This window comes from Talpa europaea (genome assembly GCF_964194135.1).
Source record: "Talpa europaea genome assembly, chromosome: 13".
Lineage (NCBI taxonomy): Eukaryota > Metazoa > Chordata > Mammalia > Eulipotyphla > Talpidae > Talpa > Talpa europaea.
This window is the reverse complement of record NC_140080.1, coordinates 58,639,400-58,778,897: the sequence shown is the minus strand read 5'-3', so window position 1 is coordinate 58,778,897 and position 139,498 is coordinate 58,639,400. Positions and strand designations below refer to the sequence as shown.

The following is a 139,498-nucleotide window of genomic DNA, read 5'->3' as shown; positions in this document are numbered from 1 at the left end:
TGAGTAATATTCCATGGTGTACATGTACCACATCTTCTTGATCCAGTCATCTATTTTTGGGCATTTGGGTTGTTTCCAAAGCTTAGCTATTGTAAACAGTGCTGCTATAAACATAGGGGTGCAGGTGCTCTTTGGAATTGATGTTTCTGTGTCCTTTGGGTAAATACCTAGGAGTGGAATTGCTGGATCATATGGAAGCTCTATGTTTAGTAGGTCCAGAAATCTCCACACAGCTCTCCATAGTGGTTGGACCAGTTTGCACTCCCACCAACAGTGCAGGAGAGTTCCTTTTTCTCCACATCCTCGTCAACATTTGCTGTTGCTAGTTTTTTTTAATATGTGCCATTCTCACTGGTGTAAGATGGTATCTCATTGTAGTTTTGATTTGCATTTCCCTGATTACAAGTGATGTTGAACATTTTTTCATATGCCTGTTGGCCATTTGCATTTCCTCTTCAGAGAAGTTTCTTTTTAGCTCTTCTTCCCATTTTTTGACTGGATTATTTTCTTTGTTATTGTTGAGTCTCATCAGCTCTTTGTAGATTTTTGTGATCAGTCCTTTATCGTCAGTGTTGTGTGCAAAAATGTTCTCCCAGTCTGTGGGGTTTCTCTTTGTTGTTGTTATTGTCTCTTTTGCTGTGCAGAAGCTCTTTAATTTGATGTAGTCCTAGATGTTTATCTTTGCCTTCACTATCACTGCTTAGGGTGATTTGTCTGTAAAGATGTCTTTGATGTGCATATCACGTAGTGTTTCGCCTATATTTCCTTCTATGTATTTCATGGTTTCAGGTCTTATGTCTAGTTCTTTAATCCATTTTGAGTTGGTTTTTGTATATGGTGTGAGGTAGTAGTCAAGCTTCATTCTTTTGCATGTAGCGACCCAGTTTTCCCAGCACCATTTATTGAACAAACTTTCTTTGCTCCAATGCATAGTCTTTGCTCCTTTGTCAAAGATTAGTTGACCATAAATCTGTGGGTTTATTTCTGGATTTTCTATTCGATTCCATTGGTCTGTGTGTCTGTTCCTGTTCCAATACCATGCAGTTTTGATGATTATGGCTTTGTAGTATAGTTTGAAGTCTGGGAGTGTGATGCCTCCATTCTCTTCTTTTCTTTTCAGGAGAGCTTTGGCTATTCGGGGTTTTTGGTGATTCCATATGAATTTCATCAATAATTGTTCTATTTCTTTGAAGAATGACATTGAAATTTTTATTGGAATAGCATTGAATCTGTATATTGCTTTTGGTAGGATGGCCATTTTAATAATGTTTATCCTTCTAATCCATGAGCAGGGGATGTCTTTCCATTTCTTTGTGTCTTCTTCTATTTCTTTTAACAGTGTTTTATAGTTTTCTTTGTAAAGTTCCCTTACCTCTTTTGTTAGATTTATTCCCAAGTATTTGATTTTTTTTTTGTTTTGATAATAAAAGGGATTTTTTTTATTTCTTCTTCTTCAGATTTATTGTTTGTGTATAGGAAGGCTACTGACTTTTGCGTGTTGATTTTGTATCCTGCCATTTTACTGAACTGATTGATGAGTTGAATTAGTTTTTCTGTGGAGTTTTTGGGGTTCTCTATGTATAGTATCATATCATCTGCAAATAGTGATAGTTTGACTTCTTCTTTTCCTATTTGGATTCCTTGTATGTCTTTCTCTTGTCTTATTGCTCTGGCTAGGACTTCCAGTATTTTATTGAAAAGCAGTGGTGAGAGTGGACATCCTTGTCTTGTTCCAGATCTTAATGCAAATGCTTTCAGCTTTTCACCATTGAAAATGATACTGGCTGTTGGCTTGTCATATAATTATTTATTTATACAAGAACCGGGGTACAGGCCAGATGCACAGGAGGGTGAGAGTATTTACCAGAGACAGAGTGGGGAACAGAACAGGCAGACTGAAGAAATACAATGCAGTGGGCGAGACAGGAGGGGTCTGTTTCGACATGTGGCATTCTCTCCACACTGTAGAGGCTGTGGACAGCCTCACAGTGCAGTGCTCAACTGCCTGCGCCACCAGGGAGGCCCTTGTGTAACCATTTTTTAAGAGGTAACAAAGTAGTCAAACCCCAAGAGGCAAAGTAGAATGGTGGTTGCCAGACATTGGTCTTGGGGGAGCATAGAGATTTTGATGAGCACAGATTTTCAGGTCTGCAAGAAGAAACCTTCTGGAGGGCCTCCCTGGCGACTCAAGGGGTTAAGACTCAACCTATGCGGCTATCCATAGCCACTGCAACACAAGTTCGATCCCAGGCCAGGGAGCTACCCACATGGAACAGCAGACCTCCCCTGTCTCGCCCACTGCTCCCCTCAGCAGTGTATTTCAGTCATTCTTCCTGTTCTGTTCCCAACTCTGTCTCTGTCACCCCACCCCCACACCTCTGGCCTGTACCCCAGTTCTTGCATGCATAAATAAAAAATGTTTAAAAAGAAAAAAGAAACCCTCTGGAGATGGATGGTGGGAAGCTTGTGCAATAATGTGAATGTTACCACTCAACTGTACACTTAAAAATGACTGAAATGGTAAATTTTGTGTTATGTATGTTTTACCACAATGAAAAATAGATAAATAAAAATAAACACTCCTACTCTTTCATTTCATGATAAAGATGACATGTTCACCACAAGTGAGAAGGTAAATACTGTCTGAATAAAATTTGTAATAAAATGGAAAAAAGCATTGTGAAACTAGCTGTCTGGAAATATTTACACGATTATGGAATTCTGTTGCCATAAATAGTATGTGTCATCTATGAAAATTTTGATATCTGGCACTTTTGAAGCCCTTGGAAAGAGACAGTCTAGCTTCTTTTTTAAATCTTCCAACTTAAGAGTTTTAATGGATTTTGAGTTATTTTTGAATGCATAGTACAGAAATGTAATACTTTTTGGTTTGCAAGAAACAAGATTAACATCAGGGATTATTTAGGTTTATAGATAAATTTAAACATAAAATGGTTTGTATAACTATTGGATACAATTGAAAAGTAATAAGTACTAGGTTTTATTTTATTTATTTATTTTAAAGATTTATTTTCTTTCTTTATGCATGCAAGAACTGGGGTGTAGGCCAGCTGGCGGTGGTGAGAAGATTCACCATAGACAGACTAGGGAGCAGAACTGATGGATCCACTGAAATACACTGCTGAGGGGAGCAATGAGCAAGACAGGAGAGGTCTGCTGTCTCATGTGGGTCACCTCCCTGGAGGGATCAAACTAATGCAGCAGTGGATGGGATAGGATGACATTCTCCAGAGTCCTTAACCCCTGTACCACCAGGGAGGCCCAGGTACTAGGTTTTTGTTGTGTTTTTTTTTTTTTTAAAGATATTTTATTTATGCAGCCAAGAACTGGGGCATAAGCCAAAGATGTGGGGAGGTGAGAGGATTCACCAGAGACAGAGAGTGGGGCAGAACAGGCGGATTGACTGAAATACACACCCCAGGTATTATGTTTTAAAAATCTAGTCAATGATGCAATTCTTCTACTTATCCTTATAAGAAATCTTTTTCTATGCTTTTCATTAAAAGCAAAGTATCATGCGCATTAGCATGAATTAGTACACATATCTATGTGTGTGTATATCTGTGTGCCCTAGTTCTGCTCATTGAATGGGCTTAGAAATAATGATACCCCAATGACAATGAAAACATGCAGCACCACCCAGATCTTTGCTTCTAATACTATTTTCCAATAAAAGGGCTTCTAGGCTTCTAGGAGAAGTGACTGATTCCAGTTCTGGGGCAGGGAAAATATAAGATGAGTCTAACCTATAGTACCATGAAGTAAGAACTTGCTCCCCTCGCCCCACCACTACCACCACCCCTCTCCTGGTAAAAACAAAACAAAAAAAAAAAAATCACAAAACTATGAATGCATGTCAAAGAACACAGAAGCCAATGTAAAAGGACATGTAATGCCAAATGTGGAAAATTTTGAACAACAGAATAGATAATATAATATTAGATTACAGCCCAAACTATGAAGTAAATATCCATGAATACTGATATAAATGATTGAAGTAAATATCCATGAAAGCTGATATAAATGATTGAATAAATGAACATGTGGGAGAAAAGACAAATCTTCCTTACAGAAGAATTCCAAATTCCAAACACTATGTGTAGATAATGCCTTTCTAGGATGTAGAACTGAACACCACCCAACTCTGTTTATCCTTTCCATGAGAGTACGCTAGACATATTGATGTGTTTCCAAAGACTAGAGTAGAAAAAGGGCAAAATAGTTACTGTACATTGGAGAAACGTAGCAAATGCTGCCTTAACCAAGTGACGACTATTAGGTACCCCTGTTATATAATGAGAAAGGCACTTGACTTCTGTAGCATTTGTTCAAAAAAAAAAAAAAAACACCCCCAACTAATGATAAGAAAAACATCAGACAGACACAGATTAAGGATCACTCTGCAGGCTACTTGACTTAATACTTCTGGAGACTGTCAAAGTCATGATAAACAAGAAAAGAATAAGAAGCTGTCACAGAGTAAGAGGAGACTAGAGACATGACAACTAAATGCAAAATGGGGCCATGGAGTAGATCTGGAGTAGAAAGGTTATCAAGGGGAAAACTGGTGAAATTTGAATAAGTCTGCAATTTAGTTAACAACAATGCATCAAAGTCAGTTTCTTAGTTTTTGAAGATGTACCACAGTAATTTAAGACAATAACAATGGTGGGGGAGCATTGAGAGAGGGGTATATATAACCCTGTACTATCTAAGCACCCTTTTATAAATATAAAATTATTCCAAAACAAATTCTATCTTTTAAAAGTATCAAAATACGCTGAATTATCACAAAGTACTGAACCAAGATTTTCATAATTATTGAAGCTTTGCTATTAGAGCGCCTTAAAAATTAATATTATTAATAATTATAATAATAGCAAAAATCATCCTTGCTTAATTCATAATTAAATGAATTCTCTTTAAAAGTTATTTTATTTTTTATCTTTTCAAAATACCTATTTTTATATGTTGCACACTGTACTTAAGATTAACATTGTCATGTTATATTAACATTTTGTGATTTATAGATAAATAAACATGATGTTTGGAGTATACACTCAAATATATACCCTCAAAAGTCAGCTGTCAGTGGTTTATGTATGCAATCAATGTGTTATAAGAGAAATCAAGTCAGGATATCTGGGTGCAGGTTCTAGCTCTACCTACAAGCTGAGTGATCATGTCCAAGTCACCTTGCTTCCCTGTACTTCATTTTTCTCATTCATAAATATAAAAGACTACAAATAAAGTAGCTCATAAAGGTGAGCAGCAAATCAGACTAACTGGATTTGGGGTCCATGGCACCAATGCTGGAAGTTGAAATCTGAAGTCAGCAAAGGCACAATGCGGAGAATGAATTGCAAACTGGGGTGATTAAGCCAGCTTCAAAATATCATGGTAGAGTATCTGAATATGTACTCGTTTAAAGATGATCTACACGTGGCCAATAGATGGCCATGAAAAGATGTCCATCATCTCTTATTATGAGGGAAATGTAACTCAAAGCCACAGTGAGATATTACCTCACATCTGTGAGAATGCTCGTTGTCCAAAAGACAAGAAAGAACAAGCATTGGAGAGAATGTGGAGATAAGGAAACACTTGAACACACTGTCAGTGAGGTTGTAAATTGCTGTAGCCACTTGGAAAATTGTATGTATATTCTTCAAAAAATTAAAATTAGAAATTCCTTACATTTCTGTTATCCCAATCCTGGGTATTTACCCAAAGAATACAGAAACACTAATTGAAAGAAAATGTGCATCCCTATGTCCATTGCAGCATTATGAATGATAGGGAAGCAAGTGTTCCTTGACAGAGGATTAAATAAAGAAGATGTGCTATATTATACAGTGGAATATTACTCAGCTATAAACAAAGATGAAATCCTGCCTTGCAACAACGTAAATAAACCTAGAGGATATTGTGCTAAGCAAAATAAGTCAGATGGAGAAAGACAAACACTATATAACTTTACTCATATGTGGTATAAAGAAATAAAGCAAATTAATGAACTAAATAAAACAAAAATAGGCTGTTATATTATAAAACCAAATAGTGGTTGCCAGAAGGGAAAGAATAGGTAAATTAAGCAAAAAGATTAAATAATATGGTGAAGGATGGAAATTAGGTTTTTGGTAGTATACATAACCTAGTATATACAAATGTTGATCAACAGTGTTATAAACTGAAACCTATATGATATTATAAATCAATGTTACTTCAATAGAAGATTTTTTTAATGGCCTATTAGTCCTCCCCTGGGTACCTGGAGTCCTAGCTGTGTCTTGCACCCTTTCAGGTCAGTTGGGGCCTTTTGGATAGTGGAGGTCATGAGGTCACTGGGCTTCAGATTTTATCTTTTGGTTCAAAATCTTGCTCTAATCAGTTCATTCAGTGATGTCGGAGCCTGGGGAATGACTGTCTACACTAACAGAAAGTGAGAAAATTGATTTATGAACCAGCAACACATCTGTCAAACATGATAAGTGATATATTTGTCATGGAAAATGTAATACTTGGCCACTGGCCAGGGCCCACCTTTCCTTCTAAGTTTACTTGGAGAAGGCAGGATTATTATGCAAAAAGTGAGGTCTTTATCTAGCTGGATAGTGTGTTCTGTTGTAGGGGAAGCTTGCCACTCAAATCAGAATTCCTTGGTGTGCTAAACTGAAGCTTCCTTTTTCAGGCTCCCTGATGACCATCTCTTTCTGTTGCCATGACAATACTCCTTCATCTCCATATCATCCAATTTTCACTGTGGGTGACAATACAGGAACAAAAAGTCACAGAGATGGTGCCTGCTTCTTCCAATATCTACAGAGGCATGTTAATCTCATCAGTAACATCTCTAACCCCCACAGCAGGGCCCTCTCATTCTGAGAGGGCCTCAGCCCATCTGGACCTGTCTGGGTGAATTTCAATAGCTTCAATCTCCAAAGCTATTGCTGTTGTAATGGTTGCTATTTTAAAAAAATTTTAAAAATTGCTCAGTGAGTGGTATTTCCCTCACTTGGGCTTTGTCATATCCTCCTTATGACCTCCCTCTCCAGATGTGTTCCATCTTAAATCTCAGGGCTTTCTTGAGGATGTTTCTATTTCCTCCACAATGAGTAAGATACAAGAGTGCATGTGTGTGCATTCACGAGCTTCTGTTTCTCTCCTCTGTGATCTTCGGAGATCTGAGCCTGAAACCCACCGCTGAGATTTCCTGCCTGGTGACTTCTTCCGAAAACAAAAACAGCTTGTCAAGATCCAAACAACAACAACAAAATACAAAAATCTCTTTATGTAGTGCAGTTAAGACTTTGCATATCACAAAAGGCTAGTTGCCCCCAATCTATGATTATTAAGATTCTCATCACATAGGTTTTGAACATTGTTTGGCCTCATTAAAAAAAAGTTGTTGGTGCCACACAAAACACAGTCATCTCTTTCATCTAAGTGTTTTGAAAAGAAAAGCTATAGAAAATATGGACTCCACTGTCAGATGGAAACTCCTTTGATAGAGGAATGTTTTAAATTATTTAAATACTTTCACAGCAAGAGCTCACATTGGGTTGGTTTCTAAAAGTATTAGGAGAGTCTCACTGCAGGTAACCATGTAACTTTGTCAGAGAGGTTGATTAAACAAGCTGGCATGAGGTAAAGTATCTGCGTGAGAGTGGGCATGCACATATAAACATGCAGTGCTGAATATTAGCAGACATTTATTTGCTATGCTTTCTTTATTTTCACTTCTGAGTAACTCGAAGTGTTACTATATCCTATCCCACCATGGACTTCTAGGGTTGAGGTGGGAGGAACATATAATTCAGCCACAAACTTCTGCTGGCTTTTTATCTTTTAAAAGATAGTGGAAGAATAACATCAAAGACAAAGGAATATTTTCCAATCCATAGCCAATTAGGAACTGCTTACAACTCAATGAAAATAGAATTTATTAGTTCTTCTGTCCCCAGGAAAAACATTTTCACATATTGAGAGGTAATTACCACCCTGGGGAATCTTTTTTGACTTTTCTCATTAAAGTGAGCCCTGAAAAGCTTTTAAATAAGGTCAAAGTTGACCTGGCCAAACCAACTAAGCATTCCTTTTAACTGAGACATCCAGATAAGAGCATACACAATTCTTCCCTCTCCCTGTCCTTCCTGTTTTGTTTTTTTCCTTTTTTCCAAAAATATTTAGCACTTACTATGTGCAGGCATTATACAGATACATGGGATACAGAGATAAAATGTGGTCCCTCTCTTCTGATCACAGTCTGTGGAGGAAGTCAATTTCGCCACTCATTTGTTCACACATTCAGTCAATTATTCATTGCTTATTGAGTATAAACTATGTGAACCTTGCATTGCAATGATACTAAAATGCTCAGTTACCAAGGGATATAAATAAATATTTAGTCCATGTGGGTCAAAAATAAAGGAATGGTAGATGCTCATGTTATTAATTTCTCTGTCTGTTTGAAATACATAATAATAATAAATAAAAATAAGTATTTGAAAATGATCCACATCTAAATCTTTGATATAAAATTTTTTGACTAAGATATAGTATAATGAAATAATCATAAGGCAGGAGGGGCTTCTGCTGAAATCAAACTTAAAATATTTTATGTCAAAGATAAAAAACTAGAGAAAAGATAGACTTTGCAAAGTACGCTTAGAAATCTTTCCCTTATTATGTAACTCTCTAACTAAAAGATGTGTTTCACCTGTTAGATGTCTTTCATTTGCCTACTTGGATGTGGAAAAAAAGATTTTTAAAAACTTTTCCAAGTGAAGAATGTCAATGAATTTTTGTCCAAAATGGAGAAAAGCAATATCCTCAGATCAGGGAAGATGGAAATTATCTTATCTAACTACCTATTAATAAAAACCTTCATAATTGTTGTCTGAGGCTATTTTTTTTTAAAGTAACCCATTACTTGTAAGTGCACAGCTTTAATTTTTGTATTAACGTGTATTTTTGTGAGGCATTGTTTTCAGCTGTGATAGTCCTTAAGAAATCAAGTACAGAAATAAACTGAGCTTAGAAATTTTTAAGTAGTAGTATCATAAAGTGCTAAACCCAAATTTAATAATAGGAAGTATATTTAATGTCTTAGTAAAGTGAGAGGAGAGGCTGTTTAGCTTTAATAGGCATCTAAAATATCTAATATTAATGATTATTAATATTATTAAATATTAAAATATTCCAAAGGGGGATAGAGAGACTTTTTTGTTGTTGAATTTATGAGTTCTTTACAAATCTTGGTTATTAACTCCATGTTGGATGTATGATATGTAAATACTTTCTCCTTTTCATTTAAATAATAGTTTCTTTTGCTGTTCAGAAATGTTTTAGTTTGATGTAATTCCATTTTTTTTTCTCCAGTCTTTTTTTTTTCTTTTTTTTTTTAGATTTATTTATTTATTTATACAAGCACTGGGTACAGTCAGAAGCGAGGGAGGGTGAGAGAATTCACCAGAGCCAGAGCGGGGAGCAGAGCAGGCAGAAGGACCGAAGTACACTGCTGAGGGGAGCAGCGGGCGGCAGGAGAGGTCTGCGCGCCATGTGGGACCCTCCTCCAGTGGCCGGAGAGCAGCTGGGGATTGAACCACCGCCGCAGAGGCTGCAGGCAGCTTCTCAACCCAGCGCTTAACCGCTGCGCCACCGGGGAGGCCCTGATGTAATTCCATTTTTTTTTTCTTCTTTTGCTTATTCTCTTACTCTGTCAGGACTTTCTCTCTTCACATAGCCTGTCTTTCCAGAGGGCTAGCTAGAGGGTGAAATGTAAGATACAAGGTCTCTAAAACTCTAGACCCAAGGTCACACAGCAAACTTTTCCTGTATTCATTGATCAGAGTAAGTCCCAGGGTCAGTTCAGATGCAAGAAGTGGAGAAATAGACCTCTTCTTTTGATGGAAGATAGCATGTGTCTACACAGATAGGAGAAGTTGTTGTCAATCTTCTTTGCAGACATTCTATTCACCAATAAAGTTTTAGAATCCAAAAGAACTCCTATGAAACATCAAGAAAAAGACAATAGAAAAATGTGCAAAAATATAGCCACAGAAGCGGAAACATCAATAGTCCGTAAACATATGAAAAGATGCTTATAAATCAGGGGGAAATGTTAAAACTATCAAAGGACAAACATTTTAAAACAGACAAGGCCAAGTAGTGGTGGAAAACTTTATAGAACTAGTGGGAATATAAAATGATATGCTGGTTTAGAAAACAATTTTGTATTACCTACTAAAGATGAATTCCACTCCAATTCCACTCCAAATTCTCCAAGAGACCTGTACAATAATATTCTTCAGAACACTTTTTTTTTGGAAGGGGAGGCAGGGGACACTAAAAGTAAACCAAATGTCAACTAACAATAGAATGGATAAATAGTGGTATGTTTGTATCATGAAATACTAAAATGCAGTGAAAAGTGAATGATCTATAAGTTGATCTGCATCAACACAGATGAATATCAAAAACATAATGATGGAGTAGAAAAAGTCACACAAAATATTTCAATGTCATTCTACTTATATGAAAAGTTCACAAACAGGCACAAAAACCTAAATAATATATCATTTACAGGTCCAACCTTACATATGTTTAAAAAGAAGCTGCTTAATGATATTTCAGTCAAGGACAGATGGAATATACAACAGTGCTCCCAATAGATTAAACCATCTAGCCCGGGTGTGTAATAGATTGTGCCATCTAGGTTTGTACAAGGACACACTATAACATTCACATAACAACAAAATTGTCTAATGACACATTTCTTAGACCACATCTCCATAGAGAGTGTGTGAAATGATTAACCCAAATTTTTAGGATCGAAGATAATTGGAGAAGGAAGGGATAGGAAGCAAACAAGAGACTTCAAAGATAGCTGTAATATTATCTTTCTCTTTCTCTCTCTCATACAGCTAATAATCATAGTTATATGGGTGTTTATTCAAATATTATTCTAACTTTTTCATTTTGATATTATTGATTACACAAGCATTTTGCACATACAGTGTATTTTAAGTATAAATGATTTTTTAATAAATTGCTGACACCAAACACCCTAATGACAGTGAACAACATGTTATGGCAGAGATAGGGGAATACGCTATATTGGCATGAAAATCAAAGCTCTCTTGTTCCATATTAAACTATTTACAAATAAAATGTTTGGGGGCCTTTGGGGGCGCAGCGGTTGAGCACTGGGCTACGAAGCTGCCTGCAGCCTTTGCAGCGCCGGTTCAATCCCCGGTCGGCGGGCAAGGGTCCCATATGGTGCGCAGACCTCTCCTGCCGCCCCCTCTGCTCCCCTCAGCAGTGTATGTCGTCAGTCTGCCTGTTCTGTTCCCTGCTCTGGCTCTGGTGAATCCTCTCACCCTCCCGCTCTTCTGACTGAAACCTGTGCTTGTGTAAATAAATAAATAAATATATCAATCTTTTAAAAAATAAATTAATAAAATGTTTGGGATTAGCTAAAAATAACCTGGGGGGTGGGGATGATACCAAAATAGTATCGATTGTGAGTTGGGTTCATTTATAATATTCTCCCTCTGCTGTCATGTGTATGAGAAGGAGGAAGATGATGAAGGGGAGATGGGAGGGGGGTTCGGGGGAGAGGAGGGAGGAGAAGAACTAAGTGAGGGGAGAGAGAGAGTGGAGGAAGGCCAGAGAGAAAGGGCGCAGAATTCTCACAGAAGAGAACTGAATTAAGTCAGGAAATTTACTGATTATATGAATGTTAATTGTTCTCAGCTATAAAGAATAAAATAGAGTAGATTAAAAAGGAAAGGGAGCAAAGTAAAGGGGGACTTGCCAGCTCTTTATACAAAGAGAAGAATCTAGTGGGTTAGGGCTTATAAAATGTGCAGGCAAGAAGACATAGAAGGTCCTGCTGGCTGGAGGGGTGGGGAGGAGGTGAGGTCTTGAAAGCTGATCATGGACAAACCTACAAGCTGAGCAAGATGCTACCACTTCTGCTGCTGCCTGGGGCCTCCACAGTCTTGTACTGGACCTGAGCCTTTGGGCTGGCCAAGGGAGCACACAGTCAGGCTGCTGTGGTCCTCGTGGTGGACTAAGCAGTCACCAGCCACCTGACTTGGGTGTTCTACAACGACAAAACCCACATATCCACCTGACCACCCCATAACAGGACATACACCCTCAATCCCAGACTTCCACGGATCTCATTAGCCACCTAATGCTGACCTTGCACCAGTACCTGGCAGACCTCTACAGGGCCTAAGCCATCCCCAGCTCCTCATGCTGGCACCTACCCCTCAAGAACACTACACACTTCCTATACCAACCAGACAGGCCACTCGAAGCTCTGAACTTGCAGTTCAGTCTTTTACTTCTATTTGCTTGCACATGTTATTCTCTTTTACTTAAAAGTCTTCTGCTCTTCCATCCTCCTAGGTGCAATCACCCTTCCAGAATGGGCTCAAGTGGGGCTTTGTCCAGGAGACTCTACCTCACATGCAGGCTGAGGGGAGCCTTCCTCCCCTGTTTTATAGCATCATCCTCTAATACTACTAACATTATTCGCAACATTTCTATTTCTTTCTGCTCTCTTGACTTGTCCAGATGAATATTCCCAATGGTTGAAGAATTTTTCATATCCCTGTGACCATCAATCTACATAGAGAAATAGTCTCAAAAATACACATCGTTTCTGTTTAAAAGATTGCATACCTATCAGAGGACACTTACTATGTGCACAAGAGGATGTTGTAGCTTAATCCTAGCTTTATTCCTTTGACTTTTCTATAATTACATGATTTAGATGGAGTTAACCTAGAGCATTTTCTGCTGAGTAAGTAACTCTGGTTGATGTGTTCGTCACCTGACTATTTGTTCTTACTTCATATTAAACTACCTCTTTTACCAGAACCCACTATTTGCAAAGCCAGGCCAACCCCCAGGTGAGCCAGGCATGTAGGGAAATGGAGATGGCAGAGAAGTACCAGTTTTTGAAAGTTACAATACCCATGCCCTTCTTACAAGGAAAGATCTGACTTATTAAATAGCAAATAAGAAGTAAACCATAAAAAAAAAAGCAGTCTAAGTTATATCATGAAATCTATGCTAAAACAAAGCAGGATGCAGTTGAACTGAAGCTAGTTTTCTGCTCCACTTCAGCACCGCCATGTTTATTAATCCTGGGAGAAGTACTGCTCTAGCTGTAGCCAAACTTGGCAATTTAAACATCTGTCATATCTATGGTATCTGTTTTTATTTAGTGATGTTATATCTTTGTATCCAGCACTGTTCTATTTCGTATATGACATTTTAGTGCGTGTGCTATGTTTTGGACCATACCTATGGTAAAGAAGGCAGTCACTTTAATTTATGGGAGATCCCAATTGTCACTTCCCCCAAACAGCAATGGAATTTTTCAATATCCTCAGAATAAATCCCTCTCCTGGAGCAGTAATCATAATATGACAGTGTGTCCAGCACGGATTTGTTTCAAGATTATTTACTTACAATTCAACAACACTGCTGGCGGCCAGAGTGCCCTGTCAGCAAAAGCTACATTGTTTGAAGTAGTTCAGGGAAACAGCCAGGGTTTCAGAATCCAAAGAATGTAGTTTTCCTAAATACCTCAGGATTACGAGATGCTATAGAACTAATAAATTTGCTCCTTAAAATAGTCCAGAAGGAATCCTTAACTATTCCTACATGTTTGAAAGTTCAGGTTATTGATGGGGAGAAAATGTTGTTTTGTCCCTTGGGCTCATATAACAAGTATCATGAGTAACATTTTTCCCCTCCTTTCTTCTCTTTATGATTATTTTTTAAAGGATAAATTTCAGAGTAGAATGCCTTTTAGAAGAGAAGGAAATTATAATGAAATAAAGAGAGATTGTGTGCAAGAACCCACTTCGGGCAACCTTTTAAGCAGCAAATGTTTACTGGGTGCTGATCTTTTCTCCAGGATGGTGGACTAGGCAATTCCTCCCAGCTACCCAGGTGAACTGAACTGTGCTCTGTAAGTGAAGCTGCCTGGGGATACAGTAACAGAACTGAATGTTCTGTCACTGGTTTATTGTTGATATTTAGGCGGTAACCAAGCCTAACCTGTATTTACACCATCTTTTATATTTTAAAGCACTTTCTCATGTGCAATCTCATTTTTCTCACAACTATCCAGACTAAGAGACATCACAACCACCATTTTACAAATGAGGACATTTAGGCCCAGAAGACTTAAACAACTTGCATAAATTCACATCAAAAACGCGGAGAAGTACATGGACAAAAACTTAAGTTTCTTGGTTCAGTGGTCTTAACCTCTGTTCTATCCATTATGTATTGATTGTGCAAATTCACATTTGTCTAAGTAAGACAAATATGCACAGAGCCTTCATCCATAGTAATGGATTTTTCATCTGGGAGCAGGGCCAACCAGAATAAAGTATTCACCTCTCAACATCAGCTGGAGAGAAGAGAGAATACATAAAAATGTAGGTACAACTACAATTGATAGCGCCACAGTTGATGTAACTCCCATGGAAAATCTCACCATTGTGGGGCTCAGTTCCTGACACCAAAGAACAGGTTCAACAATTCAGTAGTGAATTGTTAAATTAGCTGAATGTGTTGCCATCCAAATACAGACCCTCCAAATACTTTATTTAATACACAGATTCTTATCATGGCAAAATGTACTTTAAGTGGAAGCAATGCAAAATGCAAAGACTTTTACACAAATATGATTATTTATACAAATATTTTATATCAGTGCAGCACACCAATTCTTAAGGAGAATTGAAACAGTCTCCAGAACACATTAACTACATTCCAACTGAATAATTAAACTTGATAGCTGTAAACTAAGAAGTAACTAAATTTGACAGAGCTTTGAAGAGGATGTTGTTTCAAAGTGCTATAGTGACTTAATGGGAAGATGGTGCCACTTTAAGAAGGAGGGACAGGTTCAGAAAAGTGAGGTAATTTGGCCAAAAGTACCTGCCCAGAAAGTGGCAGGGCCAGGATTCTAGGCCAGATGTACCCAGCTGAAAAGCCCAGGCTTTACCTGTTATGCTAAATCTGGCTGAAAAAAGCTTTAACTGTGATATTCTCTGGATATTACAACAGAACTCGCCTGTGTTCAAAGGGGGCCTTAAAGAGAAGAACACTGGAGTTGAAGATGGATTGCGGCCCTGCACTGCTCCTTGCTGTGTGAAAAGGAAGATGGTTGAGTGTCTCTGACTTCAGGCGCTTCACTAATAACAAAATGGGAATAATGAATCCTACATGGTAGAGTGTACGTGAAGTTAAGTGAGGTCGAATGCATATACATGCAGAAGTACTTTGTAAACCAAACAGCAGTGTGTGTACTGAGTACTCACTATGGACCAACCACAGTATTAAACACTGCACAGATTATTCACGTATTTACCACTGCAACCCTAAGCACTAAGTACTTTTCCCACCCTGTTTTATGCAGTTTGATGCCTCACTTCCCTGAAATCACATAACTAATAGTGACTGGGGCTGGCATTCAAAGACAGGTGCCCAGGGCTCTGGGCCCATAGGCAAGTCCCCTCCATCCTACTACCCTGAGCACATGGGCCATAGAGTCACCAGCAATATATTTACATTCCAATGTAAATTCTACTGACATAAAGTTCTACTGACCTAGCTCATCTCAGATTTAAATTAAAACGCAGTATCTCTGCCTTCTCTTTGGAGCTGCCAGAGCCTATGGTAGAGGTGGAATGACCACGGTCAGAGGGGAGATCTCTCTCTGTGAGCTGCTTTTCACTTAGATGAGGAAGGCAATTTCTGAACATGTTATTAATCTTATTCCATTTATCTAGATATTATCCTACTCTTGTAAATTTCTGGATTGCCCCATGCTAAGTTCAAATTTATTTTCTTTGTATATTCTAAATTAATCCATAATGAATCAGAAAGGCAGCCTTTCCTTGATTTTGAGCAGTACATAAGCATAAAATATATAGCTTATGCCTTGGTCTCTGAAATTTGACTGTTAGGAAATTAAGATGTTCCTAATTAGGAAATTAGTTTTAGAGCAGAAAGAGAGGCCAAATAATGTGTATAAATTCCTTAGGATTCACAAATACAAAGCTGTTAAGTTCACAAAGAGAGGTCTTCCGTGAGATGTGTATCCAGCCCCCTCCACTTTTCAACCCAACTTGGAAGATGACTTTGCAGTGTAAGTTTATATCTGTGAGTTAAGTTGCTTCCTCTTTCCCCTCACCTCATTGCCATCTGTTATCCCTAAAATACTATTTTTCTAAGTGCCTATAAGAAATCTGTTCTTAGTGGATGTGGGGAGTTTCAAAATGAACTATGGACTCACACTAATGCAATGGGGCCTGAAATCACCCTGGCAGGCAAACACTTTGTATGAGGTGTAATTGAAAACAATACCACAAGTAAAAGACCCAGTTTCCATTCTAAGATTTGCCACACACACAGCATTCAGGGCAAAAGAGACACTGACCAATGCCAAGGGAAAAAAAAAAACCAAAAAAGCGTGGATTTCAGATAAGACTGATCCAGAAACCAAAGGAATTTGGAAAGGACTTTGTAGATACAAAGTAGCAAATGCAGAACATGAAGGAAAGCACAAGAGCCAGCCATTTCCTGGGTGAGTCCACTGAGTTTCAAAAGATGTTTAACCAACATCTAAATGAAAAACCTCCATGGGCATGGTCAGTTGCCAATTGGAAAGAATGAGGGAGACATCATCTCCTCCTGCCCTAATTGCACCCCCTTTCCTATTTAGGGCTTAGCAGGAGGGAGCTGTAATATGATTACATGTTGATGAAGGGATTTCTAGTTGTTGCTTCAGAGGAGACTAACATGACCTATTGGTTTCCTTTGATGTTTTGTTTGCTGACACAACTGCTAAACATTGAAATGTAGTAGAACTATAATTTAGTTCAGAAGCTTATTTTTAAATGTATATTGCAGTCATGAAACTGATTTTTATTTGAAATCCACTTGTCAGAATTTTTTGTCAATACAAGTCCTTACTTCATAAAAGGCATGCTTTATCTACCATCTACTGTCACTTTCATTTGGCTTCCCGAATACCCAGTGAGTTGGGGAGCAGACTTCTGAAAACATAGCTGTTGTGGCATATGTGGGAAGGGGTGCTAGTCCCCAGTTTCTCTGCTCCCCTCACTGTGCCACGCATTGGACCTCAGGGGTGGCCTCCAATACTGTGCCTAGATCAGCCTCAATGCAATCACAGGAGCCCAGAGTTGTGCTGGTAGAAAATGACACAGGGACATTGAAGGCCTTGTGTAACCCTTTCTTTCCTTCCAAACTGGCTGAGGGAGAAAATCAAGATGAATTGCTACATTTGCAGTAGTTCACTTTCCTCCAAGAACAGGTCCTGTAATATGATCTATCCTTCAATAAACATATTTATGTTGCACCAAACGAACTAGGCATCAATGGGCTTTGGGCTAAAATTCAACTTTGTCTCTGTCCTTTTCTCTGAGAAGTTTCTTTACTGCTTTGAAACCCAGCAGAAGTAGCCATTACAAGGACTGCATGAAAAGGAACCCATAGGCCAAGTTCTGCCTGACCTGCTTTCTGCAAGACCTATTTTCTTGGGCCTGCACATTGTTTGTTTTGTTTTTAAACTTGAATTTCAATGTATTTTAAAAGGGCACAAACTCTCCAGGTCACTGCTAATCCCTAATATGCAAACCACTTGGCTTATTCTGTGTTACTAACACTCTTGTGGGCTTCTGACCTTTCCACCTTGGGTAAGCAGAAAATGCTCCTCAGTTAATAGCCTCAAAGTCAGTTTTAGATGCTCAAGTCCCAGGGCCCTAAGAGAAGGAAACAAGGTGGATCAAAGAGTAAACAAACAGGCTAGTCTACAACATATTTTAAAAATTCAGCTAAGCCACTCCCAAGACTCTCAGTTCTACATTTTCTGTTGCATTTGGTGAACCCTCTTCAGTCTATTTACAGTTGGCCCAACTGCATCATAAATCCCATGAGATTTTGCTTTGAGTTTAATATCAACATAGATTGTGTCCTTTTCTCAGCCTGTTTTCATCAAAGCAATGCTGAGGTTGGCCTAAGATGGCAGCTGTCCAGAGAGAGAAGGTGTTAGGGGGAACAGTCATTCTTTCATTGGGTGAATCTAATCTGCCTCCACCTCTCAGGTTCAAAGGCTCTGGAGACACATTCATCTTCCTTTCTCTCTGTCCTCCCCTTTCTGCTCTGACTCCCAAATACAAATGATGTACAAATGGAGAAGACCTTGGTTGGGGAGATAAGAGGAACATTATCAGTCTTTATCTGTTTTTTTAACCTCAAGATCCACATTAGATATTTGTTACAACATGTAAGTTTCTCCTAGTCCCTGGTCATGTCCTGGGATACACATAAAGTCACCAAATAAGCATAGTACATTTTGGGGGAGGGAATCAAATTTGCACAATAGTCAGTCATCTAGAACCTTAATAGAACTTGCAAATGTGCTATAAAACAGAAGGCAAAATTAACTTTTAAAAAAGATAATACACAGGATTATAAAGCCATTTCACACTTATAGGCTTCTTCCAAAGGATTCCCTGGATCCTTAGGGGATGGTTTAAATGTCCTTTGCTATTAGGAGTATCTGTATGAAATTTTGAGAAACACTGTCAGTCTGTAAATTCTTTTCTAAAACACAATCTACTTTTGTATCTGAGAGGAGTATTTCTTTATTTCTGGGATTCATGGAAGGAGAAATTACGTAGCCCTTGACTGGACACTTAAGTCCATTTAGACTTGCCAAAATAATAAAAGGCTTTAGTTGAGTCACTAGACTTCATATTCTCATTTAGAGAACACAGGGATTGTAAAACTTTTGCTGCTGAATCCACTTCTTGTAAATGGCTCCACATATTCAAGAATAAATAGCATAGTTCTGTTATTGTTGGTTTGGGGGTCACTGCTCCATCATCTTGGCATAGTTGTCCTTATGTAGAAGTGTCAAGCATTTGTATTTCTATATCCTGTATTTGTTGGAAAGTAAATGGGCAGCAATAAAGAGACTTTATTACACATGTTTTCTGCCTTGGGTGGCACCTGGAATTTGCTGAGTGCAACTTAAATTTTAAGAGACTCTTGAGCCTCACCTTTTTCATGCCGTGCAAGTCAAATGGAAAACCAAATAATTAGAATAAGCAAGCTGCATGAGTCCTTTCTATTGGTCTCAACTCACTCCAGACCCTGTTGTGGAGTGCCAGCACCTCTTTTGTCCCCTTCCAGCCGTAAAATTTTCTTGATGAGATTTAAACAACCATCTCCTTTTCCCATCTCAGATAATCAACAAATGACTTTGCACATTACCTAAGGCATTATAGTTCAAAATGTCTTAAATGCAAGCAAACAACAACAAAATGCTCATAAGCATTACTTTTCCAGAACATCTAATTCACTTTAAGCTCATTTATTAAAACTTGAATAGTGACTTTAAAGCATCAAGGTAATTTTCATAAGCATTCTATAGACTCTCACTAATAGCAATCACAGGCACTTTGTCCAGACTATCGCCCATCAACTTGTGCAGGTGTCTTTTACAACCCAAAAGTAGAAAGTTCCTATCTGATATGATAGGATAGGTTATTTGGGGAGTCTAGGAATACTATTAGCATTAATTTATATGGGAAAAAATTTGAGCATTTCCAGGCCCCCAAAATAATCTACCAAATCATACTCAATAGGAAAATTCTAGTTTCCGATAGCAAGGAAAGCTGAATGCAGAGCAAATTGCAAGGAATGAAAGGAAGGAGAATGGAAGATGAACAATGTAATTTGCAAAGCATTTTGCTCTTTTCTTTTTCAGAGACTCACCTCAGAATTGGACCCTGTCTGAGTTCTTATAAAATTCCGTTCAATTTTTCTAAGCAAGATGTTTAATTATTATTAAAATGTAGAGGAGAAAAAAATCAGTATCATATCTTTCCAGTGATACTGCATTTTGATAATAATCTCAGCTTTTGGAGAAGGCAGCATGGTATGGTGAACAAAGCCTTAACAGTTTACTTGGGCTAAGGTTTTAATCCCAGAGCCACCATCTATTTGCTGTTTATCATTGGAAATGTTAAGACCTCTCGTTGGCTTCATTTTCTTTTTCATCTGCAAAATGGGAAATGATGAAAAAGATTAAATAAGGCAACAAGCACGAGAACCAAGCCCAATGCTAGGCACAGGGCAAATTTCTCTCCCCTCTTAAAATCAAATGACAGACTATCAACATAGAGTAACTTCCAACCAAGTGCTGACTCTGAGTGAAGGCACTATATTCTACAAAGAGAGTCTTGGTGGCTGAGTTGTGTCTGTTGATTGCACACATCTGGAAACTATGACAACAGTTTTGCTTTGAGCTCAGCTTGGCCCAAATGTAATTCTATATAAGGCAGCGTCTATCTTTCAATTTTTCCCAACACATCATAGCTTGGTTTGAATTTGGGCAAAGGAGTAGGGGTCAAAAGAAATGCACCATGTCTGGGAGGTATTTAGATGGAATAATTTGACAATTATTTAGGCCCCTATGGCCCTACTAGGGAACTGTTTCTGTATTAGCTCACTGACCATGCACAGGAGCCCCATGAGGAAGTGGTAGTATTATGCTGATTTTATAGATGCTTCAATTGAGTCTAGTAGGTTAAGTGACTTTCTCAAGGTCACAGAGATAATAATGCATGAATTTGAGATAAGATCTCAGGGTTTTTGATATGACTTCAACCAACAAGAAAAGAAAAGTAGGTCCTAAGCATGAACTCACTGGCAATCAGAAGCAAGGTTAAGGTTAAGAAAGCAGGAGGATTTGCAGTGTGAAAAATGGGCTACTTGTCAAAGCCTACTTTTTTGAGATGACATTGTGATAAGTAATAGGAGGTGGGGGAGGGGAAGTCCTAGAGAAGTTCCTTGGCCTGTAGGCTCCCTCTGCCCAGGCTCTTGTACATTATGTCACATATGGGCTGAAACAGGGAGTGAAATATGGCTAATTAAGCATGTCATATAAACAATGTTTGATCACTAATTATAAAAAACAGAATTTGTAAAACACTCAGCATAATTTAATCCTCCAGCATTTTTGTGTCTTTGTTTTCTTTTGATTCAGAAGGTATTTTGGGACAAGATTGTCATTCATCCATTCAACAAATATTTATTAATCTACCAAGTATGTGTCAGGCACTACTCTAAATGCTGGGATAAAAAAAAAAACCAACTCTTCGATAAAAGCGCTTAAAGTGCCTTCTCTTATAACCCATCAAGTAGTGACAAAATGAGATTTTCTGGGGAAAAAATTTTAAAAAGTAAGCCAGCCTTTAAAAGAAAACATTTAAAGAAATACAAAGCTATTCTAAAGACACTTCTTTTATGGGTTTACTTGATGGCTTCTTTTCTTTTCTTTTACCTTAAGAAGTTTCCATTTTCCTCTTGCCCTTTTGGTCTCAGGAGGCAATTTGAGTCCCTGTTTGCCCTACATCATCTCCTACTGTGTCCACTGCCAAAGGAAGGCAATCAGAATGTGGGTTTTGCTCAGCTCTGATTGGATGATAAACAGTAATACACTGCTAGCATTTTTTAAAAATACCAGAATGCTGTATTTCATACCCCCTCTCTCCAAATCAAAAGCCTAATGAATGAAATTATGACTGTTGTTCAGGTGCAATTATACTGAGTATGTAAAATTGAAACACTGAAAGTAAATCATACATTTGGATATTACATTACATATTTGAGTTTATGCCAAAGAAGCTAGTAAAGTTTCATGATTCTTGAGTATAATGTCAGGAGACAAACTTGTACAAATCTTATACATGAGCTTTTCCATTTTATCTGTTTTCCATTTATGTCAAGTGGAACACATGGTGTGCCTTAATATTTTTCTTCTCCATATTTAATATCAAGTAATCAAATTCAATCTTGATTATACTAAATTTACCCTTAGGTAACAGACCAAGAAGTTTTCTTAATTAGTATGTAGAAAGAACGAAGAACCACCTCCAAATAACCCTAGAAAAAGGATCCTTTGAACGCCAACAAAAGATCTTAAAAGTACAGCACGTGCTAGTGCATCGCAGAAGACAACGGTGGCTACAGAAGTCCCTTCCAGGGCATGGAAACTGGATAATAACTAAGGAAACTATGGATTATAACGTAAATACACTCTCACAGACGTGGCTGACTTAGCGAGCAAGAGCAGTAGAAAAGGGGTTGACTGCAGGGAATCCTCAGTGCGGGAGACCCCCCCGCGTCAAGCGCGTGCACCTCTGCGGCACCGCACAGTTGAGGTTACGTTGGCAGTGGGGGGGGGCGAGGAATGGCTTCCAGCTTTAGGAAGTCAAACCCATCCTCTACTAGCCAGAAAAGAAGGATGAGTCCGAAGGCTGAACTCACTGAAGATCAAAAACAAGAAGTCCGAGAAGCATTTGACCTCTTCGATGCTGACGGCAGTGGGACCATCGACGTGAAGGAGTTGAGGGTGGCCATGAGAGCGCTGGGCTTTGAACCCACGAAGGAAGAGGTAAAGAAGATGGTCTCCGAAATTGACAAAGAAGGCACAGGGAAAGTCAGCTTTAATGACTTCTTGGCCTTGATGACTCAGAAAATGGCTGAGAAGGATACCAAAGAAGAAATCCTGAAGGCTTTCAGGCTCTTTGATGATGATGAAACCGGGAAGATCTCCTTCAGGAACCTAAAACGGGTGGCCAGTGAGTTGGGGGAACACCTCACTGACGAGGAGCTGCAGGAAATGATCGACGAAGCTGATAGGGATGGAGATGGTGAAGTGAACGAGGAAGAGTTTCTTCAGATCATGAAAAAGACGAACCTATATTAAAGCCAGCCTCTCCAGCAAGTGTGTGTAGCGAAATCAAAGGACTTGCTGAGTTCCTTTCTTCTGTTTTGTGAAATCTTCACTTAAAGGACAGCGCCCATCTCTCCTTTTCCTCCTAAGCTGTCTAGATATATTTATATCCAAATCTCGGGGCTCAATTATAGAATTTCAAAGATGTTTTTAATGTGAGTTTTGATTTTTAATTCTCAAGAGCCGAGCTGGAGGTTGAATAAAGGGCCCTGAAGCTTCAGTCCCATCCACCATCTGCCTTGCATGGGTGGACAGTCTTTAAAGGGCAGAGTGGTTTCTCCTTACAAAGAGAAACACTTTTCTTGTTTTTTCTTCGGTGGTCTTAAATTATCATGCTTCATGTATTATTCCTTAAATTCTGGCCATTAGGTTGGAATCTGCTAGTGGATTAGTTGCTAGCAGATTAGTTTAGTTAGTGCTTTTCATTTGACTAAAGTTAGTGCTTTTCATTTCCACTGCTTTGAAGGAAAATGGTCTGACCATTTATTGGCCTATGAAAGATATTGTTGTAAAGCATGGGCCTGCCTTTGGCTGTTGGTGAATTGTGTGACTTAGATTATTCTCTAACTTGGTCACATGTAAATGATTCTGGCTTTGTGAATTATCTATTATGGATTAAACAGGACCAGAATGTATATGTGGGCTACAGAATAAAAATGAAATTTAATATTGACCCCAGCAAAGTACAATTTGATTAAAGAGATTAAGTTTATGATTTTGAGCAAGTATAAAAGTAAAATTTTAGTTTAGGAAATATCTGATATATCTGAAGCAAATTATCTATCCTTGGAAAGATCAACTAGTGTTTTAGACTACTATAATATAACATGTTCATTTGATTGTTGTGTTATTACAAGTCATTATCTGCTAATTCTCAGAACATCTTGTTTTTTGATAACTGTTCCCCCACCCCCTACTCCCCACTCCCTAGTGATTCCAGAGTGTCTGGCATAATAAAAGTAGTTCACTATTTTATAATCCCAGAAAACTATTTCACTATGGCTTGTGTATTTGTTAGTCTACTTGTTTTCTATAATAAATTAAGCCTTTCTTATTCTGAAATAAGATGCCTAGTCTTTTGACTATTTAAACTCTGACATTAGAACATATTGAAAAATTATAATTGTGGGAAGATAATATAATCCGTTGAGATGAAAACTTAGACTAATGCTTGTTATTATGCAACAAAAGTATTAAATAGTTAAGTTTTCATACAAAGTCCCACTAAGATAAATGCTGAAGTTCTAGAATTTTTTTTTTTTACTTGCTTTGCCAGCAATCTTACCCTTCAGAGAGTGGTGGATCTGATCAGGGTAACTACTACCCTGGGCTTAATTCTCATTAATAAGGATTAATTTGTCAAAGCAGGAATACTAACTGAAGTGATGGGTATGTAGGCATTCACTATGAGAAAAGATTTTGCTGAAATGTCTGGCATACGGCATGGTTACTCACCCTGGCTGCAAATCCTAACATCTAAGGTTCAAGATCTTACTGTGGACTGAAGTGCAGGGATACAAGTGCAACTTGAGACAGCATTGGTGTGAAGGGTCTGATCTGAGGGCAAGAGAAAGAAAGTGGTACTCTGGGATGTAAGAATTCCTGGCATCCGGTTAACCAGAGTTTTGGCCCAGGGATCTGTAAATGAATCAAGGTATAAATACCAGAAACAATGAAAGTTGGCAGAAACTAGGAGAACCAGTCAGCATCTGAGCCATCTGGACTAGGTTCAGTCTTGGCTTCTGGCCAAGCAATGCTAGAAGTGAAAACCAGGAACCCAAACTGAAGGCCAGCAGCCAGGCTACCCAAATCACAGTGTGGTCAATCAAGGAGGCTACAGCCAGTTACTTAAAGGGGTGCCCAGAGGGCACAATTTGTTATTCCACACGCTGGAAGGGGGCTTTAGAGTACTTCAGAGGCCCACTCACTACTAAGGAAGAACTCTCAATGTACTCTTAGTCTTGCTTCTTAATTGGCATATGCTCAGGGCCGGATGGGTAAAGGAAGGGGAGACAAACACAGCAGGCCTAGACTGACATTTCATTTTTAAGAGAAGTGAATCACACATGTCTGGGTGGGTCAGACATGTATGCTAGTCTTTACTGCAACACAAAATACTCAAAGAAGAAAGGACTCTTTCCATCTGGCAGCAGCCACCAGGTAAGCCAAAATGGTTGCTTACAAGTACATCCAGGAACTGTGGAGGAAGAAGCAGTGTGATGCACCTTCTTCTTAGGGTGCACTGGGGCAGTACCATCAGCTTTCAGCCCTCTAGCTTCTGGTCCTACCTGGCCAGAAAAAGGGTGGGATATAAGGCCACTTTAAAAATGATTCTTGGGGTCTCTCTGGTGGTGCAGGGGTTAAAGACAGAGCTATCAAGCTGCTGCCAGTCACTACAGCACTAGTTCCATCCCAGGCTGGCCAGAGAGCAACCCACATGGCGTAGGAGACCTCTCCTGTCTTGCCTGCTGCTCCCCTTAGCAGTATATTTCAGTGGATCTGCCTGTTCTGCTCCCCACTCTCTCTGGTGAATCCTCTCACCCTCCCATGCCTCTGGCCTATACCCCAGCTATTGTATAAATAAAAAATAAATCTCTAAAAAAAAAATAGAGACATAAAAGAAAAGACCACTTTCAAATAACATTACACTGTTTGACTTGTGTTTTATTCCCAGCTTCTCCCTTATAACATTTATGCCATCCACTTCATTTCTCCATAAGCCATAATCATTAAATACATTATTGTTATTTTGAATAAATTGTTATCTGATTAAGAAAAATAAAATATTTTATTCTACCTTTACTTGTTCCTCTCTAATGTCTTCTTTATGTATGTATATCTGCGTTTCTAATAATTTTCCTTTTCTCTTGAACTTCTTACAGACCTACTAATGATCTCAACTATTACTTGCCTGACAAAGACTTTGTCCTTCAGTTGTTGTTGTTGTTGTTGTTTTTTAATTTATACAAGCACTGGGTACAGTCAGAAGCGCAGAAGGGTGAGAGGATTCACCAGAGACAGAGCGGGAAGCAGAACAGGCAGACTGATGAAATACACTGCTGGGGGGAGCAGTAGGCGTGGCAGGAGAGGTCTGCCCCGCCATGTGGGACCCTCACTGGTGGCTGGGGATTGAACCAGTGCTGCAGAGGCTGCAGGCAGCTTCATAGCCCAGCGCTCAACTGCTGTGCCATCAGGGGAGGCCCTCTCCTTCAGTTTTGAAGAATAATTTCACTGAATCTAGAAATCTAGGTTAATGGAGGTTTTTCTTTCAACACTTTAAATATTTCATCCCACTTTCTTCTTACTTGCATGCTTTCTGAAGAGAAGCAAGTATCATTCTTACCCTTTTTCTCTACGAGTAAGGTGTTTCCCCCCTCTGATTTCTTTCAGGAATTTTTCTGTCTTTGATTTTCTGCAGTTCAAACATAATTATGTGTACATTTTTGGGTTTTATCTTGGTTGGAGTTGTCTAAGCTTCCTGGATTTTTGTTTTGTGTCTGTCATTAATTTTGGAAAATTCTCTGCAATTTTTTCAGTTCCTTTCTTCCCCTTATATGAATAAAGCAGTCCCCTTATATGAATATTATACCTTTTGTAATTGCCCCAAGTTCTCATGCATCCTGTTCTGTCTTTTCATTTTTTTCCCTTTACCTTTCAGCTTCGTAAGTTTCTATTAACATATCTTCAAGTTCATGGATTTTACTGTGACCAGTCTGTTAATGAGCCCATCAAAGATATTCTTAATTTCTGTTACATGTTTTTATTTCTAACATTTCCTCTTCATTATTTTCTAGAATTTCCATCTGTTTACAAACACATGTGCTCTTTCATATTGTCCTTTTTCCTATAGACACTTTTTTCTTCAGTGCCCATAGCATAATAATCACAACTATTTTAAATGTATGGTCTGACTCCATCCGCAACCTGGTGAAATAGGAAGGTCTCAAAAGTTCATCATCAGAAATGGGAGATGTTCTAACGGAGATACCATGCTGAGGTTGGTGACTTGATGTGGAGACGAAGTGGGGTGAGGCAAGGGAAGCGTGGCCAGGGCAGCAGCCATCCAGTAAATGGAACATCAGAGGGCCTAACACTGACAGACAGTGCATAGACCAAGAATCTTTCTAGTGAGGCTTTCTCATCCAGAGAGTAGCTCCACTGGTGGTATCTGCATGGGAGCCATTGGCTTGGTTGCAGTGAGCCTGGCTGGCTGCTGTTGAGTGCTGAGCCCTGCACCCTTCCCAGTCAGGAACACCAAGAGAGTAACTCACCACTCACTACCAGCCGGCAACAGTGAGGGAGATTGAGCCCTATCACTCTCTAAAGAGGGCAAGTGGAGTGAGAGATCTTCCCCCTTTCCGCTGCCCCAAGGCACCCAATGCCTGGCATCCATCATCAAGCCAGCTGAGTGGAGAAGGGATCTGCTGTGAGATCTGCCACAAGGTGCCTGCCCGTGCTAGTGAGAGTGTGGGCCCTCCTCCCACTCTCCATGCTGGACTAATGGAGAGAAATCTTCCCCACAGCCAGCCTGCAACTGAGTGACTTGCTGAGCATCAAAGCCCCCAGCCAGGGGAGGAAAAGGAGAGGAGAGGGCCTCCCTGGTGGTGCAGGTGGTTGAGCACAGCACTGAGAAGCTGTCCGCAGCCTCTACAGCGTGGGTTTGATTCTGGCCAGCCAGGGAGATACCCACATGGTGCAGCAGACCTCTCCTGACTCACCCGCTACTCCCCTTGGCAATGTACTTTAGTCAGTCTGCCTGTTCTATTCCCCACTCTGTCTCTGGTGAATCCTCTCACCCTCCCACGCCTCTGGCCTGTACCCCGGTTCTTGTATGTATGAATAAATAAATTGGGAAAAAAAGGAGAGAAGAGAGCATCTTCTGTGCTGTGTTAGCCTTCAACAGCCCCCTCCCAGCTAGAAGGGCAGAGAGAGTGCAGGACTCAGGCCAGGGCAGCAGGGTGGAGGAGACTCCACCCACCTCACTTGGGAGGGGTGCTGAACCACCTGAGTGGATCCAAATACCCAGTGACCTGGCAGTCTGCACCTGTTGGAACATGCCCCACACCTCAGAAAGGAGAAGCAAGAGGATGATCCTGTATTCTGAGATCCCTGATAGAGTGAACATGGCTTATTCTAAAAAGAAAGGTGAGGAGACAGAGTTGATCCTTCTGCCTCACTCCCCGACAGGACTGTGACTGAGTCTGGGCTCCAACTCTCCCTAACTCCCTTACCAGCCACCCAAGCTAAACAAAGAGAAACAATCAAAACAAACCCACAGCACTGACTTACAATCACACCAGAAAGAATGAAATGCATGGGAGTAAAGATAGCAAAGGAAGTGAAGGACCTATATACTGAAAACTATAAGACACTGTTAAAGGTAATGAAAGAAGACACAAAGAAATGGAAAGATATTCAGTGTCTATGAATTGCAAGGATAAACATTGTTAAAATGGCCATGTTGGGGCCTCCCTGGTGGAGCAAGGGGTTAAGATGCAGCACTATGAAGCTATCCACAGCCACTGCAGCACGAGTTCGATCCCCAGCCAGGGAGGTGATCCACATGACGCAGCAAACCTCTCCTGTCTCACCTGCTGCTCCCCTCAGCAATGTATTTCAGTAAATTCACCTGTTCTGCTCCTCACTGTGTCTGGTAAATCCTCTCACCCCCCCTCCCCCTGCCACCTCAAGCCTGCACCCAAGTTCTTGTATGCATAAATAAATCTTAAAAAAAAAACTTAAAAAAATGGCCATGTTTAACCTAAAGTGATTTAAAGTTTCAACACAATACCTATCAAAATCACAATGACTTTAAAAAAAAAAAACAAAACAATTATAAAATTTGGATGGAAACACAAAAGGCCCAACTAGCCAAAGCAATCCTGTGAGAAAAGAAGAAAAATGAAAGAACCACACAACCCGACTTCGAACTACACTTCACATCAGCAATAATAAGAACAGCATAGTATTGCAATAAAAACAGAAACAGAGACCAAAGAACAGAATAGAAAGTCCAGAATGGATCCAAAAAAATATGGACAGTTATTCTCTGACAAAGGAGCCATGACTTTACAATGGAGGAAAGAAAGCCTCTTTGGCAAATGGTGCTGGAAAACTTGGAGAGCCATGTGCAAAAAAAAAAAAAAAAAAAAAAGAAGAAGAAGAAGAATGAAACTGCACCCTTACTTAACTCCATATACAAAACATAATTCAAAATGGTTTAAAGACTTGGATACAAGACCTGAAGTCATAAAATATTTTCGGAAAACATAACTGATACACTCCTGGACATCAACCACGGTGATGTAGTTCAGGACTTGAGAAACAAAGTATAAATAAATAAACAGGACCACGTTAAACCAAAAAGCTTCTATACAGTGAAAGGAATTATCATTAAATTGAAAAGACACCCAACTAAATGGAAGAAAATACTAGCACATCAGACATCCCACAAGAGGTGTCCCCAGGAACACGAATCCAAAATATACAAACCTCCATATTCATACAAGGAACTCATACAACTCAACGAAAAGATGGCAAATAATCCAATCAAAAATGGGCAGAAGAACTAAATAGAGACTTCCTCATGAAAGACATACAGATGACCAACAGGCTCGTGAACAAATGCTTATTATAACTTATCAGAGAAATGCAGATCAAAACCACAATGAGGTACTGCCTCACTCCTGTGGGAGTAGCCCATATCAAAACAAGAAACAAGTGTTAATAAGAATGTGGAGAAAAAGGAACCCTTGTGCACTGTTGGTGGGAATATACACAGGTCCAGTCCCTGTGGAAAGCAGTATGGTGGTTTCTCAAAATATTAAAAATAGATCCACCATATGATCCAGCAATTCTGTCCCTAGCTATCCACCCAAAGCATACAAAATCACTAATTTGAGGGCCTCCCTGGTGGCGCAGCAGTTGAGCGCTGGGTTGCGAAGCTGTCCGCAGCCTCTGCGGCGCCGGTTCGATCCCCGGCTGCTCCTCGGCCACCGGAGGAGGGTCCCACATGGCACGCAGACCTCCCCTGCCGCCCGCTGCTCCCTTCAGCAGTGTACTTCGGTCCTTCTGCCTGCTCTGCTCCCCGCTCTGGCTCTGGTGAATTCTCTCACCCTCCCGCGCTTCTGACTGTACCCAGTGCATGTATAAACAAAACAAACAAATAAATAAATATTAAAAAAAAAATGCCTCTATTAAAAAAAAAGTTTAAAAAAGTTCAAAATCACTAATTTGAGAGATAAATACACTCATAAGATCATTACCACAATACTTACAATAGTCATGATATGGAAACAACCTCAACGCCTGAGTGGATAAAGAAGATGGAGTATACATACACAATGGAATACTACTCAGCTATAGACATAAGACCTGAAACCATAAAATACATCACCCAAAGCAGTGATAGTGAAGGCAAAGATAAACAGCTGGGACGACATCAAATTAAAGAGCTTCTGCACAGCAAAAGAGACAATAACAAAAACAAAGAGAAACCCCACCAACTGGGAGAACATTTTTGCACACAACACTAATGATAAAGGACTGATCACAAACATCTACAAAGAACTGATGAGACTCAACAACAACAAAGAAAATAATCCAGTCAAAAAATGGGCAGAAGAGCTAAAAGGAAACTTCTCTAATGAGGAAATGCAAATGGCCAACAGGCATATGAAAAAATGTTCAACATCACTTGTCATCAGGGAAATGCAACTCAAAACTAAAACGAGATACCATCTTACACCAGTAAGAATGGCACATATTAAAAAAACTAGCAACAACAAATGTTGGCGAGGTTGTGGAGAAAAAGGAACTCTCCTGCACTGCTGGCGGGAGTGCAAACTGGTTCAACCACTATGGAGAGCTGTGTGGAGATTTCTTGACCTACTAAAGATAGAGCTCCCATATGATCCAGCAATTCCACTCCTAGGTATTTACCCAAAGGACACAGAAACAGTAATTCCAAAGGGCACCTGCACCCCTATGTTTATGGCAGCACTATTTACAATAGCTAAGCTATGGAAACAACCCAAATGCCCAAATATAGATGACTGGATCAAGAAGATGTGGTACATACACGCAATGGAATACTACTCAGCAATCAAAAAAGATAAACATATACAGTTTGCAGCAACATGGATGGAGCTAGAAGGGATCATGCTCAGCAAAATAAGTCAGAAAGAAAAAAAAAAAATACTGGATGGTCTCACTCATAGCAGGAATTTAGAAAACCTAAATGAGGGACCAGGAAAAAGACTAATTAATACAAGGTAAAAATCAAAATCAACAAGCAACTATAAACCAGAGACACACTACAGGGGTGTGGGGGGGAGGAGTGGGGAGAGGAAGGACTTGGGTCAAAATAAGGGGGGAGGTGCAATTGTATGGGGAATATAACCAAAATGAAAATGCATACATTGTGCAAAAATGAAAAATGATGTAAGAATTACATAAAGTAAAATAAAATAAAAAAAGAAAGAAAGAACATCAAAAAAAAGATCAAATCTTGCCTTTGAGACAAAAATGGATAGGCCTTGAAGGGACTATGCTAAATGAAAGTCATAAGGAGAAAGGAGAAAGAGTTGATAATTTCACTAATGTATAGAATATAAAGAAACAAAGCAAAAGAACAGACAAATCAAACCAAAACAAACCCTAGAAATCTGATGGCAGAACTGAGGCTAGCAGAGAGGGAGGACGTGGGATGGGGAGTAAAGAGGTCTATGGATGAGGGATATTGGTGCAATGACCGGGGGCATGCTGTGGTAACACACATTTAAAAGGTGCGAACCTACACCCCTAAAACACTAAGTGTTGTAAACCCACATTACCTCAGTAAAAATAATTTCATATTAAAAAATAAATAAAATTTGTGGTGTATCTGAGTGATTCTGCGCTTGGTTTGACTCTTTAGACTGCCTTTTACCTTTCAGGAAACCTTATAATTTTTTGTTGAAAGCAAGATATGATGTATCAGGTAAAGCTAATTGAGATAAACACCCCTTTAGTGTAAGGTTTTGTTTATCTGGCTCAGAGTTAAGTTGTATTTATAGTTTGTTGTAGCTGTGGTGTCAGAAGCTAAAATTTCCTCCGGTGTTGGTAATTTTGTGCCTCCTGCTCTATCTGGATTTCCCCAGAGACTCCTTAAGTAAGGTCTGAGGCTTGTAATTCTTTTAACTGTAATCCCCTGTTATTATATCAGAGCCCTATTGATGTGGTGGTAAGGTAGGGGCTGGGGTTCTACAGTCCTATGATTAGGTCTCAGTCTTTTAGTGAACCTGAGCTGACTATTTCCCTTCCTCCATTCAGAAGACTACGGCAACCTGGAGTTGGGTATACAACTCTTTTCCACATTCCTGAATTCTATTTGCTGATATTTTAAGAGGACTTTTGCATTTATGTTCACAAGTGGTTTTGGCCTATAGTTTTCTTTTCTTGTGATGATTTTGTCTGGTTTAGGAATTAAGGTAAGATCAACATCATAAAATGAATTGTGCAGTGTTCCCTGTTCTTCTATTTTATGAAAGAGATTGTGTAGAATTAGAGATAATTCTTTCAAGATTTTTTAGGGGCCTCCCTGGTGGCGCAGGGGTTAAGACATAACCTATGAAGCAATCTGCAGCCACTGCAGCACCAGTTCGATTCCCGGCCCACCAGAGAGAAACCCACATGGAGGAACAGACCTCTCCTGTCTTGCCCGCTGCTCCCCTCAGTAGTGTACTTTGGTCCATCTGCCTGTTCTGTTCCCCGCTCTGTCTCTGGTTAATCCTCTCACACCCTGCATCTCTGGCCTGTACCCCAATTCTTATATAAAAATGAATAAATCTTAAAAAAAAGATTTTTTAAAATTCTTGAGTGACATTGTATGGGCCTGGAGATTCTTTTGGCAGATTTTTCACCACACTAACACAATGTCTTTAACAGTTATACATTATTCAAGTTATCTATTTCATATTATGTGAATTGTAGTAGTTTGTGGGATGAGGAATTGATCCATTTCATCTAAGGTATAACATTTATTTGTGTAGTATTGTTGATAGCATTCCTTGATTACTTTTTTGATAACTGCCTGGTCTACGGCGATATTATTGTGTGCCTCTTCTCTCTCTCTCTCTCTCTCGTTTTTGGTCAGTCTTTCCAGAGCTTTGTCAATTTGGTTGATTTTCTCAAAGGCCTTTATTTCATAGGTTTTCCTGTTCTGCTTTCAATTTGATATCTGGTATTTCTTTTATTTTCTTTTTATATTCAAAATGGCAGGTTTATTATAAAAAGGGAATTAGGGCCTCCCCTGGTGGCGCAGCAGCTGAGCGCTGGGCTGCGAAGCTGCCCGCAGCATCTGCAGCACCAGTTCGATCCCTGGCCACTGGCGAGGGTCCCACATGGCGCGGCAGACCTCTCCTGCTATGCCCGCTACTCCCCTCAGCAGTGTATTTCGTCAGTCTGCCTGTTCTATTCTCTGCACTGGCTCTGGTGAATTCTCTCACCCTCCCGTGCTTCTGACTGTACCCAGTGCTTGTATAAATAAATAAATCTTGAAAAAAAAAATAAAAAGGGAAGTAAAGGGATGCTCCCACAGGCACAAGTGGACACAAGCAGATAGAAAGGGCTGCCCCTGAAAGGGTCAGGTTTGTTAAGAGAGGGCTACACAGATAAAGGCGGGTAGCCTTGGGAGGAGAGCTGCCTCTGCTCTTCACAAAGGGAAAAGGTTGGTGAAGAGAAGCACCTGCGTAGTCACACGTGGGCAGGAGCCTGCTGCCTTATTTTCTTCTTTGTTTTGCTTTCCTTTTTCTAGGTTCTTGAGGTCGGAGCTTATTATATTGGTATGAGACTCTTCCTCTTTTCTGATGTATGCATCCAGTATTCTAAATTTCCCTTTCCAGACTGTTTTGGTTGTCCAAAAAAAAATTGAAATGTTGTTAAAGATTTGTTCAGTTTATGGCATTTTTAAAATTTTCCTTGAGATCTCTTCTTTGACCTATCTTTTATTTAGAAGTGCGCTATTTACTTTCCAAGTTCTTTGATTTTCCAGTTATCTTTCTGTTGTTGGTTTCTGGTTTAATTCTATTGTCAGAGAGCACATTGACATATACATATAATTGTATAGTTTCAGTTCTTTTCTCTTTTTTTTAATTTGTTTTATGGGTCTGGATGCGATCCATCTTGGTATATTTTCCATGGCACTTGAAAAGAAAGTATGTTCTGCTGTGGTTAGGTGGAGTGGTCTATTAATGATGCTTAGATCCTTTTGGTTGCTAGTGATGTTGAGTTTTTATACAACCTTGTAGGGTAGGGAAAAAGTATCAGGCTTTTCTGCCCTCCCACCATTAGGATAGATGAGGGAACCCTGTGGTCCTGAATGCATGCCTGATGGCGGGGACCTGGAGTGGGTACACCTGGGCTGAGAGACTGAGTTTATAAGGGCGGCGTCAGGGGGACGCCAGCAGGAGCCATGAATGAACGGAAGTGGAGAGAAGAAGAGAAACAGAGAGAACGCCAGAGAGCCCAGATAGAGTGAGGATTTGCTGGGGGCTGGGAGAACTGCCAGCCTCCTGGCCCCCCAGCACCCTTGCCTGCCATGTGCCTGGTAAATCTAAATAAAAGACCTGCAAAAGCCACTGAGGACTCTGACTCCTCCTTTACCCGGTCTGCTGGATCATAGAAAACCTTCTCAGTGTTCTTCCTGCCCCTACAAACCTTGATGATTTTCTGTCTAGTTCATCAATTTTGGAAAGAGGGATGGCAAAACCACTAATTATAATTTTGTATTTTTCTATAGATCCTTTCAATTCTTTAAGTTTTTGCTCCCAATATTTTACAACTCTGTTGTTTGGCACACAAATATGTTGGGTTGCCTTGATTTACTAGTGAACTGACACTTTTATTATTGTACAACAGCTCTCTCTGTCCCTGACAATTTATTTGCTGATTTTATATCAGATATAAAATTCAGATATAAAATCTGAATTTTATATCAGATATATGTCATCTGGTATAAATATAGCAATTCTGCTTTCTTTGATTAACCTGTGCAAGATACATTGTTTTCCATCCTTTTACTTTCAGCTTGCTTATAACATATTTGGAGTGAATTTCTTGTAGACAGCGTGCCATTGGTCATGTTTCTACTTAGGCCATTTGTATTTAATGTAAATGTTGATATATAAAATATAAATCTATTGCTTATTTTTCATTTTCTCTTTGTTCTCTCCATTTTCTTCACTGGTTTTCTCCTGCCTTCAGATTGACTACATAGTACTTTTATCAATTCATTTTGATTTATCTGTAGTGTCTTAAAGTCCATATCGTTGGGTAACTTTTGTAGAGGTTGCTTGAAACATTACATCACATACACATATCTTTTCCCAGTATACTGATGTCATCATTTTACCAGTTAGTGAAGAAACTTTTTCTCCTTTTATATCTCCTTAGATTACACCATCAGCTGAAATATTTCTTCTGCACACGTTTAGAATATGCTCAGTGTTAAAATTTTTGCTTTGGCCATTACATAATTTAGAAAACTTAAGACGAGAAGGAAAGCTTATTGCATTTACCCATATATTTGTTTACCATGTTTTTACTACCTTCTTGATGTTCCATAGTTTCTTCTTTTTTCGGAGAAGTTCCCTAACCATTCCTTTAATGTAAATCTGCTAGAGAGAGTAGTTCTCACACTTTTCTCTCCTCTGAGAATGACTTCTTTCCTCCCTTCATTCCTGAAGGATATTTTCACCAGATAAAGGAATCTGGGTTAACAGTTCTTTCTTTTGGCACTTTAGAAAGTGTGCACCATGTTGTCAAAATTAGAACTAAGTTAAAATAAAATGAAGTGCTTTGAGGCTATAGTCATAAAAGTGTAATTCACCAAGTAAGGAGAGAAGCCCGTCTCTCTGATCTGGTGAACTGTGCACACTTGGTGCTACATCTTAAAAGGAATCGTAAAAATTGAGGCCTATTGAGAGCAGTGAGTAATAAATAAGATGAAAGGATAATAAGCCTTGTCCAAAGAGATATGGTTTAAAGGAACTTAGGTTGTTTTCCCTGAAAAGAAAACATGCTGGAAGAATGTGACCCCCAAAGAAATAAGATTTCTTCCTTATGACTCCGAGGTATTTCAGTTAAAGAGACTAGGAAGAGATTTCAATTTAGTATCAGGATGACTTTTCAGCAACTACACCTGTTCAAAGATGGACTAGGTTACATAAGGATTATGGTCCTGTCCTAAAGACGCAGAGGCCTTGAGGTTGACTGAATATCTTGCCAAGATGCTGCAGGCATTTCAGTCTCTCGATGTGATGCCACCCATACCAGGCATCTCCATTTTCTTGTAGGTTTCTTGGATGTAAAGTGAAATGACCTGCATTTATATAGAGAAATGGATAAATTTGGATAGAGATAGAGCCTTGCTATGACTCTTGTTTGATAATGTTTGTAATTCAAGATGATGTTAAAAAGTGATATGTGTGATTTTAATAATAGCCAAAACTTAAATAGTACTTATTCCATACACCCACTATTCTGGGAGCTTCTACACTACCTTCTATACTATCATGTCTATTTTACAAAAGAGAAAACAATAGCATGGGGACATTAAGTAACTTGTCCAAGTGACAAAACTGGTTAGTGTTAAAGGGAAGATTTGAATCCAATCTGTCTGACTCTGAGTACAGATTTTTTTAAAAAGGCATTATCTGCCCCCGCTGACTCCTTATTTAGTTTAACTTTTAGAACTTGTCCATTCTAATCATGTGTCCCCTTCAAAGGTCACACACTTAACCATTGGTGCTACTGGCCTAGAATGTTTTTAGAGGCCATCTAAAAACTTCCACCATATTCTTCTAAACATTCTCAAGAAGCAAACTTTTCTCCAGTCAGACTGGGCTTAATTTTTTTAAATCTACACCAGAAACTTACCAGATTTGTAGTACAAATCTAATGAACAGGGTGGCTGGAGAAGCTGGTTTAAAACAGTTAATGCCAATGAAATGATAAAGCTAAATTCTTGCATGGTTTATAAACTGTCTTTGAAGGTATTTCCAAAAGAGAAGCATCAAGAAGGTGGTGACTGATGAAGATATTGTTGGAACAAGTCTCTAATCACCATAGCAACCCAGTGTTTTGAAGGAACAACACTCATTTGGATGTGCACATTGATGATATTGTTATTTGCAAAGCTATCCACATCACAGATGCACCGTTTGCTTTGTAAAAGAGCTATTCTTTCATTTATTAAGAAATAAAAAGATAGAGGGAAAAGGCACCAAATAGGAGATATCTATACAGTAAGTACTGAATAATACAGGCCCTCATTAGATGACATTCAGGAGAAAAGACGGTCTTTACCATCTCAGGTAGCAGTCAGGGTCATTTTATCAGCTTAGGACAGTAACAGCTTCCTAATGAGACAGACTTGGATTTAAAGCCCAACCCAGGACAACTTCTTAGCTGGTGTTGGGGAAAACTACTTTGCCGAGTCTTAGTATTTTTTTTTAAAGATTTATTTTATTTATTTATTTATTTTATTTATATAAGAACTGGGGTACAGGCCAGATGTGCGGGAGGGTGAGAGGATTCACCAGAGACAGAGCTGGGAACAGAACAGGCAGACTGACAAAATACACTGCTGAGGGGAGCAGCAGAAGAGACAGAAGAGGTCTGCTTCGCCATGTGGGTTGCTCTGATGCCGGCAGGGGTCGAAGCAGCACTGCAAAGGCTGCAGACAGCTTCACAGCGCTGCTTTCGACCGCCTGCGCCACCAGGGAGACCCCTTAGTATTTTTTATCTATAAAATGAGGGGATTGTACCCCCATGTCAGGTTATTGTAAGAATTAGAAATAATTTACATAAAGTGAGCTGACACAAGCTAATCTGTAAGGGGAAGATATAAAAAATAAAAGATCAGTTGTACCCCAAAAAGAGAGTATAAAAATACATCCCTCTCACACAAGAGTGCAATTAACTCAGTAAAAAGCTGTCAACAAGAAACTTGCCTACTGCAACGTTCACCACAAAGGACTACTGACAGGAGGTTTGGGATCCAGTGGGAGAGGAAGCATTTTAAAATATTATGGCCCTTTAGCAAAGGTAGATTTGCAGCTTGTGTTGGCTTCCCAGCTCTTTAGCTATCTCTTCCATCATCGAGAGTCTGAGAATGAGAGGCCTGAGGCAGAACCCGACTTGTACAGATCCCTGGCGGCTGCACCAGGGCTGTCTGCTGTGGAAGTGCCTCTAGGAAGTGCCCTATCAGTGGGTAAGTGAGGCTGAAACGCAGCCAGAACCCAGCCCTTCGGCCCGGAGCTTGGCACAGGGAGCCATGGCTTTGACTTGACACACAGGCCCTGGCTGTCTCTCTTTCCTGGCTTTATCTACCCAGAGGGACACTTTTCCTCATTTTCACAAGGCATTACCCGTGGTCCTGTCATCACATTGTTTTTTCTTTGTTTTTCTTCTTTAGCTGAGTTAGGCTGCCAAGTTTGAAAAGTCAAGAATTTCATGCAAGAATCGGTATTTCTGGTTTCTTTTGAAATTGAAAAACTGGCTGTTCTTTCCATAGTAGGCCTATGGGAAAGCCTACTGACAACAATCAACATTATGCTGGAGCCAAATGGCTGCAGCTCCCTCCAGGCCTGGACTCCAGTTGTCCACAGGCCCTGGAATACCTGTAAGGTTTGCACACAGGTGAAGACTAGTGTTCTGGACTAACAAGTCTGACTTGCGTGTAGTGGTATAGGTGCCTCCAGAGGGCAGCACTTGAACACATATGGTGACAGGTGAGGGATGCCAGCCTTCAGGTTAGAGAAATTGCTTTCCTCACTCCTCCTGCCCACTGCTCAGGAGAGCCAGAGAAAGGCATTTAGGTCAAGCGGGGCAAGGCCTTGGATGTCAGGTTTTTCCAGGGTGGATAGAACCAAGCTTCTCCCTGTTCTTCCCCCATGAAAGAGGCTACTTCAGAGGCTGCCCGCAAATCTCAGATGACTTCTTGGGCTATTGCAATCCATTCTTTCACTTAATCAAATAGCCAGAAAGAGACAGATTCAGGGAGACAATGTACCCCTGCAAAACTGTTGGCCAAAAAAAGGTGGGGGTATGTGACATGCATGTGTCAGTGCTGCAAAGTTCATGACAGTCAGCATAACTGATTTCAATCCACATTGCTGATGGATTCTGGTTAACCTATGTTAATGAAATGAAGAGCTCCGTATACTATTTATGGCTAGATTAAGCTGATAACTCTTGCTTAGCCTACTTTCAGTGTATAAATCTTGCCAGTGGACAACATAATGCTTTGTTACCAGGTTTTCCCTCATTGGGACTTTCCTCTGGACATTGAGAACAGAAATCTTAATAAGAACATTTTTTTTACCTGTCTCGTTCAAGAAACAGGATTTTCAAACTCCCCCCTCAACATTGATAAAACTGCGCAGTCCCTGGGAGTGACCTATAGAAACATTTCCAAAAATATGCAGCAGCACAATTACTGAGAAGAGATGAGATGTTGTTAGTTAATAAAAATGCCATAAATATAGAATGATGAACTACCATGGGAAATGAATCGATAGAGAAGGACATGTTGGAATGTGGGATAGTAAAAAACACTTAAACTTTGCATGACCTCAAAGAAAGTCATGGTGATATGTTTTGCCAGGTTCCTCAGATAGCATTTTGAGATATGGCTGTTTCCCAAGTCTTACTATGTAATAAGCTGAATTTAGACTCTTTCTGAGCCTTCTTCCTTGGACAGCCTGGAATGTCTGACTCTAGAGGGTTGTCTGAGTTCCTCTTTACACTCAATATCCTTTAGGCAGGATCAGCTTGTGAGACAAGTCTATGGAAGCATCTTGCTTGTAGCAATGGGATAGGGGTGCTTCTCTTTGATAATTTAGAACAGTGCTGGGTTGAGGGTCAGATCTCCCTGGGGTGGTGTCGCAAACTGAAAAAGTAGCAGTGGCACCAAGTTCCTCTACAGTTTTCTACAGCTGTTCCAGATTTTCCATGGGCTCACCTTTAAATTAAAAGAATTTCTGCACTTTCAAGAATTTGAAAACAAAGCCATGTGTGAGAATGTGAGATTCACTCATGTGCCCTAGCAAGAAATAGGTTGCATTCCTTTTTCTGCACTTAGAAAACAAGCACCTCCTTTCCGCCCCTTCCCCAGAATGCCATATATGTAAATGATCCCAAATTAATCTTTAGCATGTGCCCATGTTGTTTTGATTTACTAAACTTTAAAAATATGTTCATTGTTCCCTTTTAACAACTTTTGGCAAGTTTTTCAGAAATTGAAATATATGAGCAAATCAGCAAAATGAGTAAAATTAGCAAGTACCATTTAGCAAGCACTAAAGGTACAAATACCTTTACAACACACAAAACCATCATTATGGTCTCATAATGCTTTATACGTTTTCTTATTTAACTTCACTCTTAATTAGCAAAACACAGTGAAATTAAACAGAGAAGGAAAATTATATATTCATCAGAATAGTATTTTTACATGTCTTTAAATGACTGTTTTTAAGGTAATTATATGATGTAGTAGAAACAAGAGATCTGGATTAGGCCAATGCTGGTTAACTAGAATTTTTAACAAAAACTTAACAGTTCTGGGACATTGGACAATTTACTTACCTGCTGTTATCCTCATTTCATTTATTCATACAGTGGAATTGGTGATACTCAGATCATAGGGAGGAAATAAATGAGGTATATAAAATTTCTGAGATACAATGTTAAGAGGGTCAGGTAACTCTCATTATTAGTTTTTTTCAGGTGATGATGACTTAAGATGCTTAGGTAAATTTTTCTTAACTTTTGAAATAGTTGTTTTTTGAATTATTTAAATGATTTACTTTTAGCACCAAAAATATCAGTGACTGCCAAGATCATAAAAATTAATAATGATTTAAGTCATATGTTAATTGCCTTATTTCTCTTAATAAATCACACAGTGAAACTTTCATTTTTGTATCTGGCTTATCCATCCATTTAATACAAACTGTTATTTAGCCTATAACCACTAACGTATTGTTACCGTACTTAGTAGCTGGTATTTTAAAAATTTCCTTCAGTAGCATTAGCTTTTCCTACCAGGATTCAAAGCCATGTATTTGCCAATTTTCCCCCTCAAATCTCCCATAAATTATAAATACTATATGCTGGCTAAATATTTCCTGTACTTACATAAAGGATACATAAATCAGTATCTATATGATGTTCCTCACTAATAAAAGGAACTTATCTGTTTCAAGAATGAGGCAGTTTTATTGCATATCAAGTTTCTATAGTTCAGTCAAAAGCTTGAGAATAAAGAGTTGCTAAAAAAAAGTCTCTAACTGTTCTCAACTATTTTCTCAATTAGTGTCTGCAAAGATTAGAAGTGCCACTGGTACCATAATTTTGTGTGCACAATCTTCCTGTAGAATATTAGAACATGGGACTTATAGTGTACAGAAAGACCAGTAAAATGTTTGGAAATATATACAGAAATCTGAGGAACTTAGTGGAAAGAAAATTATGTTATTTCTATAAATATGCTAGAGTGCATTTTAATTTTATAATTGAGGAATTATTTAGGTTAAGTCAATGTTGTAATGATTAGGAAATGCAAATACTGGCAGTAAAGGATTTACTTAGGACTTCTCAGGGGGTTAATCAGTAAAGTAATTGAATCCCTACTAAAGAAAGTTCTGTTTTGCAAAACTCAAGATGACTGTCAAAGAGCTATCATAGCTTAATCATCTTGGGATAATACCTCTTAATGAAGCTATATCAAGGGAAATAAAAATCTTTTTTAATTGACCCTAACTGTCCAGTTTGACCCAGCACTGAGGTCCCTGTGCTAAAACCAGAACAGTCCCAGGCAAACCAGGAAGGCATAATCTGCATCATTATATCAAGTATCTGGGTTACTTCATGCCTCAAAAATATACCTTGCCTGACTCTAGTAGTCACCAAGCTATTATTCATTGCCAACTGGGTACCAGATTCTAGAGGTACTTTTATACCTCGTGGTCAAGCATCAAAATTGAAATATCTTATGGTTCTTATGCTTTGTATCTTAGGATGGTAGCCCCAAATGGTTACTTCTGTTTTCAGGTTCGCATTGTTTTAGGAGCCATGAGACTGAATTCAAAAAAGCAGGATAAAAAAAAAAGAGGAAACAGCAAATGCTAGAGGGGATGTAGAGAGAAGTTGGAACCCTGGAGTTTTGTTTGGTGGGGTTGTAGGTTTGGTATAGTCATTATGGAAAAAAAGTATGGCTATTCCTCAAAAAATTAAAAATAGAAATCCCATATGTCCAGTAATCCCAGGAAAAATATTTTTAAAAACTGATTTGGAGTAATATATACATCAACAGATGGCTGGATAAAAAAGATAAGATGCATATATATGATGGACTATGACTCTGTTATAAAGATAAAATCCTTCCATTTCCAACAATATGAATGGACCTAGAGGGTATTATGTTAGTGAAATAAGACAGATGGAGAAAGACAAACACTACGTGATTTCACTTATATGTGAGGTATAGACAAAACAAAAAAAAATGGACTAACAAAATAAAATAATAAACTTTTAGAGTATAAGACCAATTAGTGGTTACCAGAAAAGGGGAAGAAGGAAGGGGGTGAGTTTATCAGGTAAAAGGGGTCAGTTGTATGGTGAACTCAATATATACATATGTTGGTTTGTAATGAGGTGCACCTGAAACATGTATATTGCTATAATGCAATGTTACCTCAGGGGAAGGAAGGAAGGGAGGTAGGGAGGGAAAACAAGATGACCAAAATGAATCTTTGCAGCAGATTCTATCCTGGTTGTGCTGTTGTCATCTCAGAGAGACATGATATCAAGAAACATATAAAAACAATACTGGGTAAAAGTGAATGAAAATGGGCCAAAGAAAGACAGTAAAGAGATTGCCTGCCTTCCTGCCTACCTTCCTACAAATATTAAGCTATATGTGGCATATGCCTGAATATTGTAATTCACTTCCACAAAGATGTCTTGAGTGATCCCTCTGAACCAAGTCCTGTGCTAGAAGCTTGGACTACAAGAATGAAAGAAAAGTGGACCTGCCCTCAGGAACCTTCAATCTCATGGGGATCTCAGTGGTGGCTGTTTGCCAACCTCTCCTGCAGATGCACTCTCTACTCTTCCTGCCTTACTCCATGCCTCCAGGGATTTGACCTGTGTACACTGCATCTCTGGAGCTCCCTTGCTCTGTGGCTTCTGGTTGAGTTCAGCCAATAAAGCGAATTGTTCTGGCATGCTGGCAACTTTGTCAGTTCCTCTGTGAATAGATTTCCCTCTTTTTTTTAAAAAAAGATTTATTTATTTATGGATACAAGAACTGGGGTACAGGCCAGATGTGCAGAGGGTGAGAGGATTCACCAGAGACAGAGTGGGGAGCAGAACAGTCAGATGGACTGAAAATCACTGCTGAGGGGAGTAGCGGGCAAGGCAGGAGAGGTCTGCTGCACCATGTGGGTTTCTCCCTGGCAGTCTAGGGATCAAACTGGTGCTGCAGAGACTTCAGATTGCTTCATAGTGGGGTGCTTAGCCCTTGCACCACCAGGGAGGCCCACATTTCTCTCTTTCAAATCTGGAACCCTCATGGGGCTCCTGTATCCAATACTGAATTTCCTTACATCTCCTCATTTCTGTAAACACTCCCTTCACAAAGTTATTTTCAGGATTTCATCTGAGGGTGCCTCCTGTTCCCTGTCTAGACCCTGACTGATTAAAATGTAAATAAACTATTCAAATAAAGGAAGACAAGTGCAATAACAAAGTTATTACAGGTAGAATTGTTTAATAATGGAGAGCATGATCAAGAATGTTCCAGACAATGGAAATAAGTAAATCTTCTTAATCTTAACATTGAAGGATAAGTAGCAAGTGGAAGAAAAACTTGGAAGGAACATTACAACTATTAGCAATTTAAGAAAGCTAGAACACAAAGTATATGGAAGGAAGAGTGGGTAACAATTGGAAGAAATAAACCACGGTCAGGCCATGTAAATGTGCTAAACAATTCTGTCATCACACACACACACACACACACACACACACACACACTGTGTCAACAAATGTCCTAGGCACTTATTATTCATTGGACAATAAAACAAAGATCCCTACTCTTAGGAGAACACAAACAATTAGCAATAGATTTAACATAAACAAATTATATGTTCTATTAGTAGGTAATAATTGTTACATTAAAAAGAAAAAGTAGAGGAAGTAAGGAAGATCAAAATGACTTGGGGAGTAATAGGTTGCAATCTTAGACAGGAATAGGCCTCATTAGTTAGAGCACATTGAGAAGGCAATTTGTGCAGCATTGGAATAATGGAGGGAGTTCAGGATGTAGACATCTGAAGGAAGCACACTCCAAGCATAGGAATCAGTCAGTGCAAAGGCCCCATGACAAGATCATTCCTAGTCCATGAACCTTAATAAGGCCAGAGAAGCTAGAAATGAGGTGAAAAAAAAAGAGGAATGGGAGTTGAGATCAGAGAGTTTCAGGATGGGGAAGGTCTTAAAGAGTCTTGAAAGCCATTGTAAACCCTTTAGATTTTGCACTAAGGGAGATGAAGTCATTGGAGACTTAAAGTACAGACTTCAATGCTCTAACTGAACTTTCTAAGTACAACGAGAATCAGCTAAAGAGATGTAAGTATGGGGATACCATGGGAGGGAATACCAACTATAGGGATACCATGGGGGGCTTCTTATGATCCTTACTACTCAAAGGGCAGTCCAAGAATAGCAGCATCACTCGCCTGGCAATTTTGCTAATTTTTGGAAATGCAGAATCCCTGGACTTGCACTGAATCAAAATCTGCATTTTAAGTAGATCCCACGTGGTTCACTTGCACAGAAGACTTTAGGAAGCACTGCTTTAAAGGATCCCTCTGATAGGAAGGTGGAGAATGAACTTGAGTTAGGTGAGACAAGCCAAAGACAGGTATGGGGGGAGGCCTAAAACAGAACAGCAGCAGGGATGTAAAGGAGGGGACAAATACAAAGGAAAACAAAAAGGAGGATAATCCCTAGCGCATTGCAGACAATTCTTACATATTAATTTTTAATGTTATTTTTATTTTTACTTTAATATATGAAGTTAATTTAATTTTAAATGATTATTAATTTTTAGTTTAAGAATAATTAATATTCATAGAAGTTTACAAGGAAATGAATAGTAGAGTCCTATTACCCTTCACCTAACCTTCACCAATATTTACATTCTGTACAACTACACACAATATCAAAACCAAAAAATTAACAGTGATACAATCCATATTTCAGATTTCACCAGTTATACATGAACATGTATTTGTGTCTAACCACTTTTATCCTATATGTAATGTTGACACCAGTCAATACACTCAAGCCATCTTATTATTTCTTTATAGCCATGTTCATTCCTCATCCCTAACCTATCATTTATCTATAATCATTTGCATAAATGAAATCATACAGTATGTATCCTTTTTCAACTGACTTTTTTCACTCAATGTAATTTCCTTGTGGTTCATCCAAGATGTTGTCTGTATCAATATTTCACTCCTTTTTTGTTGTTAAATAGTATTCCATGGCAAGGATGTACCAGACTTTGTTCTACTTACTGAAGGACATTTGGGTAGTCACAGTTGGGGCTAGGATGAACAAAGTTGCTATGAATAATCATATATAACCTAGATACTTTTTGAATGAATGAATGAGACAGAATGTCTAGGATTTGGTGAATAGTTGGGGGGTGAGGAGTGGCATAATTAGTAAAAATTGAGCCAATACAATGTGCACCCAAGTACTAAAAGTAGTACCACCAAGTAATACAGTTTGTTATATTTCATATATGCATGTATACATACTATACATTTGTATATATCCTTTGCTACTAGTCAAATAGTATCCTTCTAAAAATAAAACAGTAATTTAAATGAACAAAGTCCCCTTTCTCAGTTGCTATCTGGCAGCTCTTACATGAGCAGCTGTCCCAGAATATTCCTGGGCCAGAGTCCTCTCCTGAGGTAATGCTTCTCCAACAGTGCAGACACAGGGGTGCAGCTCCCTTCTTTCTCCCCTAGCCCAGGAGTAAGCACAGCCTGACCACTCACACCTTACAACCAGGCTTGACTCTAGGGGGACACAGCACAGAACAGGAAACCACTGAAGACACAGTGGCCCCTCTGTAAGCTACCTACTGATAACCTGCCCTTAGGCGCTGTGGTCAGGGCCAGCCCAGAAGCAGCTGTTTGAAAAACAGACTTCATGTGAAAGAGACTCATTTTCCAACCTGAAAGCACTGGCCAGAGGGCCAGGGATCAGCTGAGGTCTCCAGAACAGAGGTGGTAAACCCCCCTCCCCCCATTTTGGTGCTTACCTTTCTGAGTCTTGCTCCACTCCCAGATATCTTCAGAAAGGAGCATATTTCCTTGTCTGGCAGCTGCTGCCAGGGGTCACTTCTGCATCTTCTCCCTCTGGAGGACAGTGGGGCTTATGTCCCAGATCCCACAGGACTGCAACCTACAGAAAAATTGTTCTTAAACAACTACACCCTCAGGGCACTGCAAGAAGCCACAGACCCAAGAGCTCAGTCTTATCATAAAAAAGGCCTACTGCTTTTATCATCATCATAGCTGCAGCCTGAAGGGAAGGTTTCTAATTAAACTGACTTCTAAAAGCTGACTGTAAACCCTTCCACAGGCCTCAGGGCCTTCTTGTATCTTTGTACTCTCCTTTGGCTGACTTCTAGCTGGCTTGTGTCTCTGGGAAGGGAACTCTTGTAGGAGTTTGGTGCCATGGTTTTTACAATTGCTATTCAAAAAGATTGATTGCCACAAAAAGATTGATACTCCTTGATCCCCTGAATCTGAAGACCAGGGTAGTTTGTGTTCCTGGCTTCCATAGGACTGTGACAATTGAAGAGACAGTTCTTGACAGGCTGTTGCCCCCAGAGCACTGCACAGCCAGCCACGGAAACACCCTAATCTTTCAGTTAAAGAGGCCAATTTGTTCTGGAGCTTTGACCTAGGGGATGGCCTTTGGGTTTGGTACACTTCTTGAGGCCTACAGATGGGTCTCAGGGAATGGAGGCCATTGGAGGCAATCTTTGCACTCTGCCAGTATCTCCCAACTCACTGGCATCTCCCAAAAAGGAGCTTGTATACTCTTCCGGAGAATAAATTTTTACAACTGCTATCCAGAGGTTACTTCCAGATACTTAAGGTTACCATGGAAATTAAAAACCAAATTAAAACATATTTGCCAATGTCATAATAATGTAGCTGGATTTTAAAGAAAAATGTGAGTTTTAATCAAGTATAACATCACTTTTTTGCTCTGATGGTCTACTGATTTCCACATGCCTTAGCTCATTCAATAAAAATCTCAGCACTTCTAACTCACATGGGCCTTTACATTCTGTGGGTCCAGATACAATACATCATTTGGCAGTCTGCTTGGGTTGGCCACTAGATTGAAGGAGAGAGCAAAATCTGGAATGATTCCCATATGTCTAGATCTGGTGACAGGGAGACTGTGACAGGGTGAGCCTGAGGAGAAAAGGCTGGATTCAGAACTGTTGAATCTGAAATCCCTGTGGGCCATGCCATCAGAGGACAGCCCGCACAAGGATGGCAATTCATGTTTGTGGTTCTAGGTCATATCAGCCAAAGAGGGTGCCTTGGCATTGACCCCAGGAACAAGACCGTGGGGAATATGAACATCTAAGGGTGGGGCAGAGGAACAAGGGCCAGGAAAAAGATTGAGCAGGTATCTGGTGCCTGGTAAAGCACCTGGCACATAGCAGACACATGGAAATGTTATAGGGCAGCCCCGATATTGAACAGGTTGCCTGGCTGTGGGTCCTCACCCGCGCGCTTAAAAGGGACTTATGAATACTCCACTACAGGCACACACAAAAGGTTAATAAAAGTTTATTTACAAGGGAAAAGGAAAGAAGGAAAATGTACAACTCAGGGAGAAAATAGGGAAATAAAGTATTTAATGCGTCCTACCCGATCCACTGACCTGGAAACCCAAAAACATTCTCAGAGCTGGCCAGACGCTGCAAGCTGGCGGAGAATCAAAATGCGGGACCCCTTCAAAGCCCACGTGTCTGCCTTTATACGAACCTGGCTGCTTAACCCCACCCTCAGGTCCCAGCCACCTTCCCTTTGGTGGTGATGGGATTTGGAGTTCCCAGTGTCTTTGGCTTTGGCCTGGGGTGGGGGTGGAGTCCACAAAGCCTGTATGGGATTAGCTTTAGGACATCCTTTCCCCCCCTAACAGAAATATTGTTTAGGAGTGAATACACAGGCAGTGATTGGAGGTTGCAGGGGCTTAGATGGGCAAGCAAGTTCAGCCCATTCAAATGTGCCTGGAAACCACAGGCTTGTGTAACATGACTTGTCTGTGCTTTTCAGATCATCTGTGGGTCAACTGATTCCACATCAATGCCTTTGTCCCCTTCGTGCTTGGTCTTGTTAATTGTCAGACTAAGGGGTATCGCAGGATTCCCCCAACCTGTAACCTCTAAATGGGTTCTGCCATTGCCACATAAAGACAACAACTTCTTAGTGTGAAAGAAGTTTAAGAGAATAGTGTGCACAGAGAGAAGAAAGAAGAGTCGTTTTCCAATAAAACACCCAAAGTGACCCATCCCGTCGTGGGTAAATGTCCAGCAAAACAGAGTTGGCCCAAAGCAGGACTGCTGAGGCCTAAAAGATTGCCACAAGTTTAAGGCAACTTCTGGTTGGAAACCATAGGAAAGGGGCAGAAGGGGTCAGCAAGTCTGGAAGGAAAGGACCAAAATCAAAGTACAAATGAAGGTCACTGCTGCCATTGTCAGCCTCCCCATGGACCCACGTGTCTCTCCCAAGTGTCTCCACATGTCTTGAATCCATGTACCTACTTCTGTGGCCCCCAAGTCCCCAGTGCAAGTCCAAAGCAGAGAAGCAAGTGGGACTTCTTTACATGTCTCTCTGCTCCATGTGCCTCCTCCAAGAGTCCTCTCCAAGATTCTTATCTCTGTGTCCAAGTCTTCTCTCCAGTCTCTTTCTAGCTTCTCCTTGCTGCTTAGTTCCATCCTTCATGAGGTGGGGCAGGGAACCTGGAACCTTGCCTTTTTATGGTGATTATACTCTTACTTTCTCACCATTTCTCTAGGGCCCTGAGTCGCCCACCCCTAGCCATCTATTCCACCTGCCCATGTTGTCACACTCTTCAGAGGGGAGCTGACAAGATAAGCCCACTTTTTACCGCTCTATATGACCTCTCATTGCATAATTGTGGTTCATTATTGTCCTGAAAGTTTCTCTTTGTAGGGAAGAGTTGGGAATAGATAAGATAAAGAAAATTTAGAGGATAAGAACCCCAGTGAGAACAGGGTAGAATTAAGATGAAGAGCAAGGTGACTCTGTGCTGCTAGTAGTCTGAAAGGCAGGGGGAGAGCCCATAGAGAATGGCTTTATTTAAACCAAAGGATTAGTTACTCAAAAATAAAACCGTTGCTAGTCAACTGTGCCAAATGCCACATGGAGGGTAAGAGGGAGAGGGGACAAAAAAAAAGGTGTGGATTTGGTAATCAGTAGCTCCTTGATGCCGTTAGCAACAAACATCTTTCACAGTGAGCGAGTCCAGCTGCCCTGGGTTGGAGTCTAGGGGAGATTAGAAAGGGTGACAGCCCAGCCTTTCTCAGTGCACCAAAGCATCACCTTCCTAAGCAAAACCCACAGTCATTCTTGATTCTTCTCGTCCTTTCACCTCACAATCCTGCCTTCAAAATAAACCCCAAATCTGACCATTTCTCTCTGCCCAAGGAGCTACCATGTCTCATCCTGGAGATTCAAATAGCTTCCTAACTGGTTCTGGTTCCATCTTATGCTTCTGTGATCCATAGTTTACACAAGAGCCACAGCGGTCTTTAAAAACAATAAATCAAATAAACTTTAAAAAAAAACAGTAAATCAGATCATATTTTTGCTTTTTGTGGATTCCTTCACATTTATCCCATTTTGCTTTTGAAAAAGTGGTCATTTCTTACTCTGCTATATGTACTGCATAGCTGTACTCTCTGCCCTTTTGTCTAATATCAAATTTCTCCTTTCTCTCTCTGCACTCTGCTACACTGGGCTTGAAACAGTGCTACAGCAGGGGTGCTAGGTCGGGTCAAGGGACAGTGGCCAGAAGAGGAAGGTCACTGTGGGCTCTTCACCCACACACACAATTGCAAGACCACACGGGCTCAGGGAACCACAGTGGGGTTTATTTGACAAGCAAGGGAAACAAAGAATCTCTAAGGCCACAAGTGGCCAGCTATCTCACCCCAGATTGTATCCACAGTGTCCAGAACTCGCCAACAAAAGGCTACTCATCCAAGATGGCGCATCCCATGAAGTGTCCAGAGCTCAGGCAGTCGCAAGCAGCGGGTAGGATCTAACTCCTGCAGCTGGAGGTGCTCACAGGCGGGGCCGCTGAGATGATGCTGCAGCAGCACAGCCAGAGTCTGTATGTATGGATGGAACAGACCGGACCTGAGCCAGACAGCAATCAGTAGATAGTGCCAGACAACCAGTAGCAGCTAAGAGCTCTTAAAAGTGACCCAGACATAAAGTGCTCCCTTCTCCCTTCAGAGGTTGTCTGCTGATCCTTTTTTCATCGTTGGAGGCCAGGAACAGAGTTGGAGTCTTCTATCTCCAATTACATTGCTCTCTATGGCTCGTAAAACATTTTCATTTGTATTAATGAATGTGACCAGTTCAACAATTCTGTAAGAGAGATAAGAGAGTGGCTGTAATGTTCTTTAACTGATAAAAAGAAGCAAATAATTGCAGAAGTTTAGAGCTGGGAATTACCATTGGGATTATTTCTTTCAATAATTTCTCATTTTTAGATGAGGATTCAGAGGTCCAGGGTACACAGCATGGTAGGGTTTTTGATGGCACTTGATCTCTCTCTGTTTCAAAAAGATTTATTTAGGCATACAAGAACTGGGGTGTAAGCAGAGGTGTGGGAAGAGAGAGGATTCATCAGAGACAGAGTGGAGAACAGAACAGGCAGATCCACTGAAATACACTGCGAAGGGGAGCAGCCGGAGAGGCAGGAGAGGTCTGCGCACCACGTGGGTTAGCTCCCTGGCCAGGGAGCCAACTCGAACTCATGTTGCAGGGGTTGGTGAGAGCTTGATAGAGCTGAAAGTTTAATGTCTGCACCGTCATGGAGGCTCAATAGCATTTGATCTCTTAAATCAGAGAACATTATAGTTTCTATCTATGGCTGGCAAACATTTCCCCACAAAGGGGACACTTTTAGAAGAGCATACTCCATGTTTAAATTTTTAAAATGTGAATTATATCCTTTAAATTTATTGAATGAATAGTTGAATGATTGAAGATAAAGAAGGGACAGAGAGAAGAAATGCTAGTGAAATTAATTACTATCAACAAATACATAAATAATTTGGATATTTAAGCTTTTGTTTTATTTCTCTTAAACATTCCTTCCTGGATTTTTTCCTTTTAATTTTTTTGCAGAGGGGAAGGAAGGACTGCCTCCTGCCACTGTGGAAGAACACCCAGTACCAGGCCTCCCTGGTGGTGCAAGAGGTTAGGACACAGCCTATGTAGCTATTCAAGCCACAGCAGCAGCACAAGTTCGATCCCCAGCAAGGGAGCTACCCACATGGTGCAGCAGACCTCTCCTGATTCACGCGCTGCTCCCCTCAGTAGTGTATTTCAGTCAGTCCTCCTGATCTGTTCCCCACTCTGTCTCTGGTGAATCCTCTCACCCCCTACACCTCTGGCCTGTACCCTAGTTCATGTATGCATAAATAAATAAATCTTTGGAAAAAAAAATAAAGAACACCCAGTACCTGGGTGAGAACTCCAGTCTCTCATCCTCTCAAGCAGGAGTAAGTTATTTGACTCATGGGAGAATCCATTAGCTGATGCATCTCATAATTTATAGAGAATTCATTAGGGATGCACTCTCTTTCCCTTCCTGAACTTACTGGTGCCAGACAGCAAATTCCAGCTAGTCTGTCCACAGAACACATACAGGGCCACCAGGCTGCACAAGGCCAGAGAACCATTTGCACTGTGTCCTAGAGCTGAGGCCAGTGCAGTGGCACAGGCTTCTCTGTCTGTTTTCTGCACAAGTGACCAACAAGGACTCCAAAGGTTGTCTGACTATGCCAGTGACAGGGTGAGCAAATCTAAGCAGAGATGATATGGTGAGTCCATTATGGCCACATGTCTAAGGCACACTAAGTCTAAATTTAGCACTAATAAACCTGACTTTTTGAAGTCCATCTGTCTGACTCCGCTATTTCTCAGTTAATGTCACATAAATCTTCTTGCTATCTTTCTTAATTAAGATGCACTTGTTTCTAGGTTTCCCTAGTTACCAACTAGTTATCTGTAATATTTTATAATCCACTTAAGTCTTGAACATACTGATGTCATAATTATGAAAGTAACTGGATTCACATGAAGTGCTGCTTAATCTTAACAAAATGGCAGCTGTGAAAACAGATGAAATAATTAGGGGAGGAAATTCTTGGAAGCTTGAAGATATTTTAAATATTAGTTAGCAACATTCTATTCTCAGGATTACACTTCAAGGAGGAACTTGAAGTAAGAAAAGCCTGCAACTGCATATCCTAAACAACTGGTTCCATTTTCAACAAAATTTGAGTTTGTTGAGAAAGAACGTGCAGATACCAGCCATGACCTCAAGCAGGCCCAAATGTGGACAACAGCAAACTTATGAAAAGGGTGCTTAGGGTCAGATTGAGCTGGACAGTTTCTGTGACTAACTTTTCCAGAACTCTCTTCTTCTCTTCCTGAGAAAAATGACCCAAAGTGCTGCTTCCTCAATGGGCCAACTGGTCACCTCTCAGGATAGGACACATCTGGTGTGGACTGTAGTTGCTCAAAAGTGACATGAGCCTACTTTAATAATAATAGTGCAAGTTTTTTTTTTTTTTTGAGCTGATCTATTTTCCAACAGAGCTAGGAGTTTCCAACTAAAACAGAAAATTAGTGGGCAATCAAGGCAGTTAAAATGGGGTGTGGGCTGGACTTTTGGTGTGTCCTATTAATTGTCCATCTCATTGCTCTAGTGGAGCAGAGAGAAACTCCAGACTGCAGGCTGTTCATACACAAGGACCAACTTCTAATGGCTCTGAGGACTAGGCAGCCAGAACTCTGAGTGTGACCCACTTAGAAAAGTGGGCACATAATATTTACCCATTGGATCAAACCCTTAAAACTTTCAAAGAAGGCCTCAGACTATCTTGTGTTTCAATAGCAAGAGAAGCAAAGTCGCTGTACCCTGCTATGGTGACTAACAGTTACATTTTTGTAAATGAATTATCGAAGGGCCACATTTTCAGTTCAGCTAGTGAAATATACTGTAGAGGGCCTGAAATAGTTATCTGTGCATTATTTATATCTAGATGTTACCACTTTATCTAGTTAAAATGTTTCCATAGTCAAAAAATGCCAAGCAAATATGCAATTAACTCAAAATATTTCACCTAAGAGGTTACTTTGTTTCGCATTGTTGCATGATTCCAATTAAAGATATTTAGGGCCTCCCTGGTGGAGAAAGGGGTTAAGACGCAACCTATGAAGCTGAGTGCAGCTTCTGCAGTGCCGGTTTGATTCCCAGCCGGCCAGGGAGCTACCCACATGGCGCAGCAGACCTCTCCTGACTCTCCTGCTGCTCCCCTCAGCAGTGTACTTTGGTCAATCTGTCTGTTCTGTTCCCCTCTCTGTCTCTGGTGAATCCTCTCAACCCCAACACCTCTGACCTGCACCCCAGCTCTTGTATGCATAAATAAATCTTTGGGGGGAAAAAGACATTTGTCTGTCTATATATGAATATACACATCATAAATTTCAGATATAAAAAACATTTTCAAGGCTCTTATGAATCCCATCAAAACATTCTTGTGTAAAAATAAAGTAGCTAAAGGTCATTGTTCCTGATCATGTGCACAGCCCGCCCTCTAGTGGTCTCCTTCTAAAACCTTACCCAATTTTAAACGATGCCCTTAATCTCAAAATATTAATAGGAATTAAAAATATTAATAGGATTAAGAACTGTGTCATCAAATTAACAGAACAAGGCTAAACCCCTGACATGGATAAAAATTAAATCAGAAGAAAGTGAAGGTCCTTCCAGAAGCTGGTGGCAACTTCATGAAAAGATACTGCAAAGTTAATGGTAAATAATTATGTTAAAATTTTTCATTTGGTAAAGTGTCTTAATATAGAGGACAAATGATAGATGGGTGTAAAATGTGGTAATTTTTAAAAGTGATATTTTTGTAACTACTAGTACTGATGTTATTTTATTATTATAGTAAAGAGACATTCCAAATGTTCTTTAAGTAAAGGAGTTTTTTTCTGGAATATAGTAAATAACATAAAACAGATAAATATCCCCTTTGTGGGGAGTTAAGATAATCTAACTTGTTTTAGAGATTTAATTTTATCAAAGTACATAGTTATTTAATTTATTTAACTTTCCTTAGTAAAGTTTTAAACATTTCCATTTGGAATGCTTAAAATTGATGCATATCACATTAAATTTAAAAGGAAATTCATTATCCAAGAAGGAGAAAATTAACTGTGACTTCATATATCTTGACGAGTTTATGAGTCTGTTTTTGCTTTCGTTAAAAAAAGTAGTAAACCATGTAGGTAAAAACTCAGTTGAAGAAAAAGATTTTCGGAAAACAAAGATCCTCTAGTACTTTTAACTAATTCAGTGTTTAGGCAGGTTTGCTCTTGACAAAGAAATAAAATGAAGTTTGAAATCTGTGGGGCTGTGATACATACTACTGTGGCCTTCAATTTCAAGTGGTAGGCACTACCCATCTCCAAGTAGTTATTTGGAATCTCCAAGGTTCCCAACATCCTTTCTGAGCCCAATCTTAAACTCATTGTCCAAGGTTAAAAAATAAAGAAATAATTAAATTACATGAAAAAATAAATTTCAGGATCTTCAGATGATGACCTTATTGACTGTCATAAAGAATGTAAGCAAAACAGGGACTTGCTTTGTCTTTTTACCTTATATTCCAAGTTTTCATATGTCTCAAGCAAATTAGCTTAAATTGTCTAAAGCCATAAAGAAAAATGGGCAGAAAAATGCTTTGGATTACCATATGTTTTCAATTGGTGCCTACAGAACTAACCTAATGGAAAGCATTTGATGCAGGTTTATTTTTGCTTTTGCAGTAACAGCAGGAACATGAAGCTGCCACTCTTGGTGTTTATTGTGTATCTGCTATGGTTGAAAGGTTGTCACTGTGCACCTACTCGGAAGGATAAAACTGCTATCCATGGAAACCTGAAGGGTATGTTTGGTTTCTTTATCTGTGCCATGTCCTGTTTGCATGTCTTGCTGGCATTTCATAGTGATTTACAGTTGAGAGATAACTGTATTTATTACAACCCTCTAGTTTCACGGTGAGCCCCGCTAGTCTCTTAAACCAAATAGACATGACGCCAAACATCTGGATAAAAACAGAAAATTCCAATCGAGTATCTGAGACTGTTCATATATCCAGATGTTTGTTATCATGTAGATAGAACTTGCCAACTTTTGGGCTGCATTTCTTAGTATCGTCCAGATGTTTGGTATCATCTAAGCACAGTTTTAATGAACAGTGAAATTCTTTTCTAGCATTTGAAAATTTTAAACAATTAAAGTAATCTGTGTAGTTATTCTTTGGATAGTGAAAGAATGGGTTATGACATTGAGTCTGATTGGTTTGTGCTCATTAACTGGTGACCTTTGCTCTATGATATATACTTTGGGTATTTAATGTTTAGAAAAATACATTAGCTAAAATGTATCTGATTTGGGATCTATAATTAAGTATGAAGGCAAGAATTAGCTCCTTGGAGAGTCACATTGGTTTTTGTGAAGAAAGAATGACAAAAATGAAAATGTAGAGACATTAAATGTTTATGAAAAGTATAGAAGAGATGACTAGTAAATTATTAACAAATTTTGGATTATATGAGAGACATTCTAGGCCCAATGACCCCTGGGAAGATACTTGAAGCTAAAAGAAAGGGAAGTTGTTGGAGGTTCCCAGTTGGGCATTTAACATAAATTGTGAAGAAAATTTGAACTTTTCTCTAATATAAACACACTTGTGACTTAAAAGCAAGGAAAATAATATAATAAATGAAAACAGGCCCTGAGGAAAGTGACAAGAATGAGATTAAATGAACCTGATTTGTCTAGGAGCTCAGAAGTGAGGAACAGAAGGGACTGTCAGTGTGTGTGTGTGTGGGGGGGTCTATGTGGGGGCCTACAGCTAATTCATTATGATCTGCTTTCAGCGTTTAGTGCTGTGAAAGAACAAGTAAGCCTCTATTTAAGGGACATGAAAAATTGGTGAACTCATTACATTTTCATACACTGTAATCTGACCAGTTCGCAAAAAAAAACATTACAACTATCTTTTAGGATTTCCAGAAGCTGGGAAGATAGATGTAGATGAAGAACTGAAGAAGGCTTTGATTGGTATTAAGCAAATGAAAATCATAATGGAAAGAAGAGAGGAGAAGCATATCAATCTAATGAAAACTCTGAAGAAATGCAAAGAAGAAAAGCAGGTACAGAAATTGAAAATAATATCTGCTCTTATCTGAACCATAAAACATATCTGGACCATAAAATTGCACTTGTTAGTGTAATTGTTGAGTTACTTGTTTTCCCAAATAATAGATTATCTAGACAGCAGCCCTTATTGGTGGAAAAATATAGCAAAAGTGTTAAATTTTTTTAAAGAATATATGCTCTTAGAGTAGGGTTTGCAGAACTCTAAACCCAGAAATTTGGGGACTTCATCTGTTTGGGAAATGCTGCTTTTTTTAAAATGCTTTAGACTTATTCTTTCTAGTTAGGCTATTGAGTCAAAGTGATTGGGAGTTTTGGCTAGATCAGTGGTCTCCAAAGTTTTTTGATCTCCCATCTTTATAATAAAAATCTTTTTTTTTTAAAGATTTATTTATTTATTTATACAAGCATTGGGTATAGTCAGAAGCGCGGGAGGGTGAGAGAATTCACCAGAGCCAGAGCGGGGAACAGAACGGGCAGACTGACAAAATATACTGCTGAGGGGAGCAGCAGGCGGGGCAGGAGAGGTCTGTCCCGCCATGTGGGACCCTCGCCGGTGGCCAGGGATCGAACTGGCACTGCAGAGGCTGTGGGCAGCTTCGTAGCCCAGCAGTCAACTGCTGCACCACCAGGGGAGGCCCAACAAAAATCTTTATTAAATTAACTCCTATGTATACACTTATTAACTTATTTATAAATTAGATACATGACCTATCAATATCACAAGGCACAAAATATACTTAGAGTGAGGATTATCATTAGCTAGAGTGGATGTATGTCATGTTTCAAATAATCGTCTAGATATTTTGAAATTTTTTAGCCCACTTGCCAGATCTGATAAGATCATTTTTCATTTTGTCATGTGGCCAGTAAAGAGCTCATAATGAAACTGTCAGTTCTACCATGTGTTTCCTGTCAACCTGAGCTTACATTATTAATATTTTTTTAATGCCAGGTTATTTTTTTTTCAAAAATCTTTAAAGACTCCCATTTAGTGAGGGTTAGTTAAAAGTAGATGATGAATTCCATGCTCTACCTGAGTCCTCTTAAGCAGCAGTTTGTTGCAATCAAATGCAAGAGAATAAAGAAAGAGGAAGCCACTGCCATGGTTTCTGGAATATGGAGGGTCCCTCCTCTGGATCCTCCACAAGCCCTTGCCTACATGCAGTGGCCTATCATCAGCACTGCAAGAGCGCACCAGGGCATAGGAAATAGTGTATCAGCCCAATCAATTTTTGAAGGTCAAATATCTTCACTTAATAGTTGTAGTTCAGGGCCTCCCGGGTGGTGCAGCGGGTTGAGCGCAGTGCTGTGAAGCTGTCCGCAGCCTCTGCAGTGCAGGTTTCATTCCCTGTGGGTCAGGGAGATACCCACATGCAGCGGCAGACCTATCCTGTCTCACCTGCTGCTCCCCTGCACAGTGTATTTCAGTAAATCTGCCTGTTCTGCTCCCTGCTCTGTCTCTGGTGAATTCTCTCACCCTCCCATGTCTCTGGTCTGTATCCCAGTTCTTGTATAAATAAATAAATCTTAAAAAAAATAGTTGTAGTTCAAACTACATATTTACCAATCACACACATTATATCCAAATGTCAATGGAAGATATTTAAAATTGTTTACATGTTAAACAGTATACAGGTCAATACACTTTAAAATTATCGACATGCCATAGCTCATCGCGGAATTACATTGACAACAAAACACTCAAAACAAATTTCTTTTAAAAGTTATTTTCCAACTTATTCTTAAATCATTAGGAAATCAAAATCATAACAAACATAGTTTGGAAAATATTTTAAATTTTAATATTAAGAGAAAAATACTTATAAATCTTAAATTTCATTTTTTAAAAAACTTTTTAGTTGTGGCATAAACCACATGATATAAAATTTACCATCTTAAATATGTTTATGTGTACAGCTCAATAGTGTTGAATACATTTCCATTATTGCACAACTAATCTCCAGAATTCTTTCCATATTGTAAAACTAAAACTCTGTATTTGTTAAACAAGTGCCCATTTCTCCTCCCTGAAGTCAATTTTTTTTTTTTAAAGAGGCATGTATTTTTATTTTATTTATTTGTTTGTTTGTTTGTTTGTTTATACATGCAATGGGTACAATCAGAAGCACGGGAGGGTGAGAGAATTCACCACAGCCAGAGCGGGGAGCAGAGCAGGCAGAAGGACCGAAGTACACTGCTGAGGGGAGCAGCGGGCGGCAGGAGAGGTCTGCGCGCCATGTGGGACCCTCCTACGGTGGCTGGGGAGCAGCCGGGGATCGAACCGGTGCCGCAGAGGCTGCGGGCAGCTTCACAACCCAGCGCTCAACCGCTGCGCCACAAGGGAGGCCCCCTGAAGTCAATTTTTAAATGAGAAAATACAAACGTTGTTTTAATACTCCCTCCATATATACATATACCTATAGACCTATAAAGTTGGGGGTCATTGAATTCCAGGTAGCTGCTAGAATTCTCTTCACAGAGATCTCTGGGCATCCATTAAGCAGTGGGAGCAGTTCTGTGTGACCGGCTAACCCCAGAGCTGCACATCAGTGTGTCACCAGACTGGTTGATGTGGCCACACTTTTGCCACGAGTCATGGAAGGAAGTCATGTGACCAGTAACTGCAAACCCTCCCTTTGGGTAGCAATCAAAAGATTTTGGGAAAATTAAAAATAGCTCCTCACGAGGAAAATGTGGAAGCCCCTAGAGTTGGGTTCTTCTCCAGTGGGCTTGTGAGTCTGGCCAGCTGGGAATAATGACACTGAATAACATTTACAGAACTTTCATAAAACACATTATCACATGTAATCCTGCCAACATCTGGGTAAATTACCATTACTTTCATTTTTCCAGCAAAGGAGACTGAGGATGCCACTTAACATGTCAATCCAACACTGTAATGAATGAATGGGGTTAAAAAAAACAAACAGCTAACTCTGTGCCTGTGGGACCTGGTGACTTTCTTTTTTCTCCTTTGCTGGGTTTCCTGGCAAGTCAAGGATATACAGGATGAAAAGGAATGTTCCAGTTAGGGGTGGATTAAGTAAGTGTTGGTTTCAGTCTAGGACTTTTAACTTTTTCTGAAAAACCAGCTTATTCATAAAAATTCATTGAATTATACTCTTAAGATTTGGGTACTCAATTAACAAGTTAGTATTAAAAAGAAAAACCTATTTAACCCTGAGTTTCCCTCCCTAAAATGACTTTAAACATAGAATAAAGGATACCATAGCCAAATCAAGTATTGGCAAACAAGGGATCGGTGCCCCAACTTCCAGCAGAACATAGCATTTCTTTCTGTGGGCCCCAAGTCATTATGGTCCCCACCCCAGCCCCTCTTACTTATGTGATAGACCCTGAAACTTAGTGAAAACATCTGAAACTTATTAAAGTGGGAAACCCTAGAGTGGGTTAATTTGGGGAGGATTTAACATCCCACTCCAGGTTTATATGGAATTTTGATAAGCTGTAAACCACAGGAATAGAGTTTTAAATATAGACTCTGTTGGTTTGTGGGGCATTCAGGAGAAGCCGAAGGAGCGACAGGGCATTCCTAAGCCAAAGATCTACTTCATCTGTTACATTTCACCTCCCAAATTGGGATTTCGATTTATTAAGAGGCTTTTGTTATGTTCTGCCAAAAACATAACCTTAAGAGGTAAACTCCCAGTGAATGTAGTTTGGAACTACTGGATTTTGGCTTATAATGACAATAAGCAGAATATTTTAAATGGGCTGATTAAGAAAATCTGGAGGGTTTTTTTGCTGCCATTGTAAGACTACCTTTTTTGAGAAGATGTAAAACTCCAAAGCCAGAAGAGACAAGAAAATTCAGTCTGGATCACAAGATGCACTTAGCAGCCTGGAGTCCTGCAGTTTTCTTCTGTGAGGTATAGTGAATGCCACCTAGCTTAGGTAGCACAGAGGTTTTGCCAAGAGAGAGAGCAGCTAAAAAAAATCCAAGCCCCTCAAAGGAGACAAAGGTGATTTTTAATTCCCAGGGGGTTCCTTGGACTTAATATGTCAGGAAAGGGTGGCTCCCTTTTCTTTTCTCTTAGGTAAAGATTCACAGTAAGTTGGTTTTAAGCACAGACACTAATTTTCCCCTCAGGGGCATGCTATTAGCTCTGTCTACTTCTGGGCAGGTTCATCACTGCCTTAAGTCCCCTGAACTACATGTCAGGCTTGCGTGCGACCAGTCTGCAGAGGATGGGAGGCCAGGAGCCAATCCCAGAGTGCTGGCCTGGGGAGCTCCCAGGGCAGGGCAGAGGGTCTCAAGCACATGTGTAACTTCTCCTGGGTCCCTTACCACCCAGAATGGGATCTGGCCAAGAACAGTAAGGCAGCACGAGGCACATTACTCAGAATATTGACAAGAAAAGGGAAGACATCGGGGCCTCCCCAGTGGCGCAGCAGTTGATCACTGGATTGCGAAGCTTCCCGCAGCCTCTGCAGCAACGGTTCAATCCCTGGCTGCTCCCCTGCCACCGGAGGAGGGTCCCACATGGCGTGCAGACCTCTCCTGCCGCTCGCTGCTCCCCTCAGCAGTGTATTTGGTCAGTCTGCCTGTTCTGTTCCCCGCTCTGGCTCTGGTGAATTCTCTCACCCACCTGCCCTTCTGACTGTACCCAGTGCTTGTATAAATAAATAAATAAATCTTTAAAAAAAAAAAAAAAAAAGGGAAGACATCAAAATATAGCATCTCTGCAATTAGAACAGGTTAAAACAGATTTTATTTGATGTATGAGAATTGTGCTTTCTTGCAATGTTTAAGAGTAAACATAAAAGCAGCATAAATAAGAGAAATAAATGTGCCCACTGTATAAACCTCAAAAACCTCTGTCCATATCCTCCAAGGACTAGCTGATAAGACAGTTTCTAAACTTGTTTCAGAAAAGTTCTGGGTTCCATTTTTATTCTACACTTGCCAGTCAGCAATGAGAGGTTCATGACAGTGTGGTGGCTGAGGTGGGCTTGCTGCCTGGAGTAGCAACCATTGGTTTACCCCCATTATTGGCTCACCCCCCTTAGTGTAATGCCTGGCAAGCACTCACAGCATGTACTCAATAAACACTTGTTAAATGAATGAATGAGTGAACGAATGAATAGATGGGCAAAATTTGCACAGTAGGGATCAATCAGTGCTCTTAGTCAAACAGAAAGCTTTGGGGTAGATCTGCCATCTAATAGCGGCCTGATGAAGGAATGAAGAACTGGTCTGGCATATGCACATCTTTAAAAGGGTAAAATCAAACAAAGTACACATAGTAATGAAGTAGGAAGTAATGAAATAGGATGTTTGTTTCTATTTTTTTAATTAGAAGGCTCTAAAGCTCATGAATGAAGTTCAAGGACATCTGAAAGAGGAAGAAAGGTTATGCCAGATGTCTTTGACAGATTCCTGGGATGAATGCAAGTCTTGCCTGGAAAGTAACTGCATGAGATTTTATCTAACCTGCCAACCTACCTGGTCATCTATGAAAAATATGGTAAGGGAAAAATAGAGCCCAAGATCTCAGAGTCCTTAAGGTACCTATTTCAGCTTACTGAAGGAAAAAGACAACTTATATTACTATTTAAACTAGAGATGCCTGACCTGATGTTGGGCTTCTGCAATCTAACATTCAGGCTTATATATGATCACCTTATTATTTATAAGTTAGAGCAGTCACTTAGTGTTTATCCCTCCCTTTACTGACACTCCATGTATCTCCTTTAGAAAACCCTGATTCTTTCTGCCTTGTATTTGCTTTTTTGTGAATATATTCTCACTGGTGTGTGAGCCCTTTAAGGGCAGAGACCATATCTTGTCTTCATTGTAGGTATCTAATAAATGTCTGCATTCTGAATAATAGTATTTAGTCTCTGATTTCAATCTGCTGTAATATTTTCCTGAAGGTCAAATATTTGAAGACATTCTCTGCCTCCCAAACCTCTCCTTTTGGGAGCTTGCCCTGTATGGCTGCATGCACAGGGATGCTAACACACACACACACACACACACACACACACACGCGCGCGCGCGCGTGCCCCCTTCAGCCCTATCCATGCCTGTTCCAGAGGACTACTGTGCTATCATTTTTTTCTCATTTGGCTATCATCTGGGCAGAGGGAATCATAGAGGGTGGTGACCTAAATAAGAGCAGCTCTGCCCCATAAAAGACCCTATTCTATTGGCCTGACTTCCCCTTCCCCTTTGAGATGTGAGCTGAACATGAAATGGAGTAAAATTTTCCTCTCCGTATTGGAGCATGCAGTAATTAGAGTGTGCTCCTAGCTTGGCAGTGCCTTGCCCAATTATAGCGTGAGCAACCCCTAGGATAATTCATATGCCAAGTTAATTTGCCTCCACTGTTAATTGCATCTGCTCTGTTTTTATAGTCACTGTCACTGTTTAATATCCACAATGAGCAATGACTAGAAGGAGATTTGAGAAATCAGGAGATTTCTATCTATGCCAGTTGTGTGAGCTTATGAAAATTTCTTGGGGCTTAAAGTTGTATTTTTGTGGATGAATGAATTCAGGTAAACGAATAATTAATATCTTCTATAACATTCAACACAGATATATCACTCATATAAGGTCAAGTTTGTCCTGGCATAAACTTAAGGGTTTAGATAAAACAGAGCATGGTGAAACTGTTGGAAATCTTCCACACAGTGGGAAATTCTATAACTAAGCTACTTTCCTCTGACTACAGCAAGGACAGATTTGATTGCTGCTGACATGTAACCATCTCTAAGTAGCCATTTAGCTATATCAGGCATCTATAGTTCAGAGTGGATGTACTGATCTTTTACTTTCTGTGGGCTTATTTATGAGATGAGAAAGAGGGAAGCATAAAGACACTAATGAAATGCCATTGAGGGAAAAAGAAAAAGAATTAAGACAGAGATGAAAGTCAAGAACCTTCTCTACAGTTTTGGGGCTCTCTCTACCTTTTAGATCATGGAATACCAACCATTCCAGCCAGTACATCAGCTGTGGCTTTTCAACAGTACTGAAAATGTAGCCTCTTTAGGCTTGTGGTTGACAAACTCAAACCAGGAGAAATTTCAGATCCTACTTCCACAATCAAAGTTATATAAAAGAGCATTAATAAATTATCATAAAGTGAATTGCCATTCCCAAGCTTGCTCATCATTGTTCTCAATTCAGAATGGCTATTGTGAATTAACTTAAAGTTTATAATAATAGGGCCTCCCTGGTGGCGCAAAGGGTTAAGCCGCAGCCTATGAAGCTATCCGCAGCCTCTGCAGCATGAGTTCGTTCCCCAGCCAGGTAGCTACCCACACGGCGCAATAGATCTCTCCTGACTCGCCTGCTGCTCTCTCAGCAGTGTACTTCAGTCAGTCTGCCTGCTCTGTTCCCCACTCTGTCTCTGGTGAATCCTCTCACCCCCCCATACCTCTGGCCTGTACCCCAGTTCTTGTATGCATAAATAAATCTTTAAAAAAATAAAGTTTATAATAATAGCCCAAAAAAGAAAATAAATTCTTATTCCATTTCATCCCTGAACCCACAGGTTGAACAGTTTTTTGGGACGATATATCAATTTCTATGTTCTTTCCAAGAAGATGATGAAAAAGATCTCCCTGACAGTGAAAATTCCACTGAGGAAGATGTACAACTGACCCAAATAGAGAATGTGTTCAACCAACTGGCGGTGGATATGAGAATTCTCTTTAAGAAGAGTTGTAATGTCTTCAAACAGACGCAACAAGACTTTGACCAGGCTTTTCAGTCATACTTCATGTCTGATACACACTTAATTGAGCCTCACTTTTTCCCTGCTTTATCCAAAGAGCCAATGAAAAAAGCAAATCATGCGCAAAGTTGGGACATTCCCAACTTCTTCCAGCTGTTTTGTAATTTCAGTGTCTCTATTTATCCAAGTGTCAGTGAAACAATTACTGAGATGCTGCATGCAATAGAAGATTTACCAAAACAAGACAAAGGCAAGTAATAAAAGATTATTTTTGCTTAGATGTCTATACTAAAGTCAAGTTCTATTTAGCTTTGGAAATGGTAGATTAAGTCACCATACAACGTATCTGAGAGTGATCTATAAGGATAATCAAAGTTTCAGATCTTAAAAGAAGGTTTGAAATCTGCAAAATACTATTCATCTTCCATCACTGCCAAGAGTTCTGAGGGGCTGTTCTCTCCTTTTATTTATTTATTGTTTTAAGATTTATTTATTTATTTGTTTGTTTATACAAGCACTGGGTACAGTCAGACGCGTGGGAGGGTGAGAGAATTCACCAGAGCCAGAGTGGGGAGCAGAACAGGCAGAAGGACCGAGGTACACTGCTGAGGGGAGCAGCAGGCGGCAGGAGAGGTCTGCGCACCATGTGGGACCCTCCTCCAGTAGCCGGGGAGCAGCCAGGGATCGAACCGGCACTGCAGAGGCTGCGGGCAGCTTCGCAACCCAGCACTCAACTGCTGGCCACCGGGGAGGTCCTGTTCTCTCCTTTTAAAGCAAAACTTTAAAACTGATACAGAAAATACTAGTAGGGTAAGAAATAGAGAAAAGTGTTTGCTTTATGAAAATTCATGTAGATGCTCCATCCTATTCCGCTTGAACATTGTGGAGTTTCTTTGAAGTCAGTCTAGGCTCCTCAGCTCCCTTTGGGGAAGTCCAGTGTGACATGTAATCAGGTCACGTTTAGGCCTTCCACAGCCCCTCTGTGTCAGCTGCAATTTCTTAAATCATAACATTTATGAACAAAACCATAGGAAATTTTCATAGTCCAACCCAAAATAGAATAGAAAATAAAAACAGAAATTTCCACAAAGGAATAGAATTGCTTTCTACTATTCTCACTTGTGACCCATGATAACTCATATTGGAAAAATATTGCTGCTTTATGTTTTAAAGCAGGAGATACACCTTCTTTGGGCTTCTATGGGTTGGGACACAGAGTCGTTATAGTGGGAGATATGGGCCAAGTGTAGAATCTGGGTTTCTCTGGGTTTCTCTCTTCTGGACCACTATACCATGCTCTCCGTTGACATGAAAACTGAAGTGGACTCCTAAAATCTTTCCATTTATGACAGCATGGATGAGCCTGGAAGCTTTTTTGCTAAGTGAAATAAGCTAGACACTCAAGGACAAATACTACATGATGCCACTTATAGGAAGACTCTATAGTAGTCAAGTTATAGCAGCAAAGAGTGGACTGGTAGGCACCAGTGGCTGAAGAGTAGAAAATGGTGAGGCCTTGTCCATGGGTACAAAATTTCAGTTATGTGGACTTGGCCTCTGCAGCCCAAGGAGAATATCAGCTTCTGTGCTTCTGCTTTGTCCCTAGGCTTCCAGAGATTTTTCTTAGCTATTTCTTCAAGCTCTGGAGACAAACTCCCTTCTTCATCCCCTGTTCCTGCCAGGGAACCACTCGTTCTGCTGTCAGTATAAGCTGTGTGTAATATGGACATGCATATCCTCCCGCACAGGGGAACACAGTGCTCCAGGCATCCACTGGGAAGCCCTAATCCATTACTCTCTGGCCAAGGTCTCAGCATCCTGGCTGACAGTCTTGATCAACTCCGTTCTGACTCTGGCTGGGTTGCTCTTTCTTTCTTTCTATTTTTTTTTTATCAACTTGCTAATAAAGGGCATGTAGTGAAAAATAAGTTTCTGTTGTGCAAGATAAATAAGTGCTAGGGGTCACCTGTCCAACATAGAACCTGCAGTTACAATACTATATTATATACTTTAAAATTTAAGAGGTGTATCTTATGTTAAGCATTCTTGTTATGAAAAAGAAGAATTAGAATAAGACAGAAGGACCCTTTTGGAGGTGATAAATAAGTTTATGGAGTAGATTATGGTCATGGTTTCATGGGTGTGTTCTTATCTTCAAACTCACAATTACAGCCTTTTGTATGTAAAGGAAAAATGTGCTACATCTGGCTGATGATTTTCCAATATTTATCAGCTGTAGCTGGCAACATTTGAATCTAATTCTCAACATTATCACAACATTGCATAACTGGCCCTTGTATGGGAGGGGCTTGCTTCACACATAGAAACTGAAACCAGGAAATAATGCTTTATATCCTTCCTGTCCCATTGTTCCATGGGTGGAGAGCAGCCTTCATTATTGGAATTGTTGCTGGGTCTATTTCAGGATTTGTAGACTTATCTTGTAAGTCAGGGTTTTGGTCTGCTATTCCATTCTGAGGTTCCAAATTCATGAAGTATTAGGAAAAGCATCAGGATAGTAACTTAGATCAATGCTGGAATGATATGGAATAATTTTTATCTGATCCTTTAAACAGATATCAATAGTTTGGGAATATGTTCATAAAAAAAAAAATAAGAGCTCCTCCTCCCTCCCGCCACTTACCCTGTTTCATGTTGTGTAGCAACCTTCCACATAGGTTGCTATATTTAATTGTGCACAGAAGTAGTGGTGATTCAGACACACTGATATCTAAACAATCTTCCAACCACTGCTACTCCCTCCCACCCCATCGAGGAAGAATGTGAATTTCAGGTTCCCCCTCACCCACAGGCACCAGGCACGGCCCCTGCTCTGAGTGGGCTCATGGGCCCCTCTCCAGCTCACTCCCTCTCCCAGATGCTGCATGTCCAGGGTCTCCCATAAATGTGAAAGTTAAAAAACAAAAATGAAACAGTAAACAAAAAAGCCTGTGTTATTCCCTTATTCTCTTCTTCCTCCTGCATCCCCATTCTAACAAGATGGTCCACAATAAGATGAACAAAGGAGACACGCTCTTCCCAGATGAGCACATGCGGACTATTTATCAAGAACAGTCACACAGGGGCTGTAGTGTATTTGCAGGTGGTTTCCATCACTTTTCTGGACAGATGGTGTGTGTCCTCGTGGTAGGCAGAATAATATCAACAACTGCCCAAAGATACCATACCCCAGTCCCTGGAACCTGCGAATATGTATGTTGCAGAGCAAAAGGAAATTAAGGTTAGAAGTAGAATTGAGGTTGCTATTTAGCTGAACTTAAAATAGGAAACTTATTCTGAATTACCTGATTGACTCCAGTGTAATCACAAGGGTTCTTAAAGATGGAAGAAGGAAGCAGTAAAGAATCATAAAGATGGCAGTCTGAGAAATATTTGGCCCCACATTTGCTAACTTGAAGCTAGAGGAAGAAGGTCATGAGCTAAGGAATATAAGTGGCCACTAGAACTGGAAATGGATTTTCCTCTAGAGTCTCCAGAAAATACAGCCCTGCTGTAGGACAGATGATGATTGGTCAGGCTTTTACGCCACTGGCCTCTGTGGCTATCACCTGTGGCCTTGACTACGTGAATGTAGAAGGCGCTTGGGAGCATGGGCTCAGGTTATGCATGCCTGATGGTGTGGGCATGTGTGAGTGGGCACACCTGCGCCTGGAGGCTGAGGCTATAAGGGTGGCATCACTTGGACAGGAAAATAGCTACAAGAGGAGGAGTGACTACGGAGAGGCAGGACCATGAGACAACACCATAAAGAGAGCAAGGAGTAAAGATTTGCCAGGGACTGGGAGGCCCTGCCTTTTCAGCCTGCGGGGGTGTCCCACAACAAATGGTGTAGAAAGAGCATTAGAGCCTGAAAGAGCCACTGAGGGCTCCAGAACTCTCCTTTGCCAGTCTGCCTGAATCGATAAGAGAATCTGTCCTATGTCTTGCTGGCACAACACCTGCTAGCACCTTCATTTTAGCCCAATAAGAGTCATTTTAGTCTTCTGACCTACAAAACTAGAAGATATTCTGTGTTATTCCAAGCCCCTAAATTTGAGGTGATTGGTTATGGTAGCAATAAACTAATATATACTTCTTGTCAATCACACTGTTCAACAGTGACTGAATAAATAATACTGTTACCATGTTCCTGAATGGATTTTGTCAAGTTCGTCCTAAAAGCCAAACTTAGAAAAATAGCTAAAACTGAATAATAAGCACCATTAAAGAGAGGTGATAATAAAACCTGAAATATCTTATTCAACATTTTTTATTTTATTAAAAGTGGTTTCATCCTAGTCTCCATATGGAAGAATTTCTTTCCTGCTTTGTTTTTCTAGACCTCAGTTCCTCAGTCTGTTGAAAGAGAATATAAAGCTCTTAAAATGGTCTCCACTTGCCTTATAAGTCCTTGGGAAGAATAGATGAGATCACGTTCAGTAAAACTGTGTGATGTTTTAGTAGCTTGGTGCTGGGACCCCGGAGATCTGGATTCTAATTTACCTTAGAGAGTGTTTACTGACTTTAATTTTCCCATGAAGGTTGTAGCGGCAGGATGGGCACAGAGCAGTTTTCTGTGACCCGAGCAGACGGGGTAAGGAGGAGTCCTAGGAGCCCTTGGTGGTTTTTGCAGACTTTTACTGGAATTTTACCGGGTACACAGCATGCGGGGTGTGGGGCGGGGGGAGAGAGGAGAGGCTGGCAGGTTTCCCAGCCCCCGGCAAGTCTTCACTTTTCCTGGGCCCTCCGGCGTTCTTTCGTGGCCTCTGCTTCTCTGCTCCTTTCGCTCTTTCTAGTGGTTCTGCTCTGCTCTCTTCTGCCATTCTGTTCTCTTTTGCTCCTTCGCTCTGCTGGCATCTGCATGACACTGCCCTTATAAGCCCAGTCTTAGGCAAGGTGTGTCCCCCTACATAGGCCCACACCCTACTCCAGGTGTCTGCCATCAGGCATGCATTCAGGACCACAAGGTTCCATCAATAATCTTAATGGTGGGAGGGCAGAAAAGTCTGATACTTTACTTACCCTACAAAGGTAAACAGGCACAGCGAGAGAGTAGATGATTCAGATCAGCACTGGTGTCTGAAGTAGCAGCCTAGGAGCATCCCGAGGCTCTAACATGGTGTGACTAATGGGAGGTAGTGGGCTACTGGGGAGTTGGTGTCACGTGGACCAATTCCATGTGATGTAATTTTCCAAGTGATTAGGCAGTTTACTATCCCTAATCTATAGACTAGGCATTCATGCAGCTGCTGGGAATAAAGATGATGATTATGACACAATCTCTAACTTTCAGGAGTTTAGTCTAATGAAAGGAAAATAAATTGGTTGACATTTATATTATCAGTAAGTGAAGTGATAGAAGGAACAGAAGCAATGGCAAGATTAAAGTGATAAGACTAAAAAAATTACAGTGATAAGACCAAGTCCATCCCTCAAGGGACTCAAAGTCTAATGAGGAAGATAAATAAGTAAACAGTAAACAGGAAAACAGACACAAATTCTACAGCTGAATTCTGAACGGGGTGATCATAGGTTTTTAAACAATGGACTTCACAATTTATCCCAAAATGAAATGTTTCATTTTTAAATGTTGAGGATTTAATATATATCAGAATATCATCAGTTATAAGTTAATAATAAATTTTTCCTAATGTAAAATACTTAATTGTGAACTGTCATTTTTCTCTTGGATAAAATTCTTTTTACATTATCCTTTTGAGACACAGGGCAAGCTAGGGTTATTAGGCAGTTTTAGGGACAGTGCAGGAGGGACCTCTGAAGAATTTAGGGAGGCTTCAAAGATAAGGACAACCAAGGGAATGTAACCAATTCCACTGGGAAAAACAAACATCCTAGGACCAGGACAATATTGTTAAGGATGGTCCTGGTTTTCTTCAGGTGATAAGATAAAGTGTAGAGATGCTCACCTGGAGGACTAGACCATAAAGATAAAGCGATAAGCATAACAAATGGGGAAAGAAAAAACTGTTAGATAAGGAATGTGAACTCCCCCACTTAATACCCTCTGGGAGTTAGCCAATCAGGAAGAGAGACTGAAATTTTATCATAATGAGAGAGAGAAAGTATATATTCCTAAAGTAATATCCCGTACCAGCTCATCTCGGCCCCTCCCAGGTACCTTATACCTGGGAGTCTTTCTTCTTTGTCTCTTTTCTTCCTAAATAAAACTCTTCTTTCAAAGACAAAATTTGTCTCTCTCTGCTTACTTACTCCAAAAAGTCTGTGAATTCCTTTCTACGGTTTCGGGAGACAAGAACTCGTGGTAAAGCCGCAGCAGTTGTTACACATTTGTTACACAGTTGTTACACCATTCTAGAATGGTTTATCAAAAGTTGATCTATTTTTGGGCCTCCCTGGTGGCACAAGGGGTTAAGTCTCGGCACTGTGAAGTTATTGGCAGCCACTGCAACATGAGTTCGATCCCTGGCCAGGGAGTTACCCACATGGCACAGCAGACCTCTCCTGTCTGGCCTGCTGCTCCCCTCAGCAGTGTATTTCAGTCAATCTGCCTGTCTCCCCACTGTCTCTGGTGACTCTTCTCCCCTTTTCGGACTATACCCCAGCTGTTGTATGCACAAATATATTAATTTTTTTTTAAAGTTGATCTATTTTTGCTGTCTAACCAGCTAAAGTCATTAGCTAAATCCTTAATGACTGTTCATAACATATGTTTAATGAAATGCCAAAAGAACAGCAATAAAGTAAATAGCTACCACCCAATTTAAGAAACAGATGTTTCCACTATCTTTAGAATTCCACTGTACTTCCCAATTATCGCTTTTTAAAATTAAAATATTAGAAATTTTTTGATAGAGAGAAGTCCAAAGAAAAAAGCAATTTATGATCCCTTATTTAGTTAACCGCCTTGACATTGGAGATAATAATGACAAAATGAGACACACTAAAATAATTCAAACATACAAAGACCAAAATAAATGAAGCTTCCCTTTCCTATCTCCATCAAGTCTCTATGTCAGTCTTTCTTCCAAAAGATAGTTACTATTAGAGACTTCTCATGATTCCTTCCAGAGAATAAAATTATATGCATTAATTTATACTAATAATGATGGTTAATAATAGTAATAAGAGGGCTAGATGAAGGACCTATGTAATATTTATTAGATGTCGAATTGTCCTAGCAAATAGTTGCATCAACATGCACTCCTATTGAACACAGGAAGGAGATTTTGAATGCACTGGTAAAAAAAAAAAAAATATTGTATCCACTCTAAAGTGCAGGCTCTAATGACACTGATGTGTAAATGCTGTGTTACCTGTAGACTCCAACCACCCAAGCCTGCCTTCAGAGATACTGTTGTAGAGCAACCCCGATACAAAACGGGGTGCCTGACTGTGGGTCCTCACCCGCGCGCTTAAAAGGACTTATCAATGCTCTACTGCAGGCACACGTGAAAGGTTAATAAAAGGTTTATTGACAAGGGAAGGGGAAATGAGGAAATGTACAGCTCTGGGAGAAAAGTGGGAGACAAAGTTTTAAATGAGTCCTACCCGATCCGCCGATCAGGAATCCCAAAATGGTGCTCTCAGAGTTGGCCGCCAGCCAGGAGCGGTGAAGCCAGGAGGCGAGCGATCGCAAGCCAGAGAGAGCCCAAGGCCCACATGTTTGGTTTTTATAACCAACCTGGCTGCCCAACTCCACCCTCAGGTCCCAGCCACCCTCCCTTGGTGGTGATGGGATTTGTCTTTCCCAATGTCTTGATGGCTTTAGTCTGGAGTGGGGGTGGGGTCCACAAAGCCTGTATGGGATTAACTCAGGACATCCTTTCCCCCTAACAATACCACCAGTACAGGACAGAGAACTGTGTGAAGAAATTCACCAGAATTTGTCGGAATGTTTCCAATTTCATGCAAGATGCCAAAAATGTCAGGATTACCTACAGGAAGGTAAATAATTATTTTCTCAGGGTTTCAATAGCACTGTGGTCAAAGATTCAAAAATCTCACTTTTATAAGAATTGTGGATTCGTTTGCTTTCCTTTAAGCCCTCCTTTGCGTGCTCTTGTCCATTTGGGGGTAATCAGTGCAGATTTATAAACTTTTTTATTGTTTTTAATTGGCATATGGCACTATATTTGTTTCAGATGTACGGCATAATTATTCAATATTTGTGGATGTTGTGAAATGGTTACCAACGTAAGTCCAGTCAATGTCCATTATATATAAGCTACCAGGTTTTTTCTTATGACAACTTTAAATATCTATTCACTTAGCAACTTTCAAATATGAAGGAGTATTATTAACTATAGTCATAATGCTGTGTGTTATATCCCCTGGGCTTATTTATCTTATAACCCCTTCACTCACTTCACTTATCCCCACTTCTAGCAACCGCCAGTGCGTTTTCTATATCTCTGAGCTTGTTGTTTGTTTTGTTTTCAGATTCTACATATAAATGAGATTATGTGGTATTTGTCTTTCTCTCTCTGATTCTTAGTACAATTTCTTCAAGGTATACCCATGTTGCCACAAATGGCAAGATTTGCTTCTTTTTCATGGCTGAGTAATTATCAGCAAAGCTATACAAGTTCTGGGCCTTCCTGGTAGCGCAAGGGGTTAAGATGCAATCTATGAGGCTATCCACAGCCACTACAGCATGAGTTCCATCCCCAGCCAGGGAGCTACCCACACAGCGCAGCAGACCTCTCCTGTCTCACCTGCTGCTCCCATCAGCTGTATATTTCAGTCAATCTGCCTTTTCTGTTCCCCACTCTGTCTCTGGTAAATCCTCTCACCCCCCCCTCCGCCCCACCTCTGGCCTATACTCCAGTTCTTGTATGCATAAATAAGTATATCTTTTTTTAAAAAAAAATGCTATACAAGTTCCAATAACCCTGTTTCAGTTCACATGGCTTGTTGTGTAGCAACAAAGAGCTGCAGAATCTAGTGGTTTGTGAGCACAAAGCTTTATTTTTCATTCTACTATGTCTCAGTTACAGCTGAGTGACAGCTCTGCTACATAGCTCTTCATTTAGACAAAGCTTCCACCATATGGAGTGAAACCAGTCCCATTGTCAGGGGGGGAGAAATCATGATAAATCCTAAGGGTTTTTTTTTTTTAATAAATTTTATTGTTATATTCCCCATACAATTGCAGCCCCCCCATTCTGACCCCAATCCCTCCCCTCCCACCCCCGCCCCCCTAAAAGTGTCTCTGGTTCATAGTTTTTTGTTGATTTTGATTTTCACTTTCTTATAGTTATTCATTTTCCTGGTCCCTTATTTAAGTTTTCTAGATTCCTGCTATGAGTGAGACCATCCGGTATTTTTCTTTTTCTTTTTGGCTTATTTCACTGAGCATGATCCCTTCCAGCGCCATCCATGTTGCTGCAAATTGCATGTGTTTATCTTTTTTGAATGCTGAGTAATATTCCATGGTATATATGTACCACATCTTCTTGATCCAGTCATCTATTTTTGGGCATTTGGGTTGTTTCCAAAGCTTAGCTATTGTAAACAGTGCTGCTATAAACATAGGGGTGCAGGTGTTCTTTGGAATGGATGTTTCTGTGTCCTTTGGGTAAATACCTAGGAGTGGAATTGCTGGATCATATGGAAGCTCTATGTTTATTAGGTCCAGAAATCTCCATACAGCTTTCCACAGTGGTTGGACCAGTTTGCACTCCCACCAACAGTGCAGAAGAGTTCCTTTTTCTCCACACCCTCGCCAACATTTGTTGTTGCTAGTTTTTTTAATATGTGCCATTCTCACTGGTGTAAGATGGAATCTCATGGTAGTTTTGATTTGCATTTCCCTGATGACAAGTGATGTTGAACATTTTTTCATATGCCTGTTGGCCATTTGCATTTCCTCTTCAGAGAAGTTTCTTTTAAGCTCTTCTGCCCATTTTTTGACTGGATTATTTTCTTTGTTGTTGTTGAGTCTCATCAGCTCTTTGCAGATTTTTGTGATCAGTCCTTTATCATTAGTGTTGGGTGCAAAAATGTTCTCCCAGTTGGTGGGGTTTCTCTTTGTTTTTGTTATTGTCTCTTTTGCTGTGCAAAAGCTCTTTAATTTGATGTAGTCCCAGCTGTTTATCTTTGCCTTCACTATCACTGCTTTGGGTGATGTGTCTGTAAAGATGTCTTTGATGTGCAAATCACGTAGTGTTTCGCCTATATTTCCTTCTATATATTTTATGGTTTCAGGTCTTATGTCTAGTTCTTTAATCCATTTTGAGTTGATTTTTGTGTATGGTGTGAGGTGGTGGTCAAGCTTCATTCTTTTGCATGTAGCGACCCAGTTTTCCCAGCACCATTTATTGAACAAACTTTCTTTGCTCCAATGCATAGTCTTTGCTCCTTTGTCAAAGATTACTTGACCATAAATCTGTGGGTTTATTTCTGGATTTTCTATTCGATTCCATTGGTCTGTATGTCTGTTCTTGTTCCAATACCATGCAGTTTTGATGATTATGGCTTTGTAGTATAGTTTGAAGTCTGGGAGTCTGATGCCTCCATTCCCTTCTTTTTTTTTCAGGAGAGCTTTGGCTATTCGGGGTTTTTGGTGATTCCATATGAATTTCATCAATAATTGTTCTATTTCTTTGAAGAATGACATTGAAATTTTGATTGGAATAGCATTGAATCTGTATATTGCTTTTGGTAGGATGGCCATTTTAATAATGTTTATTCTTCCAATCCATGAGCAGGGGATGTCTCTCCATTTCTTTGTGTCTTCTTCTATTTCTTTTAACAGTGTTTTATAGTTTTCTTTGTATAGGTCCTTTACCTCTTTTGTTAGATTTATTCCCAAATATTTGATTTTTTTTGTTTCAATAACAAAAGGGATGGTCTTTTTGATTTCTTCTTCTTCAGATTTATTGTTTGTGTATAGGAAGGCTACTGACTTTTGCGTGTTGATTTTGTATCCTGCCACTTTACTGAACTGATTGATGAGTTGAATTAGCTTTTCTGTGGAGTTTTTGGGGTTCTCTATGTATAATATCATATCGTCTGCAAATAGTGATAGTTTGACTTCTTCTTTTCCTATTTGGATTCCTTGGATGTCTTTCTCTTGTCTTATTGCCCTGGCTAGGACTTCCAGTATTATATTGAAAAGCAATGGTGAGAGTGGACATCCTTGTCTTGTTCCAGATCTTAATGGAATTGCTTTCAGCTTTTCACCATTGAGAATGATACTGGCTGTTGGCTTGTCATAGATGGCCTTTATGATGTTGAGGTATGTTCCTTGTATCCCAAGAATTTCAAGGGCTTTTATCATGAATGGGTGTTGCACTTTGTCGAAAGCTTTCTCAGCATCTATTGATATTATCATATGGTTTTTATATTTCTTTTTGTTGATGTGTTGGATAACGTTGATTGATTTTCGGATGTTAAACCATCCTTGTGCCCCTGGAATGAATCCAACTTGGTCGTGGTGAATTATCTTATGGATACATTGTTGGATTCTGATAGCTAAAATTTTATTGAGGATTTTTGCATCAGTGTTCATTAGGGAGATTGGCCTGTAGTTTTCCTTTTTTGTGTTGTCCTTGTTCGGTTTTGGTATTATGTAATGTTGGCTTCATAAAACGTGTTTGGTATTGTCCCTTCCTTCTCAATTTTTTGGAAGAGTTTGTGAAGGATAGGCACTAATTCGTCTCTGAATGTTTGGTAGAATTCATTTGTAAATCCATCAGGTCCTGGGCTTTTGTTTTTGGGGAGGTTTTTGATTACCATTTCAATTTCGCTAATTGTAATTGGTCTGTTTAGGTGTTCTATTTCTTCTTTATCTAGCTTTGGGTGATTGTAGAGTTGTAGGAATTTGTCCATCTCCTCTAGATTGTTAAACTTGTTTCCATATAACTGTTCATAGTAGTTACTGATTATTCTTTTGATTTCTGCTGTGTCCGTTGTGATTTCTCCTCTTTCATTGATGATCCTGTTTATTTGTGCTTTCTCCCTTTTTTCCTTTGTGAGCCTGGCTAGGGGTTTGTCTATTTTATTGATTTTTTCAAAGAACCAGCTCTTGGTTTCATTGATCTTTTGGATTGTTTTTTTAGTTTCAATTTCATTTATTTCTGCTTTGGTTTTTATTATTTCTTTTCTTCTACTGGTTTTGGGGTTTTTTTGTTGTTCTTTTTCTAGATCTTTGAGCTTCGAGATTAGGTTGTTTCTTTGCGTTCTTTCTTGTTTCTTGATGTGAGCTTCTATTGCTATATATTTTCCTCTTATTACTGCTTTTGCTGCATCCCATACATTTAGGATATTAGTGTCCTCCTTGTCGTTCAATTCAAAAAATTTTTTAATTTCTTCTTTGATCTCCTCATTAGTCCAATGGTCTTCCAGTAGTGTGGTTTTTAATCTCCATGAGGTAGGAAAGTTCCTTGCCTTCTTTTTATGGTTTATTTCTAGTTTGATGCCTTCATGGTCAGAAAAGATGGTTGATATGATTTCAATCTTGGTGTATCTGTTGATGTTTGTCTTGTGCCCCAGTATGTGATCGATCCTAGAGAATGATCCGTGTGCGCTTGAGAAAAATGTGTACTCCGTTTTTTTGGGGTTTAGTGTTCTATAGATGTCTGTTAAGCCTAATTGCTCTAGGTCCTTATTTAGAGCTTTGGTTTCTTTACTTATTTTTTGTCTTGTTGATCTATCCATTGTTGATAGTGGTGTGTTGAAGTCTCCCACTACGTATGTGTTTTCTCTGATGTCTGTTTTCAGAGAGGACAACAGTTGTCTGATATATTTTGGTGCTCCTTCGTTTGGTGAGTATATGTTAATGAGTGTTATTTCTTCTTGAAGTATTGTCCCAATCCTAAGGGTTTTTAAAGCCTTCCTCCAGAAGTGAGATACAGGTCACTTTGAAGATGACCGTGTTTGATTTTAAGTTGGAAAGGAAGCACAATCCCCCATGAATCCTGAATGAGGAGAATCAGAATAACAAGAGCTTTGAAGACCTTTAGAAACAGTACGAAAGAAGAAAAAGAAACATCTGCTACATCTGTAATTCGTGGCAGCCCTGTGAAGAGACGCTTTAAAACATTATTTCATTCATGTCTATTTTCCCTAGTTGAAAACTTATTCAAGGGGAAAGGGTGGAAAAAGAAAGTATAAGGGGTAGAACACAAACCCATAGCACCCAGCTCCAAATTTCACAAAACTTTTCCTTTACCATGTTACTTTTTTTTTTTTGTTAGAATGTCCTGACCTATCTGAACTACATATCAAGGAAGACGAGGCCCTTAGATTGGTCAGTGTATCCAATCAGCAATATGCCCAGATTCTCCAGATGACCCAGCATCACTTGGATGACACCAAATACCTGACGGAGAAGAGGAGAGAGCAGTGTGGGTGGGTAGCTGAACTGGCAAAGCAGAGTCCAGGAATGGAGAATATCTTCAAGTCAGCAAAGGTAATGGAGAGACCCATGAACAGTGTAAGGTCAGGAAGACCACAGAGCAGGTTTTCTAGGATCCAGCAGACCGGGTAAAGGAGGAGTCAGATTTCTCAGTGGCTTTTGCAGGTTTTTATTTAGATTACCAGGTACATGGCAGGCAGGGGCACTGGGGGGTCGGTAGGCTGGCAGGCCTCCCAGCCCCCAGCAGGTCTTCACTCTGGGCTCTCCGGCCTTCTCTCTGCTTCTGCTGCTCTTGCTTCTCTCTCGGCTTCTGTTTCGGCTTCTGCTGGCATCCCCGTGACGCCGCCCTTAAAAGCCCAGTCTTACCCGAGGTGAATCCCATCTACCTATGCCCACACCCTACTCCCGGTGTCCGCCATCAGGCATGCATTCAGGACTGCAAGGATCCATCATTTATCCTGATGGCAGGATGGCAGAAAAGCCTGACATTTTTCCTTACCCTACAAACAGATAAGGAGTTTGCATGCACCCACACTGTTCAGTCACTTAGAAATTATACCTGAATTTGAAACAACCTGTGCAAGGATGTTCATGTTTCTGTTGTGATTGTATTCAGTCTCACTTGATTAAATGCAGTGCACCATCTTCAGAAAACAAGAAACTCTGGAGGACTATGGGTGATTTGGTGGCGCATGTGCTAAGATGACATGAGGGGGGGCTCCTATACTACCAAATCACATAAATAAACAGTGGTACGTCAATTTTAAGAAAGTTATTCATTACAGTAAGCTTTCAAATTAATAACAACAAAAAAAGAAAATCTCTAAAGAAAACCAAGCTGACGCCCATCCTTTCTTAGCTTTTTTCTTTTCTTCATCTTGCTTTCCTCAGCCCCTGAAAAGTTTCACCTGAAGGCACTATTTTTTTTTTAAGATTTATTTATTTATTTATACAAGCAGTGGGTACAGTCAGACGTGTGGGAGGGTGAGAGAATTCACCAGAGCCAGAGCAGGATGCAGAACAGGCAGAATGACGAAGTACACTGCTGAGGGGAGCAGCGGGCGCGGCAGGAGAGGTCTGTGCGCCATGTGGGAGCTTTGCCGGCAGCTGGGGATTGAACCAGGGCTGCAGAGGCTGCGGGCAGCTTTGCAGCCCAGCGCTCAAGAGCCGCGCCACCGGGGAGGCCCCCTGAAGGCACTCTTAATAAATCTTGATTTAGACTCTGCATCTGGAGATTCAAACCTAGTGTTTCACTCTCTTTCCAACTACAAAGTTTTGGCCCATGGCTGCTTTGAGAAATAGGTTAGAGTCACAACCAGCTCATTAAAAAATAAAAAACAAATAAACAACAAACAAAAATTACTATAGAGTGTGCTTCACTTAATAAGTCACATGCATATGTCGTCGAACTTCTATTCCCACTTTGTGTTTATGTTTATGTGTATACATGCACGTAGGTACATTTGTTTTTGAATCATAATATAAAATGTATTTGTAACTGTGCAGAAGTCAAAAGATTTTGAAAGTTGTTCTCCAACCTTTGCTGACTCTGATTCTGTTATTCTGTTAGATCATACCTTAAGCAGGTAAAATAATTCAATGTATTTGATCATCCACACTAATATAGACTTTTAGTTTAGTGAGGAAAAATTATCTTGAATAAAATTTTAAGAAACATTTTAGCAGCATTTTCAATCTTTAGAAAGGTACAATCAACGTTTGTTTTTGTTGTTTGATATTTTCCATTCTGTGCTTCAATTTGCTTCCATTTTATTATTTATGAGTAACACGAGCAGATTTATATAAAATTCTTTATATTGATAACAAAGGTGCTTCTGTATAAAAACCTCCATATATAATAATGGTTTCCAGTATACATTTTTCTAACAATAATAAAAAGAGAGCACCATGTTTTAAGATCATTTAATACCCTCAATGATTACATAAGGCAAATATTATTTCCAAAATTTTCAGATGAGGCATAGAAAAGTTAAACATCTTGTCTGAGGTCACACAGCTAGTAGGTGGCAGAACTAGAATTTAAACTCAAGCAGTGTTTCTCCAGAATCAGTGGACTTAACCACTTGGCTAACCTCCCCATAATGTCACTTTTTCCAAACCAACTCTTATTTCATTATGAAATGAAAATGAAAATCCATAAAATGGCAAATATTAAAAAGGAAGCTTGTGTTAAAAAATATACAAATTCTAGCAGGTGAACAAAGTTATTCTCAGTGGGTTGTTGTTACGTGGGTGTTAGCTTTATAATTATCTATTAAAGCAGATGTAAATGCTTTATACAGTTTTTATGTGTGTTACAGTCACCAAAAGGAAAAGGGGGAAAGTTATATTAGCCATTCCTTTATAAATTAGAATAAAGAAATTGCCAGTTTTTATTTGGCTGCCTAATATTTTCCTTTAATTTTTTTCATTAAAGGAATTTATATGAATCATTTTCAAAATAATTCTCTTGAGGTTACATCAAATTGCATGTCAGTACTGTCTCATTCAAATTATTAAAGTATATAGACATGAGAATTCATTAAGAAAAGAACTGATGTGTATTTCAGATGAATGGTTCTTATAAAATTCGCACATATAACCATCAATTATAAATTTATGGTTTATCACTTTAATATTGTGGCACAGAGGAGTGCTCACCAAATACTCCAGGGGCTCACTCACATTTTCCAGAAGTTAAGTGCCACCATGTAACAAGTTCTACCCAATGCAATGTGAACAGAATTGAATAATTATTTTTAGACTGAGACAGTGAAGTGTGGCTACCCATTCTGTTTTCTGTGCCAAAGGCTCAAAGCCATATGTTCCATGTGCTACCTGAGGTTTAGGGTGCAAGATTAAAGGAATTACTCAAGTCAGTTAGGGACAGAGTCAGTATGTTAACTCAGTTCTGATTCTTAATTATCACATTATACTACTTCCTGTTAGGATATTTGATCAAAAACAAAGCTAGGTACATAAATCTATATATGTAATGATCAAAACAAAGAGTTTAAAATCTGCATTAAAAACAAAAAGGAGGGCCTCCCTGGTGGTGCAAAGGGTTAAGCACAGCACTTTGAAGCAATCCGCAGCCTCTGGGCCCAGCCAGGGAACAGCCCACATGGTGCAGCAGACCTCTCCTGGCCCACCTGCTGCTGCCCTCAGCAGTGTACTTCAGTCAGTCTGCCTGTTCTGTTACCCACTCTGTCTCTGGTGAATCCTCTCACTTCCCTCCCCTCGCCCTGCATCTCTGGCCTGTACCCCAGCTCTTGTATGCATAAATAAATAAATCTTTAAAAAAAAAAGGATTGGCATAATATAATGGGAATATGGATGCTTTTAAAAATTTTTGTTTGGATTTTTCTCAAAATTTTCAGTAGTGGATACATAAATTTTAAGGATTTCTCATTAGAAGAATATTTTGCTAAAATAGTCGGTTAAAGTAAATTGAGCACTATACAGTATACATCTTTAAATTTTAGTATATGTAATTCCATTCCAAGATTATCCTTACACTGAAATAAAATGTAAATCTACTAAATCTGTAGGGAAAGTGACTGAACGATCTTTTGGGAGTACATCAGTCACTCTCTCAAACTTAGGATGTTTCTTCTGAAATAGTGGCACAGCTAAATCTATACATAATATTCTCATTGGGGAACCTGATCAATCTTAAAGAACAATTAAACTTTAATTCTAAGTTCTCATTCAGAAGGGACCTTATTAGTAGGTCACCATCAATGTATAATTAAGCAGACTGGATTTGCTGCCTTTCCCTTTCCCTTTGAGTTTTGGAGATCTTTTCGTTCAGCTCTATCAGTAAACCCTTTTTTTTTTTTTAGTATACTCTATGAGAGCTCTCTTTTATGGAAAATACAAGATGTTTTTGACTGACCCTAATCTCATAATTGGACCTTGCCACAATACAAAAATAGGCAAGCTCTTTGGTAGTATGGCACTAAGGATTACATCTGGAATAGATTTTTAGCCAGTCTTTCAAATTATAAAAAGAAATATTGCTAAAGAGAGGACTCAAACCTTTAAAGCATTTTTCACCCTGTCTTGAGTTATTTAAAGAAAGGTTTGTCAGAGAAATTCAGAATTCCCGAGACAGCCAATTGACTACTACAACTCCAAATGAAGATAAAGCCTTTCCTATCGTAACCAAGGTTTATTAAAAATTTGGATACTATTGATAGAATACTGCATTCCTCAATGTACAATAAATCTCAAATAGTCTATTCCATCATACATTTGATACATATCAGAGAAGTTGCCAAAAAATAAGTTATAAAGGGAAATTTGTCTGTTCTGCTCCTTGCTGACCAATGACAGGCACTGTGATAAAAATGCTTGTTGAATGAGTAAATGAATAAATGAATGATATGCTTGTCCAAGAGCATCATCATTCTAATTTGCTTTTATGGAGCAGCCACCAGCAAAGGAACCATTCTCTTTCTACCTCAGTAAAAGAGGAATTTCTACGTGGTCAGGGAAGCCTACTCTTGTCTTGGTTTTATCTTGTAGTACCACTGATATTCAACCAGAACAATTAAACTTGGCTCACAATAACAAAGGGAAAATTCCTCACATATAGCAACTGGGTAATCAGGCATATTTTCAGCCTGGGATTCTTTCTGGTTGGAGATGTGTGGAGACACTTTTTGGTTAGGTGTGGGGTTTGGAGAATATCTACATTTAATTGGCTTTCCATAGGTATGCTAAATCCCTGCAATATGCAGAACAATCCCACTCAGTGGAGAACAGCCCCACACAAAACAGCTGAAAAGCCTGGAGAGAGACTCTCCAGCTCCTGGCCCACGTAGAATGGTTCCTCCACCAGGCATTTTAGCTTCGTACATCTAGGAGCACTCAAGCTAGTCCAGATGAGTGCCGCAGTCCTGCCTAAAGCATTTCTGAGTTCAGGTTTTCTGACCCAGCACCATTCTCGTTCCAAATTGCCATCAAAAAGAATGACAGCCCACAGCCATCTACCCAACCTCCAAATCGTAGCACAACACTAGAGGATAATTATTCCCAAAGGAGACACAGATTGTGTTTTAAAACTATTGTTACAATGATGTAAAAAATAATTTTTTTAAAAAGTAAGATATGTATATATCAATAAATTTTAAAACCTCAAAAAATTAAGAAAAAATAAAACTATTGTTACCCTGGTATGGGAGTGGACCAAGGAAGTTGCTAGGGAGGGGAAGAAGCTACTTGACCTAAGAAAAGTTAGTTTAGTGTTGTGATGGATTAAGGAGATTTAGGATGTGTGTTATCCTGTAACACAGTGCATTTCAGTCACCACTATGAAAAGGGCTTTGTGAATGATGGAGGACAAGAAGAAAGACTGGAAAGGAGGTACCCCCAAGACCAGAACCTGACTTACACAGGGAGGTGGGGATAGAGGGAAATAACATGACCAGTAACCCAGATGTAGAGGCCGGGGCCCTTAAGCACCAGAGCCTTATCACAAGGCATAAGACCTGAGCAGGATCAGACTGCTCTAGGGAGTGGAGCACAGACCTGAGAGTGAAGATATGGAGATTGGGCCCATTCTGGAATCTCTGATCTCTTTCTAGTTTTGCCTAGTTATCCAACATCAGCAACAAACAGGCCACTCTATGGAGGAGTGAGCCCTCCCAAAGAGCCAGTGCAGTCTCTGCACTGGCTTGGGGCAGCACTTCCTCTGCCCACCTGTGACTATGCAGGGGCTTCTTTTTACCAACCCTCTCCTTCTGCAGGGCAGCAGCTTCCTGCCTGCCTGTGACCTGTACCTGCCAGGACTTCTCTTCACTGACCTCCCTCAGTGGAGGCCGCTCTCCTCAAGGCTGCCCGCCTGCAACCATGCAGGCCTCTCTCAACAAACCTGTCCCTTTTGGGGCAGCTCATCCTGCCCGCTTGTGTCTATGCAAGTGTCCTTTATTCTTCTGTCCCTTTCCCTAATAAACCTTTTCTTTAAATATAACTAATGTCTCTGTCTCATGAAGAAACTTGCCTGGGGAATCTCGCCCCGTGTCACTAAAATGGGAGTTCTGGTGAAACTTTTCCCAGAGTGAACCCAGGGACCCCGCACTCCAAACCCACTGACTCCAAAAATGACATCAGTGAACACTCAGTACAACCAGAGAGCAAATACATCGACTTTCCAACCATGGTGATTGTGAAATGGTCCCGGAAAAAATTCCTTAGTCTGTTCTTAATGGTTTCCCCCTTCAATTAATCAAAATGTCCAGCTAGTTCATAAATTCTCTTTGGAGTTCGATTTATTTGGTATAGGCTTGGTGGTGGCACATAAAGGCATATTACTTTTTTTTTTTAAGCTTTATCTATTTATTTATACAAGCACTGAGTATAGTCAGAAGCACAGGAGGGTGAGAGAATTCACCAGAGCCAGAGTGGGGAAGAGAACAGGCAGACTGACGAAGTACACTGCTGAGGGGAGCAGCGGGGGACAGGAGAGGTCTGCAAGCCATGTGGGACCCTCGCCCAGCGGCGGGGATCCAACCGGACCTGCAGAGGCTGCGGGCAGCTTCGCAACCCAGCACTCAACCGCTGCGCCCCCGGGGAGGCCCATATTACATTATTTTTAAAAGGATTTGTTTATTTTTTTTCTTTTTTTTTTTTTTAATAGAGGCATGTTTTATTTATTTGTTTGTTTTGTTTATACATGCGCTGGGTACAGTCAGAAGCGCGGGAGGGTGAGAGAATTCACCAGAGCCAGAGCGGGGAGCAGAGCAGGCAGAAGGACCGAAGTACACTGCTGAGGGGAGCAGCGGGCGGCAGGAGAGGTCTACGCACCATGTGGGACCTGCCTCTGGTGGCCGGGGAGCAGCCGGGGATCGAACCGGCAGCGCAGAGGCCGAGGGCAGCTTTGCAACCCAGCGCTCAACCGCTGAGCCACCGGGGAGGCCCTAAAAGGATTTGTTTATTTATGCATATAAGAGGTGGGGTACAGGCCAGGGATGCGGTGGGGGGTGGGTGAGAGGATTCACTGGAGACAGAGCAGGGAACATAATGGGTAGACTGAAATACACTGCTGAGGGGAGCAGCAGGCAAGTCAGGAGAAGTCTGCTGTGCCGGGGATCGAACTTGTGCTGCAGAGGTTACAGATTGCTTCATAGTGCGGTGCTTAACCCCTTGCGCCACCAGGGAGGCCCATATTATATTGTTTTTGCTGAGCAGATTAGGTAGATCTGCAGATTACATAGAGCTGCAGATGTAAATATTTACCTCTTCCCAGATTCCTGTTTCACTGCTACAAAAATTTTAACCTTTCGTTTGAAATGTGCACTTTAGCAGAAGATTCCAGAATCTTGCAGACAATAGACCTGAGATGACCAGAAAAAAACTTACAAATGTTATTGAACAGAAGAAAGTGTGTGATATTTTCATCAGATCTCCTATCTCCCAGACACAAAACCAAAAATTTTAAGCATCCACTATGTGCTCAACAGTGTTTGATGAAAGACAATTTGTTCCACCTACACACATATGTTATCTCATTTTAAACTCACTATCGGATGGCTCCTACCCACTTGTGTTTATATTATATACATTTCACTAAAATTGAAATTTTTGATAGAAAATACTTTAAAATGTCTGCCTATCATTAATCAAGTAAAAAAGTTTCCCTTATTACACTTGCTCCAGGCACCAACATTGAGGATGGAGGGACTGCAAAAACAGGTAGCATACCCACCTCTGTTGTAGGAAACAACTCAAATAACTAGGCTTTGTTTACTTTGGGTTTTGAACACGTGGGGCTTGCTCCCTGGTCCCCTTGATTAAAGGATAGAGTGGTGGACCTCAAAACTTGCCAGGGTGGCCTTTCCCAGCCAATGCAGGAAAATACAGGTTTTAGTTCTTTAATATTTTATTTTATATAATTCTTACATCATTTTTCATTTTTGCACAATGTATGCATTTTCATTTTGGTTATATTCCCCATACAATTGCACCCCTCCCTTATTTTGACCCTAATCCTTCTTCTCCCCCCCCCCCCAGTGTGTCTCTGGTTTATAGTTGCTTGTTGATTTTGATTTTTAAACTTTGTATTGATTAGTCTTTTTCCTGGTCCCTTAGTTAAGTTTTCCAGATTCCTGCTACGAGTGAGACCATCCAGTATTTTTCTTTTTCTTTCTGGCTTATTTCGCTGAGCATGATCCCTTCCGGCGCCATCCATGTTGCTGCAAATTGCATGTGTTTATCTTTTTTGATTGCTGAGAAATACTCCATGGTGTAAATGCACCACATCTTCTTGATCCAGTCATCTATTTTTGGGTAGTTTCCAGGTTTTAGCTCTTTCCCGGCCAAAGGTCCTCAACTTTTAACACCGCCACAAAACGACGCGATTCCGCGAACTTCCGATTCCCGGCGCCGCGAGCGCGTCGCCCCGCGCACCTGGGGCCGTGCGCGCACCTGGGGCTCGAGGGGGCGGGGGCCGGCGCGCTCGGGGCAGCACCAGCGCCGCGGAGCAGGAAGAGGCGGAGTCAGGGCGCGACGGCGGGAAAAAAGGCTCCGGGAAAGAATCCCGCCCTCTTCCCCGCCCGGCCGACTCCCGCGCGGTTCCTTGGCGGTTCCCTGGCGGCCCCGCAGCCGCGCCCCGGCCATGCCCGCCGCCGACTCCGAGGTGCCGCGCCGGGCGGCGCCGCCCCCCGCGCAGGAGCGGGGCGCCGAGCCTCCGCCGACGCGCCACGGGGAGCTGCAGTACCTGGGGCAGGTGGAGCACATCCTCCGCTGCGGCTTCAGGAAGGAGGACCGCACGGGCACCGGCACCCTGTCGGTGTTCGGCCTGCAGGCGCGCTACAGCCTGAGAGGTGACCGCGGCCGCGCCGGGGCGGGCGGGCTGCGGCCGGGGGCGGGCGGGAGACGGCGCCCGGCGGCGACCCCGAGTCCCGCCCTCCGTGCTGCGGCGTGGGAGGCGCAGCCTCGTCCGCCTTCCACACACGCAACGCCCAGACTCAGTTTGACCCAGGATTTGCGAGGGCCACGTAAGCGCGAGTGACAGCTGGGACGTGGAGCCGCGCTGGGCCTCCCGACCCCAGGGTGTGCTCTGCAGCGCTCGCTTCTGCTGTCGCCTCCTGGTCTGGGAATGTTTGCCCCAGGCTGGAGTGCGCGGGGGGGGGGGTCGGCCTGGCCTTGTCCAAAGGCTTGGCTAGAGGTCCCTCTTATGCCCCTCTTCATGCTTCCCTGGTTGGGTCGTTCCTCTCTGCAAGTTTTTTAAAAACTGAAGCTAGGATTATATGGGCCGGGCAATGGCGCAAAGAGGATGAAAGCTGAGTTGAGAGACTTTGGCGGGAACTTGTGCTTTCAGTTGCCCCATTCTGCCCGCGGGCTGCGGTGGTTGGTCTCCTGTGACAGCTTAGGGCGCTTCATCTGAGCAGAGGGGCCACCTTCCTGTACCTCCAGGTGCAGTGGCCGCAGAGAACCACAGATCTAGTTTTTAATACTGCCCCTCTGCTGAGACTAGGGCGAGTTACTTAACTCAAAAAATTCATATCCCATATGCTCAAAATGGAGGAAATACTGTTCAGCAGACAATACTGATAAAGCTAGGTGCTTGCAAAATCTATCCTTGTTACATGACTGTCAACTATACATCTAATAATGGGGACTGAATGATTACAAATTTAGAGGTAAGCTTTTATATTTTTATTTTGCTATTGCTTCACACGAACTTCTGTATTACCTTCCTGTGCCTGTAAAATAGAGATCAGAATGGTACCTCCAGAAGGGTGTTTTTCAGGGTTCAGTAGGATCATGCATATAAGGTGTTTAAAGTCACTATTTTTTTGTACATTAAAAAAAATAGAGGTTAATTGACTTTGCAAGTATTTTACATACTATTTTTCTTTTTTGGCCAATATGCTATCTGCTAGCCTCTAGTCGGAGCATGTTTTCCCTAGCTGAAAAATCATGGAATAGTCCTGGGATCCCTCAGCCTTTGTCCAAGTGAATGTTGTCTTCATACCTCTATGGAGGCTTCACACAAACTAAGCAGTGGGTGGTAGCTCTGTCTCCGCCCATATGGCCTCTCTGCCTTGTCCCCACCCTTTCTCACTGGAATTCCTGTGTCCTATGGTTTAGCTGCTCAGGAGGGCAGACTTAAGTCTAAGCGGTGTCACTGACATGCCCTGCAGCCCATGACTCCACCCATGGGGCAGGAGTCACAGTTTCCAGTTATTTCTGTGGTTGCTGGAGGGCCTGTGTCCCTGGACAGTTTTCTTCTACTGAGAAATCTGGAGGGTGTGTTCCATTTTCCTGTCTCCAACTTATGGCAAATTGTTTTTCAGATGAATTTCCTCTGCTGACAACCAAACGTGTTTTCTGGAAAGGTGTTTTGGAAGAGCTGTTGTGGTTTATCAAGGTAAAGAAATTGCTGATGATGGAAGTAGGCATCTGTTTTTAACATAGTGCCAATGAGGTCCTTTAAAGTCAGATCATGTCACACTGCAACTGAAAGGCCTTACTGGTCCCATTTCACATGGTCAGAGTGAGGCACTCACTGGGTCCCCTGGTCCAGTTCTGGCCTCCTTGCTAATCTTTGAGCCAATGACAAGCCTATACATCCCTACCTAGAACTCTGGAACTTCACATTACTGCTCCCAGAATCCTATTTCCTCACATATAGCAAGACTCCCTTATCTGCCTCATCTCTGCCCAGTGACCCAGTGTGATCTAAGACTATGATCACCCACACACACTCTCCTCCCACCTCACCTTTGTTATCTCTATGGAGAACCATCATCTGATGTATAATGTCTGCCAATAAATAGATAAGTAAAATGTAAGCTCCATGATGGAGAACTTTATCCTTTTGTTCACTGTTGTACCCTAGGGCCTGCCACATAGTAGGTACTCACATACATGGATCACAGAATATAAAACCCAGCCATGTTCCTGTGTTATAAGTGAGAAGGGTCTCTAGTAACAGGCTATACTTTCAAAGAATGGAGTAGGTGCCTAGGGAGACTGGAGTGTGTTGGAGTCTGGCAGCAACCGCGCCTGAGCCTCCCCTCGCTGCACTCCTGGTTCTTACCAGTGATACTCTGGCTGGTGCTGGTCAGAATGTGAAGAGATAGGCTCTATTCTGTGCCAGGCTAGAAGGGAGAATCCCTTCCTCAGAGCAGTTGCTGTGTCTTGAGTGGTTTTTGGCCAAACCATACCTAAGCTGCCTAATCCCTTTTTAGATAGGGTTTAGAATTGGATACAATCCAGTCTTTCCTAGTTCTGTGTTCTTGGGGTATTTTCTTATGTGTTGGCTACTTTAACTGCTGGTGAGCCTCTAGTTCCAAAGCATCATCAGAAATCTCAGAATAGATTGGTCAATTAGCTAGAGCCCAATCTTAGTGGATGGAAAGAGGAAATTTTTGAAGCTCCGTGTGAAAGATTGAGAAATGATTTGTTGGAAATGAAAAAATTAATATAAACTCAGTGACAGAAAGGGAGGAATCTACATGCCCAGAAATAAGATGCATTCACCTGTTTAATCTGAAAGCTTGTGAATTCAGGGCTCTAAGAAATCCTTGTCAAGAACACATCAGACTCACTTCTGATGAGTTGCTCCATTGGTGCTCAGTAAAATACAGGAGTCAGCTGAAATCTGTGGACAGATGACGAGATGGGGTCTGCAGTAGTATTTATTGAGCACCTGGTGTTTTGCTTGTTTTATCTAATCCCTCACAATCATATATGCGGTGAATACCACTGTTCTGTAGATGTGGGCAGGAGACCAGAATGGTGAGGGAGCTGGTCAGAGATGAAGGCAGGCACAGAGCCCAGGAGTGTGGCACCCAGCCCTTCTTGTAACTGACTCAATGTCATACCTGGAGCCCAGTGGGTCTCTCCTTGACCTGGATGACATGAGCCAAATCTGGGGAGGTGAAATGTTAGAAATAAACACATGGTTTGTACTTGGCAAAAACAAAAACAGAACAACTACTACTTAAAGTATAGGTTAGGGGTAAGCATAACTTAACAGTGCCATATACAAAATTTATCACTGATACGTTTGCCAGAAAAACTAATGTTGATTAGGCCAACCAGTAGACACATCCTGAATGCCAGGTAAGAGACACTGAACAGATGATAAGTTAATTCTGGCCATCTTTTTTTTTTTTTTTTTTTTTTTTTTAAAGAGGCATGCATTTTATTCATTCATTTATTTATTTATTTGTTTGTTTGTTTACACATGCACTGGGTACAGTCAGAAGCGCGGGAGGGTGAGAGAATTCACCAGAGCCAGAGCGGGGAGCAGAGCAGGCAGAAGGACCGAAGTACACTGCTGAGGGGAGCAGCGGGCGGCAGGAGAGTTCTGCGCACCATGCGGGACCCTCCTCCGGTGGCCGGGGAGCAACCAGGGATCGAACTGGCGCCGCAGAGGCCGCGGGCAGCTTCGCAACCCAGCACTCAACCGCTGCGCCACCGGGGAGGCCCTAATTCTGGCCATCTTATGTGGATAAAACAACTGGTTAAAAAACTTCTTCACTGAAGTTCACTAAAAAACAACTTCTTCACTAAAAAACAACTTCACTGAAGGAGGTGGGAATAATGAAAGAACTTGAAGTTCAGTTGTTGGGGCTAGGGAAAAAATGCTTTGAGAGGGTGGTTCCTGCTTAAATAGGATGGAGAGGTGGGGGTCATGTTGTGGGCCTGCTTTCTCCTCCCGCCCTCCCCCAACCCCACCGCTGTCAGCATAATCTGGAGGCCTGCTTGGGAGGCTGTTGGACCAATTTTGATGGCTCAGTTCACCTGGATGCCTGTCTTCCTATCTCTTCCAGGGATCCACAAATGCTAATGAACTGTCTTCCAAGGGAGTGAAAATCTGGGATGCCAATGGGTCCCGAGACTTTTTGGACAGCCTTGGGTTCTCCAACAGAGAAGAAGGGGATTTAGGCCCCGTTTATGGCTTTCAGTGGAGACATTTTGGGGCAGAGTACAAAGATAAAGATTCAGGTGAGGAGACAGTGATGGCTCGGATTTCCTGAGTACCTGTATAGCATGAACTTGCTGTTTCAAGTGCAGTCTCTGGGATGAGAGGTCAGTGTCTGGATTGCTGAGGTGTAACTTTTACCTGTGAGAGGTATAAATTCAGATTCATGTGGAGGAGTCACATCTACACTTAATGAGGTCAGAGCACATGCTCAGTGACTAGCCCCCCATACCCATGGCAGGTACCATGCCCGGTGTCGTTAGCTGTTGCAACACTATTTGCTGCTATGTTGGGGGGAAGGGTAGAAAGTTCCTCTGGTGGAGAAGACACCCAGGGGATGCCTTGCAATTTAGATTTCCCATTTCAAGACTGAGCTACCCGGCACACACACCATGGGTGGCACTGATGTGACAACACAGTTCTCAGTCACCCTTTCCGCTCCTCAAGAGGACTGGTGGAAGACGAGATATCTCACTACTGGATGTCTACCTCTGTTATCGGCCCCATTTGCTGAGTGTCACAGAACCACAGAACCCAGCCGCAGTCTTTTGACCCTTCTTGTCCTGCATGGCCTCAGGCCAGGGGTTGCTAAAGCAAATGCCTACCTCGGACATGTGTCTGCGTGTGTGCAGTCAGTCACAGTTTTCTGGTTGGCCAGAGACCTGGAGAGCATGAGTCATCCGAAGGGGGCAGTCACATTTCTCCCCCAGTCAGCTGGAGGGATTGAGGCCTGATGGTAGAATTCTGCAGTAAAAACTCTAACACCTGCGTTTTTATGTGTGATTTTGAGATCTTTTGAATGTTGGCAACTTCAGTAAATTTAAATGCCATATGGTCCTGGAATAGGCAAATTCATAGAGACAAAGTAGACTGGTGGTTGCCAGGGACTGGGACTTGTTTAATGGATACAACTCTTTAGTTTGGGAAGATGAAAAAGATCTGGAATGGACAGTGGTGATGGCTGCACAGTACTGGTAATGTACCTTAACGCCACCAGTTACACACTTACAATGATTGAAATAGTTGATTTAATGTTACATAAACTTTACCATAAATGCAAAAAAAAAAAAATGCTATGTGCACCAAATGCTTTCTGCAAGTAACTGGTCTGTCAGTTACTAGTTTGTAACCTCCGCCCTAGGACATTCTAAGGGGTGAGGCTACTCTCCCAGCTTAATTGTGCGTTAAATCCTGCCTGGTGCTCAATTATTTATTAAGCAAGAGCTTAAGGAGCCTAACAAAATTATGGCCTTAGTTTAGAGTTGTATGAATGCTCAACTGTTGGGTTGCAGTAGGAGAGTGTCGTCTTAAAGTTTTTGTCTTGAACCCTCCACCCAGTTTCCCCCAATGACATCATTCTGTGTAATCTCTTACATAAATTGATACTGGTAAAATTCACAGAACTTTCCAGATTTTCTCATTTTTACTTGAACTCATTTGTGTGTGCACACGTGTGTACATTTTTAGCAGGTGTCAATTTATGTAATTACCACAACAGGACACAGAATTTTGCCATCATAGTTCATTGTTCACTTGGTGTTAACCTTTTCTTGGAACTGTGATTGTGATAGGACTTCCCCACTGCACTCCCAATGTAAGAACTGAACTAGAACATAGTCTGTCACCAGGAAATGGAAGTTTAACCTGTAAAAACAAGTTCTTCACTTGTCAGCCTCTAGTTCCATTCAAGGAAGGCAAGTATTTGAAGTCCAGAAACCAGAAATGGAAGAAAAAATACATAATGGTGTAATCACTATGGAGGTTTCTTGAAATTTACAAGCTAATAGTTGTTTAGCTGCTGAATTTTAATTTAAATGGAAGTATAGAAGAATAGAGCCTGGGTCATAGGAATCCATAGTCCTCGAGTCAGAATGTATATAGAATATTAGATGTTGTTTAAGATCAGTACTTTATATGGAACATGGATGAACTAGATTGTGTCAGTGAAGTGAGAAAGGAGTGATTGATGTGTCTGGAGATAAAAGCCCCAATGGGACTACTGGAAGAAAGAGATTGTTGTGGTTGGAGGAGACTGAATATTTTAAGGACTTTATTTTTTTTCCTTTTTTTCTTTTTTTTTTTTAAAGATTTATTTTTATACAAGAGCTGGGGTATAGGCCAGAGGCGCAGGAGGGTGAGAGGATTCACCAGAGACAGAGCAGGGAGCAGAACAGGCAGACGACAGAAATACACTGCTGAGGGGAGCAGCAGATGCGACAAGAGGTCTGCCGCGCCATGTGGGTCTCTCCATGGCTGGCCATGATCGAACCCGCACTTCAGAGACAGCTTCATAGCCCGGCGCTCAAGCCACTGCACCACTGGGGATGCCCTTTAAGGACTTTCTTAGGTAGAAAAAAACATAGACTTTGTCATGGCTCCAGAAGACAGACCTAGAAGTCTAGATAGGACCTGGAACTCAACATCACCCAGTGACATTGGAGAAATTAAGTGTGTTGGATCAAGGTCAACCATGGGCCAAGGGGGCTGTGGAAGGACAATGTGGTAGATGACTTCTGAGCCCATCTTATAAGATGTGGTGATTAAAGTGTATGCCTACTCTCTCTTTGTGACAATTCTACAGATTATTCAGGTCAAGGAGTAGACCAGCTGCAAAAAGTGATTGACACGATCAAAACCAACCCTGATGACAGAAGAATCATCATGTGTGCTTGGAATCCAAAAGGTTGAAAGCATCCTAATTATCCTTTTGTCCTAACTTTACTGTTAGCACGAATGGAAGCAGTGTTGGTTGGGAAATCCTGGGGGGCAAGTCACATTTAGCCCCATTTTCACCTTCAGAAGATGGGTTGAACCCAGATTTGGGTCTTAGTTTGTATACTTATGCACATTCCTCCTCCAAAAGGGGCTTTTAATTGCCAAAATACCCTTATGATTTTAATGCTTTAAGTTAGAACAGATGAAGTTTCAGACCTGGCTTTCACTAACATGTTAAATAGTTCTGTTATAAAATCAAGCTCTGTCAAAGTATGATAAATATTGCCCACAGTAGAATATTTGCATTTATAATAGAAACTGAATACCAGATGGTGTGCCTGACACACCAGTTTCCTGTGGCCCCTGCAATGGATGGACTGCTCCTCTATTTGTAGTCTGGTGCAATGAAGGTAACACATATTTCCAGTCTGTGGAATAGCATGGATTCAGCTATAAATGCACAAATGCAGAAGTCTCCTGTTGGTAGATATGTCTCCATCTGGTTTGTGACATCAAGCCCCAGTGGGACCACTGAGAAAAAGATAGTTGTGGTTGGAGGAGACTGAATATTTTAAGGACTTTCTTAACGCCTTTAAAGACTTTAAGCAGTGGGATGGTCACCTTTTGACTTGATGGAAGGTGCTAGTCATGGGCCTCACTGGCCCAGTGGCCCTTTGTTGTGATTTCCACTATATGAGTTGGCTTCTGTTTCTCCTGTCTTGGCTTTGCCTTTAGCTATGTTCTTTAAAAGCACCCTCCTTAAATTCCTCTGTGCTGACTCCTCAGATCTTCCTCTGATGGCCCTACCTCCATGCCATGCCCTTTGCCAGTTCTATGTGGTGAATGGTGAGCTATCCTGCCAGCTGTACCAGAGGTCAGGAGACATGGGCCTGGGCGTGCCCTTCAACATTGCCAGCTACTCCTTGCTCACCTACATGATCGCACACATCACAGGCCTGAAGGTAGGCTGCTCTTGAGAAGAGTGGACTGTTGTCAGCTCAATACGCAAAACTCTTAGGTTCTTTAAAATAAGAAATGAGCTTGCTCACTTTCTGCCTTTTATGGAACTTTCTTGTCCTTGTGGCCTGCATGAACTAACAAGTTTATGTACAGGTTTACAATTTTCATGAATTAACTTTCTTAAAAGCTACACTATTTAAATTATTTTTGGAAAAGGCTTGGGATGTCTGAACACTCCATATAATGTCTTTTAAATGGTGTGTTTGAAAGGAATTGAAACAAAAATATTTACTTTTTTGCTTTCTCCCATGGAATTTAGCCAGGCGATTTTGTACATACTTTGGGAGATGCACATATTTACCTGAATCACATTGAGCCGCTAAAAGTGCAGGTAAGATGACTGTCTGTTACACTTTAGAGTTGGGTACTTTCTTTTGGTAAAAGGTTGATGAAACATCCCTCATGAAACAGGCATTCTGCTCTGTGCTGTGCGGAGATAAGATGACTTATTCCTGCTGCAGGACTCCCATTTAGGGACAGGTGGGACCAGGGGCAAGGCAGGCACTCAGCTCAGCAGCCACAGACACTTAACATGGCGGGTGCTGGGATCTCTGATCACTGGTCTCTGATGTTATTGTTGTGTTTTGGTGCACCATGAACTGGGCCCATACAAAACAAGGAAATTAACTGACAAATGTGTTTATTGTGACTTCTCCACAGCTGGCTGTTCCCCTCTCCCCTGGCCTTCATGTTCCCTGAGACACAATATTTAGAGCAGGCCAGTTATAGTCCTACAATGGCCTCTAAATATTCAAGGGAAAGGAAGAGTAGCACATCTCTCAATTTAAATCAAAAACTAAGAATGATGAAACTTATTGTTGAAAGCTGAGTAGGCATAAAGGTAGGTCTCTCTTGCACCAGTCAAGTTGTGACTGCAGAAGAAAAGTTCTTGACTGCAGCTTGCTGAAGACTCAGGTGATGGCTAGCATTTTTTAGTAATGAAGTATTTTTTAATTAAGTACATAGTGTTTTAGACAATACATACTTAAAAGCCTATAAACATAAAATTGTGTGACTAGCTTTATTGTGATACTTGCTTTTTTATGGTGGTCTGGAAGCCACCTGAAATATTTCTGAGGTATGCCCATACCAGAGAGGAGGAGCCACATTCAGATCAGGCAGGGAGGTTGGCACCTTCCTGGAAGTGGCATTTCAGCTCTTATTTTTATTTGAAAGAGAATTGAGGTGCAAGTGTTTTCCCTTAATTTTATGCTAAGGTCAGTATTTAGGTATGATCTTTCTAAAGCCTATCTGCTCAGATCCATGTTAAAGCAGATAACAAATGGTGATTTGAAATGGCAATAAAAATACGAGTTTCTGTGCTTAATGAGTGCCAAGAAAGAAATTTCAAACCCTTTTTAGCCCTTTCCAGATTACATCAGGTTTTGAAAGTTACAACGCCTTTTAGGGAGCTTGGTTGCCTTTGATTAGAGGGTGACTTCAGGACACTTTATCCCAAAGCGCCCCTGGTTTTCTGCTCTAGTCGAACTGGATAGAATAATGTGAGGTCATGACCTGTGTCCTCATCTTTACTGTTCATCACAGGAATCCTAGCTAATTGTTAATCGTTAATTCTGTTAACTGTCAACAGATACCATCTTTCCTTGCTCATTCTGCCACTAAGTTGGGATAAGGATTCTGGAACTCCGTCGCCATACCAAGTTATGAGTAACAAATGGCACAAGTCAAACTATGTCCCATCCTTAATACAGGCACACCTCATAGATGCAAGTTCAGATCCAGACTACTGAATTGAGTTGTGAATTTTCAGATACCCAGCATATATAAAAGTTATAATATACTGTAGCCTATTTGATGTGCATAGCATTATGTAAAGAAAAAAATGTGTGCATACCTTAATTTAAAATTCTCTATTGCTAAAATATGCTATCATCTGAGCCTTCAGTGAGTCATGCGCTTTTGCTGGTAGAAGGTCTTGCCTCGTAATGTTGATGCTGCTGACTGATGGGGTAGTGGGTGCTGAAAGTTGGGGTGACTAGCAATTTCTGAAAGTAAACAGTGAAGTGTGCCAAATCAGTTGATTCTTTCATGAAAGAGTTGTCTGTATCATACAATGCTGTTTCATAGCATTTTATCCACAGTGGAACTTCTTTTAAAGTTGGAGTCAAGCCTCAAGCCCTGCTACTTATTTTCTCAGCTAAGCTTATAAATGTAATATTTTCATTTCAGCAATGTTCAGTTTCTTGTCCACTGATGGATTCTAAGAAGCTACTTTACTCATCCATAAGAAGCATTTCTTCTTTCATTCAAATTTCATCATGAGATTGCAACAATGCAGTCACATTTTCAGGTTCTGCCTTTAAGTCTGTCAAAGTTCTTTTGCTATTTCTACCACATCTGTAGTTAACTTCCTCTGCTCAAATCTTGAGCCCCTTAAAGTCATCTTTAAGAAGTTGAGGGTTGGAGTTAACTTCTTCCAAATTTCCGTTAATGTGGATATTTTTACCTCCTCCCATGAATTATGAATATTCCTAATAGCATCTAGAAACGTGAATCCTTTTTGGAAGGTTTTCAGTTGACTTTGCCCCATATATATCAGAAGAATTATTGACTGTGGCAACTGTAGCCTTATGAAATCTATGTCTTCAGTAAGACTTGAAAATTAAAACTACTCCTTGATGCACGGGCTGAGAATAGGTGTTACATTAGCAGGTATGAAGACAACATTAATCTTGCACATCTCTGTCAGAGCTCTTGGGTGGCATTTCCAATGAACATGACCAAGGTGCATTGTCAGTGAATAGTAATATTTTGAAAGAAGTCTTTATCTGAGCAGGTGAATATAAACAGTATTTAGTAAGCTATATTGTAAACAGATGTGCTGTCATCCAGGGTTTGTTCTGTTTATAGAGCACAGGCAAGCTAGATTTAGCATAATGTGTAAGGGCCTAGGATTTTTGCAGTGGTAAATGAACATGACTTTAACTTAAAGTCACCACCTGCATTAATTAACCTCTAATTGGAGTCCTCTGAATAGTCCTTTGAAGCCAGGCATCGATGTCTCCTCAGTAGCTATGAAAGACTTAGATGGCATCTTCTTCCAACACAAGGCTGCTTTGTCTCCATGGAAACTATTTAGTATAGCCACTGTCATCAATTATCTCGGCTAGATCTTCTGGCTAATTTGAGGCTGCTTCTACCAGCACTTTTTGCTTTTCCTTGCACTTGGTATTATGGAGGGAGCTTTTTCCTTAAATCTCATGAATGAGTCATGAATTCATACCTTACGGATCAAATCTTATGCTGCTTCTGCAGCTTCCTCACTTCTCTCAGCTTTTATAAAATTGAAGGGAGTCAAGACCTTGCTCTGGATTGGACTTTGGCTTAAAGGGATGGTGTGATTATTTCATTTACCCAAACCACTAAAACTCTATTAGCAGTAAGACTTTTGCTTTCTTACTGTGTTCACTGAACTGACACCTTCAGTCTCCTTCAAGAATTTTTCCTTTGCATTCACAACTTGACTAACTATTTGGTGCAAAGACCTAGCTTTCAGCCCGTCTTGACTCGATGTGCCTTCCTTACTAATCTTAATCATTTCTAGTTTTTGCTTTAAAATGAGCAACATGGGACTCTCCCTTTCATTTAAACACTTAAGAGGCTGCTGAAGGGTTATGAATTGACCTAATTTCAATATTGTGTCTCAAGACTAGGTCAGTCTGGGGAGAGTGAGAGAGACAGAGCAACAGCCTATTGGTGAGGCTGTCAGCACACACACACAAGTTCGTCGTCTATAGGTATAGTCCGTGGCGTCCCAAAACAATTACAATAGTAGCATCAAAGATCACTGATCGCTATAACAGATACAGTAATCATGAGAAAGCCTGAACTATTGTGAGAATTATCAAAATGTGACAGACACACAAAGCGAGCACACGCTGTTGGAAAATTGGAGTTAGTAGACTTGCTTGATGCAGGATTGCCACATACCTTCAATTAAAAAAAAAAAGCAAACTATTTTGAAGTACAATAAAACAAGGCCTGTTTGAGCATTTACATGGACAATTGATTATAAGAACTTACGCTGGGCCTTCCTGGTGGTGCAGGCAGTTGAGCTTTGAAGCTGTCCGCAGCCTCTGCAGTGCAGTTTCGATCCGGCTTGCCAGAGAGATACCCAAATGGCACAGCAGACCTCTCCTGTCTCACTCGCTGCTCCCCTCAGCAATGTATTTCAGTCAGTCTTCCTGTTCTGTTCCCTGCTCTGTCCCTGGTGAATCCTCTCACCCTCCTGCATATCTAGCCTGTACCCCGGTTCTTGTATGCATGAATAAATAAATCTTTAAAAAAAAAAAAAACTACACATTTAAAAAAAAAAAAAAACAACTTACACCACCAGCTGAACCACCAGGCTACTGATACTATCATTCCACAAAATATCTTTTACTATCCACATCATGAAAGAGAATCCATCTGCCATGCATCTAGTGTTGCATGACCAGGGACTGATTAACCTGCATAACCAGGGTATCTGCACTATCACACCCCTGTAAAGGAATACTCTGCTGATAAAGTACTGTGCGTTTGATTCATGAAGTGACACAGAATTAAAGCAAGTTATACAGATATGGCAAAATAATTCTAATGTTTTTCAGCTTCAGCGAGAACCAAGGCCTTTCCCTAAGCTCAAAATCCTTCGAAAAGTTGAGACAATCGATGATTTCAAAGCTGAAGACTTTGAGATTGAAGGGTACAGTCCTCATCCTTCTATTAAAATGGAAATGGCTGTTTAGAGTGATTTTAAGGGATGCCCAGGTGAAACTTTTTTGCTTTAAAAGAAGGACTAGTAAAAAAATCTCTTGGTGATCTGTCAGTTTATTTACAAACTATTAAGGATGTTGCCAGTGGGAAGTAAACTGCTGGTTCTTAGAGTAAAAGGCCTTGAGCTTGATTAACTCCAAGGATATATGGAAATGCTAAGATTATGAATATAGTCAGAAGGTAAAAATTTATGCTCTTAACAAAAAACATGTACATGCATTTCAATCCCATTTTTGTGCAGGTGAGGAATTTCCATAATTATATAAGCTATTCCCCCAAATTTGAACCAGCTGAACAGCATCATGAGTCAATGATAATGTATAATGTGGTTATGAACATTTAAAGTTATATATTACTATAATAAAGTGTTCTGCATTTATCTGTGAGGTTTATTTTTTTCTGTATTGCCTTTCTGCTCAGTTCTTGACTAAAATAGATTAACTGAACCCCCCTAAATACACAGCTGTATTCTCATTTGGATGCTGCTCTGAAGGTGAGGGTGTATGTTGGAAATGCTGACTTAACTACATTTTGCCCTATTTTTCTGTGGTTCCTCTAATTCTAGTTGCATTTTATCACTAAATATAGTGATAAAATATCACAAATATCATTGTGCCTTCCTAGTTTGGTGTGAATTCTCTAATATGTTTAGACTGAGCAAGAAGAGTTGCTAAACCACTTAAGGGCCAATCTGTGAGGTTGTATACCAGATACCCCACGGTGTTGCAGAACTATTTTTATTCTGCTAATTTATGACAAATGTTAAAAAGAATAAGCAATTACCCCAACAAATTATGCAACATGCTTCTTTTATTCAAAGTACAGTTTAATGTCTGTACCAGCAAGGTAAAATCTTGTAAGAAAATCTTCCTGGACTTTGGGTTAATTAAGTCTAAATTTATTTAAGAATCAAATACGAGAATGCCTTTGTTTAAAGGATCAAGTAATAATGACTACTGAGCTGATTCCTAACGTTGACATAACTTTCAACTGATTCGTTTTTACTAGGATGATTTTCTCCCCATATATAAAACCATACCTAAGAAATTTTAAGCCTTTTCACTTAAAAAAGAATGTGTGAGGGCTAAGAACTTAATTCCCTTGAGCAGTAAGGAGCTTCTTCCAGACTTCACCATCTGGATATTGGTGCTGCTTTACAGATTCTTCTTTCATTTCCGTTGAATAACCAGCATCCTATCAGAGACCAAAAGAGTTGTGTTAATAAGTATAAGTAGACTTTTTGTATTTCCACTGCTCTGAGAAATGCTTTAAAATCCAAGCCAGGGCCTCCCTGGTGGCGCAGGGGGTTAGACCCAATCTATGAAGCTATCTGCAGCCTCTGCAGTGCCAGTTTGATCCCCGCCCGCCGCGGAGCAACCCACATGGTGCAGCAGACCTCTCCTGTCTTGCCTGCTGCTCCCCTCAGCAGTGTATTTCAGTCAGTCTGCCTCTTCTGTTCCCTACTCTGTCTGTGGTGAATCCTCTCACCCCCACACCTCTGGCCTGTACCCCAGTTCTTGTATGCATAAATAAATAAATCTTAAAAAGAAAAATTGAAAAAAATCTAAGCCAGATGTAAGTGAATTAATGAAGTTTCCGATTATTTGAAATGGGAGAGAGGGAAGCACTTTATTGGTTACTTCCAGGATTAGTAACTAAACTTCCTTTGATGACCCAAACTTTTTTTTTTACTATAAATTTATTTTTTAAAGATTTGTTTTTATTTATGCATACAAGAACTAGGGTATAGGCCAGAGGTGGAGGGGATGAGAGGATTCACCTGAGACAGAGTAGGGAGCAAAACAGGCAGATCTACTGAAATACACTGCTAAGGGGAGCAGTGGGTGAGACAGAAGTCTGCTGTACCATGTGGGTCAGCTTCCTGGCCAGGAATCGAACTCATGCCACAGTGACTGGTGACAGCTTGATAGCACTGAGACTTTAACCCCTGTGCCAAAAGAGAGGTCCCAATAATCTAAACTCTTGATGAAATTGAGCCCTATTCCTTTTGGGCAGGAGAGACACATTTTGTTTGTTTTATCAAGATATAATTGACCCAGCAGTTGTAGGGTAAATGAAGTTACCAGGCTTTTTACGCCTCCCCCATTATCTATGACCAGCTCCTGTGGTCTTGCACAGGGCATGTGCATATGTAAATGGGAACAACTGTGCTGTGGGGTGTGGGGATATAAGAGACAAGGACAATTAACGACCACGGGGAGGAGACAGCCAGAAAAAAACCGACAGAGAAACCTGGTCTGTCCTAGTTCAGCATTAAAGACCTGACTACTGAAGCCTCCAAAATTATCTTTTCATCTGAGAAAATTGAAGATGAACCTACCCAGCCTGGGGGGGAGGGGGTTGCAAAACAGCTGTGTAAAGTATACAGCATAATAATTTGACTTATGAGCCCTGATCTCTTGTACATGATGAGGATAAATGACCAAAATGACACAGTTGTAGTGAAAATCTTTTCATTTACTAACTTGCTAGGTGGTGCCAGTGTTCTCTTGTCTTGTTCTCACAGAGGGCATGTTTTACGTTCTCAGCTGGTAAGGAAAGGTTGGAATTAGAGAAGCATCACCAGGGGCAATTTAACCTAATCCTGACCTTCAGGCCATGGGAATTCGACATTGACTAAAGGACCATTTGTTTCTAAATATTGAAAATAAACTGAGGAGTCAAAGCTTTGTTCTGTATGGTCTGGTTCCCAAGAACAAGTAAAGCAGGAACCAGCAGTGCTTGCTCTGTGAGGCCCTGTGGCCAAACTTACCATAGGAGGCATGTAGGAAGCATTCTTGATTAGCACAGGATGCTTGAAATGTTCATGCAAGTGATCAACATACTCACACATTCTGGAAGAAAGGAATCAGATTGGGGCAATAAAGCCTTAAATTAGACAATTCACGGCGTACTGGTCAAGCAGAAGGGGCATGGACACTGAAGGAAGGGTTAAGGGTTGTTTGATAAGCACGTGTTTCTATGCAAATGCAATAACCAGAGCCTCAGATAAAGCAATTTGGGTGCATAAATGAAATCTCTTAACTTTAAAGTAGTATGATCCCAAAAGGGGTCAGTTTAGATTCCATAAATATCTGGGATTATGTGAGTGCCTTTAGCCAAAAGTTAAGAATAGATTAAAATCATCAAATGAGGTCCCTTCCAGGTAGATACAATTCAGAAGAGCACAGGTTTTAAGATTCGCCCAATCTGTGTTCAAATTTGGTGTCAGCTACTTGTTTTGTAACTACCTCTGCTGCCTGACTTCAGTCATGGGAAATGATCAGCTGTGGTGGGCAGCCATGTGCCTAGTGCAGGTGTTACACAAAGGAACTGGCAAGAGAAGGCCTTACGGTTTCTGTGGACATAGACTAAAATCATTGGCTATAGTATGTGCTACGTGTGAACTGTAAACGAGCTACAGTGAAGAACCATCTCTCTGGAGAGGACCTTTCGACCTTGAAGAACAAATAAATGTGCAGATGTTCACTCAGAAACACAAAGTAGAGGTGTGAGGTGTGGCCCCGCATGGCGTCTGGCTGGTGGCTGTTCTGCTTGCACAGTGGCATTCCCCAGCAGTGAGGTCCAGAGGAGTGGCATGGGGCACTTCACCCACTCCTGGGTGGTCACAATTTACATGCTCAGGACTGAAAATAAACTCTCGGCCTGGAGGGGTGGGGTGAGGGTGGGGGTAGGGTAGAGGCAGGGGGGAGGTTAGGGTAGGGGTGGGGTAGGGGTAGGTGTTGGGTAGGGGTAGGGTATGGGTAGGGGTGGAGGTAGGGTAGGGTAGGGGTGGGGTTAGGGTAGGGCTAGTGGTGAGCGTGGGCCAGTGTTGTAGAGCTGGGTGCCCTAAGATCCCCGACACTGCCCCACTAATGAGCCGACAATATTTTCCTTGTATGATCGGGCCCCACTGAAGGTGGTGCTGCTTGCTAGGAGCCTGAGAGGACTATGAAAATGTGGCGAAGTGGGGTCAGGGGACCTCGGCGGGGAGTAAGGGGGAGCAGGGCAGGCTAGAGATGAGGGGGGCCTAGGGAGAGCTCTGCAGCTGCCACTGTAAATCCTGGTCGATGATGACTAGACCACTGCGCAATCTGAGTTCACAGTCTGGAACCTGGTGATGGATTGTGTTCTGAGCTCGGACTGAGACCAGGCGGAAAAAAAAAAAAAAACCTCTCGGGAGTTAAAGCTTTGTCCTATATAGTCTAGATTTTTCTCATCCCTTAAGATCTGTAGGAAGTGAAATGGGAGGGTGTAAGGAACATGGGGTACTTGGGTTCTTTTTCGCCTCCTGCCGCCATTAGCCCACAGTGTGTTGATTCAGAAAGTGCTTGGGACTGTGGGCATGGGGCACATACACCCATGATTATGGATAGGCAGGCTGAAAGGCTGGCAATCACGGGACCTATGCATATGTACACCTGGGCAGAGAGAAGCGAGGGTAGGGAGCCTTGTTGCTGTGTCCCTGCTTGCCTGCCTCCCTGGTCTACCTGTATCCGGCCCCTTGCTTCAGCACTAACAGCCTCTCAAACCTACCAAAGGCTCCTAAATTCTCCTGTCAACCTGAATCAACAATGAACCTGCCCAGTATGGGATGGTTGAACAACAGAGGGCACAGAAGCCAATAACCCAGGAATGTTAACTTTTTATAGTTCAGAGTATTTCAGGCACACAAAATGGCAACATCTGTCTACTCACTACCCAGCTTAAGACAAACCATTATAAGTGAAGCTTCCTATACACCCTTCTAGGTGCCACTTCTCTCACAATCCTGAATTTGGTGTTTACTTTTCCATTGATGTTGTATGCTCTCACAATATACTTCCAGTGATTACTGTAGGGTAAGTGAAAAATTACCAGACTTTTCCGCCCTCCCACAATTAGCATTAATGATGGATCCCTGTGGTCCTACATGCATGCCTGATGGTGGGCACCTGGAGTAGGGTGTGGGCATGCATAGTTGAGCACACCTGGGCCGAGACTGGGCTTATAAGGGCGGCATCACAGGGACGCCAGCAGAATGAGAGAATGAGAGAAAGAGTAGCAGAAATAGCAGAACCAGCAGAGAAGAAGAGACCATGAGAGAACACCAGAGAGCCCAAAAAGAGTGAACACCTGCTGGCACCCCTGCCTGCCGTGTACCTGGTAAAAGCTCAATAAAAGCCTGAAAAAACCACCGAGGGCTCCAGGACTCTCCTTTACCCATCTGCTTGGATCATAGAGCTCCCTGCTCTGGGCCTTCCTGCCACTACAATGCTCTGTTATCACATTTCATTCTAGGAGGAAAGAATGTATAACAAAGCTGTATGTATGCAGATGACTGAAGGTATTGTCCTAATTTAAAGTTTACCTGTGGCATGCTGAGAAGATGGAACTAAATAAAGACTTCCAGTTGACACCTAATAGAAGCAGAGAGTGTACACAGGATGAAAGCAGAGCTTTAGAAAGCCATAGGAGCTGGTTGAGGAAAAATTCATGGTTTCAATCTGGAATCCAACTCTTACCACCACCTCCAAGTACTCAGAAAACAATCTGAATCAGCTACCAAGAACCTACCCCTCTAAAAGAAAAAGGACTTTGATCTCTAGCAGAGTTCCATGCTACTGCTCCATGTGGAATGGTGGGATAAAAAGCAATCAGGTCTTTGAATTAGAGGATGTACCCATGAACAGGTTTCTTAGTGCCTTTGGTTATGAGAGCAGAATTTGAAAAGGTCTGGCCTGGATTGTGAGACACTGTTGGAGTTAATGACACATTACTGACCTATTTTCAAGGCTTGCAGAGACTGATATGAAGTCAAATATAATCAGGTGCTGTACCAATTCACAGAGGCCAACTCCACCAGCATGAGGACAAACAGGAACTAAAATAAAGACAGATTTCTATTTAATACCAAGAGTATTAGGGGAATGAAGGAAAGAATGTATAGTGTTTCTCACTGCCCACGGCTGATTAAGGCATTCATATTACTTAGGATTGAAATTCCAGATGAAAATCATCAAAGATTCCCTGATTAAGCCTAAGTGAGAATTACGAAGAAAAATCAAAATGGCAAACTCCAGAGGGGAGCACATGTGTACAATGTTTACGACGGGCAGGGAAGTGGAGGTTTGCCCTGGAGCTCCGTAGTGACCTTACTTTCAAACTTTTTGGCCATCAGCAGCACTGAGAGGTTCTCATTGACACTTCCCAGCCTGCAGCTGTCAATCTGGAGAAACTGCAGGGCTTTCGCCTGTAGGAACTGCTTAAATATCACTCTATTGTGGCACTGGAAATAGAATTAAAATGAAACCAACAAAGAGTCAGCTTTGGCCTTCGGGAGTGCTAAACCTGGAATAAATTCTAAGTCACTCATTAGTAGCCATCAGGAAACCTGCACTGTATTTACTCTTCCCCTTCACTTGGCATGAGGCAAGCCCTGATAGTCCAGGCAGGCACCGTCTACTCCCTTACAAATCATCTAGTGGAACAGTATGAGTCATAGAAAAGTCACCAACTCATCATCTATTAGGAGTAACTGTCATAGCGACTGGCAAGTGTGAGATGAAGCAAAGCATCAGGATGAACTACAGCGACAGCAATGAGCAGGTGGCACAGACAACAAAACAGCACCAGGCAGTGTGGCGCTGCTCCTTTTGCTGGGAAAACTGAGAATCTGTTCCTTCCGCATAGATCTGCTGCCCGTGGGCTGGCTGCCGCAGGGTTTGGCAGGCACTTGTGCTTCGTTTATAAGCAAAAAAAGTGAGTGCAATAATGTTTACTCAATTTGGAAGCTGGCTTTCTTAAAACCATACAGGGCACTTTATGCTTTTACAACAGCAACTTTAAATTACTGTCTTATGAATTTTAATTAGATATTTTGAAATATAAATGATCTCAGTCGCATGAATTACAGAAAAATATACAAACTATTTACTATATCTGACTACTGGTTATAATAAAGTGCTGCTAGAAGATGACCTGGTTTCCAAGACTGAAAATTTCTCAACTCAGAACACAACAGGAAAGGAAGCCTGATGTATGTGGTGTCCTTAGCTGCTGGCCAGTGTCTACTGGCCCCACATACCTGTTCTCCTGTGGCAACGCCAACCCCTAGTGGGGCCAATGCCTATAAAATAAAAGGTAAACTGGTGTTATTTTCCTGTTTTGAACTGAAAACTCCCAAATGTTTAAACTCCCAATGTTTAAAAATATTTAGAGCTGAAGAAGGAAATGTCTGTTGCTGAGCAGTGTGAAGTTATTTTTTAACTTTTTTGGTGTTGTAATATAATTAATGTGACATTAGTTTTGAGTGTACAACATACTTTGATATGTGAATACACTGCCAAATGGTTACAGTAAGTTCAGTCAACAACCATCACCACACAGTTACAATTTTTTTTCCTTTTGATGAGAACTTCTAAGACCTCTATTGCTGTCAGATATGCAGTTCAGTATAACTCTAGTCAGCAGGTCATACATTACATTACATAGAGGACTTTATCTTATAACTGAAAGTTTGTACCTTTTGACCACCTTTACCCATTTCCCCTGCTCCCTGCCTCTGGCAAGCACCAATCTGTTTGTTCTCTTTTCCAGAATTCAGGGCTTTTTTTAAGATTCCACATACAGCAAGTACTAAATAGTATTTTTTGTTTCTGAGTTATTACATGTAAAAATGCCCGTAAGTCATCCATGTTGTTACAGATGGCAGGATTTACTTTTTTTTGTATTTAATGATATATCTTTATACACACACACACACACACACGCCCCCATATTTTCCTCATCTCTTCTGTCGATGGATGGATAGTTGTGGCTACTGTGAATCATGTGAAGGTGAATGTGGGGCTCCAGATACCTTTTTGAGATAGTGATTTTGTTTCCTTTGACAAATACCCAGAAGTGGGGCTGCTGGATCCTTTGTGAAAAAGGAGTAGCAAAAGGCGGCCCAGGGCAGGCATGCAAACAGGAGGGGAAGTGTGTGTCTATGAAGGGAAAAGCCCGTGCTTGTTCTTATGCTGCCATTACCTCCCTTCCTGGCTATGACTGCAGGGGCTCTTCTGCATTCTGGCCCGACTCCCATCTGTGCCGCCCACCAGATGAGAATGACTCTCCATCTCTCTGGGCTGGGGCAGTGAACAGGGGGAGACATGGCCGTGGTGCAGTGGTTCCTCTCAGACTCACTGGCTCCAGGTGCTTCCTGTAAGTCATCCCATTTTCCAGATCGGCTCGATTGCTTCCCTCTCCTGTCATCTCCCTCTGCCCCTACAGATTACTGGGAAAACCTCCTACCTACCTCCAGTTCTTTATGCCCACTCTCACCACCCCAGACCCCTACCTCAGTCCATCCTACATCTTGCTGCCAGTCAGATCAGCTTTACTCCCCTTCTCTCATTCAGAACTCAAAGAGGCTCTCTTGTGGCTTTCTCTGCCCACAACCCCCCAACATGCACCCACATTCTGCTGCATATCTCCATGGCCCCAGCCTGCTTGCTGGGGCCCCAAGGCAGCATCCCACTGCCTGGGTTCATCTGTGCCCTTCCTCAGACAACTCTAAGAGGGTGGCTGTCTCCATGGAAACAAAATCTGGGAAGGTAAAAGCCCAGGAGAGCTTTGGAGGACTCCAGATAGCAGGGGTTCGGGTCCCTGTTGAGGCAGAATGGTGACTATCCTATAAGAACCCCCCCGGCCAAAGTGCTGTTTAACCACAGCCTCTCAGATTCTGATTCTGGAAGGGCTCCTCACAAGGTTTCAGCGGTACCCTCCAGGGCCCCTGCTTCTGTCTCCCCCACTGCAAGTCAGCTCTCCTTACCATGGGTCTTATCTCCCTGAGGCCAGCTGCCTCCCAGTCCACACCCATCTCTTCCTCAATGACCTTCTTTCTACTACCTCAGCTCTCTGGGCCCCTATTCAGCACCCTATCTGTCTATGCTGCACATATCTTAGGTTTTTCTCTCCACTAGGCTACAAAGTGGGGAGAGTGAGGTGCAGTTTAAACACAGGCTTTTGTAGAGTATCCAGCATAAGTAGATACATGTTGCTTTCCTGCAAGACACAGAGAATGGCCCTGACCCACCAACCCTACAGCCCAACAGGACCCATGAATTCAGGCAAGATGTGCTAAAACTTGGAACTAAGATTTCCTCAGAGGAAATTTTAAGACCAATTACTGCATAATGGGGGAGAGCAGAGCAATGCAAAATCACCTCAGGGAGGAAAATCTGGTCCTTGACTTCCTAGCCCTGACCATAGGACTTGACTATAAAGCAAATGAATGTTTGGGAGGGGATGGTTACCAGGTGAAAACATAAAGGTGGGTCAGAAGCAAGTGCTGGCCAAGCCTGTGCAAGGAAGCGCTGCCACCAGAGATGAGGCTGAGACTTAACACCTCCTGTGTCAGAGGCAGGTCTGTCTGCACAGGAGGGGGGCCTGATGGGCCATTGCCATCAGACACTGTCTCATATTCAAAGCCCACAACCAGTTCCTGGCCTGTTTCCTCTCTCTCCAGCAGACTTTGGTTTAATATGATTACTCATAGAACTTGCTCTGGTCGGAAGAAATAAAAATCTAGTGTTCCCAGTTATAGCCCGAAATTAACCCACTGGCATTCTGATTTTATCTTAATAGTACCGTAACCACAGCTAATGGGATACTCTTCCTGAGAGACAGACAGATGTTCTGGACTTAGCAGCGTCTTAAACCTGAAAAGAAGAGAAGTCTGCCCCCAGGGTGGGCAGATCTGTGGAGGAAGGTGCAAGGGCTCTAGGGGAACACGTAGCCTCCCATGGAGGCCTGACCTTGACATTCACCAAGCAAACCTTTTGAGTCACCCAGAGGAATCTACTTTTTATTTCATTCTGAGTGAGTAAAATATTTTAATATGGGTATGGGAACCATGTCTATTACTGGTAGTCTTTCAACTTTTAGCAATTTACTTTCTCTAATTAGAAGAAATAAAGGCTGTGGATAAGCTGAAGTGAGTTAAAGAAAGTTAGGTGTGCATACCAGTACTTGTCACTAGTTAGAATTATTCAGGGGAGGGCCTCCTTGGTTTGGCGCAGGCGGTTGAGCGCAGTGCTGTGAAGCTCCGTAGTGCCAGTTAGATCCCCACCAGCCTTGAAGCAACCCACATGGTGCAGCAGACCTCTCCTGTCTTGCCCGCTGCTCCCCTCAGCAGTGTATTTTGTCAGTCTGCCTGTTCTGTTCCCCACTCTGTCTCTGGTGAATCCTCTCACCCCCCACACATCTGGCCTGTACCCCAGTTCTTGTATAAATAAATAAATCTTTAAAAAAAATTATTCAGGGGAGAAGCAAAGAAATTTTAGGATCTGTCAAGACCATGCTGGAAAATCAGACAAAAACTATATATGTCTGGGGCAGGGGCAGCAGTCATTTTTATACCTTGGAAATAGCAGCATGTCCCAGAATGTCATCTGGGGAGGTCGGCTCCTCAATCCACAGTGGCTTGAACTTGACCAGCTTCGACATCCACTCCACTGCCTCAGGCACATCCCAGCGCTGGTTGGCATCCATCATCTGCAAAGAGAGAGGCCCTTCATGGTGAAGTCTGCCCAGTGGAGAACTTGCTGCAGGGCAGTGGTTCCAGGGAGGAAATGCTGTCACTCAGTGCCACCAACGGCAGAGCAGGACTCCCCAGGGGAGCCTGACATTTCCTCCAGGGAGGCCCATCTGGAACCATAACAAAGGGATCAAAAGAGTAACTGCAGACACAATCTTTTGGAGGAGATGTGAATTGCTCATGAAGCCACCATGCTGTCCAGAAGCGCCCTGAGTTGGTCACAGGAGAAGTGCTCCCTGACTCTGGAGCTCTGACCCAATCTGCATTTAGATGCTACCCAAGTACAATGTCTTACAATGTTCATTTTAGGAGCCATTTTATCACATTCTGAAACATGCCATCAATTGTCATTTATTGACTACTGCCCACTATGTGTCTGGCACAATCATCAATAATTAAGCATCTATTCTACTAGGCATTTTATGTATTTTGTCATAGTATTTATAAGAACTCTATGAAGCTGTTCATACTAACCATTTTACAAATGGAAAAACTGACATGCAGAGAAATAAGTAACTTGCCTTAAGAAAGCCAAGTAAATAGTTGAAGTCCAGGTCTTTCACTCTAAATGCCTGGTTTTCTGAAGCAAGGATCCTGCCCAGAAGCCAAATGCTGGGTATGCAGAGACCAAGAAAGGGTCCCTGCATCCCAACAACACAGAACTTCCAAAAGACAAACCTGGAAACATATCTCTAAGAGAATGTGCTAAGTGGTAAGTTTCCTCATGGGAGACTCTAAGAACTAGAGGACAGTACAGGATCAATTTTTATCAAATTACTTGGATGAGGATGACCTCATAAGACAAAGCAGCATGGATTCATATATAAATGTCCTAGGTCGAGGACTCAAACTTTTACATTACAAAAATCTGCCTCTAAAAGTTCATAAAAACATGTCACTGTGACTTCCTTTTATGAAAATATTTACCTGAGATGTTTTATAAAAACACACAGAGAAGACCTACCGTTCATTTATTTCAGTCAGAGTTGCAGCATTTCTTCAACAATGGCTCCCTGAGAACCTTCCAATGAACTCAGTGGCTGGATTTGTTAAGAAGGGAGAATAGGGCCACCCTGGTGGCACAGCGGGTTGAGCACCACGCTGCCACGCTGTGACGCTGTCCGCAGCCTCTATAGCACGGGTTCGATCCCCGGCCAGCCAGGGAGAAACCCACATGGGTACAGTAGACCTCTCCTGCCTCACCCGCTGCTCCCCTCAGCAGTGTGCTTCAGTCAGTCTGCCTGTTCTGCTCCCCGCTCTGTCTCTGGTGAATTCTCTCACCCTCCCATGCCTCTGAACAGTACCCCAGTTCTTGTATAAATAAATAAATCTTTTTTTTTAAAAAAAGAAGGGACAGTAAATAATCGACACAGCAGGGCACCATTGGGAGCCCTGTTTACTCAGGCACATGCATGCTAGCAAAATGGGAGCAATCCCTAACCCTGATCTTATTTAACTATAGTTAAACTGTAACTGATCTTATTTAACTAGTTCTGCAGAACAAAATTAAAAATGACTAAGCCCCTCAGTTTTGTTGGTTTTAAGAATTTGCCTACTACAAGACCACAAAGCTGCACATCCTATGACATTAAATGTTAAAATGCCCAATTCCTTGAAACAAGTTGTATTAGGGCTCTGGAAAAAGGCTTCTAGCAACACTGCTTATTTGTCAATGGGAGAGGATTATTTACCAAAATCTTCTCAGGTCCAATCATGTTTCTAATGAGTCGGCACCTACGGATGTCGTCCTGGAGATCAGCACCAACTTTTACCTTAAACCTGTAAAATACATGCAGTTTGGTAGGTTAAATCTGTCTCCAGACTTGGCACAGCCACCTGAATTTTCTGCGGAAGTTATCATTCCTGTCAATAATTCACAGATCACATTTTCTAGTAACCTCTGGCTCTTTCCCAATCAATCTTCAGACAAATTGCTCAAAACAAACCCTGCAAATGGTCATCTCTTTACTCAGTATCAGGGAAATAACTCTAAATTACCTTCTGACAGGAAGTTTAAAAACTGGAGAGCTGTTTAAATTTTTAGTAACATTAATTCAGTTTTGCTGTGCCATGAAAAGAAATTAAGGATGAAAAGCTATAGACTTAAAGAAGAGAGCAGGACTGGGCAAGGGAGCCTAACGAGCTGTCTAATTACATCCCGAATATAAAGTGTAGAATTGATAAAATATCTCCATCTGCCTGGCCCTTTACAAGAGGCTTTATCTTAAGCCAAACTCAGTGAGAGGTTGGCCACAGGGACCCCTGGTGCAGGAGAGTCAAGTCACCCAGGGACATAACTAAGGAGCAGCAGGGTCTCCTCTACATCACCGCTGGCCACTGGCAGGGAGCTCTCCTGGTCTGTTTTGATGCCCAGCTGTAGTGCCAGCAAGCAGCAAGGAAGGTTCTCTATTGATTCAGGAGACCAGTAAAGGAGAGTCCTTTGAGAGTACCCAGAGAGCCATCGAGGCTTCAATGGCTTTTTCAGGCTTTTAGTGATCTTTCTATACCATTTGTAGTGAGGCAACCAGGTGCAGGGCAGGTAGGGGGGCTGGGGGACTGGGAGGCTAGCAGGCCTCCCAGCCCCGCTGAATCTATTCTCTCTGGTCTTGCTCTGAAGTGCTCTCATAGCCTTTCTCCATTGCTCTGTTGCTCTTGTCACCCACCGTCCTCTGTGATGCTGCCCTTACAGCGTCAGCCTCCAGGCTCAGGTGTGCCCACCTACGCAAGCCACACCATACTCCAGGTGTCCACCAGGCACATGTACCCTGAGCCCATGCTCCTTACCGCCTCCTGCATTCAAGGCCGCAGGTGATAGCCACAGAGGCCAATGGCATAAAAGCCTGACTATTTTGCTTTCCCTACATCAACTATTCTTGAGAGGTGGGCCTGGTACCTCAGCTGTGGTTTTTGTTCCCTGGAGAGTGTGGCAATCCCAAGTAGCACTGCCGCACAGTGGGGACAGCACTCGGTGGGAACAGCATCCTCCTAGTTCTCTCTCTATCCAGCACTCTCAATGCCAAGGCTTCCTCTCCAGATGGAGTCTGGGTTGTGTGAGGTCCTCCCTCTGCTTTCCACAATGTCCACTCTCTGTGCCAACGAGAAGCCATAGAAGGCCCACTCTCTGTTTAAGTATCCCCTGCCTTTCTCTCCCAGCACTAAGCACAGTAAAGAAAATACTTCTATTTCAAGTGCAGACTTCAGGGGCCCACAGCTTCTGCATATTGGGTTCATTTTGCTGGGAGGCTGGGGGAGGGGCTGGATCTCTTTGCAACCTTCTCTGTCTCACCAGATATGATCTCTCCAGTCTTTCATAGGTACATGGAGGGAGGGAAGATCCAGAACTTACTCCAGCACTTGCTATGAATCTCAGCTATGCTGGTCCTTTACAAATACAGCAATTTTGAGGAGAACCAGGAGTTAATAGGTTTAGAGAGGCTGATCGATTTGCCCATGAACACACAGCAAATACTTGCAGGGCTGAAAGGAAAAGCCAAGATTTGATTCCAAATCATCACATCCCCAGGTTTCTTTCTACTGCTTCATTCTACCTCTTTCAAGTTCTCAATCCCCAACTGTAGGGTAAAGAAAATGTCAGGCTTTTCTGCCCTCCCGCCATCAGAATAGATGATGGATCCTTGCGGTCCTGAATGCATGCCTGATGGCGGGCACCTGGAGTAGGGTGTGGGCATAGGTAGATGGGATTCACCTGGGCTAAGACTGTGCTTTTTAAGGGCGGCGTCACGGGGACGCGAGCAGAAGCCGAAGAGAAGCCGAGAGAGAAGCAAAGAAGCAGAAGCAGAGAACGCCAGAGACCCCAGAGAGAGTGTGGGTTTGCTGGGGGCTGGGAGGCCTGCCAGCCTCCCGGCCCCCCAGCACCCCTGCCTGCCGTGTACCTGGTAAATCCCAATAAAAGCCTGCAAAACCACTGAGGCCTCTGACTCCTCCTTTACCCGGTCTACATGGGATCCTAGAAAATCTTCCCCGTGTCCTGTTCCTGACCCTACACCAACTCTCTATTTAGCCGAGGTATTAATGAGAATTCAGTACCTCTCAGAGTTTAGTGGACATACACACAAATCAGGGATCTTGTTAAAATGCTGATTCAAAAGCAGTAAGTCTGGGGAGAGGCCTGAGCTTCTGCATTTCTGACAGCACCCAGGGGATGCTGGTGTTTCCACTCCACACCTTCATACTTTGAGTGGCAGAAGGTTGGGTGGCCAGACTGAGTAGCAGTAACATAGAAAGCCTGGCTGGTGATGGGTATCAGGCAGAACATGCCACCTTGGATCGACTCACAGTGACCAGAACAAGAGATGATGGCCACTCTGTACCCTGCATGCATCAGGCATTGGGGTCACAGACAACCAGAGTTTATCCGGAGGAAGACCCCAGGGTGCCCAGGGGCCCATGACCACACATGAGAAACAGGGGAGAGGAGACGCTGGGGGAAGAGCATGGCTGTCACTCAGGGGAAGAGAGGAGCCTGGTTCTTGGAAACCCCCCGGAGCACTGGCACCATGGAGCACTGGGACCCCGGGAGAACTGGCACCAGGGTTATAAGGACGCAAAGTTCCACAGAAACTCTTCCTAACACTTAGAGTCCTTGAGCAATACAAAAGTGCCTTACAAAGTTAAGCCCTCCGTCTCTGGAAGTATTCACGGGGAAGCTGAATAACACCTGTTACTGATAGAAAAGAGTGGGCTTCTTTTTTATTTTAATTTGAAAAGGACACGTCTATTAGGAAAAGGAAAACGAGAGAGGCACCTGCATTGTCACAGGCAGGCAGGAGAGCTTCCTTCTGCTGGTGCAGTGTTCTTGAGTGGGTTTGTATTGGAGTTTGGTGCTTGAAATTGATGGTCTCCAAGATCTCCTTTGATGTTTTAGGATTGGGATTAGAGCTCATATCTTGTCTTTAGAGAAAGCCTGGCCTAGACTGAAACTTCCCTTCTGTGTCCCTACAGACCACACGCTTCTGGATAACTCCTGGCTTCCTTGCTGCCTTTCATCCCCACTCCTCTAAGCCTCCTGTCAAGTTCACTACCATATAAAGAAGTTACCTGGTCCAGCCGTCCTTCAGTGCCTCGGCGCAGAGCTGAAGGGAAGGAAACACAGCATCACCATGTGCCAAAGAACTCTCCTTGGTCTACACAGCAACTCAGTGGACTCTGATCTGGTTTCATAAGCACTAAGGTTATTGCACAAAGCAGAAGAACAACAATGTGTTGCTGAAATTAAGAGCAGAAACTGCTTAGCCAACAGAGCGTAACTCTGTACTCTGAGAGTGACTTTCTTTCCTTATCTCTATGGGAAGCATTTCTTTAACTGTCACAACATTCCTAGAGGGGGAATGGACATTCATATTCCTCTTTGTAAATCTAGAATAGTCTGTGGCTTCCACAGACCTAATGGATGTAAGAGGAACAGAAGAGAGTCTCTGTCTTTCTCGCAACTGTGAGTATGGTCTGATGAGAAGGAGTAATAACCACACATGGGCCCTGTGACATGTGCTAACCACTGAGTCTCCAGCATTACACAAGTTACACCATTTATCTGAATCCTCAAAACTACCCAAAGTAGGGGTCATGTGACCATTTCACAGTGAGGAAACTGAGGCTCAGCATGGTCTGCTGACTTGCACAACATCATGCTGCCGCCTCTGCCTGGGAATCAAATCCCAGGCTGTCGCCTCCCAGCGCCAAGGTGGGACTGGATCAGAGTCCCCTGTCCTCTGTGTATCAGTGCTTTTGATGGGGGCCTTGGATCCACAATGATTTAGAAAGGCTGGAAGAAACTATTAAATCTCTTCCAGTAATCCAGAACTAGATAGCCAGTCTACAAAGTCAGGTTCAAATGCCCACCTGCTTCAGCGTGTCATCCGAGTACCCCAGCCAGGCACACGATGTGGTGTAGGCAGGGTAGCCATGTGTCACCATGTGCTCCTCTGCGAAAACACAATAGTCACTGGCACGCTGCACTTTCCAGGAACCTTCAGAATTAGAATTACTTGCAGCCAAGCCACTGCCCAGAGAGGATCCACCTATTCTTCTGACTCCACCTTTCACAGGCACCCACCCCAAGTCCAGCCTCCTGGCCACAATCCATCATGCAATTCCAAGGATGCCAAGCCTGGGGGTTCAGGATACCCTCTGGAGCTGTCCCACTGGCCAAAGGCCTTCCTGCATCGTGCGGCTAACCCAAAACCAAACCTCCTTTTAGCAAAGGCTGAAGTTAACTCTGAAGTCAGAAGTCACGATTTGTGAATTGACTTTGGACAGCTTCTTCAGCTAGACTTAGCTGCCCGTTAAAGGGCTGGGGCATCTGGGAGGAAGGTGTGAACCCCCCAAAAACAGGGACACTCAAAACAGCAAACATGAAGGAAATTTCTTCACAACCCACCTCTCTCTTTTTTACCAACTTGACCTTTCTTCAGTATTTCTGGAAAAAATAAAAAACATCATCACTCTTTTAGACAGCAAAGGGTGCCACTACTTTGTTTACATGTCTGCATGTACCAGAAAGCTTCCACTCCAGTATGACTCACCATAGGCTTCCTCCTCGGTCAGGACGTCAGTGATGTACCTGAAATCTATGCAGGATAACAGCGTCTTGGGATCCTGACCACGGGAGGGGAAGGAGAAAGTCAATTCACAAATGGATTATGTTTCTAAGGATCTGCTTACACTGATACATGGGGTTTATCTCTCTGGGAATGAACTTTTGTGATTTGGGTAAAGTTGATCTTTTAGAGGGTCATGACCATCTCTCAATGATGTCTCAGGCCTTCGTGGTCCTTCCTTTCCCCTCCCCTCCCTCAAAAACTAGGTTCCCCACTCCAACCAACACACAGGGACCTGACAGAAGGCAAGCACTCAGCACAAGTTAAATGGATAGAGGAGCTGGGTGTTGCTCTGCACAGCACCGCGCCACACTTCAGGGCGCAAGAGCAGTTCAGCTGGAGAGGAAAGAAGGCCAGTCTCAGAGCCACCCAGGCCAACCCTGTTTCCCCCACCATTGGCAGCACAATTTTGGCTATTTCCTCTCTTGTCAAGCAGGGATAATTCACTTTGCCAACGAAACAAAGTGGACTAGACTTGAGCAGATACAGCACCCCCTACAGGGGCCATCACGGCTTGTATTCTCCCCATCTCTTCCTGTCCACACTCAGTGCTTTCACCACACTGGGAGATCCATGTTCCTGGATGGGTCTCCAGACCAGAACTCTTCCCACCCCAACCTCACAGTCAGTTGGGAAGCAACTGGCAGCTCGATTCCCTCCCAGATTTTAATGAGACCAAAACCACTCCACTACCATCATTGAACATGTAAAAGTGCTTCCAAAGAAGAGTTCTACTTTTAAGAGTACTGGCATTAAAACAGGGAAGTGAAAAGTCCATGGGTGGGATTTCAGGCACCTTCCCAGGGGTGCTCAAATCATTCCATTTTGGGGGCTGCTCCCTGCACCCCTCTAAAAAGCTAACCTGGAACCGGAAGATGGTTTAAGAGGTCTATGTTCTTCCCTTTCAGATGCCACCTACAACCATGTCAGACAGATGGTGTAACAGCCTCTGGTCTTTACTTTCTTTCAGAGAAGGGACTGTTTCTACCCTGCCAATAGCCTTTAAGGACAGGATGTCTGTTTTTCCTTAATTTTGATGCCTAACAACAACAACAACAACAATAACAACAACAACGCTTTTCTTCATTGATCACCAGATTTTTCCAACCTCCCTGCTCAGAGAGGTTAAGTGACACGCCCAAGGTCATTTAGCCTGAAAGTGGAGAAGCCTGGATCAGAGCAAGGTCACCTGGGCCTGACACTTGCCCCTTACTTGCCTAGAGTTTTTTTCCCCTTTAGCAGCCAGCTCATTTCTGCTATAAACAGGCCAGGGAGAAATGAAATAACGAAGTAAAAATTCAGTTTGTTCCTTCCTTTCTGAAATCCTACAGAGGAGACCACAACAGTCCAATCTGTCACTTGTTTTTGCTTTTGGGGTTAAAATGACCAGATGATACTAACACCCTGCTCTCCAGAGTTTGTGAAACTCTTTTCTCACTGGTCTTTTAACTAGTTCTATGGGTTTCCTGAAGTGACAATTGCCCCCTTTTCACTGTCAGGAAGCAAAGGCTCAGAGGATTTGGATCAGGCGTGCAAGCTCCACAGTGGCGGAGGCTAGACCTCTACAAGAGCCTGCATGAGCACAGCTGTTACTTCCAGTGTCAGTGTTACACTGTATTGGTTTTAGGCTTTGTCATCCCTATAGTGATCCATGGATAATCTTGAATATATTTACTGATTATCAAAAAGTAAGTAATCCATGAAATCAAGTTCATTTAGAGAAACAACTATAATATTAAAGAATTCACTTACCATGTCAACAAGCAGCTTCCACAGAGGCTTGAAGAAAAAAAAAAGTAAAACATATGTGTAAAGTACACATTCCTGAAGGTAAATGCAGGCGCGACTAACACCCCCATCAGACACCTGCCTGCTGTCACACCTGTCCCTAATCTCCCTTTGCTCCCCACCTTTTTTCCCAGTCTTTTTTTTTTTTAATGCTATTGACACTACAATTTCCTAACTATTACCAACATCTGTTAGGGGACACAAAAATCAAACAATTCTCTGTAATTCTCTTGGGAAGGCTGCTTTGTATTTGTCTTTGATCATTCAAAGACTGCTTTCCTAAGAGGAAGTGTTCAGTCCTCAGCCACACATCATGCTGATCCATAAGCCCTGGTGCCCTCAGATGAGTTACCTTTCCCTCCTGCTTGGCCCACAGGTCCCACACTGCATTGAGAACAGCCGCTGTGGCCAGATGCACAACACCTTTCTCGGGACCGATCTGGTTAGGAAGTAAAACCAACAGAACTCAGAAAAGAAAAAGATGTATGGCGCGCAGACCTCTCCTGCCGCCCGCTGCTCCCCTCAGCAGTGTACTTCGGTCCTTCTGCCTGCTCTGCTCCCCGCTCTGGCTCTGGTGAATTCTCTCACCCTCCCGTGCTTCTGACTGTACCCAGTACATGTATAAACAAAACAAACAAACAAACAAACAAACAAATAAAAACATGCCTCTATAAAAAAAATGAAAAGAAAAGAAAAAGATGTCTAGGCCTTTTAGCCAGGAACACATTTCAAGAATTAAAAGGTAACAATGGAAACTCGAGCTGTTTTATTTTTTTTGATTGTTTCTAATCTACAGAAGAGTTGCAGGAACAGTATCCCAAAACTCCTATATATTCTGCCCCTATAAATGTATATGGGTATGTATATCTACATATATACAGATACAAATATAATTTATGATATAAATAAAATTCATTTTACTGAACCATTGAGAGAAAGTTGCAGGTATCTTGTCACTTTAGCCCTAAATGGTATAGAATGTAGTTCCTAAACACAAGGACATTCTCTTATATAACCATAGCATAATACTTAATAGTCAGGGATGTAACATTAATATTATCTAAAAGATAGTTCATAATCACATCTCACCAATTGTTCAAATAATGTACTTTATTTTATTCATGTTATATTTAGTTTTTATGTCTCTTTAGTCTCTTTTTTAACCTCAGTTTTTCTACATTTTCTTAAAATGCTTTCTTAAAATGCTAAGAAAGCATTTCAAGAAAGTACAGGTGAGGTTATTGTAGTGTCTCTCAATTTAGGCTGCCCTGAAGTTGCTTCATGAATAGATTCAAGTTATATCTTTTTGGCACAAATACTACATAAGCAATGATGTCATTAAAAATTTACAGTTATTAATTTCTTTAAAATTATAATTATTATCTTTTAGCATTTGGGTAAATTGGTGTCCATTATGCTTCTCCACTGTGAACTCACCATTTTCCATTTCAAACTAAGGAAATTAATATTGTCCAAAAATTTCAGTAATCATCGATGATTCTTGCCTCAATCAACTATAGCTATGATGGTTGAGATATGATTTTCTAATGTTTCATTCCTCTATATGAGTTTATATTCTACTGTAATGAAATAAAATCTGAGGCAACGTGGACAGGGCATTCCCTTGTGCCTTTCTCTTGCATGGACAGGAGACTGAGACAGAGCTGGTATAAGGAAGCAAGGGCAAGTCCAGGTTATTGAACTGCTCTTACTGTGTTAGAAACCTTTCTCTAGAACCTCACTTTTTCACACCTTGAACATAGAATTCAAAAGCAGACTTACATACATAAAAGGTACTCTAGTCTCCATTTTCTTTCTTTCTTTTTTTAAAGATTTATTTATTCATGCATTCAAGAACCGGGGTACAGGCCAGATGCATGGGAGGGTGAGAGGATTCACCAGAGACAGCAGGGAGCAGAACAGGCAGACTGACTGAAATACACTGCTGAGGGGAGCAGCGGGCGAGACAGGAGAGGTATGCTAGGATTCTCAATGTCTGGCCAGGATCGAACCTGTGCTGTAGAGGCTGCAGACAGCTGCACAGTGCTGTGCTCAACCATCTGCGCCACCAGGTAAGGCCCTATTTTCTTAACCTTTATTCTTCTCTTATGTTTCTGTCATTAATCTCCTCCCAGGACTCCAATACTACTCACTTTATCTCTCCCCACAAAAGGTTACCTATTTACACTTTATATCTAGAAAGTCTAGGCCACTTTCTCCAATTCAGAGGGTGGAGATGAGACCCATAAGCCCAGAGCCAGCTCTCAGGATTCAAAGACATCCAGGTTGATTTGATTTGATTTTGGGAAGAGCACAAGAGACTATGGTGATGTTGCAAGGGTGAACTGGTGGTGGAAATTCTATGGGGACTACACCTGAGAAAAGAAAGCAAACATTGTAGGAATAAAAACTAATTAATTTTTTAAAAAGAAAAAAAAATACATCCAGGTTGAAGTCTTAAAGAAAGAAACTGATGGCCTCAAATCCATGACTGTCTAGATGATTCAAATCCAGGTCTAGCTCAATAAATTGCTTTACCTTAACATTGTAAACCTGTCTCTATTTTCACATTTGTTGCAATCAAAGGACATCTCAGACCTTAAAAACATTATTTATAGAAGCATTTCACAATATAGTCCCTTACCCATCTGAGTTGCCCATCACTTGTGAGCTGCCTGTAGAAGCCTCTGAAGTTGGCGACAATGTCGCTGAGGTCCTTGTTGAGCACGTGGTGGGCAAGAGCATTCACAGCACAGACAACTATTAAACAAGGATTTGGTCTTATGTTTTGGGATGAAGTCAACAAATTAAGACAAGAAAACACCACAAACAAATGTAGGCATTTCATGAAAAAAAAAAAAAAAAACTGTGTTATATTTTTAAAATTGCCCAATTATGTCTCTTGTGGTTGTCATAACTAATATCACACAAGTACAACTGTTGTTAATCCATATACTGAGCTTAATTTTTGAGTAGATGTAATAAATTTTGATTAGCTCCAAGGTGAAAAGAACGTTGATGTGAAAATTTAAATCATGTTTCCAAATTAATTTCCTTTTTACTTTGAACAGTGTTCGGACCGTCAGATTCAAAACCAAAACTTGCTAGTTTGTCATTCCTAAGGAAGAAGAGTCTGACTTACAGGATTAAAAAATGAAAAAGAGGGCCTCCCCGGTGGCGCAGCGGTTGAGCACTGGGTTGCGAAGCTGCCTGCAGCCTCTGCGGCGCCGGTTCGATCCCCGCCTGCTCCCCGGCCACTGGAGGAGGGTCCCACATGGAGCGCAGACCTCTCCTGCCGCCCGCTGCTCCCCTCAGCAGTGGGCTTCGGTCCTTCTGCCTGCTCTGCTCCCCACTCTGGCTCTGGTGAATTCTCTCACCCTCCCGCTCTTCTGACTGTACCCAGTGCTTGTATAAATAAAATAAATAAATAAATAAATCTTAAAAAAAAAAAAAACCTAAAAAAAATGAAAAAGAAATTCATTTTCATTATTGTCAAGTGTACATCATATCTTGACTTCACAACATAACACACTACTAAAGATGAAATGAAATGAATTTGCAATTAGCAAATACTGATAAGTAAAATGTTAAAGTACATGAAAACATTTTTATAAACATTTAATTTATCATTGATTTACTTATGATATTATACTTTTCATATGTAATTTCAAGATTAAGCTAAATTTAGGCTAGCATTACCATCAATAATTTACTTTGGGTGTTTTACTTAAAAAGAATATTGTGTTCTTCCAATAGTTTATTGTTTAATTATGAATATAGTCTAGAGTTTAATTATAAAGAATAATTAAATTAGCAAATTATATGGGAAAGACCTTCTAGGTCTTCTAGGAGATCTTCATTCTATTCAACTCTTATGTTTCTGGTCAAACTAATCAAGCTATCATCTTAGGCCAAAAGCAATTAAATTATTATACAGAATTTTGATGACCCTGTTTGTTTAGTGTTGCCATTGTCTCAATATTAAATTTCTCAGGTCATTTCATAGGATAGTCATAGAGGTGCAGTTTTACCACAATCAGATCCTAGGCAAATACATTTGAAAGCAGTGAAACAAATCCAAGGGCATACCATCCTGAACCACACTCGATCTCATCAAAAGTATTAAAACAAGCTATGAGGATGTGCCTGGCCTCTGTGGAACATCTCAGATGTCTACACATTTGCACTCATAGGGAAGATTTAGGGTTGAGCCAACCATTCTGTGTTGTCCAGAGCTTTTGTTAATGAACACTGATTCATTCCAGTTCAGGTATTCATTCCCTAGGACTGGGAGAAGACAGAATCTTTCTCACTCCTGGATGGTGGGTGCTCTTGGATTAAAGACAGCTGCAGTGTAAGAAAGGTTCATCATGGTCTACTCAAATCTTCTGATGTGAAGGTTGCTAGAAACCACTGACTGGAGCACAGTTCTGGTTTGTACCACATGGCAAATGCATTCAACAAAAGTTAAGGATGATCTCATTTTTTACAGCTCTAAGTGAAGTATAGGTAATATTAATATATTCATCTATAGTACATGGATTTCCCTTGCTCAAAACAAGTTTACTGCAAGAAGTTAACTGAAATTTTGTGCTCTTAATAGAAATATGGGTTGTGTTGTTCTGACTCCAGTATGAGAATGATCAATCTTAGGCTTGCATGTTTGATGTGATGGAGGGGAAACTTACATGGAATAAAATTGGCTCTTGAAGGCAACTTTCTGCTGACTAAATCCAAAGATTCTCTCCTGTGACTATGTGTGTCCAGAATTCAACTCTGGGACACTCCAACATGGAGGACAAGTCAGCAAAGCCCACGGATGACTGTGGGTGACTGGGCCCAAGTGCTGGTGTCAACCATTAAGGCTGCTTTCTCTTTAAAAATTCTTTTGTCATCTCTCTATTTTTGTTTCTGTTTTTTTTTTTTTCCCATCATAAAAAGCGATTAGGTAAGTAACCTGATAAAGGATGCAGGAAAACAGTAAAGAGCTAATGGGATTTTTTCATCTTTAATGCAAAAGCCCTATAACACATTAAGTGAGACTGTAGTGAGTCACCTGAAATATGTAGCAAGGCTAAAGTTAAAAATGAGTTCTGTCATGCTGTGGTCTGAAAAAAAGGTGGAAGTCAACCACATCACCACAAAGTGCCATTTATTAAAACCACAAAGGGATGGAAATGGATTAACCCTACCAAAATGCACACCAGGACAGCTGAGTGGGGATGGGAGTGGAGGAGGGGAGAACGCAGAAAAGGCCTAAAACATTGAACTCAGCAACCACAGAGAAGTCTTACTGACTATGCAATGTGTCTGGGGTCCCTCCACTGTGTGCCTGAGTCAACAAGGTTCAAAGTCTTGGTTGTTAACAGAGTAGTTCCAATGGCCTGTTCCATGGAATATATTTTGTAAGTTTGTCGAATTTTACGCAACTTTTAAGGGCCGCACTGTAGGGTTGAAGTATGGAAAAAAACAGCTTCCCAAAGGCTCAATGTATATCAGAGACAATTAACATCACAGGAGAAGCTAAAGCAGCTCAAAACTTACTGTAATCAGTGGTTGCTATCTTGGGGGAAATGTCAACAGTAAATCATTGACCTAATGGGGAGAGGGAACAGGGAATCATTGACGGATCTCCCTCTACCTGGAAGATTCCTTTTTATCTTCAAGATTCAATCCCTCCCCAACCCTCCTGGACTATGAACTAACCCTGATTCTGTGTAACTTGTACCTGCTTTTAAAAAACTGTCATGCAACACTATCATTTCTTTCACATCTGTTTCCCTAAATTTGTGTATTCCTTCTCCTACTTTGTAGGACTGTCTCTTCTCTTCTCTTCTCTTCTCTCTCTCTCTCTCTCTCTCTCTCTCTCTCTAACATTACAAATTATTATTGCCATGGCTGGCTCTTGAAGGCAACTGTGTACCTAATACACAGACACATCTAGACAGATCTGGAGAAGGACAGAAGACAGCTTGATCACATGGCAGCCCTGTAAAGAGGAAGAAGAGTGCCTCCATGTCTTCACACACACCTATCACCTTCCTGGCAATGGCAAATCTTTCAGTGGGGGCAGACTTTAATTCCACAACCACAACAGGGTTGATGGTGCACATATCCACAAGAGAGAGCACATCACCACCAAACTTGGAGAACATGTCTCCTCCTTTCCTGGACCCTCACTCTTCAACTATCATGATTTGGCTCTAGATTTTAATGATCCATTAAAACTGATCTGGTTAAAGTCCATCTAGCTCTGAGAGGAGAATGACTTGCTCCTGCTCAGTGTACATTTTATACAATCTGGTCTTCGCAGATGATAGTTCTGAAAATGGGTAGGCCCAAAGGCCTCTGCTACCATGAAAAACAGTGAACTTGAAACCATCAGTGTGAAACATTTTGAAAAGCAAGTAGACTCACCATGCACATTCATATACCTTACTACTTTGAGAGCACATCTGCCCTCCTTGGTGATCCTATGTCATGTGCCTAGTTCTCAAAGCTCAGCAGAGAAATGGATCAAGATTCAAAGAAAATCAAGGATTTTTCTGCATCCTATGGATAACTGCAAGGAGGCCAATTCTACCCCTTTTTAATTTCTCTCAATGAAAAAAATAATGAACCATAAAACAAAGTTTTAATTTATTTCAGATACTATAGAGAGAGAAAAATAAGATCAGAAATAGAATCTGAATCATAGTTAAGCATTCTGGAATCTTAAGAGAATGTGCAACTCACCAACTTCGGTGCCTTTTCCCAGAGTGAAGGTAATTCCATATCCCTTGAGTCCATCTTCTGCATCAGTCTCTAAGATGACATAGGCAGCTGAGTAGTCAGGGTCTGTGTGCTGCAGGAAAAATGTCCCCCACCCAAACAGTGAAACATGAGAAATCCAAAATATAAATGTAAAGATGACATCATGTAAGAATAGAAAATGCAACAGCGGATGTGCAGGATGAGCTCCAACCTAAGGGAATTCTTGATGTGCTGCGAAGAAAACAGTAGGTCTGAATAGATGAAAGTATTGTCTTCCTAAAGGATTCAAATATATTTTAACAGGTGCAACAAGGCATTTTTAATGCCAATTTGTGCAATTACATCTCTGTTGCTGTTCAGCTCAATTTTAAAACAAGGAGCGTCACCCACAACTACCTCCACCAGCTTTTTTTTTTCCTTAAAGATTAAGTTATTTATTTATACAAGCACTGGGCACAATCAGTAGCATGGGAGGGTGAGAGAATTCACCAGAGCCAGAGTGGGGAGCAGAACAGGCAGACTGACAAAATACACTGCTGAGGGGAGCAGCGGGCACGGCAGGAGAGGTCTGCACGCCATGTGGGACCCTTGCCCGTGGCCGGGGATCGAACCAGCACTGCAGAGGCTGCGGGCAGCTTTGCAGCCCAATGCTCAACCGCTGTGCCACCAGGGAGGCCCCAGCTTTTTTTTTTAAAGATTTATTTATTCATTTACACAAGAACCGGGGTACAGGCCAGATGTGCAGGAGGGTGAGAGGATTCATCAGAGACAGAGCGAGGAACAGAACAGGCAGACTGATGAAATACACTGCTGAGGGGAGCAGCGGGCACAACAGGAGAGGTCTGCTGTGCCATGTGGGACCCTTGCCGGCCAGCCAGGATCGAACCGGCGCTGCAGAGGCTGCGGACAGCTTCATAGAGTGGTGCTCAACAGCCTGCGCCACCAGGGGAGGCCCTCCATCAGCTTTTTGGAGAGAGTTAATTCACAATCAGCTTCAAATAGCACAAACCGGGGCCACCCTGGTGGCTCAAGGGATTAAGATGCAGCACTATGAAGGAATCCACAGCCACTGCAGCGTGAATTCAATCCCCAGCCAGGGAGCTGACCCACAGCTGACCCACAGACCTCTCCTGACTTGCCCACTGCTCCCCTCAGCAGTGTATTTCAGTCAGTCTGCCTGTTCTGCTCCCCATTCTGTCTCTGGTGAATCCTCTCACCACCCCATACCTCTGGCTTATACCCCAATTCTTGCATGCATAAATAAATAAATCTTTTAAAAAATAAATAGCACAAATCAAGGATTCAGAAGGCTTTCACATAAAATTAGACTTATCCTCATTGTAATATTTGGTAGTAGGGGCTCTAATAGCAATAGTTCACAGGAGATCACTAAGGGAAAATGAGGAATCAAACCTTTGAAACAATTGAACTCATGGTTTGTTTTGTTCTTTTCATTTAACTTTCTACTATCAAACAATATTTTTAATAAGTACTTACTGACCAACTTATGAAATGTAACACTACTCATCAATACAGGGAATATAGAAGTAAAAAATCAAGTATGTCTCTAGAAATTGCTCAGATAGAAGGGAGTAAAAGGACTACATCAAATTAAAGAGCTTCTGCACAGCAAAAGAGACAGTAACAAAAACAAAGAGAAACCCCACCGACTGGGACAACATTTCTGCACACAACACTAACAACAAAGTACTGATCACAAAAATCTACAAAGAGATGACGAGACTCAACAAAAACAAAGAAAATAATCCAGTCAAAAAATGGGTAGAAGAGCTAAAAAGAAACTTCTCTGAAGAGGAAATGCAAATGGCCAACAGGCATATGAAAAAATGTTCAACATCACTTGTAATCAGGGAAATGTAAATCAAAACTACAATGAGATACCATCTTTCACTAGTGAGAATGGCACATATTAAAAAAACTAGCAACAACAAATGTTGGTGAGGTTGTGGAGAAAAAGGAACTCTCCTGTACTGTTGGTGGGAGTGCAAACGGGTCCAACCACTGTGGAGAGCTGTGTGGAGATTTCTGGACCTACTAGAGCTTCCATATGATCCAGCAATTCCACTCCTAGGTATCTACCCAAAGGACACAGAAACATCAATTCCAAAGTGCACCTGCACCCCTATGTTTATAGCAGCACTGTTTACAATAGCTAAGCTTTGGAAACAACCCAAATGCCCTAAAACAGATGACTGGATCAAGAAGATGTGGTACATATACACCATGGAATATTACTCAGCATTCAAAAAAGATAAACACATGCAATTTGCAGCAACATGGATGGAGGTGGAAGGGATCATGCTCAGCGAAATAAGCCAAAAAGAAAAAGAAAAATACCGGATGGTCTCACTCATAGCAGGAATCTAGAAAACTTAAATAAGGGACCAGGAAAAAGAATAACTATAAGAAAGAAAATATCAGAATCAACAAACAACTATGAACCAGAGACACTCTATGGGGGGCGGGGGCGGGGAAAGGAGGGATTGGTGTCAAAATAAGGGGGTTGTAATTGTATGGGGAATATAAAAATAAAATTAAAAAAAAAAGCTAACACTCAAAAGCTAATTAACAATCACCCATACCGCAAAAGGTCATGGCTGACATGTGGTGGGTTAAAAGTAACACAAAATTTCAAGGTATTTTGAGCAAAGAGGAAATAGGGGACTAAGACCTTTTAGATGGACAAAGTAGTAGAAGAAAGTACACAGGCCAGAGAGACCATGAAATCCAGGGGCCTTCTGTGGCAGGAAGTCAAAGATCCATGAAGAATCTGGTTTGCAAGTGAACAAAGGCAAGACTGGATGGGTACCATGTGGGCAGATAGGAATACTCCCCCCAAAAGTCAACTAGAAGATCTGAATACATGAATAAGGAATGTAAGATGCTACTACTGACGACTTTTGCTTCTGACAACTTATAACTGTTATTGTTATATAATACTTACTGATTGGGCACACTTCAAAGAGCTACATGACTTCATTAAATCCTTACAAAAACATTATCAATTAGGTGCTATCTCTCTGTCTTGCAGATGAGGAAGCTGAGTTGAAAGAGGCAAAATTTAAACCCCTGTGTTAAATAGAAATCAAAAACAGTCCAAAAGATCAATGAAACCAAAATCTGGTTCGTTGAAAAAAATCACACAAACCTCTAACTAGACTCACTAAGAAAAAAAATCTATTAATAAATAAAAATTCTATTAATAAATAGAATCAGAAGTGAAAGAGGGGTCTCCCTGGTGGCGCAACAGTTGAGCGCTGGGTTGCGAAGCTGCCCGCAGCCTCTGCAGCGCCGGTTCGATCCCCAGCTGCTCCTCGGCCACCAGAGGAGGGTCCCACATGGCGCGCAGACCTCTCCTGCCGCCCGCTGCTCCCCTCAGCAGTGTACTTCGGTCCTTCTGCCTGCTCTGCTCCCCTCTCTGGCTCTGGGGAATTCTCTCACCCTCCCGCGCTTCTGACTGTACCCAGTTCTTGTATAAATAAATAAATAAATCTTAAAAAACAAAACAAAACTCCCAGACATTTAAAAAAAAAAAAAAAAGAAGTGAAAGAGAAGAAATTAAACAGACATTTCAGAAATACGGACGTGATTACTACAAACACTGACATGCCAACAAACTGAATAATCTACATGAAATGGAGAAATTATTAGCAATTTACAACCCTCCAAGACTGAACCAGGAAGAAAAGTCACAATCAAGGATATTGAAACAGCAATCAAAAGTCTCCCAAACAATAAAAGTCCAGGCCCATATGGCTTCACTAGTGAGTTCCACCAAACCATCAGAGGTGAGCTAATACCAATCACACTGAAACTCTTCCAAAGAGCAGAAAGATAGAAAGCTTCCAAACACATTTTATGGGCCAACATCACTCTGATACCAAAACCTGACAAAGACATTACAAAAAAGAGAGTTACAGACCAATTTCTCTGGTGAGCCATATGTGCAAAACTCAACAAAATTTTAGCAAACCAAATCCAACAATACACCAAAAGGATTATACATCATGACCAAGTGGGATTTATTCCAGACACAGAGGGATGGTTCAAAATCTGCAAGTCAATCAATGCAATTCAACACATCAACCAAAGGGAAGATAAAAATCATATGATTATATTAATAGATGCCAAAAATGCATTTGATAAGATTCAACATCCATTTATGATAAATACACTAAATAAAACTGGGAGTAGATGGAACATCCCTTAACATAATGAAGGTCATATACAATAAACCCACAGCCAACATCATACTAAATGGTGAAAAACTGAAAGGTTTTTCCTCTAAGGTCTGATATGGACAAGGATGTCTACTGTCACTACTACTATTCAACACAGTATAGGACGTTCTAGCTAGAGCAATCAGGGAAGAGAAAGATATAAAAAGAATACAAACTGAGAAAGATGAAGTAAAATTTTCATTATTTTCAGATGACACAATAATATATGTGGAAAACCCTAAAGACCCTACTAAAAAACTAACTGAAATAATTCAGTAAAGTGGCAGGGTACAGAATCTCTCTGCAAAAATCAGTTGCATTTCTATAGGCAAACAGTGAGTCTGAAAAGAAAGAAATCCAGAATACCATCCCATTCACACTTGCAACAAAAATAATTAAATATCTAAGAGTAAACTTAACAACGGAGGTAAAACACCTGTAGAATGAAAACTATAAGACATAATTAAAATATAAGAAAACACAATAAAATGGAAAGACAGTCCCTACTCATGGATTGGAAGAACAAACATTGTTAAATATAGAGTCAATACAATCCCTATCAAAGTTCCAATGGCATTCTTCAAAGAAAGAGAAGAAACAGAACTGAAATTCATATGGAACCAGAAAAGACCCCAAACAGCAAAAGGTATCTTGACAAAAAAAAAGGAAGAGTGGCAGTATCAGATTCCTAGACTTTGAACTATATTACAAAGCTATAGTAATTAAAGTGGCATAGAATAAAAAAATAGACATACACACCAATACAACAGAACTGAGAGACTGAAATAAACCTCACATCTATGAACAGTTAATTTACAAGAAAGGAAGCAAGTGAATACACTGGAGAAAGGAGAGTCCCTTTAACAAATGGTGTTGGGAAAACTGGACAGCCACAAGCAAAAGAAAGAAACTAGATCACCATCTCACATCTGGTAATGGAAATGGTGTGAAAGTATACATTTGTAGGGCCTCCCTGGTGGCGCAGGCAGTTGAGCACAGCGATGTAAAGCTGTTCGCAGCCTCTGCAGTGCCGACTGGATCCCCTCAGGGCCCTGGCCGCAGAGCAATCCATGTGGCCGCAGACCTCTCCTGTCTCGCCCACTGCTCCCCTCAACAGTGTATTTCAATCATTCTGTCTGTTCTATTCCTCACTCTGTCTCTGGTGAGTCCTCTCACCCTCCTGCACATCTGGCCCGTACCCAGGTTCTTGTGTAAATAAATAAATCTTAAAAAAAAAAAAAAGAATAAAAAAAAGTATACATTTGTAGAGGCTTGAACCTATAACCCCCGGAGCATATACAAGATATAAACCTACTTTACCTCTATATACTCAATTCTGGGGAAAAAGATATTACAATTTCTGAAATTATTATGTGACTTTTCATCAGCATAACAAATGTTAATTTAAGATAATTTTCATCTATTAAAAGGTGCAAAAGAGGGCCTCCCCGGTGGCGCAGCGGTTGAGCGCTGGGTTGAGAAGCTGCCCGCAGCCTCTGCAGCGCTGGTTCGATCCCCGGCTGCTCCCCGGCCACCGGAGGAGGGTCCCACATGGCGCGCAGACCTCTCCTGCCGCCCGCTGCTCCCCTCAGCAGTGTCCTTCGGTCCTTCTGCCTGTTCTGCTCCCCGCTCTGGCTCTGGTGAATTCTCTCACCCTCCCGCGCTTCTGACTGTACCCAGTGCTTGCATAAATAAATAAATAAATAAATCTTTTAAAAAAAATAAATAAATAAAAATAAAAGGTGCAAAAGAAACCTGTGTTACTAGGCAGCCCTATATTAATAGTAGCATTCATTATTCATGATAGCCAAGACATGCAATCAACCTAAATGCCTATTCATGATTGACTGAGAAAAACCACAAAAATCTCACAGAGTCTGAACAATATGGTGGTTATCAGAGAGAAAGGGAAAGTTCGGCACCAGAATTTTGGTGGTGGGTGACGAAGTAATTATTGAGTGATCTATTCAAAAATATTGTAAATCAATAAAAATTTACTTAAAAATAATAAACATTTCTAACTAAAAAAAAAAAAAAAAAAACCAACAACCAGCAACCAACAAAGGGGTATAAGGGATGGTGGTAGGCTAGATAGGTATATAAATGCATGCAAACCAAAAACCTAGAACCAGGTGATTTTATAAACAAAATCTAGCAAGACTTCAAAGAAGTAATAACATACACACTCGCAAAGGTCATTTCCATTCATCAACTGAGTGAGAGACCAAAATTCCAAATACACATATTAAGGTCACTAAAGTAGAAATGATAAAAGCTGTCAGCCAAATGGAAAAGTGAAAAATACAACGAAGGTAGTATTTCCTAAACGGTTATAGTCAATAAAACCAAGGGAAGCAAACAAAAACCATGACAATGAGGGTTGACAGTGAGAGGTAAGAACATTTTTATAATTTTAAAAGTGGACCAAAACATTTTAGGAAAACAAAATGAGCTGAAAAGTTAAAGTTCTTTTAGTCATGGAATCATCACATCTAAAAGGTTGAACTCACTAAACATAGAGCTTCCATATGATCCAGCAATTCCACTCCTAGGTATCTACCCAAAGGACACAGAAACATCAATTCCAAAGAGCACCTGCACCCCTATGTTTATAGCAGCACTGTTTACAATAGCTAAGCTTTGGAAACAGCCCAAATGCCCAAAAATAGATGACTGGATCAAGAAGATGTGGTACATATGCACCATGGAATATTACTCAGCATTCAAAAAAGATAAACACATGCAATTTGCAGCAACATGGATGGCGCTGGAAGGGATCATGCTCAGCAAAATAAGCCAGAAAGAAAAAGAAAAATACCGGATGGTCTCACTCATAGCAGGAATCTAGAAAACTTAAATAAGGGACCAGGAAAATGAATAACTATAAGAAAGTGAAAATCAAAATCAACAAAAAACTATGAACCAGAGACACTTTTTGGGGGTTGGGGGGTGGGAGGGGAGGGATTGGGGTCAAAATGGGGGGGTTGCAATTGTATGGGGAATATAAAAATAAAATTTATTATTTAAAAAAAAAGAATGCAAAAAATGAATTCAAAGGGAAAAAAAAATAAAATAAAAGGTTGAACTCAGAAACTCTTTAGTCAACCCACTCAATGAAATTTAGGCCCAAAGAGTTTAAGAGTGTCAAAAAGTTGAAGACACAGTCAGTTCTAGAACCCAAATCCCCTATCCTTAGTCCAGTGTGGAGAGAAATGAAATATGTCTGGGGGGCTAGAAGGGGACTTTACTCCAAGTAAGGGGACTGAACTCTGAGCTCTGGGGCTCTTGAGAGCTTGTTTGGAAGTTCTAGCAGGGGAGCGCAGCTACTCGTATACCCCCGACCGAAGACCGGTCAGTCTCTATTCGGGGAAGGCTGTCCTCTTCAACCGAGCGCGCCAGGAGGGACGCACATGGAGCGGTGAGGGAGGAAGGGGACACCCGCCTAGCCAGCCAGATCAGCTGAATCAACCCTGGCGATCAATGGGGTGACAGATGTCGCAGCCAGATTGCCCTCACATCCGCTCTGGGGCTCTTTGAAACTTTGGGAGCATCTAAGTGAGCAAACTAGTCCTAAATACACCCCAGGCTCTACTTTTCTTATAAGGTCTGTAAAAATTCATAACTGGAATCCTTTGCATAACAGATTTTGGGGACACTTTTAGGGTTCCTTCATGAAAATACCCTACTTGTGATCAGAAAGGCTCACTAAGTGGGAATGCAGTTGAAATGCTGAGCACAGGAGCAGTGAGGGCAGGGAAGCAACATCAGGAGTTATCTGTAAAGGAAGAATTGCAAAGTTGCACATTCTGTCAAGAAGGCACTTGAAAATCAGCACACAACACTCACCTATCTCTGGAAGATAAACACTTAAGTATTTATGAGCTTGCAATAAGGGTGTCAGATAATACCTCCTGAACCAGGGGTCATAAAGCGCTCAGTTCCATTAAGTAAATTATTCTACAGTAAACCAGGCTACCTCAACACTTCACAAATTCCTAAATACAGGGAAGTTAGCTCAGCTCTTCTGCTTCAGTTTCCTCATATGTGAAGAGTGATTAGAGCAAACACTTATAGAAGGCCTTCTCTGTCAGCTTCTTTACGACAGTTCATTGACATGTATGAAGTGGATACTAGTATACCCATTTTACAGATGAGAAAATGTAGGCTTGAAGAGATTGTGTGACTTCCCCACAGCTCCAGCATCTCACAGTGGCAAAGACCCTTGCACTAGGTCGGGTGCTTGGATTTTAATAAGCCAGTAAAATTTCAAACATTTATTTGGAGATGAACAAAGGATTGCCAACAGGTTGTTAAGTCATTTACTCTAAGAAAGGATACATAAGCATTTTAAAAAGCAGAAAATAAATTAATCTCTGGATCAAGGGCATTCTTTTAAAAGCAATTTTGTTTAGACACCCTTTTTTTTTTTTTTTTTTTTGACAAGAGGCCTATGTTATAAAATCCTTCAGGTATACAGACAGGATAGGTAATGTAATGATACCAGTGTGCCCTCTGTCCAGTTTAAGAAGCAAAACATTACCGTAGGAATTAGAGTCCTCTGGTCCTAATTCTCCCCTCCCTACAACTAACCAGAATCCTAACATGGATGTTTCTCACTTCCCAGCATGCTTCACACATCCATTACATACTCATGTGACTTTGTCTTTCCTAATGTGGCCATCTCCTCCGTGGATGGAGAGGGGCAGTGAGGATCCAGGAGCTGTCAGGCCTGGAGGAAACCCGGCCAGGACTCATATTTGGGAGCCACTGCATTAAGTAGTGGGTGTGTGTGTTTTGCGGGGGGAGGTGGGGTAGGGGGATGGGTGTGGGGGGCCTCTAACACTCAAGCAAAAGCGACCTTCAGTATTAAGACAGGAGTTAGTCAGTGCTCTATATTTACTGCATCTTCAAAAACTGATATTTGCACAACTCTTTACAGTGACAAATTCTTTTAAACCACGTTTACAGTAAGTTCACGACAAATCCCTCCCACACAACCCAGCTTGTTCATCTGGTTTCCCAGTCGGGCTGTGACAGGTGTCACATTTCAAAGACGGGGCCAAGAGGCCGAGAGAAGTCAGAATCTTCTCCAGGTTACGCAGCAAGTTGTGGCAGAGTCAGAATCCCCACCCCAAAAGTCCAGCACAAATTCCCTGGTCTCCACCCCTTGAACTCCATATAGTTCTCCGTACAGAAGCAGCCAGCGATATGTATTGGGAAACCAACAAAATCAATTTGTGCAGTCTGCCATTTCAAGAAAAGTAAGAATTGTAGCTATAAAAGTAGGATCTATTAAAGGCCAACAAAAGGGGGGGGACCCCCAAAAAACCAGAATCCCAGGGAGGGTGGTGAGTTCTGGATACTTCTACCCCTTCCCTCTTCCCCTTCACAAAACAAGGGTTCGGGAGCCGGGTCCTCCCGGGACTCAACGTCCCGGCGCCCCAGCGGGCGCACCCCGAGGCCGGGCAGCGCTTACCATGGCGTCCGAGCCGTGCGCCCCGAGCGACGTGGGGAAGCGCACGTCCCGCACCCAGAGCCGGGAGATTCTGCCGCGCACCATGTCTCGCGCCCTCGGAGCCGCCGGCGCCGCCACCTCAGGCCGCGACCCCGTGGATGAGAGAGTGGGCGGGTGGGGGCGCCGGGGCGGGCGGCGCGGGGCGCCGGGGCGCTGATTGGCCGCACGGCTCGAGGGCGGGGCTGAGCGGGGAACTCCTCGGGACCGGACCCCGAGGGGCTCCCCGGGAAGCGCCTGTCCTTCCTGCAGCTTTTCGGCCGCGGGTCGGCGCTGCGCAGACCAGGAATTGCTAAGGGTCGGGGTGCACCACAGCGAGGCGTCAGCCCCTTGCCGCCTGGGCACCTGGGCAGGACTCTGCTCCGCCTTGGCTGGAAATTCGACAACTGACCTTCCGGGAAGCCGAGTCTCAAAGGAGGAGACCGCATCTGATGGGGCTGTGATCGCCAGGAAGTAGATTCGAACCCAGGGCTTTGCTCTCGCCTGAGTCCGCAGGTAGATGAGGGTGTAGGGAGGGGAGCTGTGGGCTGGAAATCTTAAGTCCTCAGCTTCAGTTTGCCACCTGATAAACTGAGCAGTGGGTCAACTTGTCTTAAACCCTGCTAAATAAAGCAGGGTGCTTTAAGTACATTATCACTCACCTGCCAACCCTGCTAAGCAGGTGGGTGAATTTCCTTTTATTGGTGAAGAAGTTGGAATCCAGAGAAACTAAATGAATGACTTACTCAAGTTCACACAGCTGAGTGGCAAACTATACTGTCTGCAAAACCAGAGCTCCTGTCCTCTGGATTGTACGGTTTATAGGATCCGTCTTAGAACCTCGAGAAAGTTATGGACACCCACCCCACCAAGTACCAGTGACCTCTGAGGAAATACCAAATGGTCTCTATACATGTAATTGGAGTTCCAGAAGTGAATGGAAAAACAAATTGAAAAGTAATGCTACCCAGATTTCCAACTTCAATGCAATTGTAAATCCACTGACTTATGAATCTTACAGAACCCTAAGTAGAAAAACCATTAAGAAAGCCATGCAAAAAGACACATTATAAATAAATTGCTAAAAACCAAGTAGTAGTAGTAGTAGTAGTAGCAACAGCAGCAGCAGCAGCAGCAGCAGCAGCAGCGGCAGCGGCCATGGTGGTGGTAGTGGTAGTAGAAGAAGAAATATTTTCTCAACCTGAGAAAGGACAAAAAACTTAAAAACACCACCTGATTTCATGGTGAACAATTAATGCTTCCCTCCTTAGAACAAGGCAAGGATGTATGCTTTCACTACTCTTATTCAACATAGTTCTGAAAGCCCTAGTTAGTATAATAAGGAAGAAAAAAAGATACAATGGAAAAGAAGTACACCTTTATTCTTGAGTGATGTGATTGATGGTCTTCGTAGAATTTGTAAAAAAAATACTACTAGAATTAATAATGAATTTACCAAGTTTGCATGATAAAAGGTAAATTTAAACTCAATCACACTTAGTAGTCGTGATACTCTGATTTATAAGAAATATATGTCATTCAATGGCCAAAATATGTATTTCTCAGACATATTTATCTAGTCACCATCCTCAATTCCTGACTCCAGGGTCTCAAAGCCTTGGAATTCCCTAAATATTCACAGTGATAAAGATATCTCTTGTTATGTTAGTGAGATGACTTTTGGAAGATCCCAAGGATGGGGGCTGGTTGGCAAGGAACCAACCCGGTGATTAGAGGGTTGGAACTTCCAGTCCCATCCTCAGATCTTCAGGAAGGGAAAGGGACTTGGGATTGAATACAATTACAAATAGCCAAGGAGCTAATCAGTCATGTCTATGTAATAAAACTTCCAAAAAATCCAAGAGGAGGGGGCTTCAGAGTTTCCAGGTTAGTACACACATGATTTGGGGAGAGTAGCTGGCCTGGAAGGGGCATGTATGTGTCCCACCCTTAACCCCATACCTTACTCTGTGTATCACCTCCATCTGGATATTCCTCAGTAATATCCTTTGTAATAAATTGGTAGAAAGTAAACTGTTTCCTGAATATTGTGAGCTGCTTTAGTAAATTAATCAAACTTGATGAAGGGTCCTGGGAAACTCATTTATAGCCTGGTTGGTCAGAAACACCAGCTTGTGGCTGGTGTCGGAAGAGGCTCTCCTGGGAGACGGAGCCTTTAACCTAAGTAATGATGCTGTCTCTGGGTATATAGTATGAAAATTGGGTTGAATTTCTTAATACCCTGCTAGTGTCTGAATTATTGGTGTAAGTGCACACACACACAGACACACACACACATTGGAAACTGGACCAGGACACCTACATAGTGACAGAAAATTGGAAATTGGATTTAGAAAACAATACCTCTCAGAACTGCAAAAATAGATGAAATGCTTAAGAATAAATCTAGGGCCTCCCCGGTGGCACTGCGGTTGAGCGCTGGGTTGCGAAGCAGCCTGCAGCGTCTGCAGCGCCGGTTCGATCCCCAGCTGCTCCCCGGCCTCTGGGTGAGGGTCCCACATGGCGCGCAGACCTCTCCTGTGGCCCGCTGCTCCCCTCAGCAGTGTACTTCAGTCCTTCTGCCTGCTCTGCTCTCCGCTCTGGCTCTGGTGAATTCTCTCACCCTCCCACGCTTCTGACTGTACCCAGTGCTTGTATAAACAAAACAAACAAACAAACAAATAAACATGCCTCTATTAAATTAAAAAAAAAAGATTAAAAAAAGAATAAATCTAACAAAAATATGCAAAACCTATATACCAAGTCATAAAAAGTTGCAGAGAAAAATTTAAGACCTAAGTATAGCAAAATTTTGTATACTTGGATTGGAAAATTCATTGTTATCAGTTCTTCCCAAATTGAATTATAGGTTTAATGCAATCTAATCAGAATTCCAGAGCTTTTTTTTTTTAAGAAATTGACAAGTTGATTTTAAAATTCATGGAAATTTAAATAACCTAGAATAGGCAAAATAAGCTTGAAAAAGAACAGCACTAAAGGGGGCCTCCCCTGGTGGTGCAGCGGTTGAGAGCTGGGCTGCCAAGCTGCCCACAGCCTCTGCAGTGCTAGTACGATCCCCAGTCACCAGGGAGGGTCCCACATGGCGCACAGACCCCTCCTGCGCGTCCGCTGCTCCCCTCAGCAGTGTATTTTGTCAGTCTGTTCTGCTCCCCGCTCTGGTGCTGGTGAATTTTCTCATCCTCCCATGCTTCTGCTGTACCCAGTGCTTATATAAATAAATAAATAAATCTAAAAAAAAAACCAAAGAACTTAAACTATCTAAGACTTACTAATGGCACTGGAACAATTAGATATTGATATAAAAAAATAAACTGTAATTCTGAACCCTTATCTTACATCACACACAAAAATTATCTTGAAATGGAACATAGGACCTAAATCTAACAGCTAAAAGAATTCAACTTCTAGGGCTTCCCTGGTGGCACATAGGGGTTGGGGGGCTAGCCACAGCCTCTGCAGCATGAGTTTGATCCCCGGCCAACCAGGGAGCTATCCACATGATGCAAACCTCTCCTGTCTCACCCGTTGCTCCCCTCAGCATGTGTTTCAGTCAGTCTGCCTGTTCTGGTCCCCATTCTGTCTCTGGTGAATCCTTTCACCCCCCGCATCTCTGACCTATACCCCAGTTCTTATATGTATAAATAATAAAAAAAAAAAGAACTTCTAGAGAAAGCATAGGATAAGCCAAACTTTTTTAGGGCATAAAAAGCATGAATGATGAAAGGAAAAATATAAATCTGACTTCAAGATGAAAAACATTCTCTCTTTAACAGACACCAATAAGGAAATGAAAAAGCAAGCTGCACATTGGAGAAAAATATTTGCAGAGCATCTAGAATCCTGAATGACCTACGGCTCAAAAATAAGATGCCTTAATCCAAAAAAAAAAAAAAAAAAAAAAAGGCAAAAAGTTTTGTTACTCCACTAAAGAGATGTGAATTTGAACCAAAAAAAATTAAAAAGCTCTTAACATTATTACTGACTAGGGAAATAAATGCACATTAAACACTCAATGAGATACTTCCAGCACCAGAATGACTACAATTAAAATGACTGCCAAGATCAAGTGATAATACTCCTTATTTTTCCAAGAGAATTTAAAGCCTATGTTCACACCAAAAAACGTGTACTTGAATGTTCATAGCAGCTTTATCATTCCAAACTGGAAACAAACCAAATGTCCATTAGCAAGTGGACAAAACCAGTGAAATATTTGAGCCATTAAAAGATTAATCTCGGGCCTCCCCTGGTTGAGCGCTGGGCTGTGAAACTGCCTGCAGGCTGTTAGATCCCTGGCCTCAGGCGAAGGTCCCACATGGCACTCAGTCCTCTCCTGCCACGCCTGCTGCCCCCCTCAGCAGTGTATTTCATCAGTCTGTCTGCTCTGCTCCTTGCTCTGGCTCTGGTGAATTCTCTCACCCTCCCACGCTTCTGACTGTACCCAGTGCTTGTATAAATAAATCTTAAAAAAAAAAAGATTAATCTCAAAAGCATTGTGATAGGTGAGATAGGTGAAAGGTGCCAGACACAAGTGACTACAATTGTATGATTACATTTATGAAATTCTAGAAATGTGTAACTTTAGTTTCAACAACACTCAGTGGTCGCCAGGGTCAGAAGTTAGGGGAGGGAATTGACTAAATGGGGGCATGAGGGAAATTTTTGGAGATGGTAAAGTTCTGTATCATGATTTCTTTTTCCTTCTCTTTTTGAAATTAATTTATTTATATATATTTTCATCATTGTTAATTTTTGCACAATATTTGCTTTCTCCTCTCAGGTGTATCCCCATAAAATTCCTACCACCAAGTCACCTGTGCACCATCACCATAGTCCCTTGTGCTCTTCCCTCTCGTTTTGATCTGTCTCCCACCCCTGCAGAATGTCTGATGTACAGTTGCCTGTTAATTTTGGTTTATTATTATTTTTTTCCTGATCCCTTATTTCTCCTGTGAAACCATTTGATA

At 41.4% G+C, this 139,498-nt stretch overlaps 4 protein-coding genes across 8 annotated transcripts; 3 read left to right on the top strand and 1 right to left on the bottom strand.

The window, feature by feature from the left end:
• Positions 1-22,345: 22,345 nt before the first annotated feature.
• On the top strand, positions 22,346-22,864 carry CETN1 (centrin 1; the record flags this gene model as incomplete). Its single annotated transcript, XM_084252888.1, has 1 exon — positions 22,346-22,864. One exon carries the CDS (start codon positions 22,346-22,348, stop codon positions 22,862-22,864), a length of 519 nt encoding a protein of 172 aa, XP_084109014.1.
• Positions 22,865-55,156: 32,292 nt separating this feature from the next.
• CLUL1 (clusterin like 1) lies at positions 55,157-79,184 on the top strand (the record flags this gene model as incomplete). The annotated part of the gene is made up of 7 exons (XM_084252681.1): positions 55,157-55,271; positions 56,396-56,544; positions 61,873-62,040; positions 64,078-64,514; positions 72,038-72,186; positions 77,442-77,656; positions 79,173-79,184. Exons 1-7 carry the CDS (start codon positions 55,166-55,168, stop codon positions 79,182-79,184), a joined length of 1,236 nt encoding a protein of 411 aa, XP_084108807.1. The 5' UTR covers positions 55,157-55,165.
• Positions 79,185-86,222: 7,038 nt separating this feature from the next.
• Positions 86,223-99,031, top strand: TYMS (thymidylate synthetase; the record flags this gene model as incomplete). Of its 3 annotated transcripts, XM_084252145.1 has the most annotated exons (7): positions 86,223-86,430; positions 87,907-87,980; positions 90,394-90,568; positions 93,127-93,228; positions 94,047-94,222; positions 94,540-94,611; positions 98,894-99,031. In XM_084252145.1, 7 exons carry the CDS (start codon positions 86,223-86,225, stop codon positions 99,029-99,031), a joined length of 945 nt encoding a protein of 314 aa, XP_084108271.1. The 3 variants fall into 3 exon arrangements, with proteins under 3 accessions (XP_084108271.1, XP_084108272.1, XP_084108273.1); XM_084252146.1 differs by lacking the exon at positions 93,127-93,228; XM_084252147.1 differs by lacking the exons at positions 87,907-87,980; positions 90,394-90,568.
• A 1,120-nt stretch (positions 99,032-100,151) lies between these two features.
• On the bottom strand, positions 100,152-134,579 carry ENOSF1 (enolase superfamily member 1; the record flags this gene model as incomplete). 3 transcript variants are annotated; one of them, XM_084252374.1, is made up of 16 exons in its annotated part: positions 100,152-100,253; positions 101,833-101,914; positions 104,823-104,922; positions 105,198-105,327; positions 106,126-106,167; positions 109,443-109,577; positions 111,312-111,399; positions 114,679-114,713; positions 115,480-115,562; positions 116,018-116,056; positions 116,163-116,235; positions 117,990-118,016; positions 118,378-118,464; positions 120,670-120,785; positions 124,761-124,869; positions 134,496-134,579. In XM_084252374.1, the coding sequence occupies 16 exons, from the start codon at positions 134,577-134,579 to the stop codon at positions 100,152-100,154; spliced, it is 1,332 nt and encodes a 443-aa protein (XP_084108500.1). The 3 variants fall into 3 exon arrangements, with proteins under 3 accessions (XP_084108500.1, XP_084108501.1, XP_084108502.1); XM_084252375.1 differs by lacking the exon at positions 106,126-106,167; XM_084252376.1 differs by lacking the exons at positions 120,670-120,785; positions 134,496-134,579 and having other exon boundaries at positions 124,761-124,823.
• Positions 134,580-139,498: the final 4,919 nt, after the last annotated feature.